General features: G+C 43.6%; 1 protein-coding gene and 1 long non-coding RNA gene across 3 annotated transcripts in view; one reads left to right on the top strand and one right to left on the bottom strand.

Moving 5' to 3' along the window:
• The first annotated feature begins 57,394 nt into the window (after nt 1-57,394).
• On the top strand, nt 57,395-98,675 carry CHRDL1 (chordin like 1). 2 transcript variants are annotated; one of them, XM_042876806.1, is made up of 12 exons: nt 57,395-57,456; nt 59,843-59,990; nt 61,809-61,921; nt 65,475-65,568; nt 84,727-84,872; nt 85,804-85,897; nt 87,479-87,546; nt 88,767-88,941; nt 91,975-92,169; nt 93,204-93,371; nt 94,485-94,574; nt 95,704-98,675. In XM_042876806.1, the coding sequence occupies exons 2-12, from the start codon at nt 59,894-59,896 to the stop codon at nt 95,832-95,834; spliced, it is 1,371 nt and encodes a 456-aa protein (XP_042732740.1). In that variant the 5' UTR covers nt 57,395-57,456; nt 59,843-59,893; the 3' UTR covers nt 95,835-98,675. The 2 variants fall into 2 exon arrangements, with proteins under 2 accessions (XP_042732740.1, XP_042732741.1); XM_042876807.1 differs by lacking the exon at nt 57,395-57,456 and adding an exon at nt 58,082-58,163.
• Nucleotides 98,676-140,400: 41,725 nt separating this feature from the next.
• LOC122182852 overlaps nt 140,401-144,179 on the bottom strand; it is a 13,950-nt gene continuing 10,171 nt past the window's right edge. Inside the window, exons 2-3 of the long non-coding RNA XR_006180026.1 lie at nt 140,983-141,049; nt 140,401-140,699 (exon numbers count right to left, since the gene is read on the bottom strand). This is a non-coding gene — a long non-coding RNA (uncharacterized LOC122182852). The remainder of the gene's footprint in view (nt 140,700-140,982; nt 141,050-144,179) is intronic.

Below are 144,179 nucleotides of genomic sequence, written 5' to 3' on the forward strand. Positions count from 1 at the left end.
AGCTGCCGGATCCTGATCCTGGAGGCCACGTGCTGAGGCTGAGCAGGAGCTCAGGAGCCCCGCTCAGCGCTGCACTGAATATGGCACAGAATAGCAAGGCATCCCAGGTGCACTTGGCAAAGGCACATGGCTCAGCATCCCTGCACTACCCTTGTGTGGTGGCAGCCCCGTGTCGGGCTGATTGGGGCGAGAAGGGACACGGATGGATGCTGAAAGCTAATGACTAAACGCTGGGGCCTGCTCAGCCATGATGTCATGGTTTGCCAGCGCCCGCCGATTGGCTGCAGGAGAGCATCTGCTGAGCCGGGGCTGGCGCTGGGCAGGCTCAGCCCTCACGGCAGCTCAGCACGGCGTGTTGTCCTGACAACAAGGCTGTCTCCTAATGGAGCAGTGTTGGGGACCCTCAGCGCTTCTGAGGGAGAAGAGACACTGGCTCCCTTGAAAGGAGCTTGGCTAGTAGGAGCCAGCACAGAACAAGATACCGGGCAGCAAGCTGCCAGCAGAGCTCCCAGCCGCGGGGATCCTCTGAGATCTGGGCATAGGGCTGGAGCCCAGGAGCTGCACGGCCTGGGCAGGTAGCAGGGCCCCGCAGCACACAGAGCTTCCCACTGGCCTCACGGGCTGCCCTGAGCCCCTCTGTGCCACAGGTGAGCTCAGCTGCAGGAACCTCTGACACTGCAACATACCTGGACTGCAAGGCAGGGCCCAGCAGCCAGACACCTCAGTCACAGGTACCTCGTGGCCCGGCTGTCTGCAGGCCCTCCCAGAGTGCCCAGATGGGACACAGACATCCCCTGGTCCTCACTGGGGACTGAGACTGGAAGGTGTTCAAGATCATCCAGTCCAACCATCCACCCATCACCAATCGTACTTACTACATCATGTCCCTCAACACAAAATCCAACCGTTCCTTGAACACCTCCAGGGTCGGTGACTCCACCACCTCCCTGGGCAGCCCATTCCAGTGCCTGACCACTCTTTCAGAAAAGTAGCATTTTTCCATGCCTCAGGAAATTTGGCTCTCTCCTTTACATCCCTTTCCTCGTGCCCTGCCTATGGGCTTCTCCCTGTCCCTTACCAGCTGTACTTTTAGTTTATATTTTTGCCTCAAATCATAGTTTTCCTACTCAAAATTAATGTTTCAACCATGGATTTAACTGATATGTAATAAGAACATTAACAGACGCCAATGAACTATGAATCAATGACTACATGCTGACAGATACAGATACATTTCTCAACATACCATTTCTATACCTCATTAAAATGTTGCCAGATGCTCACAACCATTGCAAACAACCACATGGGACATAACCCACCTCCTGGAACCAGCAGAGCTGAGAACCTGCCCTCCTACCACACACAGTACAAAATCCAGAGCTGACAACCCGCCTGAGCACTCAGCTGGGCGCCAGGCTCTGAGCTCCTGCCGTAGGAAGGAACAAAGGGATGGCAACATCTGCCAGGAGCAGGGTGTCACACTGGGGTGACAACACGAGCCAGCACTGCTTGTGCTGGAGCTCTGAAAGGCCACCCGAGCCGCAGTGAGCTGTTCTGCTCTGAGGTGTGCAGCCCAGCAGCACTGCTTTGCCAGTTTGGGCAGAGGTGAAACTGAGGCAGCAAGCAGAGTGGGGTGGCAGCACTGCCTCCCACAGGTCCTGCTGTCGCTCTCAGGTCCCTTTTCATTTTTCTGCAAACTGCAATTTAAACTGCCTTCCAACAGGAGCAGCAGGACCGGCAGCCTCAATGTACCCAGCCCTACCTTAATGCAGCTTGTAAACAGGACACACTGCAGCCTCCTGCAGAGCCAGGGACTTCTGAGTTTTTAAGGGATCCTTCTAGTCCAATCCCACCTGGTTTGCATTCAGACACCTCCCAGCCTCCCACACAGGGGGCATCTATTTTTCCCCATAGGAATAGTACAGGTTCTTGTGCCTGCTGGGACACACACAGGCAGGCTCAGGAGGGGACACTGTGGGCTACTTTCAGGGGTCAGCTTACCTCCAGCATAGAAGCTTGCATTGGTTTGCATCCCTAAGAAATCCTAGACCCTGAGTTCCCTGCCGGAGTCTCCACATAGGAGTGTCTGAATTACTCCTTCCAAGCAGCTTGGGCTGCTTTCATTCTGATGGTTCTTTTTCCTGTCCCCACAAATGAAACCAGATCCTTGTTTCCAAAATGGCTTCTCCTGCTCATTCAGCTCTTTCAAAGATCTACTTTTCCTACAAATGTTATGCATCTGAGAACTAATCTCATACTAGGTCAGTGCCTGCTGAAGATTAAGATTCATTTTTCTAGGAGCACAATACAGAGTTGTTGCTGGTGATATTATGGTTATAGTGGTTCCTTATATATCTTCCTTAGCTCAAAATAAGACATCAGTGTTGGCTCAGACCCTCAACAGAAGAGCACACAGACCTGATTTTGGGCACGTTCACCCATGGTTTGTTCTCATACAGTTGGTAGAGTCGCTGCTATTTAATACCAATGAAAATCAGGGCCAAAACCAATTACTTAGTTTCTCTTTTGCCCACTGCTCTTCAGCTATGCCTCAGAAAGAGAAAAGGAGCAGTGTGTCTATAGTCATAATAGTGTCACTGAGCTCTGATTTCGCTGCTCTGATGGCAATGGAGCTCCACCACGAGTGGATCTGAACAAAGGTGCTATGAACAGCAAACATGGGGCACTGCACGACAGCTTGTGAGAATAAACACCTGATTACCAACATGTTGCAAGGCAAAGGTACTCCAGGTATTCAGATAACATCAGCTCAGAGGTCCTGGAGATGAGAGACATGTTTACATGGTTCCCGCTCCACAAACAAAGACTCCATTGCCTGAAAAACATTCCATGATAGCCAGATTTTATGACTATGCTGCTCAAGGCACTGTCCTCCAACAGCTGGAAGACAAGGTTGCCTGTGCTGTCTGGAGCGCTTTCATATCAGGTTGTTAGTCTGAAGCCTCAAAATTAGGCCAAGCATGCTGGAGAATGTGTGCCTTAACTTAGAGAATACATTTCCCAAGCTTCCCACAGTTGTGACCTGCAGTGTTAAAATGCAAGAAACTCTCCAGCTGCTGACCAGGCAAAGTATTTGACATTGAGTTAAAGAAGCAGTGGCTCCAGGCTCCAGCAGACAGGCATCGGCTGAACCAGCTGAAGCGCTCCTCTTTTCTCTGCTGTACAGAATACCAGCTAGAACAGCAGGACAGGGAGTGTTTGTGTGATAGAAACAATTTGCAGCAACTAGGAAAAGATTCCTCTGAAACTCAATTTAGTGAGACACTTCCAAAAAGATTCCAGGAACCAGTTCTGGAAAAAGGACTTAGCGAGACTGACCGCATCACAACAGTAGATGCAGAATGTGCCAGAAACAGACCCAGGTATACGCAGAGGAACTACTGGATCTTGAAACACAGCCTTGCTTCCACACCCTCACTGTAGTTACCTCTTTAGGGGACAATACTCATTCCCGCTTCTCACCTGTCTGAACCCTTCCAGCACCTTCCTCACCTTTACCCCCTGTAGCCCTCCATATGCTCGTAGCACACTGTACATCAGGACACAGCCAGTAAGATGGGAGACCCATTCACAGAAAAGAACTCCCTAAGGAGCTGCCAGGGATGGCAGCCTGGCCAAGCAAGTGTACAGATACAAACACCACAGGTAAGTTTGTTCCACAGATTTATCTTTCACATTCAGTCATTACATTATTGAAGAACTTATAGTATGTTCTGACACAGCACAGTCCCAAGCACTGCTTAAGAAACAGAAGGCCACAAGCTCAGAAGAAAGCTCTCATCTTAAGTTCAGAGCAGAGTATGACTTTTCTGGGAAAATAAAGTAAAGCTTTTTCCTAAAAAAAAATAATGTCTTTCTGAGTTCAAGAGTTCCCAGGTTTGAATAGAGAAAGAATTTTTAATCAGATTATGGAAAGATACATTCAAGAGACCTTAAACCCAAATCGTCCACAGGGAGAGGGTGAGATAAGTCATGAACTAGAGGACCTTTTTAATGTCAGCTTCAGTGATTAGCTTCATTAAAATACTCAGTAAAGTATTATTTTAGCTTCTATCTACAGGAGCACTTAATTCAAGGCAAGTTTAAGAAAGTTTTGCTCTCCATCCAGTTCAGATCAAAATCAAATATAAAAAGAAATGGTATTTCAGGAATCACGGGCATGGCCTTTTGAGCAGCTCCAGTCAAATCCATAAAGTACAGCTGTGCAGAAAGCACTGCATTTCAGCCCTCATCTGTGACTGTGGAAGTCAGGCGTTCAGAGAACGCAATCAGGCTTATTAATCTGATGTCACCTAGGCGAGAACTGGGATCAGGAAGAAATCCCCAGCTGACATTTAAATGTTAAATTCAATGGACTGAATCCAATTATTATTTTTATTGGAATTGCTAATATACAGGATGGGGCTGGCAGGACTGACTTCCAAGATAAACACATGACTTCAGTGCCACTGGGGACAGCTTAGCAGTGCAGTGCCAGGTCAGAGGCCCTTTACCTCAGTTCTGCTGGCATCAAGCAGCTGAGACACTCCAACAGGGCAAGGGAATCGAGTCTCCATCATGGGGATGTGAGGGCTCTCATGGAGAACACAGGCTACAAACCCATGTGGTTGACCAACTACTCCACTAACTCTCTTCTTCCATGAGGTACTTCTGCCTTTCAGTACAGATGGAATCCCAGGCTCAGAGATGTATGGTTCCTGATGAACCCAGCACACAACAGAGAAACCAGCTCCTTCCATGAGCAAATGAATGTATCTGTGAAGAGAGCTGAGGGCAGACAGCCATCCCTGCAGGTTCCATGTGTGCACCCTGCAGACAATGTACCAAACAGCCTTCCCTGCCATGACAGTACCTGGGCAGCTGGCTGGTAGGGTTCACTGCCAGAGCGAGCTCCTGCAGTGCAAGGATAAGCCTTCCTCCAAAAATCTTTGTGAGAGGAAAATGACTGGGGCGTGCTGACAGCCTTCAACTATCTGAAAATCACTTTGTGAAGTGTTACAGGGACCCAACCCAGCCAAGAACAATCACCCTTAAAATAGAAATGAAAATTAAATACCTTTGCTGTATTCTTTCATGAAACAAAAAGCAACATGCTTCACCGGGGTACCTGCTTTCTCTGTGCACTTCACTGACAACCCCTCTTAGCTTCTGCCAGTGCCCGTGGGCCAGCCAGGATGGGATCACCACGCTCAGCATCCACCTCCCTGCTCTCAACATCTGGTGAGCATATAAAGGCTCCATACAAACCACTTTCACAACAAAAAGGTGCCATCCTGAGGGGCAGAGCTCTGGGATCATCAGCATCCCGTTGCACTCCTCACACCACGTAACCCCACTGCAGTCCAGCACACAGATAAATGTAATTGGTGACGGCATGGCATTACCCCAGATGACACCAGTGTAAAGCAGGCTCCTGCCATCCCTTTTCCCGTGCTGCCTGTGCTGCAGCAGCCAGTCTGAATGCCAATCCAATGTGCCTCTGGCTTACCGCGGGACCCAGACTCTTATGCTTCAGTGCATCCTTGCAGTCAAAACAAGACATTTGTTCATACATATTTTTAATCTTGTTGCTACCCTGGCTGTTCCTCATTAGCTGCCTTGCACAGCCGTTGGTTCACACCAGGGAAACAGGCCAGTTACCTCGCTCAGCCCCAGGGAGAGCTCTGCTCTGGAGGTGATGGGTGCCCACCCCAGCAGGAGGAACTGCTGCCCCATGGAGAGGGCAGGAAATGCCATAAGTTCACAGAGTCTCAGAAAAGCGAGGCGAGGAAATGCCAGATGTGTTCCTCATCATCGGGGGGAGAGCAGCAGTAGGAGGCCCTACACCCAATCCCCGTGTGCAGGGTACACACAGTAAGCCCAGGCTGCAGACTGTAGCACAGATGATGTGAAGACGCAGGTGGTGTGGCTTTATCCAAGCCTACAGCTCGGTGTTCACTTTTCCACCCAGACTTCAGAGACCTGATGGCACGCAGCCTTTGTGCCATCCCACCTGATCTTACAAAGCAGCCATGCTCCCTTCAAAACAGCACATGGTGCAGGAATGCACACCAGGCTAGTTACAGCTGTGAACACAGCACCTGGACAACTGCAATGGTGAGAGGGCCTGGCATGGCTTTGCTCTGCAGCTGCCAGCTATCTCCTGGGTGCACAGTCCTTATCTCCATCTCTCACCATAGCTGGGCAGGAGGAGCTCTGTGGCTTTTTTCTTTTGCCTCACTAATCATTCCTGGGCTGACAAGTCCCAGGGACTGCAAACAGATTGCTCTCCTGGCTCAGAAATAGAGCCCATACCTTGCCTTCACTTTGACTGCTGCAAATGTGCCCTCAGATGGCCCTGTGATGCCATTTTTGTCTTCTAACAGGAGCTGAATGTTACTGCTCTCCCAGCAGGACCACATGCTGGCAGAGTGGAGCCCTGGTCGTGTTTTATGCCAGGCAGAGCTGAATGGCTGTCAGGAGGAACAGCACTTCAGGGTCTTTAGGGTTCTGTTGGTTGGGGTTAAAAAAGGCAACCCCCAAACCAAAAGAGCTCTCACACAGTGTGAGTTTTCCTCTCTCTTTTGACTCCAAAAATATGAAAGCAAGGTCTACCCTAGGCAGGCTGCAGGATGAAATTGCCCCATCCCACCGTACCTCCCCTGGGGACGCTGGCTCAATGCAGCAGTTAGCCTGCCATACACCTGCTCCACAGGACTCCTATAAAGAAGACAAAGGAAAAGAGAAGAGATCCATATTATCAGCACATGGGAAATGGGGACGCACCATCAGTCCCACAGATGCGTCAGCGTTGCAGAATAACCTGCTGTACTTTGGACTCCCTGTAATGACTGTTCTACTTTGTAATTTTCTAAGCAAAAACCATTTTGTCTCTGCAATAAACTGCACACTCAAAATTGCCACCGCTGAAGCAGCAGGGCCTGAGTTACTGCACCTCCCTCCTGGGTCCCTGCACGCCTAGGAGGTGAGTGGCTCTGAACAGACCCAGGGAGCGGGGATGGCCTCACACCCAGGTGCACCTCAGCCTCCTTTCTGACACACAGCCCCTGCTGCTCCCTGCTATCTGGGCTTACTGGCCCCTAACAGCTTGCAGCCATGGGTGTGAACACAGTGTGGGAATGCTATAATGTGTTGCACTTTTTGCTACATGCATCCTAAAGTACTGGCTGAGGCCCCACAGAAACACTGAAACAATGCTGTGTATTCAGGAATGCCATCTGCTGGCACATGCTCCCTTACTTAACCTCATAGAGCCACCTGGAGGGGTGCAGAGCTCTCCAGCTGCACACATGCAGGCATGCTGGCTCCTGCCAGGTGATAACAGTAAGGAAACGAGATAATAGATTCTTCACGATGCTTCTGCTACCTGGATAAGAAGAAGTAAATGAAAAAAAAAAGTCCACTAACATATATGCACTCTGGTTCCTTCCCCAAAATACTGTTTGAACCCTTGGAACCTCAGTTTCTAAGGGCTGCAGCTGCAAAGAGAACCCCAGGACTAAGATTACTTCTCACAGTGTGCTGAGCACCAGAAAGAATAGCTCTGCCATGAGGGAGGTCACACAGCTGCCTATCACAACTGTACATGATGGCCATCGCAGGGACAAGCACTGGTAATCTACCTAGTTTTCCTAGGAGAGAGCAGCAAGGGGATCTCAGATCTGCACAGCATGCACAGCAAAATAAAGAGGCACAAGTCAGAAGCATTTGCTGGACACCACTGCTTCTAAATGGCAAGGAGATCAGCAGAGCCCAGGGGACTCATAAGCTCAGCCCACTGAAGGAGAGCCCTGCAGCACCTAACCTCATCAGGACAGTAATTACACTCAAGGGGAATTTATCAGAGAAGCCTGGCAAAAAGGGAGAAGCTGGCAGCTGCAGGAACATGCCAATCTAACTGACAGGACTGTCAGACAAAGGCTGCTGGGAGATGAAGAGCAAAGGACTGGAGCACGGAGAATGAAACACATCCAAAAGTACTCCAAATACACTCATATGGAGAAGCCTCCTTGACACACACTGTGGGAAGAGCAGAGCTGTGCCACAGGGGCTCAAAATTTCTGTTCTCCTTCCATGACTGTCCTGGACATCTTTTCACACTTGCAACTAACACCATACAGGGCAATCTCTCCCTATTTCCTAGGACAGTCAGACATAAACCTTCCCTGAGACCCGCCAGAAACTGAGCTCTGAGTGCCTCTCAGCCTTCCCTCCTCTCCCTGTTTAGTCATCTCCTCCTGTTTGCTCCTTTACCCTAACACAGGAAGCAACCTTACACTTGAAGTGCAAAGCAAGAGCTCACCCTCCAGAGAGCCACCTCAACAGGAGGCCTGGATCCCTCACCCCCCAGCAAGCCTCCGCACAGCTCTGCTAAGGGGCAAAACACTGGGCTGCCGCAGTGTCAACTCTGGTGCTTGTCCAACAGCACAGAGACAGACAAGAGACTGGACAAGAGGATTCGAAGTCTGGATATTCCATCTTGAAGAGAGAGCTGAGGTGGATCACAGCACGATCAAGGCAGCACTTCAGGAGGCAGAATATTCATGTAGCCTATCCAGGGTTTTTCCAGCAGTAATAAAAAATAGAGATATACAGATTGACTCATAGAGACCATATGCAGTAAACAAATCACAAAAATAAACCATTGCAATACGTAGTTTGGGAACTCCTGTGCCATTTATGTTATTATTTATTAATCGTATTCCCACAGCAATATTCCTCTGCAGCACCCCACAGCCTAAAGCTCCTCACTTTCCAAGTGTTAATTAGGGTTCACAATAAGTGCTAAAAAACAAGGGAAGCATTTTCATCTGTCTCCTACAAATGAAAGCCCCACAAGTGAAACCCAAAGGGACTTGCACAAGGTCACAAGTGAATCTATGGCACTGCCAGAAACAGAGCACAGAACCCCCGGCTTCCAGGTTCTTCCCATAGAGAGACAAAGGTTGGCAGCAAATCCTCAAAGGTGTGGGAATGAGCAAGAACATCAGTGTGCAGCCTGGCTGTACTCACAGGTGTGTTAATTAGATCATGTTCTAATTAAAATACAGCCTTTGCATCTTGTCTTTCTTTCTTGATGATGTAGCCAATTGGTAGAGTTTGTCCACAAGTAAGTTCAAACTGTACGACAGGAGACTGTTTCTAAGCATGAAGAGAGGGGAACTGCCCTGCAAAGGGGCAGGAAACCCAGAGGTTTTAGTGTGGCACATATATGCTCAGGGGAAACATCAGATTAAATAACGATTTGACCTCCTTACACAAAACTTAACAAGAGAGCTCTGGGGAAAGGGTTTCCAGCTACCAAAGGAAAGGACCAACCCAGGCTTCTCCTGACCCCCGAGTTCACACGAAGGTGAAATACCAGTGTCTCACAACACAGCTCTGGTGGCCAGAGGTCAGGTGCCAGAACTGATGCAAGCCCACCTGTGCAAAGCCACAGAGACAGAGTATGCAGGAGGTGCCCAGTGCAGAACAGCACATGCACAGCGCAGGTCATTCCCTGCCTAGTCAGACCCCCTCTGGGTGCAGGCAATGCTGAAATGCCCAAGTGTTTGGCAGAGGAGAAGGGAAAAAGATATCTGTATGCTCTGAAAGTAAGAAACATTACTCTCAGTTAACAACTCACAGATGTATTTCTCCCGGTCTCGTCTGCCAAGCATGTCAAACCAATGTCATGTTTCCTGCTGAACGGTGATCCCCATACAAGCAAACTTGAGTGAGCAGTGGCCCGTCAGATGGCATATTGCTTTGAAGATGGAGTTTCCCAAAACATGTCAGTGGTAAGGAATGAACAGATAGAAATAGAATTTACACATATGTCCACCAGAACCGAGTTTCAAAACTATGTGGAAATCCCAGCTTCCCTGGTTTGGGCAGGAAACAGCCCTGGACAGACTGAAGGCTCTGAGGCAATTCGCTCTCAAACGTGGCACAGTCTGCAGCTGCAGCACCCCATGCAGCCATGCTGCTTGGTGTGACAGAAAGACCACAGAGTGAGAGAGAACAAAGCCAGCGAGGCATGTGTGAGCCCTGCAGCTGCACTCTGCTTCTTACAGCTCACAGGCTGACAGCAGGGAGACTGTGTGCGCACCCATGGAGAGACAGTGGTAACCACGCAGCCCCTTCTCCTGCCTGGAGGACACTATTAGATAATACTGGGGTATGTGTTAGCCAAGGAACACCGTGGATTTGTAGCCTTTACTACAAGGACTTTACCTTCCAGTGTGCCACCAGTGAGCATCCAGCAGCTTACCTGAAGCTCAGTCAAAGCTAGAGAGAACTGGGGAGTTCATCTTGAAAGTGCAAGTGCCTGACGCCTGCTTGCTCACAGAAGAAACACTGCAGAGGGATCAGAAACACTGAAGGCTTGTAAGTAGGGCAGTGCTATACAGGCATACCAGTAACTGATGTGAAACAGCACAAAGAAACTGACTTGCAGCCCCACCCTGCCTGTGGGACAGGGAACACCAGCAGCACCACACAGTGTCTTTACAACACACAGCCTATGTCCCTACAGAACTGCCTGCCTGTGTTCCACTGCTGCATCATCTTCCTCACTCATTTAGGTATGATCTCAAAAAGGTGCTGAACATCCCTTCTTCCCAAACATCACCTCCCCATCGCCTGGCTCAGATATTTCCAGGCATTGAGAAGTTAAGATACAGACAGAAGAATAGTGGAATTGCTCACTGGGTTACCAAAAACATAGGATGGAGTGCTTTCTGTTACTGTGCAGCATTTCAGGAGGCTTTCTGCTTACTCCTCTCACCCTGACACCTCCTTACACACCAGGCTCTCTCTGCCCCTACTATGCTAGAGGTCCAGCTGCAGCTGCAGGGAAACACAAGCCATCCCTCCTGCACAGCTGCCTCTGCATCCCAGCCTTATTTGTATGAGACACTGCCACCCAGCATGATTTGCATACGTACCAAAACGTGAGATGTGCACAAAATGAAGCAGGAAAACCTTTGTCTCTCCTGCTAGAGAAGGTTAATGGCATGGCTACTTTGCAAATGTTTACTATAAAGTGTTTCCTAAGCCTCAGAGCTATAGAATTTGTACATAAAAGGAGGTTCACCCCCTTCCCCTTGTCCCACAATCCTATTTGCTTCAGATTAACACAAGTGACCTCCACTCCACTTGTGCTCCATTCATCTCCCACAGAGCAGGGCCTGGCTGTACTGAATTATTTCCCTGCCATCATGAAATGCTGCTCAGCAGCATTGGAGGGAGCAGGGCTGCAGACAGGTGCTATGGCTTTCTGTTAACCATTTAGCTCTCAGATAAGATTTCCATTTAAACCTAGCTCAGCTTAGGAGCGCTGCAAAAATCCACAGCATAAGTACACGATACCAGAGCTGATGTACTGGCACACTGGGCACAAACATGTGCTAGGGAAAGCAGGTGAGCTCCATGCTTGTGGCTACATGCAGTCACACACAGCAAAGGACAAAGCAGCCCTACCACAAAGCAGCCCCACTCCCGCTGTCCCCATCCATGTCAGCCACCACATGCCACGGTCACTGTCCTCAGAGTGCATCAGAGGCTCTGGGATGGGCGCTCTTTGAAACAGGTTAATCCAAGCTGACACATGAAGTGTCACCTCCAAATCCAGCCAGGCTGAAGAAAGCCCTTCAGGACATTCCTGTCCCTTCTTTCTCTTCCCTCTCATCCCTCAGCCCAGTGCTGGGGTATCTGCAGACTGTAGGGCAGGGGGATGTGCTCTCAGCTCGCCACTCCTCCCAGGTGGCAGCCCAGGTCACAGTCCTCCACAGGTCGTCACATCTCCTGTGCCAGACATAAACCCAGGTTATTCTGGCACACAAACACAGATCTGTGCTGAAAGAAGGGCCACTGGGCAATTCAGAGAATGAGCATGAAATCCATCTCACTCCTTTGTTCTCCAGGCAGGCTGCAAGACTGACTGAACCCTTTAACTTGGGAAACAACCAGTAGGTGCGATCCTGCTGGCCAACAGCCACACTGTGCCGTCCATTTTTCTCTTATGCTGACTGAAGTTCTGACCTCTGGCTCCAGCTGCAGCAAGCGCCTACTGGCTGCCTGCATCCCCTGACCTCCAAAAGGGCACAGCACCCTACCTGCTAATACTGCAGACTAGGGCTGGGTTCTCCCAGACCACACCGCAGCACACAGTAGAGGAACTGGACGCCTCTGGACTCCTGTGGCCTCTTTCAATAGAATTTGCAGGAATCAGAGCACAAGAGAGAAGCCTCCACCTCCAGCTCTCACTTCTCCAAGGAAGTGTGCTTATTTCTTCCCCAACAAACACTCTCCATCAACATTTACAGCACACTGCCAAAGAGACATGGAATGAAGAAAGCAAGCAAACACATCAAAGAGGGCAGAGTGTCTACTTCTTAAAATCCTCGTTAACATTTCACAACATACAGTGCAGAGGAAGAAATGCATAAAGTCAGCTGGCTTGAAATAGGCAAAACTATTTTTTGGGATATGCCTTCTAAGCTGACAGAGTACTGGCACAGCATATAATGGAGTGCCCAAACTCATTCAGTACCTTAACGAAGGATTCAGTGCTCCAGGTTTGACATGACAGGATTCCATGCTGGATTGTATGCTGCTTTCAGTGCAGGAGACAAATGTCTCCCCGTACATCTCCACTGCCACCATCTCTGTGCCTCTCCTCAATATAATTTTCCAAACACTTTCAAAATAAACAGAAGCTCTTTTGTCAGAGTGAAATAAATACAGCAGGATTGGGTTTGCACTGTTTACTGGTCCCTTGTCTTTCCTTTCACTCTGCCTCTGCCTGAGGCAGTTTTGGAAGGTTCTGCCACGTCCTCCATTCTGCTCTAAGCGTGTCAGTAAGAGACCAAGGGTTTCTGTCCCACAGTTGCATTCTACACTCATACAGCACATTCCTCTCAGCAGCACTGTCCATCTGAAATTCTCAAGTGTGAGGAAGCAGTCCGTAGGGTTTGATGACATTCTGCATTTTGGTTATTTTTAAGGCCATCTTCACTGCTAGATCAACTGGCATTAGCTGAGTCTGTCTACCAAAGCAGCTATCAGCCCTGCCCAGGCTCGTAGCGTAGAGTAGCCAAGCAGGGGCTGTGTGAAGAGGTAGCCAAGAATTTGAGAAGCGTGTATTATATCTTAAATGAGCTGACTTGGGTATCTCAGCACTTCTCTGGTGCCAGGCATGTGAGTGCTCCCCTGAAGTCACAGGGCTATCTGTGGGCTCCAAAGTCAGACAGAGGTACTTTGCAGGTCAGTGCCACCTCCTCCAGCCCTGTACACAGTGGTCCCATCTGCTCTGGGATCTAAGAGCTGCTGTGTCACGGAGTAACTATTCAATTGAAATGACACCATTTGAGATTGGCTCATCCTTAGCTTTTATGCTTTTCAGTTTTACCCAGAAAAGTCAATGGACACACACTGCCTGATGCCAGGAGAAATTTTGTTACTGATGTCAAGTTCCAGCACAGAGTCCTGTGTCACTAAGTGAGGCTGTCCCAGTTTTCCTCACAGCTGCTGAGAGGAAGAGAGCTACTAGCTCTGCAGACAAAAGCACACCTGTACACAGTGCTCCTTGCAGAGGTGATAACCGCAGGAAAAGAAGAAAATAATGATTTCTTCCACAGGACCCGATGTTCCTAACAAATTCTAAAAGCAGCAGCAGTGTTCATTGACAGCTACAGCCCCATTGTTCATAGGCAGCTTTCTCCTAATCACAATTATGTATTGCTTCAGCTTTTATTTTTGTAAAGACTTTCTATATTTCTCCTTTCATCTTTCCCATCCAGGACTGCTGCCGGGCAGGCTGTGCGCTGGCAGCCAGGCGCAGCACAGCAGGGAGCAGTCCTGCAGCCTGGGAAGGCTCCCGCTGCCAGCCAGAACTGCTGCCTCCGAGCTCCCAGCATGCCCACAGACATCCTTTGCAGGGACTGCAAGCCAGCATCGAGTCCCAGAAACAGGCTGGTACCTGCCAGCACAACCACTCCTCTGCTGCTGGGGAGAACGAGGGGCTCACTGAGTCACAGACCTTCAGCCAACCTGCCCAGGTACGAGCCCCAGAACATTTGGTTCCATTTCCTCAGCCCTCCTGCAGCCCTATTTACAATTGATTCAGAAATGGAAATGCCTTGATTGGTCTCAGTATGCAGGAGGTCATTGTTAGAGCACCATTATGTGGAGCACAGAGCTTTAAAACTCGTGACACTGTAATTATAATCAAGGCCATGTCTGCTATTACCTAGCATTGGGAAGAGCGTAGTAGAGGGTAGTTTGGTTTAATTCCTAATCTAATTAAAATTCTACTTTGTTCCAGCAGCCAAAGCTATCTACTGTCTTAGAAGTATACCAGTGCCCACCTGTAATTGTGAACTGAGTACCTACACAGCAGAAACTCCTGCCCCTCAGATGTCCTCATGGAAAAAAACATCAATTACATCTCTCACACAGAGCTTGTCAATTCTGACTCCTTACAGCCCAGTACTGTTGTAAAATAAAAAATGACGCAGGTGGAAAGCTTTGCAGGGCAAAGGCACAGCTGTATTTCATACCTGACAGAACTCATTCTGTGCAGTGCAGACCTGAAAGCAAATTCTGGGGGTGGGATGAGGAGATGCTCAAATCCCTTCACACTTGCCTAGCTCGGTTACAAAGTAATTAGCCTCATTGTGAGAGTACAAGGCAACACACCACATCCTGAATTATTCAGGAAGTCAGACTGAAGAACTATTGCAAAGCCTTCTTGTTTTAAGTTCTGTCTCCCTCTTCCCCATACTGATCTCCTGTGACTCCACTACACACAAAGCAGCGAGCTATAAAAGAGCCAGCCACTGCAGAGAGCAGCATACAGCCCAGAGCTCCCTTCTCTCTCACCTGATGGCTCCTCGCATCCATCCCTCTCTTCTTTCTGCTAACTTGTGAATGAGAAAGGGGAACCGAAGGTGATCAGTCTCATCTCCAGACCCCAAAGCACCGTGCATCCCCAGGTTCTAAGAGAGGAGATCCCTGGAAGGCTACGCTGGTAGCATTCCTCTGCTTGGAAACACTTTGTTCAGCTGGGAGAACTTTCAAGGTGCTCAGGATCGCAGCGGCGGGATGAAATCAGAAAGTCTGACTGGGGTTTACAAATCCCCATTTAACACATGCGCACCATGATTTATGGACATGGTACATTAATGGCTGGGCTCAGCATCACTAAATCAGTCCCTCCCATTACAAGTATGAAATAAAGTTGGATAAATCAGAGCATTTCATTTAGGGTGATTTTCATGGTAAATAAATCAATTGGGTGATTTGTTAATATGCTGTAGGATCTCTCATCTCCTTCTGGTTTGGCATCAATCAAAACTTTCTGAAATGCCATCACTAAATTCCAGATGTAGGGGGCAGGCTCAGGGCTCGGGGCAGAACTGAGCGGGCTGCCAGTGCGGCGGTGACTGGGTGAGGCTGGGCAGTGAGCCCACGTTGCATTGGGTCCTTGCTTTGCCAAGGACTCCCAATGCAATGTGGAAGCCAAACTCGGCACACATTTGCTCTCCCATCCTGTTCACAGTTCCTCAGTCCTGTGGCCCTCTGCAGGAAAGGGAGACCAGAGCATGTCCCCCTGAGGAAAAGTCTTCAGAAAAACAGCATGTAGAGCACCAACAGAGCTACGCTGGCAAGGCTGCCCGCGGCCCTGGGCCTGGGACTGCGAGGAGAGGGGCTGCAAGGAGCCAGCATACAGGTACATGCCACAGCCACTTCCCCAGCACCTTCCTCAGGCCATGGCGATAGCTTTGGAACAGGACTCAGCGACAGGGAGGCCTCAGGGACAGCCTGCCACCTCCAACTCATCCTGCATGGATGAGTTCTGGTCCCAGCTGCATCCTGGTCCATCCACCAGCTTCCCACATCACGCACAGTGCCAGTGTCCTCAGCTGTGAAGGGAAAATGAGGAAAGCGGCCTCATTTATAAAGCGCTTTGGATGTGCCGGTTAGCTGCACACCAGAGGAGTGATTTGTTCTTCAGGCACGGATTCGTCCCTAGCAGCAGCAGCGAGCAGGCAGGCTTTTCTGCTAAACTAATGTTATTTAACACTAAACACCTAACATCAAGGTATATTTAAGCAAAATAAACCAGTGAACAAAAGCCTCAGCCTTTGCAGTTTGGAGCCCCTACAATCCCCTAATTCCCCTAATGATTTGCCAACCTAGCTGGATTTTGCCACTTCACAGTCCAGAGATGCTTGCTAAGGGTAGAGCAGAACCAAAGGGTGGAGTTTTCAAACACAACTGGATGAGATAGCTTGCGATGGTTAAGTATACTGCAGAACTATGAGCACATAACAAGCACCAGGCCTGTGAGCCCAGCCCCAGTGCTTGTGCATGCAGGCAGCTTCAAACCACACCGGGTGCAGGCAGAAGGTCCCATCACCTTCCTCATGCAGCCTTTCCCGTTCTGGTGACTGGAGATCTACCCTAGAAATATTTACACGCACACCTCACGCAGCAGACCAGACACAGTGAAGGAAGGCTGTGGGCACACATAATGCAGCTTACTTCCTATAGAATTGTTATGAAGTACGAGGTGAGATTATTCAGATATTAGCCCTCAGTCACCAGGGAACTGTCTGTGATTTCTCTATTTATACTTGCAGGGCTGTCGCACAAAATACTGTGAAAGATTTTGATCTTGAAAACTAATGCAAGATTAAAAAAAAACACAATAAATCCAAACATCTGTGGCATTTCCACCTCATCCCCAGGCTGGGGAAAGCAAAGAGAGGCTCCCTGATTTCTGTTCTCCTTTTTCTTAAAACAAAAAGATGGAGTAAAGCTGCAGGAGGCCATCACATGAATGGCAATGATAAAATTGATCAGGCTATCACACAGCTGTCTTCAAGAAGCAGAAAACAGACAAATGAGCATTAGTTATTGAGTGGTCCAGCAGCCTGGCAACAGCTCTCCACCACCTCCAAGCAGCACAGGACCTCGTGTGGCACTGGTCAGCGTGGCACCGGTCAGCATGGCTCCAGGGCTTTGCTCTGCACCACGTGTGGGAGATGAGACAAGTCTTAGATCCAGTGCCAGCTGCTGCGTGAGCACAAATATCCCCCCAAAATTGCATTTCTCTATTAAGAAAAATGCAGAAATCCAGACTGAAGGATGCACAGCTACATTCCAGCAGTTTTTTGCTTGTTTCTGTTTTAGAGAAGGCTTTCCCTCCCTCGCCAAATGGAAGTGCTGCAGGGCAGGCAGCAGGGAGCAGGGCAGGGACAGTGGGCAGCTGGCATTGGATGGGAGGGACAAAATGAAGGGCACCAGGGAGATGTTCAGAGAGAAGGAAATGCAGGCTGGAGCTGCGACTTTTGCAGTAACAAGACAAGAGAGCTGAAATGAGACCTGACAACTTGCTTGGGGAAGGGTGATGTGTGGAGCTGACAGGATGGAGAAGACCTGCATGGAAGAGGTTTACTTATACCCAGATTTAAAAGAAAATAAGCAGCAACATCCTCTCCATGTGCTCTGTATGCATTTGGCAAAAATATCAAACTGAACAAAAATCTGCTGATAGCCCAAACACAGACCATAATGTAGTCAAAGCCAGCATCAACGGTTCAGGTAACTCCAAAGGGCCACACTCACTGAGACAGAGCACCACGAGCAAAGAAAACTAAAGCAATTTGCTCCGAGGTCAGTGAGATTGGAACGTGTGAAGAAATCGAGTTCTGTTCCCTCACTTTAATCCCTTACATTTTCCTAAGGAAATAAATATCACAGCCCAAACAGCTGCTACTGTAACGGGGACAAACACCCTCCCCCGTTCCCTTTACCCTTCCCCAGCCTCTTTACCAGCGGTGAGTTTTTCTCAAGTGAGTAAAAATGGGGGTAAAAATATCCCCCCAAAACCATCAAAAAGACAATCCCAGCTCCTGCGACTGTTTGCACTGCTGGCATCCCCTGACAATCTGCCACAACGAATCACTCTGCAAGGGGAGCTGCTGAGGGATGCTGATGGACTGCAGCACTCCCAGGTCCCGTTTGGGAACAACTGGAAAGCATTTCATCGTGGATACAGAATATACCCCAGGATAACCTTTAGCCCAAATCATCAGCAGAGGTCCCAGTGGCTTTTACACACTCAGGAGCCACTTTCCTTCTCCTACTCCCCTGCTTCAAGCTTCGCATTTCCACAGACATTACTAAACCCAACCCTACAAGTCACTTATTAATGAGCCAAATTCTCTCCATTCCTCCCTTGCCTTTCCCATAGCTACTGAACACCGTTCAGACACCCTCCTGCTAGTGTTAGCAATGTATGACCACATTCCATTTCATTCAATTATAAGTAAAAGCTGGAAAAAGCCAATATGACAAACTCCACCAAACAATCCTTCACTTACTCATCACAATTCCTCCCATGAGGTCCTTTTCCCTTTTGCTTCAGGACTGCTGCCTGCCTCCCAGTTCAATTTGTTCCTCTTCAGGAAAAGAAACTGTAACTTGCCTTTTTAGTCAGAGAACTTTGGATGTACATAGAAATAAATGAATTTCTGAGATATGATATTTCTTAAATAATTGAACATTTGCTTTTTATAATGTTAAATTAGAAAAAGTAACTGGTTAATTTTCAGTATCAAGAAAGACATTAGCCTTGCTGAATGCTTTTAACAGAGAGGTGTGCAAAAAATCACTGTGCATGACACAAAGTATAAATAATGAAAATAAAGTAAAATAATTATATCGCCTTTTAATGGGATTTCATAATTATATTGCATTTTAATGAGACTTGGACAATTACCTCCCTTCAGCTCCTTGCAGATCTCTGCCCTAGGCTATAACCTCGTGCCAATGTCCAGCCCCAACCTGCGTGGAAAACCAACTCCAGCGTGACTCATGTCTCCACTGCAGGATGCCCACCTGCAGGACAGCAGCACCTGCAGAGACAGAGCACTCTGCTCAGCATTAACCAACACGGGATTCTTGCACAGATGGAAGGCCGGGAGCCCAAGCTAAGGTGCCCCAACCCATCTTTTCCCCTCTGCTACACAGTGCAGCAAGGTGACTGTGCGGAAATGCACCATTTCATGAGGCACCGCCACGCTGTCCCAACCCAACCCGGAGCAGGATGCTGCTTTGGGAACTACCCTCCAATACTAACCTATGCTGAACAGTTTCTCTTCCCAGAGATGGTGAAGCAGGACAAGCCCACAAAATTATGGGCCAAGAAACCTAAACCTAAACCCTCCCTGAAAACCACATTTCCAAATAAAACCCATCCTTTTAGTGCAGTGCTATTTATAAGGGCTACAGTTCATACTGCTCTTTCCCTTTTTAGTATAGCCTTTCTCTAATATTCATTATCTCACTCCTGACTTCTCGCTGTCTGCACATCCGTTGTCACCTCTCATTCGGGAGTGACTCATTCTTAAAAGGATTTAGTCAGCTGTGAACAGCCAAACTAAGTACTGTGCATGGCATACCCAGGGAAAGAGAAACTCCAGAAATGTCTGGATTGATCTATTTAGATAAGCCACACTGCAGACAGTGCATACAAGCAGTCCAAATAACCCACCTTGACTCTGGGATCTGCACTCCCAGAATTCAGGGTCCCATCTCTGCTGCCATGCTGCAGCTGGCAGAGCAGAGGTGCGAGGCCCACTGCAGCCCACACTGTGCCCTCAGAGCAGCAGCCACCTACGTGCGTCACCTCTAAGCCTAAGGCAAGAAGTAGGGCACATTTTATCACCTGCGCAGCAGTAGTGTCCAAAAGCAGAAATCCTATCCCTCTGGATGCTATAAAACCCTTCCCTGAGGAGCACACCATCTTTTGCCCCAGCTGGGCTCATTCCAGGCACAGCCGGGCTGCCTCCAGTAGGACTCATCCAGTAATCTCCGCTCCTCGCTTTGTGGCACTCTTGACCCCGAAGAACAGGATGGTGAGCAGCTCCCAGGATGGCTCACAGCACACCAGGTCATGGAGGAGCAGGGGCTGCTGTCAGGGCACTGAGGGAACAGCGTGCTGGGCAGCACTTACATCGGGGCCACGAGGAGCCAGCCCCCAAGCCCATGAGGGTGGGGTGTCCTCTGCCCCTGGCCCGGTGCTTGCTCACTTGTGAGAGGAAAATGAAGTCCTACAAGAAAGGAGAACTTATTTGAAGGTTTAAGAGTGTGGCTGAGGACCACCAGGGCATCCAAAATGATGCTCTAGCAAAATGCATCCAGCCTCCTCCTCAGATGACTCTTAACAAACTGGGAAAACCCTGTCAGGCTGAATATACTGTGAGTTAGTGAGGCACACATGTAGTCCCCTGATAAGGCTGGCTTCAAGCTGCAGTTGTGTGCAGTGCAACCAAGCAGGATAACACATCACTGCAGCACCTCACTTCACTGTCGCATGAGAAGTGTTTCCACTTTGCCTGTGCCCACTTTTTGTTGGCTGTTTGGTTTTTTTTTCATCAGAACAAAATAACCCCACCTGATTCTACACCACCCACATACCTGAGCCCACCCAGCCCGGCTATGCCCCCAGCCAGCCCCATAGCCATGGAGCAGTCTTGTGCAGCACCACGAGGCCAAGATCCTGGGGCTGGCAGGACAGTCCTTGAGACAGAACAATCAAGTCTGCCCTGTACGTTTCAGTCTGCAAGATAAAGCAACCCGACAAAAGCCACCCCCAAAGGGTGGTAAAGGATAGGAAGGAGCTAAGGTTCACCCTACACCTTCACCTTTCTTACCAGAAAAGGACAGAAGGAAGAACTGGTTTAGATCAGGGCCCTGTTCTAGCTGAAAGCTGTATACTTGAGGCAGGCACATTAATGGATCTAATTTTGGCACATCCTGCTTCTTCCAGATGCACCGCATAGTACATCACCTCAAACCAAAGCAGACACCAGCATAACTGGTATCACGAGAGCAATGCTGAATTCAGGCCCTGGTTTTGTTATCTATGCCAGAAGAGAACAGTGTACACAGATGCCCACAGCAGCACAGTCATTTGGATGGTGCTGATGCTTCTTTTGCTTTCCCTCTGCCTCCATCTCCTGGCACATGATATTCCTGGGAAGAAAAACAACAACTAAAAAAACCCAGATCATGAGGGTATTGGAAAGTAAGTGTTCCATCTGCAGAGATGAGTATTTCCCTGCAGAACTGGTTCTAGAAGTTATTTTCATCCAATTAACGAAGCAAACTGTTGCTAGGCCTGAGCGATTTGCCTAGCCAATCTATTTGGTTGTTGCTTCCACAGCTTTCACTACAAGAAGTTGGCAGTATGAGTCCCTTCCCTGACATAAGTCACGCCAAATGAGAAATAACCTCTCAAGGATCACAACCACAAGGATGGCACCCACCGCCACTCACATGACCCGGCAGCACAGCTGGACAATCACAGTCAGCCAGATCACAGAATGAAACCAAAAATGAAATGGGTTTCATTGAATGCAATACAGATGGAATTTAAAATCCTTCAGGGTTTATCGCAGGGTACAGCTCCATCACATTTCCAAAACAAAATAAGACTGAGGAAATCACTTGTCCTACAGAAGCAGGGAAAACAAACAAGAGAATGGAGAACCCATTCCTGAAACAAGAGCTCCCTAAGAGTGGTTCAGCTTTCTCCCAGCACTATGGCCTGGCACTTTGATAGGCAAATCCCATGGAAAAGAGGTGGGACGGAACCTCCACCAATCTCTCCTCTCCCTTCTCAGGGTGGATTTACTTTTCAAGACTTAACTAAACCAAAAAAGTGCCAGGCAGACAGCGCAGCAGGGAGCTGCCCTTCCTGCCCCAGCTCTTCCTGCTATTATTGCAAAGTCCCAGGAGAGTCCCAAAAGAGACAATGAATCTCGTTTCATTGACCTGTCACATTATAAGGAAATCCTTAACAACTCAGGGTGTAGATTGCATCATGAAACAAAGTAAGACCTTGGAGGAGAGCTTTTGAACTGCAGAATAGCGGCTGTCTCAGCACAAGATCGAGGAACAAAAGTCTGTTGGGAAGCTGAACATGGAGATCATCTCTTTGTCACCCAAAATCTGGTTGTATCTTGAGTATCAGCTCAAACTGAGCTCAAGATACTGCCTGGTTGGAACTCCCTGCACCAATGAGCAAGCACTCCTGAGCAGCAGGGGCTTCTCTTCTAACAGGAACTGCTCTCCCAACTCTTACACCCCTCCTCCAGGTAATGATTCAGAAAGAGTTTGAAAAATATTCCTTGTGATTACCAATCCAGTCCAATTAAATTCACCTTGTTTTTCCTTTAGTTAAACTACGCCTGCAATCCTGGCTTTAGCTCTGGTTAACCACTGTTCGTTGGCCAGGTCCAGGATGCAGAAGATAAAAAAAGGATCCACACAAAGGGAGATCCTCTCTCAGGAGTGAATGCTGCAGCCTAAGAGCCTTACAAACAGTTGCCCTGCTCTCCAACTCTACTTCAGAGCTGCCAGTGCCACTATCGTTTCACTACTGTTTCATATCCTGCTGGGTGGTTTGCCTTGGCAGGCAGCTCCTCCAGCCCAGCCTACTGCTTTGCGTGCAATACGGTCCTTCAACTGTTAACCATGGGCCGTTTCTCAGTCTGAATTTCCCTTTGGAGAAGGGAAGGTCTGATCAGATTTCCTAATGAGCCTATTCAGACCATATCCTCCATTCCTATGCAGGTTTTAGAAGCAGGTAATAATAACATGGAAAAAGAGCAAACTTGTTAGCTCACAACACTCTTCTGAGACAACGCATGCCAACTGCCACTTTCTCCTCATTTGGGTCTCCCTAATGCCATTCCTACCAATGAAGGGTGAAGCAGTCAGGTTCAATGTCCTCCCCATCACACTGCTGAAATGAGCAAGAACATGGCGTGGGTGGACTTGCAGAGAGCTCAATGCCTCACTTCCAACAAACGGCCCTGATCATCCGTCCATTGATTCTCATTGCTCATTTCAAAAATAAGCTTTATTGCAGCTTAATACCTTTTGTGTCGCTGGAAATGCAGGGCTTGCCTCGCCTCTCCTATTCAATGAGGAGAGAGAGCCAATCTACCAAACTGATGTGACAGCTCTGAGTGCTTCTAATAATGCTGCAGCTTTGTGATTCTATCACCTAAACAGTAACTGATAAAGGACACAGAGAGGCAATATTGCTGGGGAGATTGGGAGCACCAGGTAAGTTCCTTCATGCTCTGAAGTGCTCTGGGCTTACCAGCAAGGCCAGAGACCACATCACTGTGCTAGGAAACACTCAGAGCCACAGGGCCAAAAGACATCAGAGGAAGAGTTCTGCTATGAAAGCCACTCAGCAAATGCCTTCCTGATCACAGTCCACCAGTCACAGGGAGAGTTCCTCTGCTCCTGGAGCACACATCTCTGTGGGACCGCTGCTGGGATTGCACTGGCTGCAACTTTTGCTTCCGCTGCAGCACAGACCTCATCACCACGACAGCTGTACTTCGTAGCTTCTTCTCTGCGCACCGGATGAGAGATGAGCCCAAGGAAAAGTCTAAAAACTAAAGGCCACATTTTCCACACCAGAATCCTCCCTTGGTTTTTAACACTTCTGAGGGTCAGCTCAACACATGCAGCACCAGCCTAGTGCAAGCCCTGCCCACCACAAGCCAGTTATCCCCTCCGTCCTCCTGTCCAACACAGACAGCAACTGGGCCCAGCCCCAATCCCAAGCCTCCATGCAGCAAGCGCTTCCCAGCTGTCCTTCTCCACCTCCTCCTCCCCTCGGAGGCTGGCGGAAGCAGGAAATCTTCCTGATCTTAACAAGCCCCCTGTCACGAACCCATTTTCCAAGGGCCAGGGGGAACACTGTAATTAAAGGAGCAAATCTGCCCTGGTTTTGAATATGCAAGGCTCAGTGACACAGCCCAGCTTCTCAACCAGCTGGCTCATTGTGGGGCCAGCAGCTGCCCAATTTGCCAGGCTTTGCTGCCTGCTCAGCCCAGCACCCTGCTGCACACACAGGCTCCGACCAACACATGGAGAGTCTGACTTCCCCTCCATCAAGCAGCCACATAAGCCATCCTTTAAACGGGGTCAGTGTTAATTAACCCACTTTAAGCCCCTTTATACAGAAAAAAAAAAAAGAATACTTTTTTCTGTCTGCATATGCAGCTTCATCTGCCCATTTACCACCATGCTGTACAAACCGAGCTCTCCTATTTTCAGGGAAGGGGTTTTTGTGAACCCTCCACATTCTGGAACAACCCCAGGGGACAGAGAGAGGCTTCATAAGACAGGAGAAAACGTAGGTGGAAATAGCAGCTTATGTCAGTGAAAAGCAAAAGCAGAATCGTGGAAAGGAGCTCATTGAGAGCACTGTGTTAGGGAGTTTTGGCTCTGCACTGTTCACATAGGGGCTTTTGGTTTTGGTGTATAAATATATTTATTTGAAAAACAAGTGGATAGAACACATCTCTTGTAACCACATTAAGGACTCTCCTTCCTCCACTGCTATTCACACACTCAGCTCTCTCCCATCTCCACTCAAAAGCCACCATCTTCTCTCCTCATCAAAAGATCTGCACAGCCCAGAGAATCTGCTGCAAAGCATATTTAAGTTTATACCATCTCTTAAGTATAAAAGGTATTTCAATATAAAGACTAAGCATGTGATTTATTAATTTGTTGCCAACAGCTCAAACAGATTCACATGCTTCATACCAAAGTTATCCGAAAAAAAGAAAAAAGCACAACCAACTATACCGTGACCCAAAATTTTATGTCAGATCAATACTGGCATTTTATTTGCGTTATAAACTTTTAAGCTCTTTTAAAACTACAAAACATTCAAAGCTTTGCCTGCTTCTATTAATTCTGGTAATTTGATGGCCTTGAACCTGAGCTCTCACCGAAGCCTGCCTTCAATGCAAAAAGACCAAAAACCGACTGGAAAACTCTTCCCCTCAGACTGAAGTCCAGCAGAGACACAGCACAGCAGCCCTGACCTTGAGATCGCTGAATGCGGTCACCTCCACTGGGAAGTGTGCAGGCAGGCTCCGTTAGTGACCTGGGCTAACAGCAGGGGTAGTGCTAAGCCCCAGCACCTGAAAAACCAAGAGTGAGGCCTCAAAATAAACACACACAAAGAGCAGTCACAGGGCTGGGGACAGGGAAAGGTTCCTCCTCTGACAGGCTGTTGGCTCAGGTTTCCACTCATTTTCTCATGGATAGGAAACACAGGAAATGATTTCTGTAAGGGATGCTGCGAGTCTAACCTGAATTCAAGGGCAGAGGCTTTAAGATAAACCTCAAACACAAACATTAATAATAACAAAACACCGCAGGATGGGCTTAGTCTCCAAGAGGACTCTCCACAGGTATCCTCATGCCCCTTTTTTCAAATAAAGACAAAATTCCCAATTCACTCAGTCCAAGATATTCCTTGAAGAAAGGTCCCTTCGGGCTTCTCTCTGCTACTGCATGGTCTCTCTCTACTGCCCCCTCCCTTTAACCTGATCTGTTCTTTAGATGTAAATCTCAGCTTGGTGGATTTCCCAACTAGTTCATAACATTTCTTATGTTAATATTTGACATTATAAGACTGTACGAAGAAGCCCCTGCTGTTAGCATTTGCCACTGCTTAACCTAGCCCATGCCTGCCATGGCACACAGTGGGCAAGGCAAAGCTCTGGCCATGCCGTGGTGTCTGCATGTCTTCCTTCCACTCAGCCTGTGTGTCTGACTGCTGGATGCCAGGCACGATTTTAATGGGTGATTTTTTATAGGTGTGACAACTGGAGCGCAGTACTTAGCACTTGTGAAAATCAAGTCCTGTCTCCAAAGCCAACCCGAGCATTCAAAAACCATTAGTCAGATCCTACAAAATAATGAGATTGGCTTAGAAAACAAGATGCTTTTAGAAATGACATGCTTTATTTGCCTTATGGGGTTTCTGCATTTTGCTGCTATGTGTTCAAGTCTTCCTTTTTTTTGCCTTCACAGTAAGGACAACTACAATTTCTTTAAATGAAAACAAAGAATCTTGCCCTAAATCGTCCAAGTCTGAAGGCTGGAATTTCAGGACAAATATCGTCAGATCCGTCATCATTCACAGAAGTGAGTAAGGGTGCACATCTCCTTTAGAAATAGGCTTTGTTGTACAAGTTTCTTGCAGGTAAAAGAGGTATGGATGTGTCTTCTCTCCTTGTGGATGCTATCAGATGGATTTAATCCATTAGTCAGTCTCTCCCAATTACCCCAATGTGGACACCTACATTCAAAAAACCAAGCACATTTCTGCTTGAATTTTCAGACTTCTATGAAACATAATTTAGAAGGAAATTCTAAAGTTGTATGCACTGTTGCACCCATTTCATCCAGCCTCCAATACTGCAGGAGACTTCTTCCCTGCTGGTTGCATGAGAGACACCTCAAGGTTCTACCAACCCCACCTATGTCTTCCCCACATTCAGCACAGGCTAAGCAAGCACTTTCAGGTCTGGCTCTTCAGGAGGCCTCAACCCAAAGCTCTGGGGAAGTTTCAAGGCAAGACTTAGCTTTGAATCTTACTCTTAGAAGGATGGCAGACAGGGGAGAGCAAAACACTAACTATGTATTTCATGTTATGTTGAAACCAACCTCACCTTCCAGCATCCCCATACACCACAAACAAGCAGCAATACGTTTCTGAGCCCTAAGCTGGTGAAGGACTACCAGGCATCAAGCAGACTGATATGTGGCACAATAGAAATGGGCTTCTCTGTTCCCTGTTTGAATTAGAAAGTGGGCTTTTGCTTATATCAATATATTTGCAACACTCTTGGAGTTCTACTGCTGAACTCCCTCCTCGGCGAGGAAGGGGGAGAACAAGATGACATGCTTAATGGTGGGAATAATCAAGTAAAAGCTTGGCATTAAAAAAAGAGCCCATCCTCTCATGATCTTAGACTGGTAGGAAGATAAGGCATCCATCTCCTCCCTCACTGACTGAAAAGTAACTCCCCAGCTCCATTTAAGGAGGAAAGCCATGTATGTACAGTTTTCCTGGCATCAGCACCTGCAAGGCAACGCTACTCAGCAACAGCCTGAGCAAACAAAAAGCTCTGATGCTGCCATCACCCTGGGACACAAGGTGTCAGACTCTCAAGTCACTAGCCTGAAAACTTTCAAGAGCCAGCATGAGTTTTCTCAAGATCTTCTTCCAAGGTATAAGCCTACCTTCTCTGCCAAGGTGTTTTCTTAGAAGCAGAGAAGAAATCCCCCATTGTCATAATGACACAGGGAATCACAAGACAGGGAGCAGGACTTGGTAACTGTTCATTGATGCTTCACACCTTGCACTGTAACCAGAATTGTTTTGGCTGGAGATGGCACAGGTAAGGACTGATCATGGTCCTACAGAAGATAACAGGAGTTAACTTTCCTACCAATTCTACCTGGGTAGCATCAGGACACAGCTATCAGTGCCATCAGAGATGGACTTAGAAAGGGTACAGAGAGGGAGGTACAGGCACTGAGAAGGAAAAAGGAACGCAGGAGCAAAGACCATCATAAGCTGTCCTGCTTAAGAGATAACTGGATAACTATCTTTGTACAGCACATTTTTGGAAGAAATATGCATACTGACTGCCTTTCATTTCTCCCTGTAAACTCCCCATGCTGCTCTAATAAGAGTCTCTGGTAAAACTAAACTAAACATACATAAATTTTCAAAGGCGGCATGAATGCCCTGAAGTAAATAATCCTTTAAGCCCCTATCCACTGCAGCACTTGCTGGGCCTGAGGCGGGGGAAAAACAAGACAAACTGCAGCTGTGAAATATGAAATAAGACAGGAATGAGAAAACATTCCTTTCTCCTGAGGAAGCGTATGCAGAGTTGCAAGCATTTTGATCTAGCAGTTTAAATTAGGCCGTGCAAATGACTTGTCTCATGTACATGCAGAAGCCGAGAAGCAGCCCTTGCTGGTGCATGTAGTGGGGTCTGTAAGCAGGGGTGTAGCAACAAGCAGCAGTAACACCATCATGTGCTGGGAGAAGGAGCAGAGGTTTGCTTTTCAAAGCACTCGTTTAACACATTTCAGCATCTTAAAACGCCTGCCCAGGAACCAAGAACCTGGCTGAGATCAGATCAATTTGGAGGCACGGCCCCTGAGCCACCAGCAGCAGCCAGCATCCCCAGGAGCCATCCCTGTCCTCTGGCCTCCCTAGAACCATAGCAGAAGACATCCAGTAGCCGCTGACAGGGAACAAAGGAAATATGCTGTGGTGCTGAGCAAAACTACTGCAGCTTGAAGGAACTGCATTAGGCATTCCAAAAACAAGTCATTACCTATTTAACTAAAGCTGTCACTTGACAGAGCTTTGCACAGAAAAACCTAGACTCACTCATGGCAGTCCTGCCATCTCTGGATACCATTCTCTTCACAATTTCTTTTTAGCTTCGTTCCATCCACACTTCCTCTTACCAGTGTCTGTGTGTAAGTGTGACTTTCTCGAAGACAGAGCCTGCCAGGCTGCAATGCAAGGCTCACAAGGCTGCCTAGCACCCTGCCGTCTCTCCAAGAGCTTCAGCACCCTTTGCAGAAACAACCTCCCAAAAAACCTCAGTAGATTGCAGCAGGAATTCCTACATCTCACATGATCCAGCATGCTAATAGCACTACTTTTCCTAACCAGCCACCAATGAAAAACACGAGACATATAACTGTAATGCCAACCAACTCAGCCCTTCTATCAATACTTGGTTCTAGCTGCTCCTGACTTCCCTGATGATCCTGGTGGATCCTTTCCAACTTGGGACATTCTACAGTGCCGTGACTCTAAGCTCTGGTAAAGCAACAGTCTTGCACTTTTTGAGCTTTCAGTATTTCAGTGCCTTCTACAATGAGATGAAACCTACTCCAGCCTTTTAATGCAGCAGAATCATTCTGAAGCATCCACATTTAAATGGGAGCCTTTCCAATCGGGGCATGCAAACCCAGTGATTATTGTAGTGAGCTGAAATGTGACAGGTTCAAGCATCAGCCCTGATGTGAGATGAAATTGCCCTGACAGATGAGAGACCATGAACCTGTAATTCCTGGTTCAGCGCTTGCATTAGGTCTGCATATGCATCTTTAGTGCCACATTCACAAGTAGATGCACCTACACACTGAACAACTTCAATGTGCCCCTTGACTGTATCACTGCCAGCAGGCTGCCCCTCCAGTCAGGCAGCGCCCTACTTCAGCAGGAGCTGAGCCTCCTCCATCAATGAGAAATCCATGGGCAATCAGCAATCTGTAAGCTCTTATGTATTCAGATCTCAACACAAGTTCAACACCTCAGCTTATAAGATCAAAAGACAGCACTCCCATCTGCTTCCCCTCCACTCCTTTGCAGAAGGTCACACTTTCCCTCTGCCTTACACAGCGTTCCATTGACAGGGGGCTTCTGAAATAAGAACTCTTCTTCCTGTGCCAAATGCAGGAATGGAATAGGAGTGATCCCAGAGAGTGATGGTGAGGGATCCAAGGGTGAATATTACTTAGAGTGATTTCTGAAACCGTCCTTCATATCCCACTGTTCAACTCAGAGCTCTGGATAATAAATATTTTCTCCTCTGTGCACGTCCCAGGGACTTCTTTCTGCTTCTTACAAGGAGGCCAAAGCAAAACCAGGTATTTTTTGGATTTAAAAAATATATGCACATATACCCAGAACATTAAGGAGTGCATACACATTTTAAATCCATTTCTGTCACATTTCACTTGTCCTTGGCACAAGCGGCACAAACACTGAGCCCTGAGAGCCTCTCTCATCTTTGTCTTCATTGCAGTGAAAGAGTTCGACTCCATATCTGCAGCGCCCCAAAGAACACACAGGACTGAAGAACACCTGTGTTAGCTTTGCTGTTCTCTCAAGCATTTGAGACAGGGATGGGAAAAAACAGCATTGTGCAACAATCCCCATCCACAGTGTAATTAACTCTCATTTTCCCTGGCCCTGGAGTGCTTGTCTCCTTCACCCATAACTGAAAACAAAAACAGAAAGCTCTGGGGGCAAGGGAGGGGATAAAAGCAGCTACGAAAGCTGCTCTCCCTGTTGGCTGTGTGCTGCTTGTTTAGGTAACTGGAGATGGTTGGTCTGCTGTCAATTCTTTTTCATCACAGAGGTCACTGGAAATAAATTCTGCACACACATCATGCTGAAACGAGGAGATAAGGACACTCACACTCACAAACCCCAAACTGTGCTTTCCCTGGGCCACCAATAGCCCTGGGCAATGTGTTCCTTTCCCACTATGCCACAAAGCGCTCTCCCACCAGGACACCACAAACCTGCCTTCAGCAGAGACTGCAGCCCATCACACTGCTTTCCCACTGCCTCCTGTTCACACTTCCATCCCTCTGTGCTTCCCCTGCAAGCAGTGTGGGGCCAGACCCGGCAAGCTGCAGTGCCTTTGAGCCTGGGGACCCCGACACAGTACCCCATACCCTGCCTGCCCAATGCAGAAGCTCGCTGGTCCCTGCTGGGGGCCGGGTGCCAGCTCAGGACCTGCCTGTGCAGCCATGAGCATGGAACAGGACTCAGACCCATAGGCTCTGCCTCTTTTGAGGCCACAGAGCGGAAGCTGCAGCTCAGGGGGATTCAGTTTGCTGCCTACCTTTAGATCATTCTGCTCTGTTCCTCACAGGTACTAAGAATGAACAGTTTAAGTACTCAGTCAGGTACTTGAACAAAAGGAATTGCTTTCTAATTGGAGCCACAGACACCAAAAGAACTATATAGCTAATAAGCACAAACAGAATCATCATTAGAAGAGACTATATTAAGATACAACTGAGATTGCAGACATTTGTTCTGCCAATAAGCTCTGTATGCTTTAAACCCTGCCTGGCTTAATTAGATATTTGATACCCCATCACTTTGGCATTTCTAAAAATAACCACATCGTATGTCCTATTTATTAACTTTGATTTATACCAAGACTTGCCTCCATTTCTCTAGGGGGCATTTACAAAAGTTAAAATGCAGAGCCAGCCAATAAATCCATCCTGCCTGTAAGGAAATGACTTTCCTGGATGCAAAACCCACCTCCCCAAGAAGCCAGAGAGGCCTTTATTGGCTTTGCTGGAGCTAACTGCAGCCTGAAAGGTGGCATCTTTGTCTAAGGGCTTGGAAAAATGGGTAGCTATCATGTTAGAGTGTATTATTAAAAGTGACAATTATCTCTGTATGCTTACAATTGGAACTTCTGATTTCATAGGCTCAAACAAATGCACTGCTGCTGTTCTGGATGGCCTAGCATTAATAAAGCAAACCAATTTTGAATGCCCAAGGCCGGGACTTCAGGGACAGCAGATGGTGCCCAGGATACCCATTCTCACATTAGCATAAGAATAGCACGGAGTGGGTCACAGACTGCCTTTAAGCAAGCTTTCAGTTGTCCACACAGCCTCTGCCTCCTACCAAATGAGACAACAGCATTGTTTTGGTTTTCTAATTTAGGTAATCAGTGCCTCATTACGTAAAATGTATTTCAGAGGCAAGCCGAGCAAGAAGGATATCCACCTCCTTTGTGACAAGTGCACTCCGTATGCACCTCATTCAAACTTCGGATACACAACAAAAGCAAACGAGCAGTACTCATCTGATCCATGAAAACATATCTGGACAAATGGCTTAGAGCTCTTAAAATTAGAAGGGTTTTTTTCCCTCAAATTGCCTTTTATTTCGTGTGCAATCAGTCGCAGCTGTAATTGCTTGTAAGCACAAATTGCAGCATTTAGAGATTCAGCTTGCTCACTGAGAACCAGAATACACTCCAAGTACAAAATTGGAAGCTGTGCTTCAGATTCCTTAAAACTGATTTAAATCCGTGTGCTTACCTGGATTCAAAAATACAACTCACCAGATCACACAAAAGGCAAAGCTTCTCCCCACCACTAAATGCAGCCTCAGCATTAAGTAAAAGCAGCAAGGCCAGGACACTGCAGGCAGAAGCTCAAATCAGCAGTTGGGGCGTCCCGTGCAATCCCTCATGAGGTATTTTGTCCTTCCAGTAAGCATAGATAAGTTTCAAACACTGCGTTCCACCAAATGCACACTTGCTATCTTACTATTAATAACAGACAGAGCTTTGTGTTGAGACGTCTTCCAAGCCGAGTTAATTCAGGTTTATGAATTAACTAATAATTAATTTCTAATTTTTGAATTCTGCAGTTCACACTTGGTGCCCCCTGGACAGGGTTGCTAAGCCAGTCTAATTTCCTAGCTGGTTATTAAACATCAAGGAAACATTTCAACCCCACTCATCAGCCACCTCAAAACTGGTAAATCCTACATGAGAAGTTAGTCTATCAAAACAGGGAAATGCATTAACTGAGAGCTGGCCTACACCTCATGAGCACACTGCATGAAAGGCACAGGGGGGCACAGCTCACTTCTTCTTTCCCCATCCAAGAAGCAGGAAGAAGAAAAGAGGAAGGCCGTAAGTTCCACTCTCCCACAAAAGAGGATAAGAAGAGCCGAACTAATCCACATGGAAATCTTGTGCCCGTGCAGCTCTTCTTTACCACTGCAAAACTGCAATCATGGCTTCGCTTCCTTGGGTCACTCTTGAGATCCCCACAATGGGAAATTCCAAAGTGAAGATGGGTGTTAAAAATTGGCAGGATGCAAATAGATGGTTAATCTCATTCCAAGGAAAAAGTGCAAACATCCAGGGATCACTGTGCTGTGGATTCGCCCCACATGGATGGATGCCAGCAGGCCGCCTGAGCCCCTCACCCCACAAGCTGCTCCCTGAAAAAAGCCTGCCCCTGACACAGAGCTAGCAAAGGCAAGTCGCCCCACACCACAGGCACACCCCAGATTCCAGACATGGGTGATGGCGAGGCAGCTGAGAATTACACATTTACACACAACACAAACTGGCAGCAGGAACAGACAAAAATCCTTTGCTGATGTTGCTGTTTCTCATGTAACACAGTTTTCATTCCCTAAAGCTAAGGTACTAATTGCCAACTGAAAATAAGTCATCTCATCATTTCACTTGAAAAAATACCAAGAGTTCTTGAGCGTGACTGGAGAATTCAAGAAGTCATATCTGGGCAGTGAAAACACAACTATTTCTGTATCTTGTTCAGCATAATTCTTTTTGAACGAATTGCTTGAAAATTATGGGTTCTCTGGAAGCATTTTAGAACTGGGAGAAACTTCTGAAGGTCTCAAGTCACTGGGCTCTGCTGAATTATGAGTGTCCTTCCTTGCATGAGGAGTTTGAAGGAAGGCTGAGGGCTTACTGAGCTGCATAGGACTTACTTTTCAGAACGGCTGATCTTCAAGAATTTCAAATTTCATTCTATTTCCTTCCAGCCAGGTACTTACAGGAATGGAGATTCTAAACACAATAACAAATGATAGTTCACAACCCTGCCAGTGGAACATAGCCTACTGAAAAGAACACAATACTCAGCACTGTTTAAAGGAGAGGAAGCATGTATCTAGCAGCGTGTCTTGACAACACCTTTGGGAAAGAATCTTCTGTCACGGAGTTGATCAGATCAATCTATGTCCGTGACAGGGGCGACAGGGCCTCTGCCCTCCCCCCCACCCCAGTCCCACAAAAATGGGAAGGAAGGAAGGGAGGAAAAAGCAGCGGCAACAATCTATGGAGGAAAACTTATTTTACTATAATATTGGAATACAAGATAACACAATAGATACAATTTAATTGAAATTGAGATGAATAAATCAGACAAGATGAGAGAGAGAGAGTTCCCGGGACCGATTCAAACCTGGAAAGCTTGGAACAGCTAGGAAAGCACCCTCCAGCACCCACTGCCAGGCAGCAAGAGAGCGCCCCCCCCACCCGGAAGGGCCAGATCCCGTGACTGCTGTAATGTACAGGGATAGGTACTTGGAATTGGGGCAGTGACACTTTAATGCCCCGTACACTACATGATGTTTTGATGTGGAATACTGAAACCCAAAAACAAAAAAACAAAACAACAACATAGAACCATGACACCTTCCACCCTTGCAGTTGTCTCCTTGTGAGTGGTTCCAGAAGGCGAGCAGATGCAGGGAGGTGGTAACATAGATCGGAGGGGAACCGTCAACCTCTGCAGTCAGTGCTAAGACTTCTCACACTCATGGCGGAGACAGAATGAGAGACAGGAAGAAGACAAACACAAACATCCCAATAAAACACTGTATTTGAAGATATTATCCTGCATTTGTGCTGGATATTTTTTGTCTCTAAAAGCATTATTTTAAAATTATCTCTAAAGTTTTATTTATTCTTCTCAGATTCCACTAAGTAGCCAAGCTGGGGTGGTCTACAGGAAAAAAAAACAGAACTGTAGCTGAAGCACTGCAGGCAAGTGTTGAATGTTTTGTAAAAACATAACCAGTTTCTTGCCTGCAAATCTCCTTTCTCCCTCAGATGTCTCATCTTTCACCCCTCGGTTCCCAAGATAGTAGAATTTCCCCAGTTCTGTGGTTACCTAGAGTCTTCTCATGGAAACAAGCACCAAACGCACTATGAAGAAAACAAACAACAGGCAAAAATCCCCTAAAAACAGCCCTTCAGCTTATTCCTCCCTTATTTTTCCCCATGCAGGCTCAGAGCCAAAGATACTCCAATCACAGCTGAGATCAGTGATAAACCTTGTTAGCTGTTAGGAGAGGAAAAATTAAAGATAAATATTAAAGTAGGGTAAAAAAAACACCAAGGGAACTCTTTATCTCCTCCCTTCATTAATTAATAATATAAGCAATAAGCTGAAAACAAAAACGGACAGCTTCTCTGACCCAATGGGAAAACCCAAGGATGCAGGCAGAAGGCTCTGTCCCGTTTGTCACATGGTTGCCACGATTTGCGGGTGGTATGGCAGAAATGAAACCCCACACTGTGACAAAACCTCAAGTCATCTGTCACAGGCATGTGCTCGCCCAGCCCACGCTGTGGTGGACAACCAGCAGAGCAGGGGCCTGCCCAAAGTGCCTTGCTGAGTATGAAAGAGAAGGATGTTCCCCTTCAGGCCCTACAGTTATTAAGGGGTTCCAGTGAAACGGCAGTTAAAGATCTGTCGAGCCAAAATGTGCTGCACTTAAGGAGCTTTTATGTTTTTTTGCCTCCGGATGTCTCTGCACAGAGACATTTAGCATCATTTTATGAAGATCTCAAAGAGATAAATAAAAATAAGTTTCTATCTGGAAAAGGCCAAGAGCAAAGAGGTTAATTGAACAATCCGGCCTCTCACAGCAAGGCAATGGGAGAGCTGGGGACAGAATCCAGATCAGCTGATTACAGTCCTGTGACCCTCCAGCACTCAGAGCTCTTTTGGAGAAGCGTTCCTTGTCCACGCGACGCGATGGAGGGGCCTGTGGTTCTGCGAGCACGTCCTGCAGAGCTGCAGGGGCAGAGGGGTTGCTTCAGTCCCAGCCTTCTGCGGCTGCTTCCAGAGGCAGCTGTCTCACCGCCCGCTTTGCTTTAGGCTCTTCCTGGCTTTTAATTTAATCTGAAAGACTGGATTCGTTGTTTCTTAGAAAGAAGCTGTTTTTCTTAAAAGGACTGACCAAAGTTTGATGAGGCCCTTGTGCAGTGGAAAGACTGATGAGATATATTAAAGGGTAGGTGTGAAGCAAAAGTGAACATAAGGGCAAAAACTCCCACTGAGTTCAATGGAATGATTATTGTTGTTCTCATGCATATCTTTTCCCATTGCTCTAGCTTGTATTTTAGTGTATTTGTGTAACTACATTTGGCAGAGGGAAATGGTAACCCCTCCCATGCTTTGCTTAGCTTCTCTTTGTTTGCCAGTATCACCGTGACACATTTTTCTGGCTGCTGCTGTGTGCCCTCACATTGGCGCTTCAATATGCTATGAAACCAGAGCTCCCACAAATAAATGGGCAGACTGAAGTAAATAAGATGTATTTTCTGCCTACATAACTAAAAGCCAGAACTCATCAACCAGGCAGTCATCCTGAAGCTGGACCAAGAACCAAACAAGATTAAAGGAAAGGATCAGAAATGCATACAAAGATTGTCCACCAAGGAATTCCAACAAGCTGTCACCCAGCTCAGCCCATGCAATCCTGCCTGTACTGTGCTGCACAGATCTGCCAACCAGAAGGGATGCTGTGCCCCAGCCCAGCTCTGCCCATGTTGCACATCCACCCACAGGTGGGATGGAAGGGATGGTTTTGATGGCAAGAGCTAGGAGAAGGGCATGGAAGAGAGGTGTCCTGCAAGCAGCAGCTGCCACACACGCGAGATATGAAAGTTCTCAGCAATATTCAGCTGATGGTGCAGACCTCAGTACCTCACTTCTGCACCTCTGCCCTAAGAAATACTTGCCTTCTTACTCCTAAAAATCTTCAGCAGTGGAGATGCTGCAGCTTCCCTGGACAGCCTGTCCAGGATTTACTATGCAGTATGGTTTCTATGCTGTCCCCTGATCCAGGCTGAGACAGCAGAGGATGGGGCCTTCTGGTATGGCAGTTCTTAGGCTTGCACTAAAATAAAACAGTTTGCGCCAACCGCCAGCCAGCAGGTCAGTCTTTCCAGCTGATCCTCTGTCTTATTATGTAAGATACAATGTTTGATTATTGCCCTCTGCTAACCTCTGCATAAATTAGACATTAAGGACTAGAACAGAAATTATTACTGAAAATTCAATCACTGTTAACTGATTTCTAATGCATCATCTCATGTAGGTCAAAGTGTGTTAACCTGCTTCAGCCTATTGGAAAAGATTTCATTAGCACACTACACAACCTAACAGCACCTCTCCTGCAGAAACATGTCCCTCCTGCACCATTTGATGCCCATAGTCACAAGCCAGCCTGCAAAAAATGCCGTCAGCTGCCAGCATCCAAGGTTCAAAGTTTGCGAAATTGCTGACACTGTGGTCTGTGACTGCTTGGGGCACTTTCAGACAGCACAGCATCGGGAGAGGAAATGTCTTTGTCTTATGCCATATGAATATTAAGGGATGGATGCACTCCAAAAACAAACAAATCCCTTACAGGACATGCCAACAAATGAATTTCAAGCAGGAGGTCCCCAGAAAAAAACCTAGGTTGAAAGGAGGCACATCAATTCTGCACTTATTCCAGTCCTTTAGTACCATCCCCAGTCTGTCACACAATGCTGGAACCAAAAGCATGGCTTAGCAAACCCTGATACCTCACACAGGATCCTTACAAGGCTACAGCTATGCTCATCTTCACCTCAGAGCAAACCCCATTTCAACCTCAAAGTACTTCATGTGATCTCACACTGCTAATACTGGCTCCAAAACCGAGCATGCAACCAGCAGCAGCTATAAAAAAAAAAACAACCCTCTCACATCTCTCCCACCTTCAATCTCTGTATACCTTTATCTAACAAGATGGTACTGGAGAAAGTGGATTCTTGGGAGAGGTGCACAATGGAAGATAATAGCCACAGACACAAGCTGAAACACAGGAAATTCTGATTAGATATTGGCTTTTTCGTGAGGACAATCAAACAGCAAAATGGGATCAAAGAGGCTGTGGGATTTCCTTTTCTTTTTCTTTTTTTTTTTTTCCCCAAATGCTCTTAATTAACTGAACAAGGTCCTGAGTAACCAGCTATAAACTAGCACAGCCTTGAGCAGGAGGCCAGGGACTGTTCCATCCTACATTACTCTATGATTTATCCTGGCTATATCTGGAACCATACCACAGGACCCTTAGTAAATGTTAAGACACAATTGCAATACTGAAGTGGACCCTATGAATTGATGAAGAACGGAAGCAGACTGCAGGTGCTCAGGCAGGACGAATAATAGCTCTCCCCACAGAACATCCCTGGTGGTCAGCACTTGCGCTGAGGAGCTTTACACTCAGAACCCTTCCCTCTGCACCCTGCCAAAACTACATCCCTCCTGGTATCACCACCTTCAGGGAGGCACTCCACACACCCTGCTGGGGGTTCCTTAATCCCAGTCGCAGTGAAAGCTTCTGGAACATGATGCACTGGAAGAAACTTTACCAGAGACATCAACGGGAAGAAAAAATCCCATACGTTCTCAAAATTAAGTTTATTCTACCTGAAGAACAAAGACTACAAAGACTTCAACTATGAGGACAACTTCTAGAGCCTAATCTCAGAGAGCACTGTGAGAGATTGAGTACTCACATTAACTGGAATTGCTATGATCTGATGATTTAAAGTAATGTCTATTGACGCCCAGAGGTATTTTCAGGTCCAAGCTTTCTTTGCTGGGCATCTGTTACATACAGCAGTGACAATCTGTTTGGAAAGATCAGGGAACACAAAATCTAGAGGTGCATCGGTGTGTGAGCGCCTGCTCCAAAACCTCTTTGAAAATCACCCTAGGGAACAGCCATCAGCCAGCGATGCAGTTTGGAACCAGCTAAGATGCAAATAAAAACTCATGTCAGCTGAGGATTTTGGACTTAATGCCATTTTGCTGATGCAGATATATATTCAGATTTCCCTGGCCTCAGAGACTAAACCCAGTTTAAAAGAAAAATCTATATAATACCATTTGAACAACATCGCTGCTCTGGGGGCTTGTGGGAGCGGGAACTGGGCTGCTATCCTCACTTTCAAAGCCCTGAATGAAAGTGTTGGAATTTACACGTCCACGTTACGAGGACTCAGGAGTCACATTTCCCTACAGAGCCAGAACATCTGCTGCTCATGGCATGGGGACGTGCCTACCCATGCCACACTGCTTCAGCATCGTGCTATCACCTACCTGACCACATTTCATATGCAGCTAGCCCGTACTGTGACACCTCCACAATGAGTAACACACCTCCTACCCGCAGAGGAAATGTTTATATGGTACACATGCCAGGCTCCCCGCTGACTGTAACCAGCTGCAGTGATGACTGCCTTTGCAAAACTCAGTTTACACAAGAGGTGCACACAGCTGTCAGACCTCACCGTGCTGTTAGCCACCTCACAGCAGTGGTTCTAATCACCTCACTAGCTTCGAGAAGGCTTTCCCCTCTGTCTGACCAAGAAGCACCTGCTATGTCCTGTCTCTGCCACAGGCTGCAGTCACAGTGTGAGCAGGACGACTCTCAGAAGTTACTCAAAGGGAAGCAGAGCAAAAGAAAACTATTTCCCTTTCTCTGTGTATTCACAGATAAAAAGGTAACTGCGCGCTATGGCCCATTCTCAGAAGTCTCACAACCAGCCATGTGCCTACCATGCTGGGGGACCAAAGTCACTGCAGGCAGGATTCAGGAGCCTGATTCACATGCTTCAGAACAGGAACTTTTAAACTGTGTTCAGCACACCTTTAGACTTCATGGAAGGAAACGAGCAAGGCAACGGTCCCACTCAGTTATATCGTGCTCAGTTTGCGTTACCTTGCTGCTTCTTATTCCTCTTGTCCTGTTTTCAGAACTGAGCATGCTGTGCTGTATTTTTATTTCTGTAGACCATGCAGACTCAACAACTTGCACTTTCTCCTCCCTCTTGCAACTGGTTTCTGTGAAAGGGCAGGAGAGTAAGTGCTCCAGCACCACACGTGTGGCAAAGGTCAATTGGAAAGGAATGGGAAGTGTGGCCAAATGACAGGCCAGGGTCTGTGGTTTGTGGTGAACAGGTCTGTGGTGAACTCAAGCACATCCCTTCCTTTACACGCTGCTAGACATCCATGTAATATTAAATGGAGCAAGCTCCTGGAAAGACCTCCAAAATAAAAGGCTCAGTGAGCAGTACATAGGCTTCAGGCACTCTGGAACTCAAGGTGCTCAGCTCTCCTAGACATCAAATCGTGTAAGGCAAATAAGGACAAATACAACGAGAATCAGTACCCTTACAGTGATACAATATATATGGCACAATAGTGCAGTTACTTCTTAAAAAGAGGCGGGGGGGAGGGGAAGCTGGGATGCGCTCCAGCGGCCAACAAGCCATCCTTGCCGGAGCTCCCAGCACCGGTAACCTCGTGCAACAAGATTCCACCTGACGTCAGCGCTGTCCCGCTCGTCGGACGGCACGCAGTCTGACAAAGCGCCGGCGCTGCACCGGAAGGACGGCACCGAGGGCACGGGCGCACCGGACCCCGGCAGGGGGCTGCTGTAACTTTGCCTCCCAGTGAGGCAGCCGAACCGTCCCTGCGAGCCTTCAGCCCGGCGCCGAGCCGGCAGCGCGCCGCGTGCCGAGCGCCTCCAGACGCCGAGCGTCCCTCGCGGCCGACCCGCGGCTCTCCCGCGCTCCCCGCGGCGCCCCGCTCGAGGCGGCTCCTCGGGCCCCCCGGCCGCACAGGGCGCGCGAGCTCCGGGCCGACCCGCCCCGCGGCCCGGTACAGCAGGGCCCGCGCGACGCGAAGGCTCTGGGCCGGGAGAACGGGGCGCCGCCGCCCCACCCGGCCGCGGCCCCGCAGAAGGCTCCGCAGCGGGGCGGGCCGCGCCGTTCCCGCTGCCGGCCGGGCGCGCGGGGAACAAAGCGAAGGACAGACCTGTTCTCCGGCCTCTCCTGCGCCGGAGGCCGCGCCGCTCCTGCCGGCCGGCGGTGCTGCCCTCAGCGGCTCCACATGGCTCTGCCCGCCGCCGCGCTTCCTCTCCCCCTCCTCCCTCCGTCTCCGGGGGGGGATAAACGAGGGCCGGCGGGACCCTTCTGTTCTGATTTATTCTAATATGTTCTGGGGGCTTGTGGTTCCTGCAAGCGGCGGAAGTGAAACCCGTCCTCGGCCCCCTCCTCCCTCCGCGCTGCGGTGGGGCCGGGGGCGGCGGGACCGGGGGCGGCTCCCCCTCGGCGCGGAGCCCCGGCGGCCCGAGCCGCGCCCTGCCCGATCCCGGTGCGGAGCCCGCGGAGGGGCCGACGAGAAGGGGAGGACGCCTCCCCCGGGCCGCGGCGGGGCCGTGTCCGCGGGCACACCTGGCCGGGTGCTGTCGGAAGGGCGGCGGGAGGCGGCCGGGCACGAGCGTCCGGCGGCTCCGCAGTGACATCCCGCGGCACCGCTGCCCGCGGCCGGCCGAGCTCCTCTCAGTGGGGCCGACGTGGACTGGCGGGCCCGCGCACAGCTCGTCCGTCCTCGCCCGGGGATTCGGGGCACGGGGGCTGGAAAAGGTGCTCCTCAGCAGTGCAGAAGAAGCTCCCAAGAGGCGACGCAGATGTCCGGTAGACGACCAGGACGCCCGTCCCTTGGGTCCCAGGCGTCCTACAGCCACCTGCTCGCAGCAGCGTGGTGGAACTCATGCTTTGTAAAATTCGGGCACTGCCCTTTCTTCCGTGTGGGAAAAGGGAAATTTTGGTCAGTGATGCTGACACCTTGCCAGCTGGCATTGGGGTACTGCTGCTCTGGGCTCCTTGGTTCCATCTCTGTGCTTGGGTTAAACATTATGCTTAAACATTTACATTACATTAATGCTTAAACATCTCATCCGTGTCCCACCAGCACAGGAGCAGCACATCTCCCCTGTACCTGCCCCATAGCCTCAGGGCATCTGAGGTGGCCTCCTGCAGATGGGACTGGACGTAAGGTTGTACCTCATCCTGAGGAGTGCACATCAGGGCACACTGACGCATGAATTTGTGTCTTGCAGCTTAATTACTGCAACTCCCTATGCTTTGAAATAAAGCACAGCTGCTGTAAAACACAGCAGATGTCTGCTTAGCAATGGAGATGAGCCTGATGCTTTGCTCACATTAGTTTCTTACTCAGAACTTTGGTTTTCTGACATTCAAAGCCTTTCATAACCTTCCACAGCCAGCTCCCAACGGAACACAGCAGCCAAAGGTGAAGGGGTAGGACCAGACAGAGAATTTGGCTTTTCCCAGGCAGTATTTCTCCACTGTTGAACTGATTTTACCCCGTGGGGATAGAAATAACCCCAATTCCATAGCATTCAGAAGTAAATGCAAAATTTCTCTCCTCAGCTTCATTTCTTCATGCAGAAACATGCAGGGAATGCCAGTCCAATAACCCCAAGCCATTTAAGCCAATCAAGCTTTTCCTCTTATGGGCTGGATTGAAAGCAAGACAGAGAAGGAAACAGCTTTTTTCTATTTTAAAACACTTGAGAGGCACACAAGTCCCACAGAGATGGGAGCCATCTAAATATATATAAAGACACAGCTAGATAAATGAATCCATCTGTTGTAATCTAGCAGTTTCAGAAAACCAATGAAAAAAATTGACAGTTTCATGAAAGCTCTGAAGTGCTATTGATACTTTCAAGTGTTTAAAATTCTTCTCAAATGTGTACAAGTGTAGGAAATCAACCATCCCCTATTCCTGAGATGAATGGAAAAGGAGCAAGACTGAGCATGAAACTGATGCAAACAGATCCACAATGTAATTAAAGCAAATTACCATTAACAATCTAACACAGACTTCCCAAAATACATGCACATAATACATCAGCATACACGTGCACTGCCACCCTTCTTCAGTCCCAGAGATCTCAAAGCATCTCACAGAGGGTGCTTAAGTGAAGACATGCAACACCTCCATGCCACCTCCATTCTTCACATTGCAGACAGAGCAAAGGGACTTGCAGTCAGTTAGCAGGGAGTATAAAATGGCCAGAAAGGTGTAAGTGTCCAATCTGCACATATGCCTTGCTCTCACTATTAGATAGCACTTCCAGGATGAGTCTGCTTGCAATTAGAGAAAGCTGTTCTTTTAAAGACTGCACTGAGCACTCCACTGACAGCCTTGGAGGCAGAGAATGGCAAAGAAATAGTGTTTTGCTTCAACCCAACAAAGCAATGCCTTTTCTCAGCTCTGTGCCTGAATGGTCACACGGCAGCTATGGAGCAGTGCTCATTAATGCACCACAAATTCACACCAGCTTGTTTGTTTCAGATGTTCATGTGTCAGTACAGTTAGCGGACAGGTATGGAGAACAGCCAAAGGTTCCCGCACATCAGGGAATCCAGCAAAACATTCAGCAGGAAAATCCATGCAGGAGAGTCTCCCTGAGCAACCAGTGTACCTGCCACCAGCTCACAGGCACACTGCTGTGTTCTGAGAGCTGCCAGCTGTGTAAGCTGAGCCGATAAGTGGGAAAGCAATCATGCATTAGCCATTGAGCTGGTAAATCCCTGGAAGTGCTTCCCATGGAATGTGCAAGCAGGTTCTGCTTCCAGGAGCCTTAGTGTCTTCCCTTTATCACGGCCCATCTTATTGTGATTCATGTCCAGTCCAGCTATGATTTTCCTCTGGGTAAATCTCTGTGCCCCGTTGCAACCAGAGTGTAAGAGTCTGAGGAACTGGCAGAACAGAGATTGGACAGGCTGAGTCCTGACCATTCCTCAGCAAAAGCACAGAGATACCCACAGGCCTCAGGGAGCTACCAAACAACCCCAGCAACGTCATTAACTGAAAGAGCATCTGCTGTACTACTCTGTGTGCTCAGTTCATCTTCCTTGGGGAGAAGTACCCAAGAGCCAGTCCCCCTGCTACGCAGAGTCCTCACTAGGTATTACTGCAGATACTGGATACAAGGCTCCCTGGTGGCTGTGGGCATCATGGATGGCCATGAGCAAATAAACACAAGTCAAAGCTGCAGTGGTAGGTCACTTTTGGAAGTCATGTCTTGGTTACTATTTAAAGTACTCCTCTGTTTTCCTTTTGTTTCCTGTTCTTCTAGACATTGGTAAGTGATGTCTCACCTCCATTATCAGTATTTTAATAGTAATGTGCTGTCAGTGTGTATAAAAATTACATATTTCCCCCCATAAACGTTACAATATGAAAAAACAGTCTGCTGTTAATAAAACAGAGACAAATTCCCTCAGGAGGGGAATGCTCTTAAAAACCACAAGCTTGAAGTAAAAACCACTCTGCTGCATTTGAAGCAATTGCGAGAAAAAAATGAAGAAGACTGTTTCTCCTCAAAACTTGGCAATTTTTATATCATGCTACTGATATTCTTAATGAAAAATGGTGCTTTTATTCACTGCCACTTCTTTTACTTTGGCCAGTGCTGTAGCCAAACATCTGCTTGTTAAGTTAGCAGAGTAAGCTCATGGTTAGTAATGTACAAGTTTCCAAAGATCCCCACAGCCATTTCCAAAGAAAGTCCAGCTCTAAAGCTGTGTAAGGATGCACTTATGACTGGAGAAGACTGTGACAGAGCATCCACGTGAATGTTCAAACCGGTTCAACTTCCCCCCTAAAAAGCCTCAGTGGATGATTCGAGATGAGTTTGCAGCTGAAGGCAGCTGAGTGCAAGATTTACACAGAGCACAGAAAAAGCCATCGTGCCTGGAGAAAGTTGTGAGCACAGGAAATGAGGCTGAAAGCAGCGGTAAGGTGCAGACAGCGCACTGCTAAAAGGTTCTGTTTCTTTTTCTTCTCTCTTTAGAGAGAGGAAAATCAATCATGATTATTATTATAGTTACACCTCCTGAGCCTGTTCCCGCTAACATTACGTGCATACATTCTCTATAGGAGGCAACCAAATACATCCCAGTACACTGAATCCTGTATATCCAGGATTAAGACAAATCCCCAAAAAGCTTGCTGTCCAAGCAGATAGAATCCAGGCACCCCGTCTCCCAGGCCCCATGCTCACATTAGCTCCACATGCCGTGCTAGCATAACTCAGAACTGAGACTTTGGGACCTCCTGGGAGCAGGTATGAAAAGGGACCATGGTGTAGCCAAGCTCTAGCAGCATTTCCACCAAACGCCCTTCCTTTCCTATTGATGATGATCAGCTGTCGTACACCAGGGCTGAAAATACAACAGAAAACAGTGTATGGCAGAAATATAATTCTGAGATCTACAAGAAGTTACACGAACAGGCATGTAAATAGTCTTAATGTCCTCTAACATAAAGCAATTAGATCCATTAGAGTGAGGAGCAGAAAACAACTCTGCTAGCAGCAAGGACATCCACCACAACGCACATCATAAAATGATAAATAATTGTGGAACTGTTCTTGAGCAATACTTCCTTGCCACCACTAAGGGACAGTGTTTCCTACTTTAAAACTAAGGAGCAGCTTATCTACAAGTTCAATTTTAATTAGCAATGGCTAATGCCTCGTTTCAGTGCCTGAAGAGTTTCATTTTCTATGTTACGTTTGTTTAATAAGTTACTTTTTCAGGACAGTGAACAAATAACAGGCCCATTTATCATGCTTTCACTACCACCAGCAGGCTACATTGATAAATGAAACAAGTGTATTAGTCAAAATAATTCCTCCTATAAGGAATTCCTCTCCTGTTCCTATGCCTCTCCTATAAGGAGGAATTATAAGCCTAAGAGAATGGCTAGTCTGAGATAACTGGTTTACAGTCTGATTTTAATCAAAAGGCATAAAAGGCTTTGCGAAACATATCACTTTGTTTCGTTTTTTAATTTTCATTATTTGTGTCTGTGAAAATCTAAAACTGCCCTCACCTGTATTAGTAATTCAAACAGCAGTAACCCTGTGCACCAGTGCTCTTTGATAGGTAGTGATCCTGCTTCCATGTATAGCAGAGACATTTCTGCCGTTGCCTTTACTCAGAGCAAAGATTGTCTGCTTTTTTCAGAGACAAAACTTTGCTACTGGTTCCGTTCCTTCAGGCATATCTTGTGTTCTGGAGAACAATCTGTGCAACTTGACAGACTCCACCAGGTAACTTCTGAACTTGTGTTTGTGAAAAGTACTGCTGAAGTCCTGCCTCCACCAGAAGGAAATACATTTACTATCAGGCTGTGGCTGACTGGGAGGAAGTGAAGGTTTTATAGGAGGATACAGCAGAGGTGCCTGGTTTCCACTCCTTTCACCCTCATACAACTGAGAAAAATCCATGAAGCAGTGGTTAATGACAACATATGACTGTATCCAGCCCGCTGCTGTACAATTTCAAGACCATATTCCAACATCTTGTCTGGAGCCTCATTCAAAGACAATCAAATATGATGGCTAGAAGATCACGAGCTTATACTGTATCTATACTGCCAAAATTCAGCCTCCTTGAGGTCTCTTCTGTGAGAGAAAGCACAAGACACATCACCCCCAATTAATACAGAGTAACTGAAAAGTTAAAAAGAAACAAACTACAACACGTCATGAGTCCCATGAAGAGGGGGATGTCTAGATTCAGTACTCCAATGTACAATATGTCTAATCTTATCTACACAGATAATCCAGTGCAATTAGCCCTCACTGGTGCTAGCAAGAGACAATGATACAGCCAAGCGACAGATATTTTTACTACCCACCATCTAACCCTGCCCTGTAATCAACTGCAGAGCCCCTCAGCTTTCTGTCTGATTGGCTGCTTCAACTAATGAGAGGCTCCAGACTCAGGCAGCACAAAGTCTGAATTACCTGCCACTCATGGAGCAGCCTTTGTGGCCGCACGCAGCAAAGCACAGGTGCGGAACTGAGCTGGAGAAAGGACACAAAGAGGAAAGGGGGGCCCACATACAAACCATGCTCAGCTCCTCTGGCTTCACTCACACACATTGAATGCTTTGGATGGTTACGCACGTAGGAGCAAAACCCAGCAGTTCCTGTATGGCCATTACCCAAGATATAAAATGTTTGACTTTTTAATTAAGATCTACAATATCGATGTCACAAAATGAGTCTGAAATTACAAGAGCAGGATCTGATCTGATTGTAAAAAGCTCAGCTATTCAATTGAAGGCCAATGCTCGGTCATAACCAGAGAAAAGTTAGGGTCAGGAGTCCAAGTTCAGGAGTGGAGAAAATAAGGAGCTGAAGGAAACATTATATCCTCCAATAATCCTTGCAGGAGATATGATTTCAGCATGAAAGGATGCTGTCCAGCTTTAAAGTTTCCAAGCAGAAATCATTCTACTATAACTCCACTGAGATAAAAGCAGACATGTGATCTAGTAATACTGGCCTCTTTGACTGGTGTTTTTATTGGTGCTGCCCTCCATCTTAAAGAAAACAAACACTCCGCTTTTAATATTGAGGATAATTCCAACAGGTCTACTTTAGAGAACCCTTCTGTGCTAATCCATTCCTTGTAATGCAGTTACCCTTGTGTAGCTTTGGAAGGTGGCTTGTAAAAGAAAAGCAAACAGTAGATTGGTTCTTTTTAGAACTTTTCCTCAGCTGGGGGGAAATATTGCTTGTTGGTTGTTTTGTTTTAATATTGCCTCCTTCTCCCTTCTCTTTTAAAAGCTCAAGGTAGAAGAATAAATAGTGCTGTATAGAGCTCACATGTGGTTGTCCCATTTAACAGGAAGGAGGATATTTGCATCCTCCTGAGACCTGAAATACCTAAAGGAATGCAAAAGTACAAGAAGGAGCACACTGAGTGGGTAGAAACATCGCTCTGCTGGTAGGACACCAAGCTGCAACTCAGGAGACAGGATCTACGGTAGTTCTCCTCTAAGCCTGATGCACTGCACACAGAGCATTTCTTATTATTGTGTCTCAGCTTCTTCATTTTTTAAGAAGATAACATGAAATGTAGACAAATTTCCACGTTCCTTGAGATAAGTGCAGTATAAGAGCAGGTGTCACAGCCAGCCACAAACTCACCAGATGAGCTGAGGGATGGTTTCTCCATTAGCAATGTCCCCTGTAGCCCAAAGGGACACACACGTTTTGGCAGTGCAACACGTAGCACTGAGCTGCTGCAGCTCCCACTCACTTCTCCCTCTTCATAATGTGGCTGGATGCTACACCAGCAAATAATCGTTTTGTTCTCACATTACTGCCATACACCAGTGTTCTTGTACTTACATCATGCAATCAGATATTTTTAAACATTCCTTAAGCAAGTTCTGTCAGCTTGTCAAAAACCATGGCACTGAAGAACCAAAAAGCAATCAATTGCTGACATTAACGACTTCAAGTAAAATGAAGAAAAATTTTTCCTACTCATTAACACAAGCCACAATGTTGGAATGTAAAACTTCTCATGACTGATCACCAGTAAAATACTAGTAACTTCTAAATGCACAGAGGATAAGCTCTTTGGAGACAGAATCAGCAGGTAACTCTTCCCTCACAAAGTGAGATGAACACACTGATTGATGAGTCATGTTTGGTATTGATACAGGTCAGCTAAGAGTTTAAGTTACTGAGTGTTATGCAATAACAACAAAGAAAGAAGGGAAGAAGGACTGGCTCCAGTGTCAACAGAAAGACGAGGTGTGTTTGCTGAGACAGAAGTTGGAAACACTGTCTTTCTGTGGTGCATGTTCTTCAGCTGCTTATAGCAACAGACATCATTTGTATCAGTTCTCACCGATAAATATTTGGATGAGTTGGAGTGCAAGAAGAGATGCTGTCGCCTCAATCATTTCTGCAGCCAGAATAGGTCAAGTGCAACTTTGCGCCATTAGTAACACCAGGCTTCCAGTTTTACATGGTGGAGTCCTTATATACAGCCTGAGGACAGTTTTACACTGTGCATCTGCCCATCCCAATAGAAATTTGGGGAGAAGGCAAAGAATTAACAAATTAAAACATTCAGGAAACCATCTCCTCTATGGTTTCACAGTACCACCGCTGCTGCCCTAAACCATCTCCTACAGGAGAGAGATACTGGCTGGTAATTAGCCAGACATCAAAACCTTCCTAGGGAACTCCTCCTCCTGAGAGGCACACAGATCAGAAGAGGAAAGGCTGTCTAAACACAGTGAGTCTCCTCTCCCTTGCTGGGTTATTTTCTTTGTCCCTAGGGGAGCTCCAGCCAGGGGAAACTCCAGCCTTAACAGAAGGTGGCTTGGTTTCCTCCCTGTTTTCATAGCAAGAACAAGCTACGGAGGCACCCTTTCGATAATGTCCAACTCCAGAGAAGTCAAATTCTCTGCATCTTAAACTTTGCTTCTGCATTCACTGCGATTTTATTTAGCTTCTGCATTTCTAACATGCCTGGCACACCAGTACTCTGACCCAAAAGGTACTGATGTCAAACCAAAAAGTGAAAGACATTTCATGAGTCAATTCTGTGCTCACTGCAAGGAAACGTCAAAATCCCACACCAGTACTGTTTACATTCAACAAGTCAGAGTTGCAACGGCAGTAGTCATTACAGACTGAGACTGGTTTTGCTAGCACTAAGAGAGACACAGACCCAAAGGAATACAGGTTTCACCTTGTAGGAGCTCAGCTCCAATGGACGGTTGCTGAACTCATCTACTGCATTTCAGATACAATGCCTGAAGGTACAGGGAAATTGTGTGCATCAGCATTAAATATGTCAGAACTAGATTATGTTTGGATGCATGCTGGCAGAGTATTTGCAATAGATTTAGAATAGTTGGGAGTTGGCCACAACCATATAATATTCCTGAAGTTGGATAAATTTAGCAGCAGTAAATTAGGGAACTTCAACAACTTCAAAGCACTACCCAAAACTTGGGCCAAAATGACGCATTGGCACTCAGATGCTCTGGAAGTGCTTTTCCTTTTTACCAAACACTGTTGATCAGATAAGAGATGGGCTGTGGACCACAGGAACAGGGATGCTGTTGCTAGAGAAGGCTGGGCTTTGGGAAAGAGACTTTGTGTCTCTGAACTGTGATCAAAACCTAAAATACTTGCAGTTCTGTGTAAGGGGCAAAGGAGATGGGCTGCGGGGGCATCGGCACATCTCAGATGAAGAGCTCTCTGGGCAGTGGGTGTTGCTCAGAGCAGACCTGTGCTGCAGTCCCCACCTCAGGGGGTTCCTCACTGGCTGGGGGCAATGCCCCCAAACGACGACCCATCTCGCTGCCTGGCCCACTGGAATGAGGGGAGTGATCTCCCAAAGCCACCAGATTGCGTGTGAGCCTCCGCAGGGGAGGCACAGCCTGGCATGGACCCTTTCCTCTGCTGCAGGATGATTCAACATGCTATTTAAAAGCTTCTCCCCATCTCTTAGAAGTGCAGGGGGGGAGGATCTGTCTGATTGTATCTGTGACCCTGGCAACTCTTCACAAGCAGAGACAGCTGAGTCACTAATATTTAGAAAAATAACATAATTGACTGTATTCAGCCCTGTGGAGGACCCCTGCTGGGTATTCACAGTTAAACATTAGCAACTCGGTCATTTCTGGCAGCCTTTGTGAGGGGTTGCCAGGGCTGTAGATTCAATTAGATGACCTCCAACAAACCTATTTCCACTGCAAATATCTTTGAAAAAATACATTAAATCCCCAATAAATACAGTGAAATTGGAGGAGACAGCCCTTCCTACCTCATTGGATGTCCCAAATCACCCTACAGACCCAGCGAGATGTCTTGCCTGGATGTCATGCATGCACGGGCTCTATTATCACCACTGCCTAATGTGATTTAGCCCTGTCTGTGGATTGCACTCTTTAAATCTGAGAATGTGACAGAGTCACAGTTGGATGCAGATTAGGATATAAAATGATGTTGAAAAGCTAAAAACATTTGCATGTATTTCTCTTTTCCTTTTCACTGGGTAGGAGTAACAGGTTTTTCACTACTATTTTTTTATCCTCAGACAGCTTTTTTCCATTACTAGTCCTTGAATTATTTTGATGTAAGAAGCATTAAGATGAATTGCTAGACCCAGTGTTTTGTATTATCCATTATAATACACTGCAGCAGTGCATTACATTGAGTCGTAATATTTACTTTCTTCTCATAAAATCTATACTAAAAGTGATTAATGTACCAGTGAGGAAAACAGAAACGAGAATTTAAAATTCTGGTTTACATATAGGCTTTTATGACAAGCCCTGCAGTAAAACACCTTATGTGGACACTGTTTGTTAACGCTATCACAATGAAATCAGCTAACACCTTAATTACACCTTGTAACTGCTTCTTACAGTGTGTAAGACATTCCTAACTCAGCTTTTAGACATCCCAACTGCAAAAGCTCCTGACTGTCCCCTCAGTCTATAGGACTTCATTTCAGGCAACATTTTCTGCCCGGTAAATCAGTGCTCAGCTCAACCATTCTGTTTGCTTGGGTTTTGTATCTTAAACAGTTCCAAACAATCACCAAACCCTCGCTTTTCTCACACATGTCAACATTTGGAGGAAAATAAAGAAACGGAGCAGTGCTGGTTGCTCCCACGTCTCTCCAGAGAGAAGCTTAACAAAGCAACGTTTTAAAATAATGCATCCTATTGTGAGGGTTAGAATAAGATACGAATCCTACACCAGAAAATTATAAGTGGACAAAAGCTATTATGAAATGATAATCTAGAGAGCCACAGACACATTATCTCAAATGGCATTGTAGTTATTCTTGGTGCACGGTGCAAAATAAGTGTAGTTAGAGAGAGGAAACTTTTCTTTACATATAGTGTAAGTTGGGATATGGAACAGAGACACTGCATGGAGTTCAGTCCTGATTTTTTTTTTCCTTCTGAATGTTCCCTGCTGAGCAGTGCCACAATTAATCAGGCTTTCTAGGTTTTAGTTAATTGCTGGACCCCAATAAATTGGTTTGTACTGGCACTGGTCCAGGTCTGATAATTTCACAACCTTGGAAACTGCTGCATGTTCACACAAGAACTGTGCAAGTGGGGAGCTGGGATAAAAAGAATAAAAGAAACTCTTGTTCTGCGAGGTTCCAGTAATACTTACAAAGCCAGCCCACCAGCAACAGCGTCTTCACTGTTTGTTTATTTTCTCCATGGTTTTATACTGATATATTTTTTTTTTCTTAACAATTAAGGGAAATCCCCTCTTTTCCTTATTTGAAACTTCCACAGATAATTGTTCTCAAAGAGCTATTTCCAATTTCAGCAGTATCCTCGTGGAAATTTCCACTCTGCCCATCCTCTGCTGAAAACTCATTGTGGCTTTTTGTGGAAGCTCAGCTGCTTTTTCCCTCTTTCTGCAGCTTCCTTTGTGAGGAAGAATCACCAGAAGAAAGGCTCAACACGGGTGGCTGACCTAGACAGGAGAGGAGCAGCCCCGTGCTCTGGGTCCCACAGTCCCCTCATGGTCGGTCGGGTGCTGTGGAGGACATCAGGGCTGTGCCACAGTGCTCAGGTGGAACCAGGCAGCCCTCTGTCATGGGTTGGTGCCAGTCTGATGCACCAGGGCCTGTTAGGAGTAAGCACACGGTGCTGTTATCAAAGGGAACAGCAGCTTCACAGCCATCAGTTCATTTTACAGTCGGGCTCAAGGACTTTATGTCCCCAAGTCTCACTGGTAGCCATGGGATTTGTGAAGGCTCAGCCTCCGGCAGGCGCTGGCTCCATGCTGGCACACGTTTGACTTTGTTCCCCCCAGAGAAGGCTCATTTGGCAAATTCAGTTTCACTAATGGGTTTCAAAAGCACTCACACCAGCGAGTTTCTGAGGAACAGAATTACATAATAGCTGAGGTGTTCGGCAACCTCACTGTTATTGTCTTTGGCTCACCGAGGCGAGATTAGCAGTGCTAATCACAGTTCTGCAAAAGTATTTTTGAATTGCGAATGGAGCTTCATTCAGTCAGCCTGGACTCCTTCTGCCATGCCTTGGAAAACGACTGAACAGAGCTTCTCTGGTGGATCCCAGCTGTGGAGAAACGCATCAGCAAGTGGCTTTTTATCACGGTATGGACAGTCTGTAGGACGTTTTACTGCTTCTCTCGTACACAGCCAGGTCCTCAGCAAGCACAAATCACTGTGATTCCCTCCAACTCCTGCACACATCTGGGTGAGATCCCTCAGTGATCCCCATGGCAGGGGAGAACATCAGCTGTTCTGTGTGAACGACACTGCTTGCTGCTGCTCTTAGGAACGCAAGGCTCTGAGAAAACAATCCAGGTGAAGCTCCTCCCTGAACTCTGAAGCCATCACTGATAAGGATGCTGGATGCTCCTTTGCGCCTACTGACTGCAGTCACCAGACAGCACTGCACTGTGGTAGAAGCCAGGAACTGTGTGTTGTGCAGGCTTCCTCCCAGATGTGCTGTCTGTACAGGAGTTGGGGATGAGCATTTGGAATGAAGATATCTTTGTTTTTTGATATCTTTACCAAAGCATCTCTCTTTGTTTGCTGACATACGTGGCATCAGCTGGTGATGTAGAGATCGGTGTTCAACAGCTTTATCACCATTGAGTCTCCAACACCCATTACAAGACCAAGTAATGCAAAAGAAATTAATCAATACCCTTAATACTAAAAAATAAACTTTGAAAATCTGTCACGATTCAAATTTTCTTAAGTAAGTAAAGAAATAAATAAATAAGAAGTAATTCAATTGGCTAAGCACAGAAAGGGGATAAATCAGAAACCAATGATTTCTGCCAGAGATTACTGTGCACAACTGACAGCAACATGTATCTGGTCAAGAATTTCCCAACTGGACATTTCAAGACAGGACAGACACGAATGCACCCTGGGAATGTCACTGAGATCAGCCCTCTCACAATTTCATTTATGCCAGTTCCTTGGGCTCACTTGAAAGGTTGACTGAAAATTGCTTGTACAGATCATGGTGATAACACTGTATACGTTTTTATTACTATTTCTCTGTCAGTAAACCACTGAGTATGGATGTTGTGACACACTGTGGTGAAGGATGCTTTCTATATAGCTCATAAAGATACAAATCCTGGTCCTGCTGACTTTCTTTGATGTTAAAGGTATGAGAAAGATTTGTGGGATCAGTGCTGTACACACTGCTGTGGTGATAGAAATAAATGTCTAGATTAGATTAATTAGATTGATTAGAGACAGCTGCAGATGAGCATAGTGAGATCAATGCAAAATTCAGTGGTGTTCTCAACACCTCACCTCACAAAGCATTACCTGCTCTAGGACAGACTGAAACATGGACAATTCTGGTCCCCTGCATTTTCATGTCTGTTAACTCTTATGACTGTGTCCACTTATGTATTTGGAAGTGGCATTCAGGAATATATAATGTAGTTGCATTTTTTTGATACAACAATGAAAGACTTTGAGCTGCTCTTCAGTTTCAGATGAATCAGCTTGCATAAAGGTGAGGAAGAACTGGGCCTCAATTTGACTTTTTATGTAATGTTGCTGTTGTTTTTAGCCAGCCATACCCAAGGATTTCCGACTTACCAAATCCATCTGACTCTCTGCTAAATAATTAATTTCCAGTGTTTGAGGACTGAAACCCCACCACAGATGAAGTCAGTGCTACAGGATGAGCAGGAGGGTGGAGAATGCTCATGACCATCCTATGCCATAATCACTAAATCATGCACATCTGAAGCCCTTTTTGTTTAACAGCGTATGCGAAGACTGCTTGATGAACATCCAGATTGTATTCCCAGTATGACAGTTGCAGGGCTGATCCAAACCACAAAAAGTAATTTAGAGATTATTATAAAATCCTGGGAAGAATATTTAGCATTTTAAGATACATTTTCCAAAGGGCTTAGCAGAATGCAAAAATGCAGAAATTCATTAAGTTTAAGAACTTCCTTCCACGCTTTTTCAAAATTGAAAAGCTGACCATAAACATTTTTTTCTTGAAAGGAATGAAAAAAAAAAACAAGACGGGGAGGTAAATGGCAGTAGTGTCACGTGCCTGCCATCTCTCCAAACTCCATATCTAATCCAATTAGGAGAGTTTTACATGGTGTATAAACATGTTAGCATTGGCATGAATCTTTTATCTTGTTTTTTTTCCCCCCTCACAAGAGCTGAGGAGTAACAGTAGGGTAACTGCATAACTGCACGCCGTGTGGCCGCTGTGAGGCACAGCACAAGGAGATGCACTTCCACTCTCAGTGTCCCAGCTTGTTAGCTGCATAAGGTCTGTTATCTCAAACGAGTTGCGTGGCTACATTTCTGTGCTCTTAAGAGTTTAGGTACCCTCAAATTTCTAATGCCCACTGCTGGGAGCCAATTTTTCCTTTCCAGACAGCAGGACACAGAGCACATTGAAACAGTGAGCTCTGCCTGTGAACGTGATGGGTAAGAGCCACATCTCCAGCTTCTCTGGAGCTCTGTGTCACACGTGTGCAACAGAACTAAGCTTCAGTCACAGCCCAGCACTGAGCAAGAGCACATGGAGAGGTGGTTCCTCAGTCACAACAGCAATGCAGCCTACAGGGGAGATTCCCTAACTCAGGGCTGCATCAGCTGCAACGTCAGGCAAAGCACAGCAGGATGTGATGAGACGCACACAGGACTACATTTAATCGTACCTGCTCCTCAGTGGCACCTGGGCAGAGCTGGGAAAAGAAGGGCTCGGGCATGTGTGCAGCACTGCCATACATGATGGTGTGGAACACTCAGTGAGCTCAGCAGGGGTTGCTCACCATCAGCCCACCTGCAAACGTCTCATTCACACGCAACGTCCAGAATGTGTCACTCTGTCCTTTGCACCACCAACCGTAACTCTTGCTGTGCCTCTGTACCCTGTATGGCTAAATCCAGCAGCAGCCTTTCTGCAGTTAAACACGCACAGCCCTGGATAAGCAGCAGGAGCAGGAGTAAGGCTGGGGCATGCTGCCAATGTCCAGGTTCCCACCACGTTGCCCTATGAGTACCAAGCCCACACTCCAGGGAAAAGCTCTTTCAGCCAATTCGCTCCAACCTAGATCTGCCAAAAGGTGGGAGAAGAGCCTCCTGTGGTCTATTTCTGTGTTCACCAAAGGTCTCATACCTGAATCAATATCTCCATAGACTGTCAGAAAGCACCATCTCCTGCAGCAGCCTCGCAGCATGCAGACTGAAGTGCTGGCATCTTAACACAGCTCTCTCAAGGCACACTTCAGGCCAAATAAGGAATTTCTCTTCAAAGAATCTCTCTGCAAAAGAATTCGGGTCACAGTCCATAGAAAACATTTAAATTCTCATTACTCCTGTACCGACTATGCATGAAGGACTTTTGCTGTCCTTACCACATACACTGGGCATTGTATCGGCACAGAGGAGCAATGCACACGAAGGGCAGTGGCCAAAGGACATGTGACAGGTTGGTGCTGGGGCAGGTGGGCTGTTTGGGGATGTCCATGTAGAAAACTGAGCTCTGTCCTAACACAAAGCTACCCCCCACTGAGGTCACACTGATGCTATGAAACCAAACTCTTCAGCCTGAGTGGTGATACAGGATGATGTACAAGGATGATGACATCCTGCTCACAAAGATCTGCAGTCTCTTTTCTAGACAGATTTACATATTGTGTATGTGGTTTTCTGCTTCTAAAGTTATTGCAAGTTCACAATTCAGAAGGACGTGTGCATACCTGTACCTGCCCCCGAGTGTGGCTGTACCTCTGCATGGCCAGAGCTCACACTGCCTGGATCGTCCTGCCTGCCAGTGCCAATGACAAGCTTGTTTCCAACTCAGCGTCCTTTTCTTTTTCCCATTTGCCCATTCCTGTGTCGTGTGGTGGCTCCCCCAAAGCCATCAGCTTGTGGCAGAGGCCACCACGTTCAGGTCTAAGAGCTTTAAGTGTTCCTTTTATTTCTTATGAACATGGATTATGCCTGTGCGTAGCAGGGCAAAGAGTGGCACAGCAGCACAGACTTAAGCGCAGTGTTTTCAAAAAGCTCAACTCCAGAACGCAACTTCTTTTTCTTTCTCTTGGGATTCAAAAGCTACAAAGTTGTTTTTCCCTAACGCGCAGCGCTGGTAACTCACGGCGTGGCACCAGAAACCTCTCCGCAAGCCATCCGCCGCGCTCGCACTGCTGCTCCCCGCGCTGTACTTTCAGGATTTCGCCCAGCCCAGCTAACTTGGGACAGATGGAAGTTCCGCTCAGCGTTCGGCCCCCGGGAAGGCAGCGACGCGCCCGGAGGTGCGCTGGGACCTGGAGCAGCGCTCCGCGAGCAGCGCTCCCAAAGTGGGGGAAATGGGCTGACATTTGTTTCTGCGCATGATGTCTTTTCATACCTCACCCTTTTTCTCAGATCATTTGTCAAGGGTTCGCTGATCTCTTCTTATTAGTTACAGGGGCTACAACGAGACGGAACAAGAATGTTTGACCGAGCATATAATGTCATGAGTCACGGGTTTAATTTGGTCCCACCAGAATCTCCGTGTGACCCCAAAAACTTCTAACGCAGCGCGGGGGCAATCAGCAGAGGCTGCCGGCCAAACGCCGCGGACGGCGCTTCCCGGAGAGCCGCGGGGTGGCGGACCGGGGGGGGCGCGGGGCGCCGCGGGGGCGGGCGCGGTTCTCGCCCCGCCGAGCGCTGCCCCCGGCACGAAGCAAACTCCACCCCGGGCCGGGGCCGGGCGGCAGGAGCGGGGCGCGGGAGAGGAGGGGGCCGGGGCGGGAGGCGGACCGCCGGGCCGACGGCCGCACTCCGCCTCCGCCGCCGCAGTGCCGCAGGGGCCGCGCGGCAGGACCGGCCGCCGAGCATCCTCGGGCCTCGGGTGGCGGCAGGTGTCCCGGGGCGGCCCGGGGCCTCGCGGAGCGCCCGCCCCGCAGGGGTCCGGGGGAGGATCGGCGGAGCGCCGCCGCTTCGCCCCGCGCTCTACGGGGCCGGGGGCCGCCGGGGGCCGTCGGTCCCCAGTTCGTCCGCGCCGCCGCCGCCGCAAGAGCGAAGGGAAGAGACGAGAGCCCGGCTGAGCGGCGGGAGATTATGGCGACGTGAGCGGCGGCGCAGCCCCCGACCCGAGTCCCCGCGCCCCGGCGCAGCGCAGAGGTTCCCCCGGCGCCGCCGCGGCTCGGAGCGGCCTCCGGCTCCCCAGGTTCGTGAGCCGCTCTCTCCTCGCGGGTAAGGCGCGGTGACGCCGTCGGAGCGCGGCTCGCCCCGGCTCGCCCCGCCATCCCGCTCCCGGGAACTCTGTGCCGGGAGCCGCCGCCCGCAGCCTCCCCGGCGCGTCCCCGCCGGCCCCGGGACCCGCGCGCTGTCCGAGCCCCGCGGACCGAAATCCTCGACGGGGCCGGCCGGGGGGCCGCGAGGCCGAGGCTGCAGGAGCGGAGCGGGCGCCCGGCGGTGCGTGCCCGCTGCTGGACGGCCGCCGCTCCCGCTCCTGCCCGGCGCGACGTGCGCGACGCCGGCGCTGCTGGGGCCGAGCGGTACGGAGCCCGAGCCTCGCTTCGGTGCAGCGAGAAGGAGATCGCTTTGCTCGTTTCTGCTAAGCGAAGCACACCAATAATTAACAGGTTAATCCTAACTGATTATTTAAATCTAGGAATATTTTTAGGACGTTGCCCTTTGGGGAAATAAAGGGAGTGTGCTAATAGTGAAAAGTATGTGTTTATATTTGGAGTAACAACAATGCAGAAATTAAAGAGAATTAAGGAAGACATCAAAAGTCCCCATCCCATCCCAGTTATTAACTCCTCCATTTCACCGCATGCAGCCTTTCTGAGCGTGAGCAGCCGAGGTGCGGCATTGAAACGGACGGCTCCCTGAGCCCCTTCTAGCCGAGGCGGCCCCGCTGGCCGACAGGTAAAGCCCGCACAAAGGATGATTGTGCTCCCTCTATAAATACGGTTTGCTCAGGCACCCCCCGAGAGGGCCGGAGCATTCAGCGCTGCCCTTTCTGCCGGTCCCAAGGATGTGCTGCTGCTGTGCTCCATACATGCATGCTGCCCCGGGACTCAGCTGCGAGGTTTTCATTTTAAACAAGTTGTTAGAAGTTTGTTTGGCCTCGAAATGCCCTGTGTGATTTGAAGACGTTGAAAGGAAAAAATGACTTACATCTTTCTTGTGAAATTGGAATATTATTCTCAGCTTCCAAAATAAATGGAAAGTTTTATTTTCTTACTGCCATAGGGAGTGTGCTTTTAAAAAGGCATTATGGTTTTGAATGTTTTCAGATGCAATTTGCATTATTTTGAATGAGCCCCTTGAATAGAGACAGTGTTTGCTAAATAGTGACATGTGTTAAGGAAGATGTCCTCCCTGCTGGGGCTTTGGGACTGTGGAGAGAACCCCTAAACAGCTGTGACAGGAGCAGGTAATTCTCTTTCTTTGTTGAAAGATCACACCAGCAGTTTTAATAGGAAGGTTTTCTTTTTAAGCGGCTGACACATTCAGTGACTTCCTCATAGATCATCTCTGAATTTACTTAATTTCTCTATGCTATCCACCCCTTAATTTTGAATAAACATGTATGAATTACTACTTCTGCTCTGGTTATCTGTCAACTAAACCAAATTTGTGTGCCGTTCTGTTATTTACATGAAATCTGAAGAGGTCAAATCAGTTTACAGAGCACGTTGGTTGTTTTTCCAGTGGTGGATCTTTTTTTCAAACTTTTATAAAACTGTGAAGCCACTTCCAAGACTCTTGAAATCAAACCCAAATCTTTCAGCACTGTAAGTTATGGACAAGTGTACTCCATGCAGGGAACTCTGACGAGCAGTAATGTATCTACAGATCTCTTAATTTAGGATCTTAAGTTGGCTATCAGAAAGAAATGGTACTTAATTATTTTTCGCTGTTTTTTTTCTTCATTATAAAATAATCTTTTCAAAGCAAAAAAAAAAAAAAAAAAAAAAAAAAAAAAGATAAACAGAATGGAGCTTGCAGTGAGTACAATACTATCTCTGCACCTCTCAGAGAATACCTTAAGCTTTGCTCTATGTGCAAGGGTTTGATAGCTAAGATCTATTAGAACGAAGGTGGCAGCGTACTTTCAGATTTCAAGGCAACAAAAGGGTTAACTCTAGAAAAATTAATTGTACCCAATCCCAGAACAATAGTAGCTGGGAGATGGGAGGAGGGGTGAATCACACAGTTGGGGGAGAGCCTGTTAGATTGCATGAGGAGGACTCTTGTTGCCTGCAGCCTGGCCAGCACTTCTCCCTACACATGGATTTCCACGCTGCAGAGCCAAGGTACCAGCTGTGTCCAAGGGGAATCTAACGATGAAGGCATTCTACTCAAACAAGACTTAATGAGATGTGGTACCCACTTTTCAGCTTTCATGAATGGGAGCGTGGTCTCTTTTCCAAAAATGAAATGATTCGAAGCCAAAGGTGTTTCCACAAAATGAAGATCTCTGGTACCAACAGATTTCTTGCTTTGGGCAGCTTAGGATCTCTGGGTGCTGGCTGAAAGCAAGTCAGAGAATGTAGGTGTACTGCTGGATTTGAGTTTAATTCATCTTTTCTTTCCAACAGCTCAAACATTCTCTACCTTGGAGACTCTTTCTCTCCCTTTTGTTGATAAAGATGAGAAGAAAGTGGAGATTGGAGGATTTTCATTTTATCTTTTTTGGTGTGCTCTGTCTCCTGCTCATAGACGGAGGTAAACTAGAACAAGGAAAACGTAAGTACACTTCTGACAAAGCTTTCGCATTTCCCCTGACCTGACATTTTCCTTCCATTTGACAAACGCGGTTCAGAAAAGACTTCTAAGCAAGAATGTCCTGAACTGTGGAGCTGCATTCAAAGCTTCGTGCTGTTCTTCCTCCTCCTAATCCTACATTTAGTCAAATCAGGTCACAACCATGTTTGGGGCACATTTTCCTAAAGCCATACAGGTTTATACAGACCATAACACATCGGTTGGAGAATCTGTTTTATTTCACATACCCCGAATTGAGAGAGTGCTTAATTCTATTTTAGTGACCTCTGTAAACATCTGACAGATTATCTGGATTTTGTCCCCTGTGTAAGGCCATTGTGCTGAGCTTTTCAGTTAGTGTAAATCTTGTCCAGGACTGTTCCGTTCTGTTCCAAAAACAATCTCATACGAACCGGATTAGATACATCTTTTGAGAAAATTAAGAGCCTAAGCACAGTCAAAAACTTGATGAGAAGCACTGAAAAGAATACAAACAAAACAAAGGAATATTTCTACACAGCCTGTCATCTGCAGGAGATGTTAGCACACTTCAGGAAACGTGGGTGGGGGGAGCAGCCGTCCCAGTGAGCGTGTGGGAGCCGCGGCCTGCAGCCGTGCGCTGCTCTGCCCAGCTGAGCTTTGGCCTTACAAAGCACTAAGTCCCTTGCCCTTGAAAAGCTGTTCACATTTGGGCCTCAGTGTCAGCAGCTCCTGCTTTTAAGAATGTAGATTAAAAAAAAAAAGATTTCATTGCAAAAGGGCTGAACTTAGAGACAAAGCAGTGTGCAGGGATCCTTGTTCAAGAGAAGTGTGGGGAGAGAAATGGCCAGCCTCTGCTTCAGCCAGCCGCTCCCGGGTCCTGCATTTCATTTGTCATGCTTCTCTAGCAGCTTACCTCCCAGTTGCTACTGGTAATCCCTACCTCTTGTTACCTTCTCTTAGCCCAGCACATGTAAAGAATGTTCTTGCTTAGGTTATCTCTTGGATTGTGTTTGATGGCAAATGAATTAAACTGAATTTGGACATCAGTAAAGCAATCAAGGATTTCTCTTGTGAAAATACAGAGAACTGCATCCTCTCATTTAAGAGATTTGACTTTTTAATATGCAACTGTAATGTGACAGGGAGGACAGGGCAGTAATTGCTGATAGGCAGATGGATATCTGCAAAGCTACCTGCAAGATGATGAGTATTTAATGACTACTTTGGAAGCTATTGCATGTGTAAGACAGCACCACATGTTTTGAAATATGAGGACAAGCTTCTTTTTATCAGGCTTTTAAAATATGGAGATACTGAACATACAGTGTAAATGCAGTGCATGCATACTCCTTCTGTAAGTCCCCTTATTTACAAATCTCTACTGTACAACCTCAGATTTTTCTACGTGCAGCCAGTTGCTATGGTTTTGTGATGACGAGATTTAGTATCAACCTGCCTGAGCAATCAAGCACTTCAGTTCTGTTACCTAAGTGGGATGTGAGCCTATGCCTTAGTGGGTGTGAGAATAAACCCACCCTGTACGAACCACACTTTCAGCTATTTCAGGAGTTATAGTTTGGGAATGATGGGAGGCCATTTCATTTATTTTATTTTGAGGGATAAGAAACAATGGCCAAATTAAGAGCATTCAACTTCTAAGTGTCATTGTCCAGGGAAAGAATAAAAAATAATTCTTTACAAAATGTTCTGTATTGTCCACAAAGATAGTTTATAGAACGTATTGCACCTGTAAAAACTTCTTATCTATGGAGTGGGATCTTTAATTCGGAGCTCTTTCAATCATTCTCTGTTTTGCAGATTCAGATACATACTGTGTGTTTCAAGACAAGAAGTACCGTGTAGGAGAAAGATGGCATCCTTACCTAGAACCCTACGGACTTGTTTACTGTGTTAATTGTCTCTGCTCAGAGGTAGGACCACTGAGTTACTGATCCCACAACTTCTGCTTTGCTGAATTGACTGGAATCCTCTGTGTCGTATCTACAATTTGACAGAGCCCAGGCCTGTTTTTGCTAGGGGTAGTGATCATGCTGTGGGAAATAGAGGCAGTGAAGGGAAACATCCTTGTGAAGGGAAAACATTAACTGAGAAGGCCAGTGCTGGCAAAAATACTTGTATAGGGCAGCCACAAAAGCTTATTAAGAAGCCACAAGCTTTGTCAATGCTGAATGTTACACCATGAATAACTGGGCCCCATTAATGACATATAATACTTGTGCTTCCATCAATACAGAGGGTTATACTGAACCCACATTTTGTTGTGTTCTGATTTACGTACAGTGCCCACATCTTCCAAAGTGCATTTCCATAGTCAGGGTACCTCCTGCCTTAAAGTGTTGAAGAAATAACATGGTAATAATATTTGTAGAACTCTAGGATAAAGAAGAATGAAAAATGAGAATGCAGCACAGGGAGGAGAGAGAACTGCCTGGGAGATGAAAGCACGGGCCCTTGGTTTTACCATCAGCTGGTGTTTGGCACTAGAGTGCAGCTGTCATACACCCTCTGAGTATATCGTACAGTGCTGGGGAGGGACAGAAGAAGGAGCAGAATACATCCCTTGGAGTGCTTCATAATGAGTAACACATGAGACACTCCAGATGCTGAGTTTTGTCTGCTGTATTTAATGTGGAATACATTTTTCTTGGCTATTTTCCTCCCTTGCAAGTGTAAGATACTGGGCTCCTGTGCAGCATTTGCTCTGGGGGATCTGCTACTACAATTTTGTGCAGAGATGCACAAACAGTAGTCCCACAAGCTTGGCTGCATCTCACATCTGTGCAGCAGAGTGCATCTGTAAGAGCAAAAGCAATGTACTATGAATAAAAATCCCTGGTTACAGCAAAAAGGAGTTCCTGCTCACTTTTGCTGTTCTACGCGCAAAGCTGGAAACTCCCTTGGAGTCAGTGTGTGGTAGAACACTGAATTGCTGGAAGGCTGTGCCTTGGGTGGGGTTGAAGTTCCCTGGAAGCCCTAGAGATCTGTGTAGAAGTCACTGCTTAGTGGTTTTTAGGTAGATGTTAGTCTGGAGAGACGAGGAAGTACATGGAGGGCTCCTCTAGAGAACAGCATTACTTTGACGACCCATGCCCTTTCAGGCTCCAACAAATTGGGATGTGCTTTACCTCTTCCCTTCTCACATGTCCATAGAAGACCAGAGTGACAGTACAGGGCAACAAGGGAAGTAAAGAAGAAAACTTCTTGTGGTAATGATCAGTAGATACAGCTTATCAAGTGGTCCTGTACTCTGCTTGCTTGTTCTCTCTGCTTTACTTTTGTTGTACTGTGAGGGTGCAAGATATTACTAGAGCCTATTTCAGCAGTGAGGATGCTGAAGGATCTCTGGGATACAATTCTTAATGCATGGGAGGAAGACTCCAGACAACTGCAGCATCCAGCCATTCTTGTGGGCTTTGTCCCAGCCAGCAGAACTGCCATCAGAACACTGACCTCTATAGATCATCACAGAACTCTCAGCAGTTTGTAATTTTGACTCAGTTAAAGCTACGTAAAGCATTAGGAAACATCTTATGACATAACATAAGCACAGACCCTAAACCCAGTATTACAGCATAAAAGAATGAGACTACATTGTACACAGACAGCAAATAAAAGAAACCTGAGTGGCACTCAACTATGATTCCCAGGCAGAAAATCAATTAGGCAAAGTATGTATATGGACAGAATCTGGAGCAACAACCTACTCCTTCACACTTCAGAGAAATGCAACAAAATCTCCAGAGGTCTACATAGCCAGGATGAGCAACATTTCATTTGTGGCCTCAAACTCTAAGATCTGTATGATCTCCACACAGATCAAGTAACACCAGCCAGGAAACAGAGACAGATCAGTGGTGTATCTCTGAACAACAGTTAATCCAGCCAGCCAGCCAATACACACCTAAAGTGTGCATGCTTAAGAAAAAAGTAAGACACATTAACTAGCTAAACAGGGGCCAAGTTATTGAGCCTGGGATTTAAAAAAAAAAAAAAAAAAAAAAAGGCATTCCTGGTTGTGTGAGCATAGTATTGTATTTTAACAAGTTACAATTTATGTACTCAAACCAAAAAAAAATCTAAACATAATTCAGTGTTTTTACTCTGCTCCTCCTTTCTTTCACATGTACCACCAACTGCCCCTCTTCCCAGATCAGTGGAGCTGCATGCCTTAGGGGCAGAAGTGAATGCTGTCCACAGTCAACCCTTTCCCAGCCCTTTGCAGCTAGGAAAGAGAGCTGTTACTCTGTGAGCCTGGCACAGAAATTCTTTCGTGGCCCTGTCTCACAAAGGTGTGCAGCAGCTGAAGTCCCATAGCAATCTATGGGGCTTGGACTCCCAAATGTCCCTGTGAATCTAAATGTAAGGTCAGTAAAGGTCTGCAGAATTTTTATCACAGCTGAACATGCACAGAAGTAAATGTTCCTCTAGGAGATTTTACAGAACCAGGAAATAAAAAGGCAGGGATGCCATGGCACAGGTCAGGAAAGCAGTGTGAGCCAACCAGCAGACGGAGCCGGCCTTTCTTCACAGGACAGGCTCTCGGATGATGGTCTGCTGGGCAGGGAGCCACACAGACCAAGGGTAGCCCTCATCCTGCAAGTGGGCAGAAATGTCTACACATACTAAAGCTAAGGAAGTCTGCACCTCCACTGGGAACATTTCAGTGCTCCACAAGGCACATGAAAATGAAATGGGTTTATTCCCAACACCACATCAACCTACATAGTTGTAGCATTGTCACAGTATAGTATCAGTGTTCATACTGAAAGATTCTTTTTGCTATAAACAAGAGCAACTCAGAGCTAAATTAGGAAGATGAATTATAGATGGGAAATGGGAATCTGAAATGGATAGTCTTTTCTGGTTACAGATACTGGAGAAGGAAAATTCCCTGTGTTTTAATTATAAATCAAACTTAGATGTGGTCAAATAAAATATTATGTTAATGACATGAATAATGAACAGTATTCCCAAGACTTGCTCATATTTCTTAGAAAAATGGCTACTTACCAACTGGTGTTCTTTGTCTACCGGGGAACCCATAAAATGAAAACAAAAGACTCTCCACAGTTTTCAGGAAAAATTACAGACACTATTGTCTCCTGTGGTCTTGAACTAACCCTCAGTAGGGGATATCTCAGAGACCTACCATTCATTATCTTGTCTTAGTTTTGGAAATGCAATTCCTAAGTGCAGTCTGCTCAAAAGAAAATAGAAGTGAAGGTTGTTGCAATCCATTTTTAGGCAGTTCTTCTGATTTTAAGGTTTGTATGTGTTTCTGCTACAGTCTGACCCCCAGCATAAATTCATAGACAGCTGAAGTAGTCTGGGCTTACAGTGGTGTGACATAAGCCAGAATGCTGTAAAATGGCATTTGTTTTTAAAATAGCCAAATGTGGAATAGATAACAGATTTCTAAGGTAGCCCATTTCATTTAAGTATTGTGTTATGTTCCACCTGCAGAATGGAAATGTACTGTGCAGCAGAATAAGATGTCCAAGCCTACACTGTCCTTCCCCTGTGCACGTACCACAGCTGTGCTGCCCGCGATGCCCAGGTAATTTATGTTAATGACATGCAGTTCTTTCTGAAATAGCTATTTAACATGCTCAGTAGCAGCAACATGACATGTCTGTGCTGGAAAACTTCTGTGAAGTACGCATCCTTCTATATCCGTTTAGATCACGAGAAGCTTATCCTACAGCAAGTTATCTTCTGTGCTGGGTTCTTTTTAGGAGAAAGGTTTGGGAATCAGGTAAGCCATCAAGCCCAGTCCCCTACAGCTGAGGTAGAAAGTAGCAAGATTTTCACTGATAAGGTCTAGGGACTATCTGCTCCCCACTCCTTCTGTTATATGTAAACTCTCTCACAATAAAACCCCATCCCACACATTTCCTAAGTTTGTGCTTTTGGCGCTTTTCATAAGATCTGGTTATTTGCAATGGTTCTCTCTTAATAAACAATTACAGATTGCTGTGTCAACACACACTAATGCACATGCATTTGTGTAGTATCACTGTACAGCCAGCCTGGTACAATTTGTGTTCCACATCTCATGTCCAGGCATAGCTTCATTAGTAGGGACTGTTGTAAATCATAGAAGCAGTGCTGTGGAAGTTTATGACTACATAAATCCAATTGGGTACTGTATAGTAAATTCCTCCAGACTGTACACTTATTATAAGCTCATTATTAAGAGCCACTGTATGAAAGAAACTAGGCAGGATCTTTCATGAGGCTGTTACAGCATTCCCGACATGGCCTAATGGCTGGTAGATTTGGCTGGAGCTTTTCCCTAAACGTCTGTCGTAGTGGCACCCCTCATTTCTTATAAGAAAGCATTCATGCAGCATCACAGAAAGGGGTTTTATTTGACTTTCTCCAGAGTGAGTTTCATTGTCTGAGGAAAACAGCTGTTCTCCAACCAAAACCTGGATGCAGGGGCAGCTTGCAGTGGTGGAGGGAGAGGAGTGCACAAGTCAGGTTGTGTTTGCAGGGATTGCAGTGTATTGGTCACACTTACTGGAGAGCAAATGGCACCCACGAGTAAACTTCTGATAGCATTCATTTGTCACAACAATCATACACATCTGTCTATCGGATATACGAGGGCTGCTCCAAAAGTAAGGCCTCCTGTTTTATTATGTTGGCCCGCCACATCAGAGGCAGATGGTGGTGGTACAGCAGCAGAGGCTGAACTTTCCTGCCAATATCCCATTACATTTTGCTGCCGTGTGACAGATGGCAGCAGAAGGGCAGCCTGGCAGAATGGTTTCTGACGTGGAAGTGAGGATAAAGCAGAGGTTTGTCATTGAATTCCTTCATGCGGAAAACATGGCACCCACTGCCATTCACTGATGCTTGCTGAATGTTTCTGGAGACCAAACAGTGGGTGTGAGCACAGTGAGGGGTGGGTGGTGCATTTCAGCAGTGGTGACAGTGAGAGCAGGGCGCTTCCACTGGTGCAGATTAGTATGAGAACAGCATGCAGGCTCTTGTTCATCACTGGTGAACATGCATAGCTAGTGGTGGTGACTATATTGAAAGGTAGTGTTTTGTAGCTAAGAATTTGCTCTATCAAATAGTGTTACTGTGCTCTTTGTATCTGTCATATTTTCCATGGAAATAAATAGGAGACATTGCTTTCAGAGCCATGTATGTATCAATATCTGACCTAAGTATCTAGAATTGTATTTTAAACAGTGGTGAGGAAGCTCCTCTGATGCCATGACAGAAATCTAAAACGGGTGGATGAACTCTATCCTGGAAGTGCTGCTATCTTTCTGTGGACTGTAAACAGAATCCGAATGCAGCTTTGAACACAGAGATCTACACCATCACTGTATAAAGGTCAGGGAAATCACTCCTGTCCTTCCTGTCATTTATTCTCACCTTTGTCACAGAGTGCCAAGAGTGCATATACTGTGAGGCAGTAACAGCTGTCAGCACACAAGGCTGGTGTTAACACACACTGCAGCAGCCTGTGTCTTTAAATGCCAGTTATTCGTTCAAGAGATGCAGCAGCTTCCTAAACTAACATGATTAATTCCTGCTCATCAGCACGGAACTGCTTCCCTCAAAACATTTCCTCATGTTCTGTTTCCTTTACATTTAAATCCCAAGCAGTATGTCTTCCCAGACATATTCTGTATAGTTGTTCCTCTGTATAGTTGTGGAAAGCAACCTAATCACATTTACAGAGGAAACAGTTAGACATACATCATAATGAGATCACTGTACCTTAATGGCTTTCTGATCACAAGGCCAGTCTCACAACAGGCCTTTCAACAGTGACCTTCTGAGCCACTGATGTACACCAGCAGTGAGCCTGATACCTGCAGTCTGTTTCTCCTACTGTACTGCTCTTATCATTGGCAGCTGAGTAGGGCAGCTAAGTCTCAGGAGCAGCTCGGAGGCCCCCCAGAGATTTGAATGAACTTAGCTGCAGCTAGACTTCATCATACTGACTTACTGGGACACTGGTTGCACTTGGACTTGCTATGGGCAGGCCGACTGTTACTCAGGCAAGCTGGCAGTCACCGTTTGTTCAGGATGTAATATTATCATTTTAGGTTGAGATAATTATTGCACATTCTTTGAGTATTTTCGCTCCTCTTGTGTTCTGGGGAGAGTTTGATCCTGTTCAAATCTAGATAAAAAATTTCAGCATCTAGGTGACTTTAGTGATGATGGTCTAAAACATAGGAAAAAAAGGCTGTAAGATAATACATTTCATTTGCCCAACTAGTGCAGTTAGGTAAGATGCTAGGAACATGAACAACGCTTCTGTTTGCAGATCAAAAGCAGAACTGGCTTGCCCAAAAGCTCCGTCTGTTTTTCCAACTAATCCAACCTCCAGTTGGCAAGGGAATCATCTAGATACCCTTTATAGCTGTTGGAAACACAATGTCCCCTGAGGGTGATTCATCCTGTTATCCAGAAGAAGAATTTTTCCCTGGAGATGCCTGTCTGATTGTTGCCTCCACTGATTATGGAGGGAAGCACAGGCAACTAGGGTATGCTAGATGCTTACTTTTTGCACAGCTAAATATCAGAAATCCCACTCTTGCTACGCAATTAGTGTTTTGGGCACCAACTGCTGGTTGAGGTTTTTGCATATCTCTGTACAGTATTTAGTACTGAAACATAAATGATTCTGGATTGACTGTTTTTGCTTCAGTTGCTCTTTGGCAGTGAACTGTTTGTCTTTTTTTCCGTTTGTGGAGCTGCAAACCTGATACCAATCAAGATTTTAAAACATTCTTCAATAATCTTGTAAGTAAGGGGCCCTGTAAACTCTCAAATCTTTCCAATCAAATTCTTGCTCTTCACAGACTTGAGCTACAATTTGGTAATATATATGTTTAAATTAATAAATCCAGAAAATTATAAGGATGAGACTTTCCTGAATTCTGATCCACTATCTTCATGCTTAGATTCAAGCTATAGTCTGTGTGCTACATGTGACGGGCTGCTGAACTGCCAGCTGGCAGTGGCTCATTACAAAATAGGAGTGCCAGTAAACTTTATTTTTTTTCTAATGGAATCTGTAATGTAGATAAATCTGCACCAATGTGTTAAGCAGAAGATGACCAGGAATCTCTTGTGATTTTAGGGATTGTTTGTATTCTGCTTTCTGCAGTGATTACGTGTTTCATATTTGGATGCTCTGTCTTCGTAAATGTTCATGCCTGATCTGTATAGATATTTCAAGTATTCCTGCACATCTTATGCCAGCTTTCCATTTCTGAGTGTCCAGCACACGATGCCTTTTGTGCAGCATCCCTTGCTATGTAAGAGTTTCACTTGTCTGGTTCCCCAGTTATTTTATGACAGAAGGTGCCTAAGCACTGTCCAGTAGACTTTCATCTGAATTGCCCTCCTAAATACTCATTACGTTGTGTCACCTGTGTTTCCCCTCAGTTCCTCAAGCTGCATTTCAGAAATGAGTAGTGCTAGTCACAGTCACTCCTTGCTTTCTGCTGGCCTTGTAGAGTGCAACTGCACAAATAACTGCCTCCTTATTTAATCAAGCAGAGGTAATGCCAGGAGGCAGCAACTTTCATTGGAAACTGACCTTCTTAAGCACCTACGCGGAGGAGCTGCTGAAGGGATTCCTTTGAGAAAAGTTGGCACCGCTCTCCCCTTGGAATTCATGTCTCCTGCATCCATAGTGACACTGGACTTGCTAACACAAAGAGATGCAGTGTTTGTATCCTGTCTCCCTGGCACCGGCCACCATGAATCTTAAGGAGTGGTCAGACATATATTATGAAGCATCTTCTACTTTTCACCAGAGGTTTACCCTACCAGCCTCTACCACAGATTCATTGCTAACTTTTTGGTATTTTTTCAATTTATGCTTACTAGCACTGCCAAAATCCAGACTCTGTGTCTTCTATGCTTCTGCAGCTCTGAAAAATATTTTCTTTTACTATCTGAACTGGATTTTTATTATCACACCTTGGGACTAGAACAACTAGCTTTGCATTCATTGAGACTTCTCTTACACATTAGTGAGGCCCAGAAGCATGTCACCTGCTCAGGTACACTTTCTGACAACCCACAGTCAGAGTGCTGAGCTGAGCTCAAGAGTGATCCACGCAGGTGGTTTTAAAATCATACATCTGATCAAGCAACAGCTTGAATTCTTTCCTTCTACCTCAGGATTGCTCCTGGCACATCACGAGAGAGGTGATTTAGACTCAGGGAGATAATTCACTGTCATTCTTAGGGCTGGATCAGCTCTGGAGCTAGAGAGGATTTCACACCTGCTGCCCTCTGCCATGAAAATAAACTTCACATGCAGCTTCTGAAAGCGTTCAGTTGCAGCTGTCTTCTGTCACTACTGTGGACAGTGCTTTTACAAATGGAACGTTTATTGGAAGTTGTATCACCTCTGTATGGAACAATTGTGACTCAGAGATTTACAGTCTAGGTTTAGATTTGAAAAACACTCTGGAAGATGTAAATACAACATGGAGAATGCTGACATCAGAAGTAAAAATACATGCTGCAGGATTTAGAAAGGGTTTCTATATTCCACTTGCTGGTTTGATTTCTCAGCAGATAAGGCAGGACACTGAGGTATGAATCAGCCCATCTGGCTCGAGTATTTTTTGAGCTTGCTGTCCCGACTAAACACACAGGCTTCCAGGAATGCTCATGATTAGTAACACATTTGTGTTTGAGCTCCTTTGGTGCTATGATTTTTCTGTATCAAATTCAAACCACTTTTCTGATGTACTTCTTGTTGTTCTCTAGACACTGAAATAACAAAATGCCAGGTGGCACCTACAAAGAGTTGACTAACTCCAAAGGCAAACCAAATTGGGGATCTTACCGTACTGGTATTAGAACATCACCAGCAGTGGATGAGGCTTTGTCTACATGGTAACAGCAGCATGACTTTATAACAGCCATTATCTCTGAACTTGCTATTCGAGCCCCTGGAGGCAGCCCAGGTGGGACAGCGCAGAACTCACAGCAGTGCAAAATTCACTCAAGAAGCAGAAAAATAAGGCTGCAATGAGCTCAGTGCTGCCTTCACTCAGTTCCTTCCAGTAGCTTCCAGTTACCCTCCAGGTAACTGATACATTGCATTCTGTAGCACCGATATTCTTAAAGACTCAGTCCTGCAACACCCTGCGTACATACTGCACCTTTTGACCTGATATAGATTATATATGTAACCAAACAACCACGTGTATAAAACAGTGCATCTTGCACTGTGTTACAACCCAAATCTTCAATGTGGGCAGCTGGAGCACTCTGGAATGTTATGCCCAGCTCCTGTTTTCTACACGACTCTTGTTGCTACCATCTAGCCTTCTCATACAACTAAGTGAGAAACTCAGCCCAGATCTCACTGATGCCACAAAAAAGTTTCATTTGCCTTGAATATATGGGTCTCAGTAGGAAATAAAAGAGTCCATGTAAAAATAGTAATTTAAAATATGTCCAGGTGGTCTCTCCCTATCAGATAGCTTTACATGCTGCTAGTAAACAGTTGTTACCTCCCATATGAAATGTATGTCCATTGATGATGCTGTATCATCTGAAATTAGTCGGAAACTCAAACAGACTATTACAGCAATACTCAGGATCAAAAATATTTGAGTAACTTGCCAAACTGCGTATCATCCTTCTACAAATTTTGCCTGAACCAGTATGCATGGTTCAAATACCTGCGCACTTTTTGAGAATTTGGAGACGATCTAGACTTCATGTGTGTCTTGTGAAACTCTCTGCTGCCCAAACCAATCTCTGCCCTACCACAGAAGATTTTCAAGGTTCTCTTCTCTGACAGGTTTCAATCACAGAAACCCTTTTCTGTTATGTTAACCTGTCCCTCTAAGTCTTTGGGCAGAATTTATTCAGGAATTGTTCTTCCAGAAAGTCTGCTTTCCGTATGATTCTGTAAAGGGATTTGAGACCATTGGTCATGCAGTGATGTAAGGAGTCTCTGAGCCTGTGACCTCCTTTCCTCTATGCAGTAGTAAAAGCATTAAGGGAGAAGGCGACAGGGAGATTCTCAAGAGAAGAGTGATATGCAGATAACATTTCATTCTTTAATGATTCTTAATGAAATTTCAACCTGATAGCAGCAAATACTGTAGTTGTTGAAAGTGGATAGCTGCTGTCTTTTGAGACAATAACAAGTAAAAACACCTTGCAGACCACCCAGAGAGTCAACTGTGAGATGAAAAAAAATCCAACAGAGCATCAATAGTTGTCATTTTGTGAAAGAAATTGTAGAGAAATCTTATCAAGTCCATCACTTGTGATGCCTATAAGAGATTTTGATGCTGAATCCTTAGTCCGTTTCACACAGGAGGTGGGAGCACAGTGCTTGATGCATGATGGACTCTCAATGCAGCAGGGATTCAGGAATTGTGGAGAATTTCTGTAGAAGTAATTGCTTGAGAATTACTAAATCTTGGGAGGAATGTTCAGATGAAAAAAATCAAAGACAGCATAAGCATCAGTAAATCAGGCACTGGAAGTACAACAGTATAAAAATTGGGTTCCCCTTCACAGAGCCTTCACTTAGCTCAGCTATATTCATCAATCATTAGCATTGGTGAGGTTCAGACATCTAACCTAAGTGTCATCTACAAAGTCCAGTCTATCAGTGATGGAGTAGTGTACCACATGTACAGCTGAAAGTCCTTGCAGCGTCCCATACAAAACACAGTGCTAAAAATGTGAGGAAAAAGAAAACTTAGTGTGTGGAGAAGAGTTCTATGCAGAACTACTGTGAGAATAAAAGAGTAGGGAAACTCAAGGTAATTATCATTGTTAATCAAACAACTGCACTGCTTGGAAGTCCTTCTGGTTTTATTCTTTACCCATTCTACATTGTCCACAGTTATGGAAGCAGCCAAATTCTCTGACAGGTACTATGAGAAGTTAGACTCATGAAAATTTTGACCATTTAAAAGCATTATCCATGCTTGTCCCAATTATTTATCCACAGAATAACATCTAATATTTCTGCAACAGATGTGTATATAGGACATAGAAGTTCATAACCACCTTATCAGTGGGTCCTACTACAACTGTTTTCCTCACATTAACTGGCACTTGAATAACAGCTGGCAAACATATTTCTTTGGAGCTACAGGCACATCTCAAATTTTAGAACGACTGGCCACATTCTCAGCATCCTGCCCACTTCTCACACCTTGTCACATGTCTGACACAAGCTTCACTTCATGGAAGAAACACTGCACATTCAGCTCCCTTTCAGTGTTCATCTCCACCTTTCCATCTTACTTTTACTTCAGCATCCGAAGGATGCTGGGATCATTCAGCAGTGATCCCTTAAGACCTTCGATCCGTGCTTTCACACTGCCTGCAGGCCCTGAAGCTCCACCACTGCCTTCACTGCCCATCTCTGCATTCTTCAGATGATGAAAAAGAGCCTGGAAATAACCTGTGACCCAAGCTCTCATTAGTCATAGCACAGAAGGCCCCAGAATATTTATGCTAACATGTACAGCAGCTGATATAAGTAACTGGAGAAGTAATATTATCAATCAATAATCAAATTTCTCCAGTCTGCATTTGGCTCCTCCAGGCTTAGATATGGCTACTCTGCATAGACAAACAATTTGGATATTCACATCTGGAATCGGAATGACACATAGAATCCTGAACAGTGCCAGAGAACAGGGAGATGTTCTGGTTTTTGCAGGGTCCCAACAGTGGGCTACTGCCAGATAGTTCAAATAAATAGCTTATTTGGAAATAAATGTTACTTGAAAATGCAACAGTATAGGCATTCTTGGGAGGCATTTAGTTTTTTCATATTGACCTGGGCTCAAATAATTTTGTTTGATTGGTAATTTGTCTTTGTTACTGGCTTCATAAAGGAATGTTTGCTATCACAGCCAGACTGAGGTTATGACTTGTTCCCTTTCCATTTCTTTGAACATTAAAAGTTTAAAAAAGTCTGTAAATCAGCATCCAAAATGCACTAAAAAAACCCCATCTGCACACAAGGATGACCAGACTAGAACTTCCATTCTTTGGACTGATATGATAGGGTAGGGTAGAATCAGAATTTTTCCAAGACAAGTTCCAAGAGCTTCAAAGATGCTTCAGAGAGAGTTCTAAGTCCAGGAAAGCTTAATTCAGTTTGTTTCCTTGGCTGGGAAAATGACAGATAGAGTCATATAATAGTTCAGCATTAGACCAGGAATTAAAATGGAGCAACCTAGAAAGTGTTTTATGACTCCTTCAGAGTTTTGCTGAGCAGTTTCTTTATGCCACTATAAAAGAAAACACAGGAAATTAAGCTGCAGAAAATATATTAAAATAATGTGAAGAGCTTGACTTTAGCCCTAGAAAGTTCAAAAACATCCAACAGCCTTTGGAGGGTTTACAGTGAAACGACATCTTTGCTTTGAATCTGTATGAAAGTTTATGCTGTCTAGATAAGGTGCTACTAGTTCCTTCAAGCAATGAGTTTCATATACTCTCTACTGGCTGGCCATACTGAAGACTGGCTGTTGCCATTACCTCTGAATTACCTTGGAGTTTTTTAGAGCTTAACACAGTCCTTGAAGTTATTTTAATGTAAAGCATTTTGTGGCTTAATATCTTTGACACCTGCATCTCTGAGAAGCACATATGGATTTTGTTTAGAACTTGTGTTTGCAGTTTTGGGATAGTGCACAACTTTCCAATCCAAAGTTATTGTCAGCCTCAGCCACTGCTTTAAAAACAATATCACTGCACTGTTGTTTTTTAAAGGGACCTTCACACATCATCTACGTTTCTTTAAATCGCAGATTTATAAGAATTTTGATGGTGATGCATTCTGAGGGAAAAGGCTGATCCACAGTCTGCTGTAGTCAATCAACAGGTTTCCATTAGATCTGATAGTTTTTTGATGAAGCCTTCTATGAGAACAGATGCGGTTATTGACTGCGATACAATCCTCTCTCTAGAAATGCTAAGGAGCAAGCTAGAAATATGAGACAGAAGATCAAAGAGGAAACTGCCTTTATGCTGTACCACACAGAGTAGGTGTTTGGGCCAAGTTCCAAATCTACTTAGTTCAATGGACTTCAGATCAGACCTTGAGGTGACACATTCATGTGGAGTGGAAACAAAGGTAGTGGAGGGAAGAAATTAAATAAAGGAATTTTTTATAGAAAGGAAATCCATTTGCTGTCTTACACTGTGCTATAATCCCCCAAGAACCTGTAGCCACCTAATAGCTAGGTGAGCCGCAAGAGGTAACCCTGCACTGAAACAGTGGGCAGCTTTTCTCTCTCTGAAGTTGCTGTATTCTCATGAGATGACGGATAGGGATTTAGTTCTGGTGATAGAATAGCTTTACAGTGTTTGTGTTCTTTACCCTTCTTGACATGATAGTGGTAAGAACACTTGCTCTTTCAGCAGCTGTTGGTTTTGACCTTATACAGCCAGTTTGCAATGGCAGTCTGCCAGTTTAGTTGTGCAGCCCTGAAGTTTCACTAACAGCAGATCACGAAGAAGTAATGCTGATAGGTATCATGCTTTTCTTAGGCAAGTGTATGCACAGATAGCAAGGGAAGTTTGGCAAGTGTCTGGAAGAAAGAAAAAGCATGCATTATCCCAGGTCACCGTGACACTTGTCTTTCACAATGCTCTATGCCGCTTATCAAACACAGATCCCCTGTCTTCTCCGCTTTCTTTATCCCCTCTGAATTTGGCTCTCTCTTACCAAGCAGCCCTAAACAATACACACATGCTAAGGTGGCCAGGACATTACTATGGAATGTCTCCTGCACTAAAGGCCTTTCTGGGGAAATGAACCATGCTGGTAGAATAAGAAAATCCACGTTCCCAGCTCTGTGCTTTCTTGCAAAGTCTCCTCTGGTACAAATGGATCAGAAGATGAGCATTAACTGAATCTCTGTGTACAAAGCAAACCTACTGCTGCCATTTAACTTCAGTTTTACCAGTACTGCAGGAAAATAGGCAAGTGCTCTGTGTTATACGAAAGCACTGCTATTTGTGAATGAAATGCACTGCATAAATACAGACGTGTATTATTTGTGTTACCCTTTTCTCATATAAACATGAGGATCTTTTTGAAAAGAATATATTAAAAAATAGTTTGGATTGAACAGGGCATTAAGGTTAGTCCAGTCAACATAGTTGTTCCAGATTTATTTAATGTAAGCATGTCAAAATCTGTTTGACTGTCCCTCTCCTAGCAAGTTGCATAATCCCTTTCTGCAGGATGCTTCCCTCACTTACTTAAGTCTTAGGCTCTGTTCTGAGTTTGTAAGGATCAGATTATCAACACATATTCATTCCTCTATTCCAAACACGTGCCTCACAGAGAATAGCTGTTTCATATGTATAATAACCATATTCCGTTGGCTTATCGTGTAGCAGAGGGAAGAGCCTAGTACAGAGGATTTCTGCCTGCAGGCAGGTTTCTTCATCCTCGGCTTGGAACATCACTAGCATTTAGCTTCTTTCCAGGACTGGGAAGTGCTTTGGCTGAACCCACTGGAACACAGATACCAGGGGTCAAAGTACTCATTACTGCTTTTTCAGAGCTCTGATTCTGCAGGAGGAAACACAGAATCGTAAAATCGTTAAGGTTGGAAAAGACCTCTCAGGTCATCTAATCCAACCGTCCATGTACCACCAATATTGCCCACTATGCCCTGTCCCTGATAATCTACACAGTTTTGAACACGTGGACACTGCTAATTAGAACAGCTGCATGATTGCTTGCATATTATTCCATGTTTTTCAATATTGCTGTCCCTAAATTGAAATTTGTTTTTTTGTTGAATTGTTTGTTAGAGTCCCAGCCTCCAGAGTTACTCACTGAAGAGCACTTCATTTGAGCAGTCAGTCCATAGCGTCACTGGAACCCATTTGAAAGAAATGAACTGATCTGTGCTATGGTGAGAAAGATGCTATACACCATGTGCAAGGTGCAACCTTAGGGCATATTATTACCCCTAAAACTTGAACGCTCTTCACCAGAAACTCAAAAAAAAAAAAAAAAATTAAAAAGCCAAGGACTGCTTTTGCTGCTGCCAGTCCCAGCTGCACCTTCAGATAAGAGCTGGATGTTGGGGTGGGAGGCATGCTTCCTAGCCAGGACAGAGCTGTCGTCACAAATGACAGTGCTCAGGCTGGCTAATTTCAGGAAGTCTTGCTCCACACACAAACACAAAGTGAAATCCACTCTGAGACAGATGTGCAACCCCTGTGAATGATGGCCCATTTTTGAAAAAAAATATTTCATTGGCAGAGGAAAACACTGCATTTTTCACTCCTGGACGCCTCTGGCAATTGTAGGCTGCATTCTGGGAGAAGTGGAAGAGAGCTAGAGAGGTAACAAAGAATGCTTCCAACATCTTATCTGCAGCTCTGTCCTCCCTGTATTTATGCCTCCAGCTCTTACCATGAATTACAGTTGGTGCAAACTGGCTTTTTATTCTACATTGCTGCACTGATTTTTTTCAACTCACTTTGTAATCTGCAAGATTTTATGCAGAAATACACTCTTAAGCTCATGAATAAATGATCCCATTACTGTTTTTCTGAGCTACTTCATTTCACATCTTGGGCCCTCCTGGGATTTGGTCTTCATAGTGCAACCTGACCTGGCCGTTGTATCAGCTTTTGCATTGTGGTAAAGTACCACCAGTATGAAGACTTAACGAGCAAGAATTAGCCCTGAATCTTTCTACTGATACTTGTGTAAGTTACCCTAGGGAATGGTTTTTCTTACAGGGAACAGACCTTGACTCCATGACAGCGGAAAAGTAACAAACTTTTCTGAGGGAGACCTAGAGGTATGTGCAACTCCTACACAAGCAAACAGTGTTCTGAAAACAAATCTGAGGTCACCTTAAGTGCTGCCCACTGTGTTGGACAGTGTGTGGACCTAAGCTGAGTCAGGTTTCAGGTATTTTTCAATAAGCAAAATAGTGAGAAATACTCTTATACTCTAGTTGTGCTCCGCTTTGGCACCAGAAGTGCTCACAATAGGCACACGTCCAAGAATTGTTTCATTCTGATTAAGGACCTTCATAATTGCTCTTTCTGTGTTGCTTCTGAATAGTTATCCTGCAATTCTGATGCCAATTTTAAATGTCAGGGCAAGTAATATGCCTTTGTGTGATGTTATGTTGCAATTTGGGGTGACTTGATGATTTCTGTGTGGAAGCACAGTGTATGGTGGCTGGTTAGCTGGTGTCCAAAGTCAGCTTCCTTCACTGGGATACAGCCTAGAGAGCTTTGAAGTAGCTGATGCAACTAAGCTAATTCCTCCAGTTTTGTTCAGTAAGTGTTAAAGTTCACTGGGAATGCAAATGATTATGCAGGAGAGATGGCAATGGGAATACAAGTGATTATGCAGGAGAGATGGCATTGCAAACAGTGGTCCCTGAATTATAGCAGGATTCTATTTCTTGTCTAGTGAATAGGACTCCAAAACAAATTGCATTTTCTTGGTCTGTGCATGCTTATGCTCCATGTTGATTCAGAAAACATGTTTCATAAAATCCTGTCAGGATTGAAATTCATTATCTATCATCTATCCACTTACAACAGACCAAGGGACTATCTGCAGAACAGTTCCCAGTATGGTAAGTTTCTTAAGGCATTAAACCTCGTGATTAATTTCAGATTGTTTAGCACTTGCTTGTTTTTACAAGGGTGGTTAATAAAACAGACAAACTGCAAAAACCAAGCCAGGCTGAGTGCCTAGCATTTCTGCTTGATATTAAAAGCCCATTTTTTTCAGTAAATGACACTAGGTGACTCTGAATGTTGCAGTTTAAAAATAGTTTCTAAGTCAGCAAGCCAAGAGTCTGTAGGATTTTTAAAAAATGATCTTTGCCAGATGTTCTGATACTAAAATAAGCAATAGTGAGAGTGTTAAGCAAAGTACTAACAAGAACAGCCAGAATATTGTACAAGAAAGTATCCCATGGAGATGCAGTAAGACCCCACAGACCTTACTGAGCGCTGTGCAGGGTGCTGTCAGACCCTGCTAAGCGGTATGCAGAAGGCAGAGTTTTGCTTGCACACCTTTCTTGTCTAATTTGTACCATCTCCGCTTAGGAAGTACACTTGGTTATCATTTCAGTTTAATATTGGTTGCAGATCAGACTTCATATCATAAATAGCTCACTGATTGTCAAGCCATGACTACAGTGACTTTGAGTTGGCTTTGCCAGTTTGTTAGCTAGTTTGTTTGTTAGAAAGTGTATCTGTATGTACAGAAGGATCCAAGTTGCAGGCCTCACTGACTGTTTTAAGGACTGGATCCTGAAGCCCTTCCTCACCTCAAGCAAGTCATCTGCTGGTAACATTTCCCATAAGGTTAGTTTGCCCATGCTTTTCATTGCCTACACAGAAATATTTTCAGTGATGTTGCCACTGATCCAAAGAGCAGAAACTGCCAGTGGAATTTGTCTAAGCTATTCAAGGGATTAGCTGCAGATAACTGATGCTCTTCTGCTTCATATCCAAGTAAGGATAAAGCGTCTCAGGAACAAGCTTTTGTAACAATCCAGGAAGAAATACAGTTGTAAGCAGAAAGGGTAAATGATGCCATTTCCAAAGTTGCATGTGATCCATTGACACTGTTCTGTTGTTCCCAGGAGACTGGAAGCTCCAGAAGCCAGGAAGCCCCTGGAATTCTTGGCCAGAGTCTGTGCATATCGTGCATACAAACTCACCCCCACCCCCAATTATCTGATGCAGGTTTCCATGAAAAATCTGTGACTGAGCCAGAAAACTTCCACTGAGCCAGAAGATTTCTGTGGTTTATCAAATTCATATCTAATTCTGTTACATCAGACTGTTAGAAAAGCATGGGCACTGCACTTCACGTTAAGTTAGTGTCCCTTTATGGCAAACTTCTTCCCATATGGTTTCTTCATGCTTCTTGTCAAAAGGACAACATTTCATACAGTAAGCAAGCTATAGCTATGTGCAGATTTAGTTCAGAGTGAGCATTTATATCAGGCTTCACTATAAATCTGAACAGGTAGAAAATCTTGTTCTTTTCTAGATGAACAGTTCCTCCCAATACAAGCTTCCATCTCCCCAGTCGGAATCTTAGAGAGCAGAGTTACAGCAAGCACCTGGGCTGAATCCTGAAGACAAGCTTTCTGTTGGCTTGACTGAGGCCAGGATTTACCCTGTGTGTATGGCACATGAGTGAAAAACAGCCCAGGTAGACAGCAGAAGGTGGAGAGAATCCCAGGTTTGGAATAAAGGAATGCTTGGTATAAGAATTCAAGCATAGTCACCACAGTATCAAATTGCTTTTTAAAACAGAAAAATTTTGAAACAAATTAATTTTTGACATGGTTGTATTCTGTTGCTTGCTTGTAAACCCTGAAACCTTCAGCCAGACTCAACCTTTACAGATACCTGCAGGGTCAGTTCAAATCCATAGCAAGTCATGTGCTCAGCCGTGGCTGCACATTTTAGCTCCTTGTTTTTACCTAATGCTAGACCTGTGATAAGTCAGGCTATCCATTTTAATAACTCACAGTCTTATCTTGAATCCTGTAAAATCACAGGAAATGCAAGCATGGCCTGTCAACCTCTATTTTGAAGTCTGCGCCCTTGGAGAATAAATGGCAGCCACAGAAACAAAGCCACTTCCTTTTGCATTGATGCTATAACATCTTCAGCCTATGTTTTATATTGCTTCCTCTGACATGCTATGAATGCCAAAAATGACACCACTGAACGTAGTTAATTAAAAGGATTCACACAGATGGTTTGCCCAGTACTTTATGGAGGCAGCTAATTAAACCAAGGTTAGTCAGCACCATTAAAATGCCAGATAAAGCTACAGGAACGGCTGTGATTAAACAAGGTTTACAAACAGGACTCTGAGCAATGGCACATGTTTGCAGTTAGCTAACCCAGCTCTTACCTACCTTAACTGAGGCACAGAGTAATGCATGCTGATATCAGCATTAATGGCATGATTTTTCAAAGTTCCAACCTGGCACTTATTACAAGAATATACAATGTCTACAATTTCACATTCTACAGGAGAATATGATATGAGGGAGTCTGAACTCCTCTAATTAGCCACGATTCAAAGAGCACTGGAAAAGAAACCAAGGCAAGCCCCAGTTGTTGAAAGTCACTCTCAGACTGATTTTCTCTCTCAAGAAGCTACACACAGGCATATGATACAAAGCTTCCTTGCAGCTTCAGATGCTGTGTTTGGAGGAGATCAACTGCACTCGTCAGTATGGTCTCTCCAGTATATAACACAATGTATTTTTCTGCAGTAAGAATCATGAGGTCTTGATCTAAAACTTCTAAACCGTGTTCTGTGCAACCAAGTAGCCCCACTCACTTAATGTGCTCAAAGATAATCACATGCACAGGTATGTGCAGCATCAGGACCAAAACCACAGTCTTACTGCCTGCCACTGAAACTGATTTTTCTTACAATTATTGCATCAAACAAGACTTCCAAATAGCAACAGAATTGCATCCCATGTTCCAAAGATACATACATATGTATGTATGGTAACATGGCATACGTGTGTTTTGGGCTGTATGTTATGATTTAACTGTTACAGGCCTAACCTCTGTGATCAACTTTAAAAGAAATCCAGATGAACGAAACTATGCACTCCAACCACCTACTGTTGTTGGCCAAGCACTTGTATGGGTAGCTCTGTTGAAAAGGAAAACTTGTCTTTACTAGCATCTGTATCATGATTAAGATACAGCCTCTTGATTCTTGTTACTGAAAGATCTTCCTGGCTACAATAACTCCATTCCCAGCTGAAGTGCATAACTGCATTGTGACTCTCCTGGTCCTCTGCTGATCTCAGGTGGCCACCCCACATCATTTCTGATAGATTTCTAATAGTCTCACCTGGTTTTCCACCCCTTCTGTGCCGAACCTCATGAGTCTCAGAGAGAGAATTATTGTTACCAAGGAATATATCTATCTTCTGTGTAGACTGTAATATTAAGCAAACAATACAGCAGTAATCCTGAGCTGCTGGCCTGAGCTGGTCCAGAGCAAGCCATCCTATCGCCATCTGTCCTTTTCCTCCTGCAGCAGTCTAAAGCATCATCTTTTTAATCAGTTGAGGAGATTTCTTGTGATCAGCTAACCTTACAGTGTTGAAAACTAAGGCAGAAGTCAGAGTAAGCATGAGCTATATAAGAAAAGTTTTGTGATTTTTTTTCCCTCTGCTGTTCACCTTCTAATTAGAAAAGCAGCAATGATTCCTCAGCCTTGTGTTTCTTGACTCAGCTGTCATGTACCAGGGCTGTAACCCTGTAATCCAGCTGGAACCCTACAACAGTTCAAGTGTTATTGGAAATAAATTATTGATGATATTGGGACAAATAGAAGTATATAAAGAAAAATTTACTATCCTCCTTGTCTTATTCAAAAGCTGCTATTTGAAGGCATTTGGAGATTTCGTAGTAATCTGAGCAATGTGGCATGTACCAAGGTAAATCTGCAGTAAAATTTACACTCTTCATTCCAGTATTCTGATGTGTCATAACGAGTCTTTGTAAACAGCTCCAGACCACAAGCCATGTCTTTGGACAGGCATCCTACATGGGCACAGCACTGCCCTGCACAGGCTGCATGAACAGGCCCTCACATCCAGGCAAGAACCATCTGTATTCTTTCATTCCTCCCATAATTTTCTTCCCAGTTCAACTGCTCTTCCAGTTGCCTGAGGTACAGGGGACATCTAGGGTTTGGCAATTCCTTTTTCTGCTTTCTTGTGCTTTCCAAGAAATTATGGTGGCATAACTTGTGAGAAGTGGGACTGTCCTAAAAAGCACCTCTTTATTGTGGTTTCCACTATTTGTGCCTAATGAGACAGTTGCTGAATTTGTTCCTTGAATCTTTTGCTGATGACTTTCAAATTTGTCTTAATTAGAACACGCACCTTGCTATTCCAGAATGTGCATTACCACTGAGCTGACATACATTGCATTTTCATGCCAAGCATGAGTGTCAATGCTTTGTGTAGCATGTTGGAAAGGTACCACTACACATCTCTGATTGCACCAAAATAATGCTGCATTTGTCTTTTCAGTGCTCACTCTGAGAGAAATCAAATATCAGGCCTGGGGCCCTAAATGGCCCCTCATGGATAACTTCTGCCTTTCTCCCACAGGTTCTTTGCTGACCCAGTAGATTTTCAAATACTGCAGTATGTGTATGTTCCACAGGCAGATTTGACATTTACAATTTACCAGATAACTAATATCTGATGAAACCGATGTAACAAAATACATGCTTTTATCCAAAACTCTGAATGTCAGTATAATGCCAGTCAGCGAATAATGCCAGTATGTATCACCAGAAAACTCAGCTGAGAAATTTGCACTCTGTGGCAGCATAGTTTCTCAAAAAGTAATCTCCCCACATTCATCTGATAGATAATAAAAGGGACTACAGCAGGACCTGAATTTTCAGGTCAGGTTTCTTTTACATAAAAGCCCAAACCCACTGAATGAATTTTCAGCTGCATTCCTAGAAATCTGCAGTGATTCTGGCTCCAGACAACAAATACTCCACTGTCACTTCCATAGAGCTCTTGTTCAAAATGCCTCTTCCCTTTCTGAGATGCTAAATTCATGCAAATGCAAATGTATTAGTGTTGGATTTGCTGCCCAATATGTATGGAGTGACTTACATTTCATAGGTGAAGTATAATCCCTTTGCAGAGTTTGTCAGCTGTGTGATGGTTAAACAGTCTAGGGAATGTTTTAACTTAAGATATGGATTATTTTAAGAGTAAGAAGAAAATCTGACTCGTGGTGCAGAACTCCATGTGATCTTAAGTTGAAACAAGAGGTTTCAGGATTGAACGGAAAATGGTATCTTGTGCACTTCATTGTGTGTACTCAGTTCTGCAAACAAAATGCTCTGACTTGCACATCTCACCTTACAGTGCATATAAGAAAAACATTGGCTTTTGGGTGGCTTTTACAGACTGCCTTTGAAAAGTTTTGCCCATTCTGAAAACAACAGCAGCAAAGTGTGAAGGCCATTGGGAACAAACATTTACATAGAACATAGTGCAATTATTCTTGGGCCTGTCCGCTCTTAACAGAGTTCTACCATCAGTTTCAATTCTCCTGTACACCAGGAGGTCTGCGCTGTGAATGGCACAGAAGCAGCTCTGTGCTTGCCCTGTGGTACACCTGGCTAACCTGCAACAAACTCCCACTGCAAATCATTAATAAAATAATACCAGACCTAAGAAGGGGGAAACAGAGCTAGAAATGTGTTCATGTGCTACTGACAGTGGAATTCTGTGTGTATACAGGCCCTCATGCCTTCTACATTAAAACTCAAAGAGCCATGTAAATTTAACAAGTGAGCATGTAACTGCACCTGCTTATCCTAATTGTAAATTCTATGGAAGACAGGGCAAAAGAAAAACACAGCAGCATGGGAGATGGCAGTCTGTGCTGGCCTTCATGATAAAATCCAAATCCAAAGATTAACTGAGACAGTCAACTCGAAAGTATGAATTATGAAAGTTCAGCAAAACAGCAGCATGACAATTTCACTCATATTTTGTAGCATGACAAAACTTGTCCTTTCATAATAAAGAGAAACGGGGGAGCGGGGAAGCTTTCCTATCCCTGTACTTGTGATATTGCTAGTTGTTAGGACAATTTGCATGAAGTGTTCCTTTCCCATTGCTTTCAGAAGATTCGCTGTTCTCAGTAAGCAGCAAAATCACTGGAAAATCCTGTGAATACAATGGCACCACCTACCATCACGGCGAAATGTTTGTGGCAGAGGGGCTTTTCCAAAACAGGCAAGCAAACCAGTGTGCCCAGTGCAGCTGCTCAGTAAGTACCACAGCTTGTCAGAGCCCTTCTCTGTCTGAGCTTCATTTCACCTTTCCAGAAGACATGGCACTGAAATGCACGCAGTCCATAGCACACAGTAGAGGCTGGGAACTGGGAGTTAATGCAGAAACTCACGAAAGTGCTACAAGCCAGTTGATGGCACCTGGTAAATGCCAGACTGCCTGCTGCTCAAACACAGAGGACAAAGCTCACCCTGTCAGACATCTGCTGTAGGTAAGCACGCAGTGCATGGCATTTATAGAACATATCACTTCAACCCGACTGGAGAATACAGCACTGAGTCAAGGAAAGAAACTGGATTCATTTGGGCTGAGCTGATAAGAGCCCCATGAGCTGGGACTGGACAGCTCTGTAAGACAGCGCCGGGCCCCAGACCCACTCCTGAGGCGCCACCAATTTAAATCCAGCATATTGGAGCAGTCACTCGGTGACTCTTTGGAGGCATTTTTTGAGCTGAAACATCTTTCTCAAAGCAATCAGGACCTCTTCTGATCTAATTATTGTTGTATTCAACATTCACAACAAACTCAACAGGTTAGGTACTGAACAATTTTGTGTCACTGCCAAGTTCTTCCTCCAGATCAGCCATATGATATGACTTAGGGAGAACGGGGAAGAATTTACACCAGGTGTAAACATTAGACAGATTTTAGGCTTATAGTAATTGCAGTTCCTTCCTTTCCCACACTTCTTTACCTTTTCTCATTTTGTAAAACTAAGGGACTTCCCTCTCTATAACATACGTTTAAGAACTGCTATTCAGATTCTTCACTGGTTTAATATTCTGCTTTGGCTACTTGAGGGACATATATGTAAACATCCATACTAGATTTAAATGTGTCCATAAAAGTGCATACATGATACCATACAAATTGATGATTCCTAAATGCTCCTTGTGTTTTACTGGCAGGAAGGAAATGTGTACTGTGGGCTGAAGACCTGTCCCAAATTAACTTGCTCTTTCCCAGTTTCTGTTCCAGAGTCCTGCTGTCCAGTTTGCCGAGGTAAGTGTTACACATGCACAGGACACACATCAGCATGTACTCCTTCCCCTGTCTGTGCACCAGCACTGTCACTTAGGATGTTGTCTGCAAGTTTCCCATTTACTCAAAACCCAATGCATGCTGGAAAATTAAACGTCAAATTCCAGTAGGGCAATATTACTAGCTTTGTTTTCCTTACTTGAAACAAGGAAAGAATGCTCTGATGAAGTTGCATTCCAATGATGAAGACAGTCAGAGCTTCAGATGATGAATTTAAATAGTTGCCATTGCTTTAGCTAGACAGCTTTTGAAGTAAAAGATGAGGCTCTCTCTGACAAGTTATCAATCCTGCTGAAGTTATACGAGACATAAGAATTTCAATTTGGAGGTTAATTTCAATTCAGTTTTAATTAGGTGTCTATCTATATTCAGCAAACATTGGTATTTTATTGGCAGTTCCGTTTTTGATCCTGTAAGCATGGAGAACTTGGTTACAAGGAAGCATACAGCCAGCCTTAGTAGCCCTTCTGAATGTCTGCACTTAAACATCTGCCTGCAAGCCCATCTAAATATCTGAAGATTTCTAGATGTATTGTATCTCACTATTGGCATCGTGGCATTTGAATCGCCACTTCTCAAGAATCCAAGCAGCTGTGGCCAGTTCTCAGAGGTGCAAGGAGGCTAAAGGTGCCTGTGGTTTTCACAGATGCCACTCCTCTGGACCCAGTCCAGCAGCTCTGCATCCATCTTGTGCTGGGTTTCACTGTTGTCACTGTCCTTCCAGTCAGAGAAAGGATGAGGATTTCTATGTCAGGATCCAACTTCCCCTTAAGTTAAATGGAAAGTTCTCAAAAAATGCATTGGGTAGCAGAACCATGATGTATCTGACTGAGTGAAATCAAGTCAACTGCAGAACTGGAGGTGCAACTGTATCAGCACCATGGCTCTCCCAAGCCAGGATCACATGCTGTTATGCTGTGGCAGCTGTCCTGTCACAGGGGCCCAAGCTTGTGCCTGGCACTGTTGCGTGCCATTCGTGAAAGCCAGCAGGTGTGCATGATGTGGTGGCACTGCACCACTGTCTTAGTGGGTCAATTTCTCATATACGACATCTCTGCCATAACTCAGTGCTGTCGATGATCACATCATATATATATATTAAATAAAGCATAAAAATAAGGAAAAAGCCAATCACACATAGGGGTATAAAATGTGCAAGACTAAGTATGGCTTACATTTTCCTGACGTAATAGAATGTAAATTATTAGTGGCTACACTTCAGAGTCAAGTTACAGTCAGTCAAGTTACATACCCACTGATCAACAGTAACTGCACTTGTGGGTCCCCTCAGCACACAGCAGATGGAAGGTCACACAGCCTTGCCTTTCTCTGTGAGCTCAGCTAAACTCATTTCTCCTTGCCTTTGTGACCACATATGTTCCAAGATATTTGGGAAGTCATCTCTAAATAATCTAATACAATCAAGTCAGACTAAAGACTGACAAATTTAGCTGTAAAGCTGGATGAGACTTTTCCTCTACATATTTCCCAAATCCTTGCACGGTGACTCCCCTAACTGATACTGCTCTACTTCATGTACAGGAGATGGAGAGTTATCCTGGGAGCAGGCTGATGGAGATATCTTCCGGCAGCCAGCCAACAGGGAAGCTGTAAGTGTGACTTATGATTTAAGGACACATTTTCTGCCCATGCATGCCAGTACATTGGGGGGAAAAAGAGAGAAAAAGAAGAAAGAGGATGTTAACAGATCTGACAAGGTATAGAAATATCTACTGCAGCAAGCTCCTTAATAAACTTAACCTGAATTCATGAGTAAGTCTGAATTACAAACTGACATGAGCTCCTGTAGGCTCTGAATTTGGCCATCTGTATGTGCTCTATGAGAATAAAATTCCACAGCATTTTGTTTGCTATACAAGCAACACTTCAAAATCAAAATTACAAACTCTTATTTCCCAGTTGACATATATACGTGTGTATTTACTTCAGGGGCTTCACTGCCTCTGGGGTTAACAGTAACCACTAAAAACTTAGTCAAGAGAGGCTTTTTGTAACAGCACTTGGAGAGAACATGAAGAGCTTTTAAGCATTTTTAAGCACGCTACCCAAATACATGAACCAACAGGTCTTTGGATTAGTGAGAAGAATCATGCCTCATAAAATATCTGCATTAGTACACACTATCCCTTCATGCCCATGGGTATTTTGGAAAATAATTCTCTGAAAATAGCCAGCTCTTTTGCTATAGAAAACACACAGACTACTTTCCTCTGCAAATCAAATGAGATTTCCCAGTCTGCAAGACAGATTGAAATAAGGTTCTGCTCAGTCTGTGTAAAGTTGGCTTGCCCTGGCCCAGCACAAGCATTCAGAACAGCTGCATGCAAACAAGAAGCAGCCCAAGCAGAAAGCAGTTTTGATGAGGAAAACTAGACAGGCTCACCTGGTCTTAAAGCAGACGTAAGTAAAGAAGGTGTCTAGCTCTGAATTCTGTTTATCATAAATTGAGTGAAATGGGGACTTCTGGGTTGTGATACATCTCCTGAGATCTACAACAGGTCAGATGGATCACGTTCAAGAAGTACTTGATAAGGGACTTCAGATAATCAGTTTAGAGGTAGACACCTACACTGAATATACAGTCTGGTGAGGTGAGGTCCAACTGTGTATGTGTAGTTAACTTCATTGCCGCGTTAAGCACCTGCAAAATCTGCTTTGGCCTTCTTTTGTTTGGTGCCATTCCTTACACATACGGCCGATTTGTTGATGGAGGCAACAATCATTGCCCATTCTGAGTTTCTAGTACAGCCTCTTTCCTCATGCTCCCTGGAATGATACATTTACTTTCCTGCTCTCTTTCTGTCTCCAGAGACACTCTTACCACCGCTCCCACTATGAGCTGTCACCCAGCTCCACCAGGCAGGTAGTCAATGTTCCACGATTTCCAAGTGCCAGGAGTAACCGCGGAGTCCTACCAGATCCCCAGCAAGCATCAGGAACAATAGTACAGATTGTTATCAACAACAAGCACAAGCATGGACGAGGTAAAGATAAGTATTTTGTATGGTATTACTCTGGGTCAGGCATTTAACACCTACAAAAAAGTCTTCTCAAAATGTACAGCAGACTCTTGGAAATTCACACCGGTATCAGGAGACCCAACACAAATCAGAGGGTGAAAGCAACAGACTAGTGAGGATATGAAATAAGCTCTTGACTGAGCTCAGTTGTGCCTGCATTTCAGTCTGCATGGGCACAACATTATTGTGTTGCTTTCTGAATTGCTTTGTGGTATTGTACTACATAATTCAGAAAACACATGCTGCTGTGACCAGCAAAGTGAGCTCTAAGTGCCTCAAAGGACACCATGATGCCCTTAGATTTGCTAACTGGTTCACACAGGGACTTGTCCAGTAGGAAATAGATGGTGGTTATGTTCTTTACACTGTCTCCTATTTTGTAACTTTACTAGCTGCAAACTGCATGTATTTAAACCGCCCCACAAATCTCAGGCCGTAAAACTTTGCTGTAGAATTGGAAGTCTTCTGCCTCCAAGGCTTAGCAAATTATTCCAAAGAAAGAAAATATCATGACTTCCCCCACCTTAAGCTGGTTGTCTGAGATGCAGGGGGTCCTTTTCCTCCACCATGTCTAACAGTAGATGCAGAGCAGGTAATTAGCTGAGACTGGATGTCTGAGCTGTAACCAGGCAAAGTTAACCAAAGCAATGAATTCCTTAGTGCCTTCTGATAGTATATTACATTATGTGGGCAGCAGGACTTTGAGCCTATATGGCAGACCTTACACAAACATGACTAAGACATTCCTGCTGCATTGTAGGACTGACGAAAATAGAGGGAAAATGTCAGTTGTCAGTTCATGGGACAGCAGGTGCTGTACAACCAAAAGGGCAGGATGCTCAGGTCCCACAGTGGGTGTATGCAAGCTAGCTGAGGTCTGCAGGAACAGGCCTAAGAAGCCATAAAATAAATAGCTGTAAAAGTACATGTTCAGAAAAGCAGTTATCCACAAACACCACTCAGCAGGCACTCAGAAACTACCCACAAAGAGTTAAAAGCCCCTGTATTAGGGCCAACTAATCTTTCAAGGTATTAACTAACAGAAGGAATGTTGGCCATAGGATCTTTATTATCCACCTGAACAACCATGAAAAAGCATTCAGATCATGCCAGTGTTTTATGCTGAATCTAGGAGTATGAATCTCCACACAGTGCAATATCTCTGACATGTTATTCACACATAAAGACATCATCAAAGCTGTTTCTAACTGATTTGTTTCAGCAAGTAAAAAGCATACAGATGAACAGCATATTTCTGAATGCAGTGTACTAACCGCTACAACTTCATACATTCACTGCCTGGAGAGTGTCTGACTGATCCCCTTGGTGGAAACCAGAATGCTGACCATGTGTTTTCCTTTGTTCTTCCCCAATTAACAAGTAATGCATTAATTAGTGCGTATGCCCCTTGAGATACAACAAACTAAAAAATAAATACTTAGCAAATAAAATGTGATTGTATGGATACAGACATAATTCTGAATGCGAAGAACACAAAGAAAACACAGGGCATTTGGGAACTAGAAGTTATATGCCACATTTTATCTTTTTCTGAAGGCTTCATTTGCTACCCCGGACTGTTCTGTGCTAAACAGATCCTTCTCTCATTTTCAGTAAACAGATAACACATTATTCGCTTTCATGTGAGAAACAAAACTGTTTTTCACCTCTAAAATAAAGCCGTGTCTTAAGGAGTTAAAAAGTAGCAAATTATAAACCAAATGATAACATAACCTCATGAAAGATAATACATTACAAAGAACACTCCCCATAAATCTGAGCAACTCAGCAAAGTAAAAGCCAGTTGATCACATCTGTTACCAGTTAGATGTAAATTTCAGATTACAGATAAAAATTAAATTGCTTTTGAAAGTTACAGGCAAAAAAGGAACATATTTTACAAATAAAAGCATTAATAAAAATGATGGCATATTAAAAGAATTGGAAATATTTGCAGCATACCCCAGCTTCACTTCAGTTGCCTTTAGAATTCAGGCAATGCCCTTTCTTTCACCTTGTTAGGATTAGTTTGCATTTTTCTTTGTGTTTATAAAATATTTAAAAAGAAAGAAGTAAGGTTTATAGGACAAATGCAAACATGGTGTAAAGTGATATAATCCCCATTAAATGCAGGGTGACCCAAACTGACTTCTACCAGGTAGGAATTTTTCCACTCTCCTTTTGCCAGCTGTATTTCTCTGTCTCTCAAGGGCACAGATGAAGAAAATACTGTGAGATCTTAGATGCTCTTGGAATGAAATCTCAGCCCCATACACATCCTTTCAAGTTAATGTTTTCTCATGATTCCAAAGGCCAAATGTCCCTAGATACCTACAGACATACATATCCCCACAAACGACATCAGACTTCTTTTTGTAACATTCCACTGCTTTTGCTCTGTGTTGTGTAGCTCAAGTCCTGTGTATTACAGGCCTAGGTGGCACCAATCCGTCCTATCGATAGTATGCTCTCCCTGCAAAAGCCACGTTCAGCTAATACTAGGAACAGCTGTTCAGATAACTTGTAGCAAATGTCCTGATTTGGCCCACTGCAGATTCAATACTAGAAGGCAGAGCCAATTTAGCAGGCTATGCCCTGTGTGTGGACTGAGATCAGCTGTAGGAAGGAGGAGTTAGTTTTGTAAGCTGGTTAATGATGCACAACTGAAATGCGTGCGCTGGAGGGGGGCTGCTCAAGTACTTGACTCAGCCACCTTCTCCATTGTCTTCAAAATAGTGGTGGACACTGGCATCGTGGGATTTGGAATCAAAGCCAATCTGCTCAGAAAAGAGTGATCACAGGCTCTGGCTCATTTTACGTGGCAAAACTCTGACTGAAGCAAACAAGTAGTGAAGTGAGCCAGAGACACTGACGAATTAGATATGGAGACACTGCTTTAAACAAATGTGCAAGAATCAAATGAATGTTCACAGAAGAACAGCCAGTGAACGTACCTTTTCCAGTCGTATTTTTTCTTCCTTTTCTCTTCTTTTGTAGTTTGTGTTTCAAATGGCAAAACATACTCCCACGGTGAATCTTGGCATCCTAATCTCCGGGCCTTTGGAATTGTAGAGTGTGTGTTGTGTACCTGCAACATCACCAAACAAGAGTGTAAGAAAATTCATTGTCCAGAACAATATCCCTGCAAATACCCTCAGAAAGTGGAAGGAAAGTGCTGTAAAGTCTGTCCAGGTAAAACAAAGAGTTGATGATAAACCACTTTTTTTCTGTGCATGTCAAGGATTCCAGTTACAGAATCTGATGAAAACAGCAAAGCAGTGCCCACGGTTCGGATTTATGTGCAGAGATATCCGTGTGAGACACACAGAGCTGCCTGCCTAGCCCTCCCATTAACTTGTTACTCAGATGAAGGGCTTGTTGCATGTGGCACGTGTTCTCATCAACTCCTGCCTTTCTCTGTACTGTTTGCATGACTTCCTGATTTCCAAAGAGAATTTTACAGAAACATACACAGTTCACCACTATCAGAAGACTCTTCCATTCTTTCCCCACTGCAGTACGCACAGAACATTCAAATCATCCCGTCTTCTTTCTCCCATTTTTGTCCAACTTCCAACTAGCATCAGAATAATTACAATTTGCACTTCTATGTCCTGTGACTTCTCCAGGCTGTCATGAGATAACGTGCCCTGAGCCTAGCCCAGGCTTGCACTGAACTACTGGCTGGCCACATCCCTATGTGGCCCCTGCTGTTGATCAAACTGCAGAAGATGTAGGTTCTCCCCCTACCCTTTTCCTGAACAAAGCATTAACTCGGGTTTCTTCACTCTCTCCAACCACTGATTTTCATTATTGTTTAGTTACCTCTGAGACTTCCACTGTTATTTCAGATATGCTTGGAAAGTGGACAGTGGTTCAAAAATCCTGAGGATTCTCACAGACCAGTATAGCTCAGTTCTTTATGAAATTCGTTATGGATTATAAATACAAATTTATCTCTTGCCACAAGAGGCAGGCAATGGGAACCTAGCAGAATATAACACTATTAAATGCCTATGGCTTAGCTGGAGATGGATTTCAAAGACTACATAAGTGAACATGTGATTTGGTTGAGATGATCCTTGTGGGCCCCTTCCAACCTGGGATATTCCATGACTCTATGAAAACTCTGATTTTAAACTAAGCCTGCTTGGTTTAGTGCCACGTAATTTCTGGAAGACTTGTTTACAGCTGTAGAATGTGTTTTGGGCTTTTTTCTTAAACAGAAGAAGTGCCAAGTCAAAGCTTTGACAACAAAGATTACTTCTGTGGGAAAGAGACCTTTCCCGTCTATGAATCCATTTTCACAGAGGAAGGAGAAACCATCAGAAAAATTGCAGTAGAGACTGAAAAGTCACCACAAATAGAAATACACGTGTGGACAATCAGAAAAGGTGAGTTGAACAAGTTATATATTTTAAATTGTATAATCTCTCATTAAAATGCCACAGCAACTTAAATTGCAAGCATTTAGGGACTGCTGTTCTCTTAGCTATTTAGGATACCAGTCCTACAGCCATGGCCACTACTACGTTTTGCTCCACCAACATCATTAATGACACACACATTTCTAGTCCTGCAAACTCCTGGCCTTTATTGTGAGCAAAACAACAAAACCATGTTGGGTGTCAGTAATACCACGTGTAATCTGTGACAGAGAAGTGAACAGTGGGTGCTTGCTTAGCTGGATCAGAAAGGTTTCCTTTGAAATTACTGTCTGTCCTGTCTTCCTTAGTGATACGTAACTGCATTCATGACGGCTTAGAATATTGACAACAAATGTATTAAGGATGAAAGCAGTATCTCTTATTAAACCAACTGGTAAAATCAGAAGAAAATTCAAAAGCTTTCTGATTTGCATTACTGCAAATCCTCAACAGTTAGGACAGAAAAAATATTATCTTCAGCTCCTTAAAGAGCCTATCTACTTAATCCAATTTAAGGAAAAAGGATGCAGTCCCCTTAGGAAAACCTCATCTAGTGCAGCCCTTTCCACGGAAATGATCTCCAGAATGCACTATAAAGCACAAAGCCAAACCCCAACTGTGAGCAGAACAGAAGTCGCAGGAGGGCTGATGGTTAATAATTACTTTATGTGTTCAAGAAGCCACAAAGCCTTGTGATGACTTGTCAGTAATGTCTGCTAACTCATGACAGGCAAAACGGCAGCTAACAACAAAATTGTACTGTTTTTGTCCAAGATACTGAGATTTTGGCTTCTGTTGTAGTTTTACATTCGCCCATGCTAAGAAAGGTTTTAGCTATGTCAGAAAAAAATCAGCTAATTCTCACACCCCTCTGCAACTCTCTGCAATCATAAATCCTATGTAGAGCAGCACCAGAGTAGCAAACAGACAGAATAGGCCAAAAGTCCCCATTACTGGTAAGGATTATTTCACAGTGTAGCTCAAAACAGCAGTAATTCTACATAAAGACCGGGCAGCACCCCGGGCTCAGAGCAATGTGCATGCTTCCAGTAACAGCCACTTCTTGTACCTTTGCTGAAGGGATTCTCCGTCATTTCTACATTGAGAAAATGTCCAAGAGGGAATTTGAAGAGCTTCCCTACTTCAAACAGATAACAAGGACAACCTCTAGTAAGTAAAATTCTGACACCTTCAGGCTTTCCTCCATCTACACAGCCTTGAAAAATACGCCATTTTACTCAGTGCAGTCAAATGGCCTCGTGTTCCTCTAGTATGTGGCTTTGTATAAAATCAAATAGTCAAAATACAGCAATATGTGTGTAGGTACATACAGCATGCTGTGCTAGTCTCCTGTCATTCTGACAAAACAAATTGGCTGTTTTCTGCTTATAATGCCATGAGTCTGAAATAGGACTGATGTCAGCACAACAGCACTATTTGACTTTATTTAAGCCCATATACATACGTATGTTGTACTTGAAAGAAGCCTTTTCTATGTTCTTAGTAGTATCTTTATTATTAAAATTTGTCTTTTGAAAAGGTATGCAACTCATTTATCACTCTTGCTTCAATTTCTGTTTTGCATTTCATCCAGCTTGGGATATGATACCTAATTTGACAGTTTAATTAAGGTATAGGCATTTTTAGCCACTAGTTCTTCCGCAATACAAATTGTCTTTTTTCTTTTTTTGAAGTTCCAAGCAGGGAGGGAAGCATTTTGACCAGGAACAATCTATTCTTCATAATACAGGCTAAGTGAGAGGCAGACAGCTTTTCATCTTGAATATTTTCTAATTTGTTCCTTTCAGCCTTCTCTGCACTTGTCATTGTTATCTGTACTATCACATCCTAGTTAGCAGGACTGTGAGCAATTCTATTAACCTTAGCAAAACTATACTGGAATACTGTTATCTGACACAGGTTGTATAATAAGCAGGTAGCTAGAGTTCATATTGCATGAAATGCTGACTTGTAAATGCTTTCATTTACCATCACATTTAAATTTTTATATCACTGTCACAAATCAGGGGATCTGACTTCATAAATGGTTGAAACAAATAGTACTTCTTGACTAAAGAAAAGGATATTCAGGTTCTTGTTCATCATTTATAACAAAATTGTTTTTCATGGAACATGTTATATGACTGTAAGATACTTTGAATATTTTCCATGGGAGGATTGGACATCTACTCTTTGACCACTGTGAATCAGTTTGTCTGGAGAATGCTTGTAAGTGACTCCAAAGTTCCCTATGCCCTTCCTAAGCGAGTGTCTTTCTCCTTTGTGTTTTTGTTTTCAGGCCAGTGGAAAATATTTAGCGAGGGAGAAGCTCAGATCAGCCAAATGTGTGAAAGCAGAGTGTGCAGGACTGAGCTCGAGGATTTGGTAAAGGTTTTGTACCTTGAGAAGTCTGAAAAGGGTCACTGTTAAGGGAGACAGCACTGGAGGGAGAAACACAAGAAAACTTATGAAAACTTGGATCTGCAGCTGGACTGCAGGCTTATTTTGCTTAAGTCAACAGTTGCCCTAAAAACCAAAACTATAATGCAGTAATTATTCACATCATGCACAGCAAATTTGCTGCTTTCTGTGTAGTGGTCTGTGTCAATCGTTCAAATATCTCCTCCAGAATTCTACGAGGCTCTGTGTTACTGGTGGGGGAAGCAGAAAGAGAGACTGTACTTTCCCGGAGTTGCATTTCTTTACAAGTTAAAAAAGAGAAAACAGAATGCTTTTATTATTTGGCAAGTTTTTCAAACTAATGAAAAGAAGGACACCTAATAAATGTGCAGGAGCTGTGGAGAACATTATTTCCTGTGCCGAGCTCATACCATTTCTGGAGTTAAAAAGAAATCCACAAGCCATTTCAAGTAGTGGAAGAAAAATACAAGTGCTACAGTACTTGTGTTGGAGACATAAAAAACAGATTTAAACTAACAAACTCCTAAGCAGCCTGCCTTTGGGATGATGTCTTGTAGTTGAACAAACGGAGTCCATAAACTGAACAGCAGGTGTTAGTGGCAATCACTCTATTTTTGTAGCAACTTGAGCAAATGTTCACTTTTAAGTGGTTTTCACTGTTTTCACCACCCACTTCTCTAAAAAAAATGTAGGTATTATCTCTCAATCACAGCCCTATTAACTTCATTCTTCTGGGCCTGATTAACACGTGATTTTGGCTAGTAGACTGCCTTGTAAAGCGATGCTGAAGAAGGTGGTGAAGTACTTGCAGCACTTTCAGAATTCCTAGGGCACCTCCCACTTAATAACTCCTTCATTACAACAGAGCTTAATTTATTTGTTCTGGTTTGTTACAAAGCTAATCTGCATTTTTTTCTGATGGTGACTTCCCAATTCTCAAGCTTCAAGGACAGATTTCCCCCAGATTATTGACAAATACCAAACAGCTACAGCAAGCCTTTAGAACACAGTAGCCCTATGAAAACTCTTATCTTTGTGAAAAAGAATTTTGAGATACTCTGTTAAACTTAGTATAGCCCATCTACAGTGTTTAAGAAAGGTGGCTGTCATCTGCCAAAAAAAAAAAAAAAAGCAGAAGGCTGTTATTTTGAAAAATTATTTTCTCTGAAGAGTCACCATAATGCTGCACCGCCCCGGGGCTGCAGTGTTCAGTGAATTCCCAAGAAGCAAACGACTCTGCCTGCTTTGCCTCCATTTTCTGCTCCACAAGTGGGAAGGAACACCGCTGTTCAAACACACGCTAGGAAACAAAGCTTTGTGGAAACAATCTGAACCAGGGGCTGGGCCTTCACAGGGAGTGAAGTCACAGCAACTGCGAGGATTTTGAGGTTTGTTGTTCTGCCAGCAACAGCACTGCAGGGTGTACCCATCTCTAAAGGGATGGAGGTGTGGGAGAGCACAGTGCTGAATGCCATCTCCCTGCAGCTCCTCTCAGCCAGCCTGCCAGGTGCTGCCCAGGCCCTGCTCTGCTGCAGGCAGCGCGGCCTGGGGCTACCCAGCAAAGAGGAGCAAGTAAGAAAAACAGGCTGAAAGGGGCAGGAAAGCTGAAGGGAACTGTGATTGATCAAGGCTGTTGTAACTCCAGGATCCTGCATATAGTCGCCACACTGTCCCTAGGCCTGGGCGCAGAGTGGCTAACATAGAGGAACGCTTCCCTCCCTGCCGAGCGCTCAAACCAGTCCACCATGTCAGGAAAACATGCTAAAAAGGGGAGCATGCAGGTGGATTTGCAATAGTAAAACTAGTCTGATGTCAGTAAGAACCAAACCTCATCAGGCTGCAGTGAGGACAGCTGCTCCAGCACAGGTCCTGCGCAGACAGCCCTGCCAGCAGAACAGCCCAGCAAGGCCACAGGGAGCCCCTCCCACCCTGACCTGCTGCAGGGCCACTCCTCACACTGCTGGCCCTGTTTCACCCTTTTGGAAATCCCCTTTTCCCGAGGCGCTGCTGCTGGGCCCAGCTGTGCCTGTGCAGCCTTGTGACAGCCCAGCCTCTCCTCACAGAGCCCAGCAGGACACAGACACCACTACCACTGGTAACGTGCTGCGTGCACAGAGACTGAATGGGCACCTGGCCATAAGAAAGACAGCGATTGGCTCCATGGAGTTTCCATGGTATTGCTGCCTCCATAAGTGCTGTGTGCGTGTTTGGAAGTGGAGTAGGGCATCCTAACCGTGGTGGTGAGGCCTTACTGCACCAGAGGTCACTGCAAAATAATTAACTGCGGAAGCACCTGCTTGGTCTTAGCAAGACCCACAGCATGTGGCATCTATTGAGTTCGAATGTGCTGTAGAAGTGCTAAATCTCACTAGAACTCTTCTGATAAGCCATGAATTATCCTGATCTTTCCTTTGGTGAAGATGCCATAAGGAAGACTGAGGAACTGTAGTGATCTGGCGGGAAGAGCAGCAGCTGCCTTCTCACCTCATGGGCACAGTCTGTAGCAGTAGCTGGTGAACAGAGACCGAGGGGAAAGTGTACAGTGTTTGTGTTTTTATGAAGGCAGCAATCAGCTTTTTGTATTTGTGACAGGACTGGTGGAGTCCAGATTGTGTATTTATTTTATCATAAACACTTTCTAAGAAAAGCAAAAAAATCATAAGCACCATTTAGTAAAATGCAGTGTTGCATTTTTACAGTTTTTCATCACATAGGGAAATAAAATACACTGTCATCATGCTTCCAATTCTTTTCATGGGACATATGACTGTTACGGTACTTATTTATGTACTTGTATCACTTCAACCTGGTTTTATAAGTTAATAAACTCTAAAGTTGTTAAAAAAGCAAGCCGTTCTGCATGTGATGTTACTGGGTATGTTACAAGAGTCTTTCCATGAGAACACACTGTAGGTACACCTACCCGCTCTGCTCCCACCTCATCTTGCAGCAGCTCCTTCCTTCCCAGGCGGAGCTGGTTGGCAGTCATCATTAGGCAGGACTGCACAGCTGCATTTCCACTGAATGTATTCTATTGATTTCATATCTAAGCTTTTTTTTTTTTTTTTTTTAAACCACCAAACTAAACAATTTTGCTTCTTGCTTCACCCCTATTCCCCTGTCACATAACAGATCATCTCTAACCCAACATCATTCCACAGCGCAACAAGAGGGGCAGGGTACCAAGGGAGAACTTAGAGCTGTGCTCTTCTGAAATAACTTTAGAGGATACCCATACAAGAGAAAGAATGCCACAGTGTAAGACTCACGTCCTTATACACTCTCCATTCGGAAGAAAGGTCAAACCATTTCACAATTCAGATGATGAATACTTCCAAAATAATTGATAGCACATGAAGTATTTGTGTAACATTGGTGTGCTCTGGTGCCTATTGTGTTATCCATCTAAGATAAAAGCCAAGATTTGGGAGATTTATTGTGGGAGGGGTGAAAATTGACGAAGTTAATCCTTGTTTCCATTTATTGTTTTTGTTTGGGGTTTAAGAAATGTCTTCATCTTCTCCACTGAGATTTTAGACTATTTTATTTCTTGGGTAAAGTATGTCTGCAGCAACATGAGTAGATGAATACGAACCCATAACCCTGCCCTTCTCACATAACACCAACCCAACTGTGAGCGAGAATGCAAAGCAGCCAAAGCAAAAACAAATAATTGAGTTTAACCCGAGAAAACAGCTTTCAATGTAGGCACACCGGCTGCTAAATCAGCTTGTTAAAAAAAAAAAAAGAAAAAAAAAAAGCAATGAGCCTCATTTCACTACCAAAGTAAAATCTCTTGCTCTGTCCTCAGCTGACCTCAGCTCAAGAGGCAGAGACAGTCCAACACACCAAGCGTTAAGCGCAGCTAACTGCTTGTCAAACAGCACCACCAATTACTTTATCTCTCCACCAAGGTTAATTTCATCTCCTAAAGACAAATTTCTCCTGCGTCTTTCTTTACCCATCTCAGAATCAAAACACCAAGAAAATTTAGGTCAGGAAAAATTAAAACTACACCCTATTCCCGCTGAAGTAAATAGAAAAATTCTCAGTCTCCCCTGAAGAATTCTCAGTCCCCAAAGAACTTGCACTGGCACACACTATGCAGGCATTAAGTGCATTTCAACATGCTTTAGTGTTTTTGTGTTCCAAAGGTACATTTTCTACTTTTCACAGACAGGCTCTTAGGCACACTGCTACTCAGAAGTGTGTGAACAACTAGGATGGGGCAAATAATCATTTTAGCCTTATTCTGGGTCTTAATTTTAGAAGTATAAATAGGAGTCAAGTGATGCTTACGGTTTGTGTATCAGTGAATATTTTTGCTCTGCATCTTTAAATGGGAAGATTCAGGCTTTCCCATTAAAATATCTAACTTGACTTTAATATGGTATTTATTTTAATTTCATCTACTAAAATGATGTGCAGAATGGCCAGACTGTGCACTGTTAACTATGCAGTTCAAGTATAAACTTTATGTAGAGTACTCAGGACGCAGGAGGAAATTCCACAGCAGCATCAAGCAAGGATAGCAACACCTTGGGACCTTATTCTTTCTGCTGGTAAAATTCTTGTGTATTGATAATGATTTTATGAACAGCTCATAAACGAGTAGACAATCATTCATCAATTAATCAACCTTAAAGTTCTTCCTAGAAGAATGAAGATTTGATCTGATTGCAAATACAGTTATTTATTTAGGAAAAAAATTCTTAAGTTATTATGTGTAGCTCCAAGTGACAATATGTTCCAAAGCTATATTCTGGTGCCGAGTTCATGTTCTTAATTCTGTGCTAGTAGAAAACATTTCATTGCTTTGATGACCATAATATCTATTCACATAAACTAAGTATCACAAAATCTTCGCAGTTAGATCAAGCCAGACAGCGGTGTCCTCTAAAAAATGGTCCAATGACAGCACCACATAAAACATTAGAGGATATTTACAATCAGGACTCATTATCCAGTAAGTTTAACTTTGCCACTCAAATTAATGCAAAACAGTTGAAAAATCACACAAGCAAATCCTACCAGTAGCCTTTCTCACTCACTTCACACCATGTACATGACTATAAACAAGTCTAAATTTTAAAAAAGGGAGAAGTTATTTTGAGCTTCAGCAAATGTGCTAAGTTTCTGGAAATAAAAACCCCACTGCTATTTTGTTTGAAAGACTTAGTTTATAAATTATGAGTTGTTTTCATAAGCAAGAGGGAAAAAATGCAGATTACTTAGGAATTGAAGGAAAATTTAGCTTAGTCTCTTTTATTTTGCAGTCCTACATAAATGAAAGATTCAATTGATAATAATTGTCAAAGCCTTTCCTTTTATACAGTTATTTAAGTACTTAAAACAGCTTTTCCCAATCTGCATTTTCTTTTTAGCTCCAAGTCAGACATTTTTCAGAGCCCTTTGCACTGATGAGTCCCTGCTGAACAGACCAGGCTCTTCCCATGACATCAGCTTGCAGCAAGCTCCCAGTTTCTTTCTCATCAGCATGTGTTGAGAATTATTTACTCCATCGTAATTATACCCACAATGAGATCACTCTTATTAAGAGAAAGCTATTATAACTGCCACGTTCACGATGACCACAGTTCACATTAATAAATGTGAGTGCCTAACAAAACACAGTTACTGATAGTTCACTTTTCAAGCAAGAATTTAAGCAAACCATAGAGAAACTGAGGAACAGAAAATACACATGGCAACTGCAGAACCTGCACTTGACCGATCACTAAAAACTGGAGTTCTGTAGTGTGACTTCTCCATCAAGTAGTTTCTTTCTTAAGAGATGTTTTATCTTTCTGCTAATTATTAAAACGTTGAAAGGCGCGTTTGCTGGAAGAGTACCTCCAGAATGAATCTCCTGTAACACGGGTCTGCTGGAAGATTCTTAAAGCCATGAATCCAATAACAAGCAGAGTTCTTCAGATTTCTGGTGACACAGCTCAAATCCACCCGAAACTCAGTACCTGCTGCTGTTCTCTTAAAAATATATTTCCCTGTAAATCGACATCACACTCACAATAAACTCAAAAAGTTTCAGTGAAACTCAGTAGAAAAGATACACCAAGTAGGATTTCAAATTAACAGGCCAAATTCTGTGGAAATCAGCCTATTAGCACTTTAGAGGAACATCTGGCCATACAGAGGAATAAGCACTTCAATCCGGACCAAAGGCATAGGTAAAAGAAGTGAGGGAAGATGTGACAACTGCTATCAGCATAAGGAGAAAGATTTTTCTCATCTTCTTGTCTTCTTTCCTCTTAAACTGCTGTTTTCAGAGCCACTGCAGCTCTTTCATCACAAGCCCTGCTGGACAATCTGTGAAAACAGATTCCTAAGCAGAGCTTCTAAGAGCACTGCTTAGCTCAAAGGATTACTGAAGACAGTAGAGATGTCACTGCTCTCAGTTCTACTTCACGGCAGTGGGATGAACACAACCTTTAAGGACAATTCTGCCTTTTATTTCCATCTCACAAAACACAATCAAGGGCCTTACTTGTAATTAAAGATCTCTCTGCTCTCATACGTGTCAGGCAGTCAAAATAAAATATGGGATCTCCTCTGGGATTACCTCCATGGCCAACATATCTTAAAGTCACTGGTAAAATAGTCCAGTTCAGTAGAACAGACACATTAACACACACACAAAGTCAAAAACAATAGAGACATCTCCCTTGCATCAAAATAACCCGATTTCTATCAAGTGTCTCCTCCTTTTCAGCTTCCTCCTAGTCCTAGACTTAAGGATACTTTCTTGTACTTATTCTGCTTTGGGGAATTTTCAGTTAAAAAAAATAATAATAAAAAAAAATTAAACAAAAAAAAAACCTGTGGCTAAAACAAGCAGAAGAAATGACATCTACCACCTAAGAGCTTCTGCTGTTCTTGCTAGGAGAAATTCTTAAAAATTCCAGCTCTACTGGAAATCAAAAAGGGTCCCAATGTTCTTCTGCAAAAGCATGGGAAAAGCCAGTCTGCTGCTGCCAAAAGTGTAACTTATCACCACAAACTGTCAACTGAGAGAGGATCCTAAAAGAAAGTTGGTTTTTAGGTTTGGGAGATCTCAGGATGACGTAATGTTTGACAAAAAGCTTTTGACTTAGGGTAATCCAAAAATTAACAAATGTATTGAATTAAAATATTTTAATGATCAAAGAGTTTGCCTTTCTGACAAAGTTTCAACTGCAGTATAATCATCAACTTTTCACTTTGGAGGTTTGACTAGAGCATAGGAGATGCCAAAAATCAAGAAGGAAATGAGAAAATAGCCTCTGCAAAATGAACTCTGGAGTAAAGAAAGATAGATTAATTTGCTTTCCTTGCATTTTGCTCTATGGACGAAATACTTTAAATATCTCTCTTTTCTCACTGTAAGATCTCATTAGCTCCTCACTGGAAGCACAGCTACCACAATATGTCTCGTATAAAACTGATTTTTCCAAAATAACAACAAATAATAGAAGGTGAAAACAAGCTTAACACAGTGATGGAACTCTATTATGAAGTGAATAGGTGCTCCCTGTGCCAATACAGACTATTCAATCACAGTCTAACATTTTAATTATGTATATAGCTAAGGGGACTAGCTGGCAGTGGCTTAATTACTCTGCATGATAATGCGAACAAAGGGCCTCTGTTAAAGTAATCAACAAATATTTTAGCTGGCTGAGTTTCCTCAAATGTTCCAAGACCAATGAAAGATCTGATCATTAAGCATTTACTGCCCGAGAGCTATTTTAAACCTGTGCCCTTCATATCACAGCTGGCCCTTTGAGTAGCCTCAAATTCTTTATATCTGAAAGCCCTCATAAGGCAGAACAAAAGAGTGCCTCTCGTTTGGAGCAAGCTGCCTGTGTCAGCTGTGTGATGTTCACTAGCAGGAGACGTCTATCTTAATGAGCTTTTGGACAGGAACAGCGCTGCCACTTTCTAACTTTTGTCCAGTTCACAGGACTCCTGATGCAGGGTGCACTGGATGTGTTAGAATTGTAAATGAACCCCAGCAATTGCACATTTCATAAGGATCCCACAGTAACAATTAAGCAATAGTCTCTGCTGCTGGGGGCCTCTCCTGCCAGCTAATTGACCACGACGGGAGCTATGCAGAGAACCACGCTGAAGGCAAGGACACATAACAGAAGTGAAGGTTCATTATCTGGCAATGAAAAGGCAGTTAGCACCAATGGGAACTGGGTTTTAAAAGACTGAAGGTTTAAGGCTTTCACATTTTGGAGGCATTTGTCATTAATTTCTCCATTGCCCAATAGAAGCCAAAAGCTTTTAAGTACACTTCATTCTAGTGAGCCTTGGGAATCGGACCAGTGGTGTCCATGCACACGCTCCACATCTGCCCAAGTAGAAGACACAAGAGTGTCCAAGAATGTCAGAAAGTTGTGCAGACAGTTCGTTTACTAAAATTCCACCAAAAAAAAAGTTAGAAAACTCATGAAGGAAACTGACAGTGACATCACAGCTAGGGAGCATCTTCATGGCACCCTGCGGGAGCTGAACTCCAAACACTTCACAGTCCCATTTGTGCCCTCACTCTCTCCCAGCAGCACAGCCTGCTCCATGGCACATGGGGACTCACCCCCACTGTGCCCTGAGTGGGCCAGCTCACGTGAGGGAGCAGGGTCAAGGGGAAGAGAGCCACGCAAGTCGTTGAGCATCGTGGTGGGCATTTACGTATTTCTATGCTGAGTCATTCCTCAAATATCCACTTTCTCAATGAAAACGGAACCTTCCCACCCTCCTCCTTAAACAAATACGCCAAAATGTTGGTGATAAATCTAGCAGGCAAATAAGATCTAAAAACCTGTTTAGTTATTACATCAGAGGAGATTTACTAGAAGGAGAACAGGGAGGTCTCCTGTACTCGCCGACAGCCCAAGAATATATATTTCACACATCTGACTGAGCAGAAGCTATAGCACTACGTCATCCCCACTTCAACGCTACAGCTATTTCAATTTCACTTCCACTACATGTCAATGTTCTGAGATATTCTTCCCGCCCAGTACAAACACCTGTTCTGTGCTCCCTTCTGTGCTGTGCCCAGCATTACCCAAATCCTTCCTCCTCCCCATTACCCCAGCTAACAGGCCCTAGAACTTCCCTTAGCTCTCACAATCCGCCTTGCCTTCCAGTTCTTCTACTCTCAGACTGCAAAGCCCACTCCTTTCCCAACATCTTATTTATACAGTTGATCATACCAGTGGAAAGGCAGTGGCGATAGATGATCGCTTTGAGTAAACTCATGCACCAAAAGAAATAGCATAGCTGCAGGGAGAAGGTACAGTGCCACTATTCTGTTATGGAGCAAAGCGCCTCTAGATGACAGCGAAATTGTTAACATGCTGCACCATTAAATAAGGCAATGATAAATATGTATTTTTTAATTCACATTCATTCAGAGTCAAAGCTACTCTAGAAGTGACAATTCCCAGGATCTGATTTCCCTCATCTACATTCTAGTCCAGTCCCTAAAGCTTTTCGCTTACCTCATTTGCATTTTTTCTCATTATTTTCTGTTTCCACAAATTCAATTAGTTTTGCCCAACAACTCAAAAGCACTAAAGGTTACTGGAGAGCAGTGGGGATTTTCTGTCAACTTACTGGCACAGTTGTTAAAACATAAACCTGAAGAATAAAATGCAGCAGAACAGTGAGTGAAACTCCTACAAGGCTCCCATGGTCTCAGAGCATTGGATGTCTGTGCGGTTACTCTACTCTGGCTGGAGATGGAAGCAGGAAGAAAGCAAAGGAGGAGGAAAAAGGTCTCTTACAGTTCTGAGCAGAAGGCAAACATGAGGAAAGCATGTACGATGGAAAAGAAAAGGTGAGGAAACCACCACATCAGCCTTGTCTTGTTCATTTCTGGGTAACTACCATTGACTGACTGCAGAATCCTGAGTAGTCTGCTGTGCAGCTCTTCACAGCCTGCCTGCATGCAAGCCTTCTGCTGTGGTCTTGGCTGCCATTTTTGTCATACTTCTGCAGGAGAAACCTCATTTCCAGACATACTTCCCCCACCACAGCCATTGGAGTGGACTATAAAACATTCATAGCCACATGCTTGGGCACAGCACAAAAACGAGGTCCTTAAATTGTACACAAATAGCAACCGATATGGTACAGCATTGGTATGATCCCTTAGGGAAGAGGTCCTACTGTCAGAGTCATACTGGGCCATTCCCAGCTTTTACAGCTCGTGTATCAAAGTCACCAGGCAGACGATCCCCAGCACATGCTGAAACAAACAACATCTCAACCTTCTTTGCAGCAGTTCACTAAAAAAGTGCAAATCACAGAACTTACCGACATCATCAGATTCCTTTTTGGACTGAAGGCACCTACTGAGCTCCGAAAACATCAGATGCTCATCAGAAACCAAATGGATAAATACTTTTCCGTACAATAAATTCCAAATTCTGGTGTCTAACTTAGGAATTTTCTGACTGAAATTATTTGCGTTATTCACATTCATTTATTAATGCTCATATCAGAAAATACATCTCTGTCTTAGATAGTTTCCAGTCTTCATTTGGAACTGCTTACAGAATTAGTAACTTTTTGTTTCTGGGAGAAACAATTCCAATTATCCGCAGCATGGACTTGTCTAAGCACACAGCAAAAGTCAGCAAAAGGCTCTGGGGATAAAATGGTTTGGATGGATGTAAAAGGGTTAATGGTTTAAGATCAAAAAAGTTACCCTGGGAACCAGCTGCACCCCAAGACCTTACCAAACCCTTGCTGTCCTTCTCCTTTGCTCTACTGAGGAGTAGCAAATTCAAAACTGATTTAAAACTTTCTTCTGCCAGCACAGTCTTTGAAAAAAAAACTACTGCAGGAGACTGCCAATGTCCAGAGTGTTAAAAATAGATGAGAAACTTGCATGAATAAGAGAAGCAATAATTAAAACACTAATCATTTCACTTTTATAAGAGGACAGCACAAAAGAGGGAAATCAGAACTGATTTCTGGCAGTATGCACTGTTAGCATTCTGGCATCATTTTCCATATACACAGACCTACCAGAATAGAAACAACTATTAAAACAGTTTTTAAAAAAAGAAACTTGCTTTCACTAGTGATAACAACACTCCTCTCCACCCTAAAAAAAGCATCCCTTTCTTTGTCAAGTCAGGAAAAGAGGTCATGACAGTTTTCATAAAATTTGGAATGTTTTCAGGCAGCTCTAACAACAATGACAATGACAGCTGAGAGACTTACAGCCAGTGTATGGGGAGAGATGGGAAGCTCTGCACTGAGGCATTCCCGCTTTCCTGTAATGCATTTCTGTAGTATTTACTTTTTGTGAGTCTAGAAAATAATTTATACATATGGATGATCAGATCTAAAGTTATACCTGTGTTCAGGCAGCTTACATCTATGTTTCTCTTGTTTGCCCTTGCAGATCTTTACTATTAATTCGTGTCTAAGTGAATTACTCTGCAATAACTCTCAGGCTATAGTCTTCTGACGGGAGAGGGGGGAAGTATGTGAAAAATATGATGACAATCCTGCTTTTCCCCAGTTAGGTCCCTTCTCCAATCATCTCTCTTTACTTATACGGGTGTGAAAGCACAAAAGGGGAAGATGCAGGTCAGTCTGGCTCCAGTGTCCTACTGGAAATGCCTCTTGACTCTTTCCTGCTCAAAGCAGACATTCCGTGTTTAAAGGTGCAGCATCCAGACTTACCATCACTTAGCTAACAGATTTTCTTAAGCCTCTCCTAGATTTTTAGCAGCATCCGACTTGCATGGGTGGCTCCAAAAATAATACCACCTATTTATTTCCATGGAAACTACAACAGATATCAAGACTGCAATAGTATTATTTGATAGAGCAGATTATCAGCCCCAAAACACTGCTTCTCAACACAGTCACCAACATTCCAGAGATAAACAAGAGCATGCATGCTGCATTTGTAAAACTCTGCACCAGTGAAGATGACCCACTGCTTCACAGCTGCTCCCATCACTGCTAGGAAAATGTTGCCCACACAGTTCATCTTCCATCAGCCTGAACAGATAGAAGACAGAAGGCGTCAAACCCAGTCCAACCAAGATTGGCAACGTGCTCCATGGTCTTCAAGGTGGCACAAGCCTGGCACTAGCATGCTGCAAGAGGAAGGATGTCATCCTCTCTGACCTGTCTCTGGAAGCTCAAGCTTTCACCTTAGTCACAACGTAGCTGTCAGAGCCCATGGTTTATCTGAGCTGCAGGAAATCCAGAAGGATCACCCCTTTCCTATTCCAAAAGACAGCACACATCACTTTACCTACTGAAGGCTGCATCTGCAACTTCTTTGATGAAGAACTCACACATCACTACTCCAGGAATGCCATTTTTACTCCTATTGTAGTGGTCTTGTCATCAGTAATGATGAGATTCGGGTAACTGTCACTTCAGCCCTATATAGGCTCAATAGGTCCTGACAAATGTGCATACGGTGTCCTTTCTGTTCTTGCGTGAGCATTTGTGGGCCCCACCTGGCACAAACGTTCTGATATTCCAACAGTGCCACTATCGTTTTCAATGCACTGAAGTTGACGTTCAGCTCTGCACACAATTCCTTCATCGTAATCTACCAATTCATATGGATGAGCTTCATTTCATGGCATGACAGCTGTGCATGGCCATCCAGAACATGGCTTGCCTTCCATATTGCTGCCACTGTTGCTGAAACACATCACCCACCACCTCACTGTGCTCACACCCACTGGTTGGTTCAGCAAGCATCAATGGATGTCAGTGGGTGCCATTTTTGCCTCATGGAAGAATTCAGTTCCACCCCTTGGCTTCATCCCACTTCCATGTCAGATGCCATTCTGTCAAACTGTCCCTCTGCTGCCATCTGTCACACAGCAACAAAACATAATGGCATATTGGTGGGAAGGTTCAACCTCTGCTGCCAACCCACCAACATCCACCTCTGACATCCTGGGCCAAAATAAAACAGGAGGCATTACTGTCGGAGCAGTCCTCATAGATCCATTAAGAAAGTGAGAATTTTCAAGAAGTTTCAGATCATAAAGACAAACAACTGTAAAGCTAAGTACCAAAAAATTACAGCTCCTTTGATCAGGGTGGATTACTAAGAGTTAGCGAGAGCCAATAAAAGACTCTCCTTCCTGAACACACACGCAAAAAAAGTCAATAATCTTTCTTTACACTAGAAACCCAATAATGAAAATGATGTTAAGGTCAAAATATCTTCCCTGGTTTTGTCTGTGTGTTTTCTAGTATTGTTGCATTCACTGTGGCTTTCTCAGCCCTAGGGACAGTATCTCAGAGTACCCCTTGGCACACCTACCATGAAAGGTAAGTAAATGGAAAGATGAAGTATGGAGTCACTGTAGAAGTCACGGTGGTCACTTTGAGAAGAGCAAACTAGAACAATATCTATAGGGTTTGGTGCCCACGTTTCCAAATTCAGTTCTGAGTTTGTGCGGCTTCAGAGTCAGCTGGCAGAAACCTTGGAGCATCAATTCTCTAAAAAGGAGCCTTTCCTCGGTATTTCAAATTAGATACTTAAAGAATAAGTAAATCCTCAGCACTTCCTATTTTCACTAGTAGCAGTTTTTGCAAGGACAATTTAATTCTTCTGTTTCATCTAGCATTGAGGCTTGTAAACTCCTTTGAGGATGCCTACCAGGAATTCATCAACATGAAGGATATATACTGGTAAGATCATAATCAAGTCAATCAAGGGGAGAAATTCAAAAGCTTTGCCACTAAAGGAATCAAACATAAAAGCCTCCCTGGGGGGAAGAGGTTTATGTACCATGCCTGGCCTATGTTAAGAAAATTAAAACTCGTTTCACGACATAAAAGAGCCAAAGTGTCAAGTCACTAAAAACAGTATCCAGTACAGATGGCCTTTTCCAGACTGGTTTATGGGGGAAATCAGATTTATAATACGTTTTAAAAAACAAATCTGACAAAACCATAACTAAGGGATATATACATGGGAGACAGCGCAGAACATATATTAAACAAGGACAATTTAAATGCAATTTAGCAGCCATCCACATTGCTATAACTAGGGATACTTCCGTTTATATCCATGGCAAACTTTTGCTTTTTCAAAGGAAATGTTTGCAGAACAGATACTCCTCAGGAAACTAGCCTAACATAAAGAATTGAGATTTGATCTTATTTCTCAGTCAGTTCAGAGGGAAGAATACCAGTGCATGGGAAAGTGAATCCAGACTTCTGCCAGGTACGTGTTAAGGAATAGAAAATGTTCTCAGGTTTATTGTTTATTAGTTCTATTAGAATAAACAGTTCTCTCCTTTCTTTTCCCTCCCCTGGTTCAGTAATTTTGTTTTGAAAGCCTCTGTTTTTAAGATGAAATATGTTATAAATAAATCATTCAGAGCAGAATGGAAGGAAATCAGCTTTCTGAAGACAGCTGTCAATGCAGAATCCAGAAAAGGAGAAAAGAATATAACTGATTGTTACAGGCTACATGTCAAACAAAAAGGTATTATTTGCTTACATGCAAGAAGGATGATCTACTAGTTCCTCCTCAAAACTGCCTTCCTCTTTTGAAATTGTTTTCTATAGAGGACTGCATAGAAATGAAACAAGATTCAGCTGCAGAGAGAAATGGTGCACTTTGCATTTGAGGAAGATGATTTTTAACTTTAAGCCAGCAGTGCTTAAGGAAATGCAGCTACATAACTAGGTAAACATCTTATTGCCTGTAAGAAGAGCCATAATGAATCTGGTGGAGATTTTTCAAAGCTGCCTCAGGGGATGGATGTCCAATCTCCATTAAAATTAACAGAAATTGGCTCCTCAAATCCAGTCTACGGCTTTGAAGAACCAACTCCGGGGGTGAATGTATAGTATCAAAGGGTAAGGATGAGTTGGGTGGTTAACTGTATCACGTGGGAGTCACTTGCTTACTTGCTTGTTTCTCTGAATAAAAAGGAAGTGGAGGGGAGGAAGACAACAACAGCAATAATGAAGAGTAAGCGTAATAATAATAAGAACATACAAATTGAGATTGAACTAAATACTGGAACAGATATATATAGACATATAATTTTTTTCCAGAGGACTCTGAGGAAAGTTTTACAATGGTAACTGGAATTCCTTGCTTGAACTCAAGACTCAAATCTTTTCTGGCATGATGATCAATTTAGCAAGTAATTCTTGGCTAGAACAAAGTTATTTAAGTTTGCCACTATTCTTATTTTATTCTCTTAAGGTTGAAGAATCACAGAATCACAGAATGGCCAGGGTTAGAAGAGACCTCAAGGATCATGAATCTCCAACCCCCTGCCACATGCAGGGCCACCAACCTCCATGCTTAACGCTAAAGAGAACTTTTAGATATCCAGTAAGAAAGAGTAAGTGATTGAATGATCTTCAGTTAAGTTCTGAGAGCTTGCAACTTGCCAAATAACAGAACTCAAGACTGAAAACTTTGGAGAGCATTAATACTATTAAATACTTTGAAACAATTTCCACTAGCATTAACAAGTATTTTTAATTGAAGACGGTCTGTTCCCTTAACTTACTACAAATGTTCATCAACTGCTGTTCTTATTAAGTATTAGTATTATCCAATACAATGTAAAAGCAGGAATTTAAAAATAAATAAAAGGAAAATAATTGACACCAAACAAGAATGCCTAGAACTCACAGACACAGGAGAGAGCCGAGGGAAAGCTCAGTCACTGAAATATCATTTATACGAATAAAAACCACTGCAGTTCCTTAAGATTGATTCCTCAGTACATCTGTAGGAATTTGTCATCATTTCTTTGGGCTGTATTCCCAAAAATGCATCCTGTGTGGCAAGACGCTCCATCTGCTCAGTCCCGCTCACCTCCCCGCCTGGGCAGTGAGGGTGGCTGCCGGCAATGGCAGTGGGCATGGCCTGAGGAAAGCTGCACGGCTGGCGCAGCCGGCTCCCTCAGTCGCTCTGTCTCATCGTTTTAAAGTTACGTGCTTGTATTTCTTCTCCAGAGAAAAGCCCCTTCCCTAGAAACACTTGCACAGCAAAAGACAAAGTGGAATGCTTTGAGAATCACCCAGACTGGCCGCGTACAGAGCATTTTCTCTCAGCGTTTGGAGGTGTTCTTTGTTGCAGTGCAGAAAAATACAAGCAAGCTGAAATGAGAGCTCTGATGGTTTTAAGTTTCCCTTTCAATTACCCAGCTCCTGCCTTCAGAGACAGCACACTTGAAGAAGTGTGTCACCCAGCTTTCCTCCTGACCTCAGGCTTAAGGGCTTCATTTGTACAAAATAAACTGAGAATGAGTCCATACTTAGGTACCAAACTGGGACAGAAGTGACCACAAAAACACAAATAATGCTCAACGCTACCAGAAGTAAATTAACTCTGACTAAACAAGCCATGCAAACAGGGTAAAGTCACACTGTAAGATGGACTTTCACACAGAAGGCAGCTATAAAATGAGTGTGGCCTGCAAATCAATCAGCCCCCTGCCTCTACCTAATGAGACCTTTTTCTTTATTGCATTTTTATAGACTTATAAAAACGGCATAGGATGGATTACAGGGGCCGTCTGTCTGCCCTGTCCATCTGTCACTGTGCTATTGGTGCTCACCCCAGCAGAACAGGATAGTACATAGCAGGGGTTGCAACTTGAGGGAATTTAGGACTGATTCGGTGACTTTTACAAAAAAAACAACAAATAAAACAACACTTACGCGACCTCCTCCCCAGCAAAACCTTGAATTCCAGCACTGCTAGTTCGTAAAAAGGACCGTAAAATCCAAGTGAGTCAACAGGAAAGCTTGCCTACAAACACAGCGCAATACTTGAACAGCGTTTGTGGCAGCACTCATGTGAACGTCAGTCCTAATTTATGTTAAAAGTACAGACAATTTCTCAGAACTCTAAATGGAACACAATTAGTTAAAAAAAACAAGTTATGTCTATTTGGGTAGAATTACTTGAAAGTTCTATGATAATGACTGCACTTAACATGCATTAAACAGAAGACATTTTTGGAGCTATTCCCGCACAATCAAAGCTTTCCTGTTCACGTAACTCATTTTTGTGATTCTTTATTTTGTCAGTGTTGCTGTAAACAATGTGCTGCCCATGGCAGGGCGGGGAGACCAGAGATTGTTTAAGGAAAAACAGTCATCCCTCCGCAGAATTCTGTAGTTACATTCACCAGCTGCATAAGTATTCTGATAAACGGCCAAAAAGGGTCGCCGTAAAGCAGTGCTCCTTTAAAGTTGTAATCCCTATTAAAGAAAATTATCTGGACTCTCTCCAGAAACATTTGGGGGGTGGGGGGGGAGGAGAAAGGGGTAAAAACTTCCGCAGAAGATCAAATGTTGTTGATTATAAATTCATTACCAGCATAGCTGCTAACTTCAGTAAATTAACAAGGAACTTTTATTACATCCAATCAAGGTCTTGTTAAAGATAACAAGTTCTTTTCATTCCTTGTATTTGTATAACAGTCACTTCTCTGGAACTCATCAAAGCTCGTTGTGAATCCATGCCAAAGTACCACTCTCTCTTTTAACAGCTTTAAGAAAAATAATGAAACCTTATGATCACAGTGAAAAAGCACTGATTATGTAAAAATATTCAAAGATAAAAGATTTGGAGTTGCAGACAAAGCTGCCATGGCATCAGAAAAGACAGTGATATTCCACAGCAGAAAAGTCTTAAACTGATGAGTTTTTCAAGCCTGTTTTTCATTTCTTTGTTTGTACAGAATAAGCTTAGCTAAACATCCTCTACAAAATCTGATAGCATAACAGTGATCCATTACGGTTTCACTTTAGAGCAGGCTTTCACTCAAATATTAATTGCTAAAAAACCTGTTTTGCATAATCAGTTTAACCATATGATTATGTTAAGAATCTATCAAATAATCAAAAGTGGGAGGAAAGAATCCTTTGCTTTGAAGCACTTCACTAATCATACATTTTATAGCAAGTTAAGGATTTTCCAGAAAATAACGACATCAAAAGCAAACACCGTGGGACAGGCTATTGAACTGAGATCACTTTCTTACACGCCATGATCCAAACAAATATTTTTCATCCACTTCATTTGTCTGCCTTCCAAGTTTAGTAGCAATGAAAGAAACCTTTCTTGAAAATGTTAAAGGAAGTTCCAATACATACTGAAATCAATGCCTGGACAAGATGAGCCCAACATGACGTCTAACTTACAACTATCTCTACAACAGAATATGATAAAAGCATACACAATTGATAAGATTCATCATTTAATGAAGTGCAAAAACAGAAACAACCCAGTTTTTCCTCAGTCTCACACCCTAGCATGCTAAAAGAAAGTAAAACCTAAAGGGTAATATATGCTTTTTTTTTTTTTTTTTTTTAAGTAGAGTAAATAAAAAAGCCTTCCTATATACAGTAAGATACTTCCACATTACTTTTAAAGTTTTTTGTATAGTCAGTCAGTAGCTTATTGCTTATTCCTGAGATTGTTTGAAGCCCTTTGTTCTACCAAATTACTTAAGAAGGAATTTTCACTGAAAGTGCAGTTCTTTTGTTTATTTATTTTCTATGACTGTTGGCCAGGAAGAAATACTCATGCACAGAGAAGCTGAACATGAGGATGGCCATTTCTTCTCCTCCCAGTAGGATACAAGTTGTATCTGGGCAACCTTCCATCATCTGTTGTCCCAGCATAGAAGTGTTTGAAAATCCTCTGTAGAAGCACAGTCCAAAAGTCAAGAGGTGAAGCTGAGAGAGCAGCCACCTGCAGCCTTTTTATATCTGCATAATATCAAATACATTCAACTTAAAATGTTCTTGGAGAGCTCTTGCATCCTGTAATTACCATGTAATGCAACCCTCCTCTCCGAAGCAGCCCAAGGTTCATTGGCTCTGGTTAGAAAAAAACGATCGTTGTTAATCAGGCTAACATTATGTAATGAGCTGATAGGAGGCTTATGGAGCAGCACAGAGGTTTGGAGCTCAGGCACTGCTTTGACTCAGGAGACTCAGTGCTGGAGCTGCCACTGATTTTCAGTGGAGCCTCAAGCAAGTCCCTTTGACTTTATGGCAGCTCCATGAAAACAGAGGGGAAGAGCTCTGTCATACTGCTGGTTGGATGCTGTGTCGGCCTTGCTCTTAGCCTACTCCTCTCAGCTCTCCTCAAACATGGACAGAGGTGCCATTTCCTCAGAGTCACGCCAGCAGCATGTCAGCAGCAGCACCGGCCGCGCTGTGCTTGCTGTTCTGCCAAGGCCTGCACGCAATCCCAAACAAACCTACCTGATACCTGGGCAGCTACAAGTAAAGTGGAAACTCACCTTTGTGCACAAGCAGAGGAAACCTCCTACACAACGCGAGCCTTAGAAGATGAAAACTAATTCCTCCATACACTCCCCCCACTTGCTTACCGAACGTGGAAAACCCAGCTAAAGTTGAACTGCACTATGCTGTATGCTGTTTCTGGAACACAAAGGGCTCCTTGCAGATGAGACCTCCACGACGTGCTGCCCTGTTACCACAGCATGGCATCTCTCCTACAGCTTACAGGCTCTCTGCAGAATGCAGCAAAGCAATCCCTACATTCACAAAGCACGCTCTTGCTGCCTAAGGATGCACAGTCAAAATGAGATCTTGTAAGGAGGAAAGAGAACACACCAGATAACTAGCCTAACAGGCAAAGATGCTGGAAAGAGTCTTCCATAAAAGATGAGGGACTGATGGTAGAAGAGGAATCATAGGAAACATGACAAGTGAATTATATTCACAGAAAGTTCCTCTTAAATGGCCAAAAGGGTGAATTGGCCCTTGGTACCAGAAATCACCACAAGTTAGCTTACTCTTCTTTATAGCATACTAGCACATTCATCTTCACGTTTAAGCAAGTCAGCTATCACTGACGGTATGTGATCTGTAACACCAAGAAAACCTACAGTCAGCTCTCCCTTTAAAAGCAAGGGCTTGCTATAGCAGCAGCCAAAGCTGCCTGGCATGCTCCTTTGCTTGTGGCCTCTCTCATTCTTTAAAACAAGCAAAATGTCAGAAAAGCAACACTGTCACAGTCAGCACACAATATACTGAAGGTTTTTCCTCACAGCAGCAAGCAGAAAGAGCCACTAGCAAAAACCATGCAACTCTCCAAACTAAATATAATATGAAGATTTGTTTTCTATTTTAGAAACTTAAGATGTAGCTCCCTATGAGCAGAAAATATGTAATAATCAGTTACATAACAGGACAGGTAACAAGACCCATACATACATTTCCTCCTGTGAACCACAGATTTATTTGCTGACACATGACATATAAGTATTCATGTACAAGCCAGCAAAAATGAACGCTGCAATTGATATTTATTGTGTTCAAATTCTAATTGAATTTTGGACTTCAAAAACCAGAAAATGACCTGAGTGGTCATGGGAAAAATTTTCATTATGGTACCTACAGAAATTCCACATTATTAAATGCACACTATGCTCTTGTGTTGTTTGTTTGTTTTTCCTATGCTTTCTCTGTTTGCTTCTTTTTGTACTTGCCTTTCATCCCATTAAATTCATTGGCAAATTAGTCACTCTTATCTGTTTTAAGAATCATTTCATAATTAGCCAAATAGAAAAAAAGAAAAAAAATCAGGTTGTTTCCAATTCCCTAAAACCCAAATCTAATCCACCCACTCCAGCATCTGCAGATGGTAAGCTCAGTATGTCTCCTCATTAATATCAATAATGCTAGCTGTTAATACCCACATACAACAGCCTTTTGATCTATACAGGAACTATTTGTATGGCCTAGTTCTCTACTCATTGCTGAGGCAAAACTAACTTTCAAATCAAAGAAAGCTTGGCTCAATTAAAGTCTACCAGGAACGAGATCTTCTATTGCTCTTGGCAGTGAACACACTGGAAGAATCCCACTAAGAGGCATTGTATCATGGAGCTATATGCCTTCGCATTCAGCGGCTGCAAGAACGTGCTTGAGCTCTGTGAGTCAGCCCTGCTCCGGTAAAGCACCCACTGGTGGCAATACATGGAAGCATTTTTTGCAGAGCCAACAAAAACACACGTTGAACTGGTTGAGTTCTGCTACAGCTTGACTCTCTCCTACTAACGTTAGAAGGGACATAATTAAGCAGCAATAAAGCAAGAGAAAAATTAAATTACATTCACTACGATATTTCTGTGTGTTCTACAGACTTAATTGAAGGGCAAAGGAAAGGACATACATGGCAAGGGAAAAGTCTTTTCTGAAATATGGAATATATTTTTGTAAGGTTTATCACTCAGTTGTATAGACTTCATACATCAGAAGGTTTCACTTTGTATTTACAAAGCCCTGGGTAGGAGGATCTGTGAATTCTGCTTCTATCAAGTTATTTCCATAAGAGATAGGCACATGCTTGCTGCTGGCTTACATGATTTAGAGAACACAACTGCAGGAAAATGTAGTTATTCACCAGATTAAGACTCATAAATGAACACAATTACAAGCAGCACATTTTAGTTACCCACAGTAAAACGGCACATAGTCTTGGCCAGTAGGAGATAAGGCTTCCTTGCTCAATAGCACAGAGAAGGCCTTGTCCAAAGATTGTACCAATGGAATTAAAGCAATTTGATCCCTCCAGTTTGGTTTTCATTGCACAGGCACTAATGGAATAAAGGCGATTCTTACCTCTGGAGGATAATCTGCTTTTATTCCAGCACCTGCATCTGAGGTATGACTAAGCACTACTGCATAATTTTAATAAAAAGTAACTCAGACCAATCTATCCATACCTCTAAAAAATTATGTGCACTCCCACTTTCAGTTCAGTGCTTGCCAAGTGTCAATACCTAGAACAACCACTTTATTTTTCATTATATATAAACCATGCTTACTCAAACATGTTATCTCCTCAGAGATCTAGCTTGCCAAAGACATCTTAAGTGCATAGATACAGAATCACAGAATCACAGAATTGTAGGGGTTGGAAGGGACCTCCAGAGATCATCGAGTCCAACCCCCTGCCAAAGCAGGTTCCCTACAGCAGGTCGCACAGGTCGGCATCCAGGCAGGTCTTGAACATCTCCAGAGAAGGAGACTCCACCACCTCCCTGGGCAGCCTGTTCCAGTGCTCCGTCACCTCACTGTAAAGAAGTTCTTGCGCATGTTTGTGCGGAACTTCCTATGCTCCAGTTTCTGGCCATTTCCCCTTGTCCTGTCTGCACTCACCACTGAAAAGAGTCCGGCCTCACCATTCTGCCCCCCCACACCATAGGCTATATTCTGAAATATTAAGGCAAAGAAAAAGATTGTTTGATTATTAGCATTTCATTATTATACTCTAATGTGCAACAAATTTACCACCAGATTCAGGGAAAATAGATGAAAACATGCGCTCTTCATTTCAGAAAGCATGCTTATCCAATTCAATACCAACTCTAAAGAGAAATAGACACTGTCAACTCAATTAAAAAAAATGATAAACTAACGTGAAGACGACAGATTATTCATGATAACTGATAGTGACTGTTTTTATCCACAAATGGAGTTTCTAAGCATCTCTTTTTGGCTCCTCACTTGCAGGTTCCCCTGCCCAGGTCCCAGTGGGTAGCTGAAAGCAAGTTATTGTCTCTCTTCCTCTCGATTTCTAACTGAAATCCATCCTGCTTGCAATATTTCATATTTGCAGCAGCAATCGGTGAAAAGTCAGGATTTTCCAGGACTGAGCAAGTAACAATGAAAAGCACATAAAGATTCCTCTTCAGAGTCACTGTCCAGAAGAGCCTATTTTTCTCCTATCTATATGTCTTCCATCAATCTCTTCTTAGAGAGAATAGGCCTGGAACTCTGTCCCCAGGAAAATGTGTAGTGAGTTGATTATTTTTTTTTTTTTTATTTTTTTTTTTTTAAACAAACAATCTCTAACCTAGGAAAAAGATAAGTCTTCTAGGCAGTTAGATTGGTTAATGCCCAACTGCTATACACAGAACTGGACACTGCTCTTGAGTAAGTACAGAAGATCCTAGGCACAGGCAAACATATACACAAGCACTCAAAGGCACATTAGGAGGAATATACCTGAGGTGAAAGATGATTAAATATCCTCTGGTAAAAGGGTCTTTCTGCTAACAAAACAGAAACAATATATGTCACAAAGCCTGGCCAATCACTCTTAGGGATATATTGATAAGCATTATCACAAGTTATTATTTAACTTACATGTTGCATGTTGATGACATGTAACATAGCCTTCATTAGCCATCTGAAAGTACACGGAAGGCACCTATCTGAAGCTCCAAAGCATGCTGCAGACCAGTTTCACAGCTTCTTTCCTCCATTAAGCCTTGACATGACAGTGCTCCAGATCCCATCAGAACACTTAAAGCCACAGCACAAGCAGAGGAGATCACAACAGCACTAATAAAAAGTTCTCCCATTTAAGACACTGGAAAAGCCTCTATCTGAAACCCCACAGAGACATATACCGGGTCCACTATTACTGTGAAGCCACCCATAGGCTTTATCTCAACCACCTGAGTCAAGACTAATTTTTACAGTATAAAGTTCACAACCTGAAACTACAGCGTGTAAATAAAAGCACCAGATAAAATAATTACAGCAATAGTGCTCTACGTTGCAAGGGACAATATCACGGACACAGATGTAGAACTTCTCCATTAAACACCGGTACTTAACATATCAAACCTAAACAACATTTTGGGGAATAGAGCATACACACCAAATTTTTCCATTTGGTTTGAAAAAAGATATCCATTTGGTTCCCCCTAAAGCTACCAGTATTTCTACAGAATACATTTATGAAAAGAGGCAAGACAACACCACAGCTGACATCCTAAAATCTGCAACATCTAAAACAATACTCTTAAACTTATGTTTAGAGAGAAGCTATTGTTTTACAACCTCTCTGTGGTTAACACTGCTCAAAGATTACAATTAAAGCCACTTGTAAGCATCACAACGAAAATGTTTTGTTTTGCAAGCACTCATATCAAATAGAGACCTTATTAAATTGTCTCCACATGACTTCTGTACCCGGCTCCAGCCCTCAGAGAGCCTGCACTGCTGAGTGCTCTTTGAAAGATGGATGTTGAAAAGGCATATTCCTTCCTACTCCACAGTGAATGGCTTCTTTGAGGAAATGGGAGTATTAACTGTGATACAAGTGCTCTTTTTTTTTTAAATTCTTTCTGAGAGAGATCACTGCTTCTAGGACCCACAGGCCCAGATATTATTCACAGACCACACACTGGGAGGAGATGCGCTGACCTCAGGTCTGTTACATCATATTCGTGTTACTCCACCCAGGATCTGAAGAGGTCATTTGGATGAAGTTTCAGAAGTTATCAAGAGGAGCCCACATAATAAACCACAAACTTGAGCTGATGCAATTTTGGAAGCCTACACAGCACTCAAAGAGAGGTCAATTTTTTTCCTGTTGATTGTCTTTTGGTTTTGTTTTTAATTTATATTACAGATTTCCTATTCTAATGCCAAGTCCCATAGAAATAAAAAAAAAACGTGTAGCTATAGTCATTTATCTCATCTATCATTTAGAACAGCCATGTAAAAAAAAAAAAGAAAAGAAAAAAAAGCCCTCTAGAAAGCAGGGCCTCCTGAACCCTGCAAGCTGGACATGAGCTTCTGCTTCACACAAGCAGAGAGCCCAGGCTCTCCCACTTCTTTCACGAACAGGCTTCCACATCCTTCTCTCTTAAAGAGGACTGAAAACACACAGAAAAACTGAAAACTGTGCTTTCGTTTCTTTGTTTCTCAATCTACTTACACACATCATTTCATGCATCCATAGGACAGAAGGAAGAAGTAACAGAGAGGTTTAACAGCTTCACTACTGTTGACTGACATTAAAGCCAGGGCAGACATGGGCTTTCATTAAACAGCAGCTGCATGTATATAAACCACAGCAATCTTCATCCAGGGAGCAAAAGGGTGAATACAGGTCTCTTGCAAAAACAGTTATCTTTAATCTACATTTATCAACATTTTTAGGGGGAAAAGGCTTTAGCAAAATTTTGCCCAGGAGCCCACAGGAGAAGGGAGGGAAAAGTATACATACACTGAAAAAAAATATATCAGAAAAAGGCATTAAGAATGTAAACAGAAAAGAATAAAAATAACCACATAGATCAAGTTACTCAGCACCAAAGCAAAACAGTGAAGTTTTCCATTACCTTTCACAGAATGGAGCTCTCCCACTCTGAGCAAGGCTCCAGCTGTTCTCTTGGCTTTCCCTTGAGCATTGATTATGCTGTACATCCTGCAAACCCCCACAAAACATGCATCTATTTGTAGAATATCCCAGCTGCTTAACAACTCAGGTACCCAATTTGCTAGAAATACCACAGAGAAAGAAATCATGAACATCAAGTTCACGCAGTTAATTCTGACCATGGTCCACTACATAGAACTTGGAGGTTTCCTCACAGGAAGCAGATGAATGCAGAGGAAGCGTTGCTGCCAGACAAGGCAGGTGCTACATTCTCTGTGCAGCAAAACCCTACAGCTGCTCCCTGACAGCAGGATGAAATGGAGGCTACTCATTTAGGTCCAGAAATTCTGTTAAGCCTGGAGCCCACACACTAATGGCATATGCTTAAGTACTACTGAGAGAACAATTTTTTGGCAGTTCTTATTATCCAGGCCAGAGTGCTCATGCCCTACCCCATCACCTGGCCTGCTTATGCAATGTAAGTAGGTGCAACACACTCATGTTATCAGCTTCTCTCAGATCTAAGACTTGAAATCTTTAATGGGATTTGAAAGTAGAGAATAGGGTGGATAATGTATATATATACTGCCAACACAACCCAGACCCCTCTTCTATGATGACCATCCATGTGCCATTTAGGATGCCACTACCCATCCCAATATGGATGGCAACATGGATCACTTAGATAAGAAACCCCCAATCCTCAGAACAAAAGAGAAAGATTGCTATGTGATGGAAAGCACAGCAACAGCAGCCAAGCAGCAAGGTTTGAGGCTGCAGCAAGCAACCTAGGCATTTGAGGATTTGCTCAAATGCGACAGCCACAGAAACAAAGGAAAGAAGCTGTTTACCTTCAGAAGACCTCAGGCATACAGAGATCTCCAGCAAGATTCCCTTACCTTCCCTGCCAACCCTTAAACGAGGTCTGTAAGGGGTGGAGCCAGGATCCACCCCTTCCTGTCACTCAGATGCACTGCATGCACCTGAGTTCCCTGGGTTGGCCCTGCCTTTCCACCAGGTGCTCACTGTTTCAAGACATGACCTGGCATTTCCACTACAGAGATAGAGAAAAGGTAAATCCTACCAACAACTGCAGCAGCCCTGGAAATTCTTCTTACAAGACTGCAGCTGTGCCTCATGAACAGGAAGGTAGCTCCTGCAATCACTCCCATAACAGCTCTGACATACCTAATGTCCAGGTATGAATGCACTGAGCATTCCTTCTACAGCACCAGCAGAGATATTTACAAATAGTAAAGCCAAATCCAATTTGATTAGGAATGTCTCATAGGAATAGACACTTCACCATGAAAAAGCTCATCACCTTTTCCCTACTGAAAAACCATGGTGGGAACTCAACACTGAGAGGACAAGAAGCTAGCAGAGCTGAAAAATCTCTGGTCCTTCATACATTTCCACAGTTATATATAAGGAGCCTTAGGATCTTCCTTCATAATGGTGCATAAACATGGAAACTCTCATCATCCACACAGGTCTTAACTGGACCATTGTTTGATGAAGATTATGATGCACCTTCTGTTTCATTTGTGCCTAAGATTCAAACTTCCTTCATTGCCTTAGGGTCCCAGTAATGGCTTCCAGCACTTGTGTGCGCAGGAAACCAGCTAGCAATGTATTTAATAAATTGCAGCTTCTTCAATTCAACCTGTCAGCAGGAAATAGCCACTTTGTGTGTTGGTGCTTCAGGGATCAATTGCTACCATCTGATACGTTGCTCACAGACCTTAGAGATGGTGCATCAATCACAAGCACAGAGTGTATAATTTGTCAGTTAACAGCAATGCCTCCAAAAGAAATCCTTCTATCCCGATCTTCAACTACAAAATACTGTGCTATAGCCATTTCTTAACGTCTATGCTAAGCTGCAGTTACTTTTTCATGTATCTTCCTTTGCACAAAGCACACTGGAGTGGGGAGTGATAGCAAGGTCAGGTTTGTTTTGGAAAAGTCCAAAAGCTTTTCTGCAGCACAGTTATTAGCAGGGCTGTGAGAAGGCCCAGTGGCAATGATATATAGATAAACATCTGCATTCCTTACATACCACAATCATTTTTTCTTCAAGTAGAACTTCACACTTCCAATGCTGAGCAGACCATGTATGTGTCAATTAGACACCCACATTCTCTCTCCCCATTTGGTGTCAGGTATCCATTTGATAATTTGCTTTTGTATTATGAAGAGCCATGACTGACTCAGTGATCCTTTCTTTAGATTTGGCAAAGCTCTCTTGCACACTGAGCAAACATTTAGTCCTCTTACAACACTATGCTAGCTGAATCTTTAGTCAAAAAGTATTCCACTACCATAGAGTTGCATTGCAAAGATATCCAGCAATTTTATGCACCGTCTACATAAAAAATAAATAAAGATTGAATTACATTCCTGAGCCCAGGATCCTCTTGCACTATATGAATGTAAGTATTTAATTTGGCTTTCCCTGTTTATGTTAGTTTGTTTTAGTTGCTCTGTGTCTTACCCAGCCACAAGAATGCAACATAATTGGGCTTATTCAGTACTGTGTCTTTGGCTGCTTTTTGCTTCCCAGGAAAAAAAAGTTTTTAAAAGAAAGTCTAAAAGTGTTTTTTGTTCTTCAGTTGTGAAACTAAAAACTAGACAAACAACCAAAAGAAATTTCATACTGAGAGCCTGCAAATAAAAGCATGGAGGTTAAAAAAAAAGAAAAAAAAAAAGAACTGATTGTAGCATTAGCAAAAGACAGCAGATTGCCAGCCTGCAGAGATTGAAGTCTGCTGCTCACTCTGTAGAAATGTGCTGGAGATTAGAACAGCGCTCCTTTTTGGCAGCATGAGTTGGTTTATAGTGGGTACGGGGGAGAAGAGAAAGAAATCACAGGACAGTGATGCAATAACCGTCCCTGGGAAGGTTTATTTCAGCTTGTCAGAACTGGGAGGACCAGAGACCTACTTCAGTGCCCTCTGTAGGAAACGGGAAGAGGAAACGCTGTTGGCTACAGAAGAAGCAGGTGCAGGAGGTAGGAGAGAGGCTCAGACAACTGTCTCAGCACCACAGAGCCTGAAGCCCAGCAGCAGGGCAAACAGTAGCAGACCAAGCAGCTCCTTCACTGCACCTGTCCATAGTCCGCATCAGTAGGTGGGGGTTGGGGGGCAGCTGGCCAGCCATGAAGGCTATTGGATGAGCTGAAACCACCTCATTACTTCACATGGCTGACCAGCAAGCCTCCAGAAGCTGTGTCACTATGAAGGTCACTTTGAGAGCAGCACCTGGCAGCGGGTTTGATGAGCTGTGGGCAGTTACCTACATGGGGCTTCTTGCAGAGCCAGACTCCAGTTCAGCAGACCTGGAATTGGGACCATATGCAAAAGCAGGTCTTTCCATTTAGCAACCCAAGGCAATGAGCTTGAAGTTCAGTCAGAAGTTCAACACCTACTCTTCTACACCTAAACTTCTGACTGCCCATTCATCCTGCCATTTCACCACACTACAGTTAATTCTGTGATTAATTTGGCTTCTTAAAGAGTTTCCAAATTACAGGCTGTGCTTTTATTAGCAGACATTTCTAGTGAGAGAGAGAAAAGGCCGGTATGAGCAGAGTTGTTGCTGGTGTAAGCCAGTTCGCCCCATTGGTTTCAATGGTACTGTGCCATTCTGCACTTCTTCAGAAGCTGGCTTTGTTTTTTTAAACTAATTTAGAACAGTTGAAGTGTTTTTGTTTTTTTTTCTTGGTGGACAAAATTCACATTAGCATCAATACCTACTGTGCCCAAGTAATGACATAAATCCAGAGAGTATCTTAAGTCTCAGGTGTTCTCTGACAGATTTTGCCTTTCTGAATTCAGAGTCTGAAAGCTTTTGGGAAAAGGGAGAGGCTGGGGATGAGGGACTCTGCAGGAGAAACTGCTACTTTAAAGCCAGGCCTTGAGGGAAAGAGGGGAATCCTGGGATCCATGACACAAGGGGGAAGTTAAAGGAATAACCTTGGCCTCAGAGATCTTGAAGGGCATCAGAAAAGTTTAAGGGAAGAAGCCACAAAATCTGAGGCAATAAGAGAGAAACTTTGTGACAAAGGTTAATTTTGTTATCTTCCCTTAGATTCACAGTTGTCAAAAGGCATATAAAGCTCTCTTTAAAAGGCACTGAGGATTCCCCAATAGCACACAGTTTGTCTAGCAAGATAAACTCTGCATAACTGATCACTCACAACCAGTTCCATGTCAAGAATGCTGACAGCTTTTCAATGCAAAGTGCATGGCGAGGGTCAGGGCTGGAATGTGAAGTCTGCCCCCCAGACACAGGCAGTGTGCTGGGAGCAAGTCTAGCCAAAGGAAGCGTGGGGCAGACCCATAGATACTTGTGCCTATTTCAGTGAAAGGTGGTAAGTGAACAACAACCTTCATAATTAAAATAAATATTCGGAGGAACATATCTCAGAGGATGTATCTTCAGAGGAAGCAGAGAGCAGCACTACACCAAGCAAGCTCTCGATTAGGAGATGTTCGTAGTTTCAGATGTGCCACCCAGAAGCCCCAAATCACTTGCCACATTTTAGAATATTGATTTTCCTATGCTGAGTTCTGTGTCTTAAAAAGCTGCATCTAGACACAGAAAGCTTGTTAATTTTATTGATACTGTGGGAATTTCAGATATTTACATTTTGTAATTGTTTGTAATTGGAAATCTAGTTGTGCAAGTAAATTTATTCTATGTACTGTTTCAGTACTTGGTTGGTTATGAGTACCGTGAACAAAATTGATTCTACACTCAGCTTTTTTAAAATGCATTTACAATAAGCATTGCATCAGCAAAATAAGGAAAAGCCAGAGAAGAACAACAACATAAAGGAGAGACAAACCCTTCTGAGACAGAATGCAAAGCAACACCCATCAGCAAAAGCTGAATAATTTGTCGCAACTTTTATATCCAACCATTCCCTGTTGCAGGGTCTAATGCTTAAATATTTTGTAGATGCCATCTTCTGGGGAGGTGAGAAAATTGATTGACTGTATAATGTTATGAGCTAAATAACATAACTTGGGAAACTACTCCTAAATGTCATAATTTCTTTACTTATTATGTTGGCAGTTGCACAAAGAAAAGTGAACAAGGTAACTATTCACCAAAACGTTTATGATAAGCCAAAAACAAGCATAGGTGATTTAGATACATGGATATTGAGATTACCGAGACCAAAATCAAAGTAGAAATAGCTTTGTTAACTGTGCCATGATCATAAAACTGAGAAAGCATTGCTATCCTTGAGAAGTTTAAACTCAGTAGCAAGATGCTTACACGCCTACAGAGGTCATACTTTCATTGTTGATGCAATGCTGCCCTCTAGCAATTGAAAATCAAGGCACAAGATTAGCAAAGGTTTTCTCACAACACAGGTCTTCTCCTTTCAGAAAGTGTTGTTTCACACATCTATGCTTGAAACTGCATTTTAAAGCTCTCACTTAGTAGTTTCTATACTAGTGGTGTTTCCCCTCAGTGAGAAGAAACAGTAAAACTGGCTACTTACTTGCACTGATGAAAAAGAAACTGCATCTTACGTGGAAAATTTACCACTTTGTAAAGATACATACACCTGATTAGTCATTGTCCTCATTAGAGCACCTTAATGCATCAACAAATCAGCCTCCAGCCATTTGCCTCTGTAGTACAAGTGGCACCATGTGAAAGGCAGTCTGGAGTGCATTCAACCATTGGCTCTACATGCCTCCAAAGACTATGGCAGTACCTTGTCATTTCTTCTAGCATTCCATGTCCGGGGCACTTTCCAGTTCAAGGCTGGTACTAAGAAACCCAGCCAAGCCAGACCACGGTCATGGGGTCTGGCACATTCTGCCTGCCTCACATGTCTCCCCTATAACTTGGGGTCACTCTCTGCTGCTATCTCAATGCAGTTGGAAATCACAATACCAATGAAATACACCTTCACTGAAATTAAAAAATTAAATCAGTTACTTTTAAGAGTTTCCCTAAAACAGCCATTTATAATTTCAATTCTTCTTTGGACTGGTAAAACATGTCAAAATTCCCAAGCTCTGTGTGATATTCAGGTCTAGGCTAGCAAGACTCTTAAGCGTATGTTTGTATGGAACTGTGAACACCACCACTGAAGTCAGTGTGAGTTACAGATACACTTACAGACTTTTCTGAATGTCTGCCATAAACAGAAGTTGAGATTCCAATCTCTGATTCAGTTGAAAGATACTGGAAAATGTTGTCATTTAGAAAATCTTGTTCTAATTATAACAAATCCAAACTGGCTCCAGACTTAAATTGGAGAGAGACATAACTAAATATTTTGTTTAAATGGCCTCTATGATTACAAAAAAATAAATACAAGTTTTCTGTTTGATTAAAAAAAAAAAAAGCAGCCTCAGGGAAAGCATGAGAAATGCAACAAGAACAATGAAGGTAGGCTGCAACCACTTGGCTAAGGGAGGCTCTACAGCTACCTGGAAGGCTGTTCTTTGCAATAATGTAGAAATAGAGAAGCAGAGCAAAGTAAAGGTTAGGCATTGGTAGAATTATACTCCAAAAGGCAAAGAAATGTGTGTTTTACAGAGAATACTCCCTATGGACCTAGCAAAAGATCACCACTGTCTTGAATTCAACTGAGTTGAAAAGCGTGAGAGGAAGATATCAGTAAGATGCATCTGACTTTCTGCCTCCATCTCTGCAACTGTCCAAGGTGAGTGAGACTGCTCCTGGCTACAGCACCATAGTCCAGGCAGTTCAAGATGCTCATACTGACCTGCACATCCTTCTCCTCACTGTTCAGCACAGCCTAGGGGAAGGGGTATGACTACCTGCAATAGCACAGTTGCACTCAGAAATTTCAACTCCGTATTTGATGAAGCTTTTGTAGTGTCCACACAGGACAGCAAAATTATTGAATATCACAGATTCAATTGACATAAAAGGGGAGAAGATGTGGTGATATTTATGTTCCTAAGGGACACCATGGCACTGAAATTTAATTTTACAGTGAACTGCTACATAGCATCTGCTAAGAACTTTGTATTAAACTCAAAGCACCTGCACCAACCTTGTTCTCATACATTTAAACCTCAGCAGAGGAAATGGCCACAAGTCGCACCAGGGCAGATTTAGATTAGATAGAAAGAAAAACTTTTTCTCTCAAAGAGCAGTCAGGCACTGGAATGGGCTGCCCAGGGGGGTGGTGGAGTCACCGTCCATGGTGGTGTTCAAGAGCCATCCAGATGATGTGTTACGAGATATGGTTTAGTAGCTTAGGGATAGTAATGGTGATAGGAGGACAGTTGGAGTAGATGATCCTGTAGGTGCTTTCCAAGCTTGTGTTTCTATGATTCTATAAGCAACACTACCAAAAAGCATGGTGCCATAGCAGAAAAATGATACATGGAACAAATCCTCCACCTCGGTTTGTCTACAGAAATATTCTTTTCCATTAACCACAACACAGGAATCCCACACCACACTCTTTGAAGCTGATTTTGTGGAACAGCTTTTAAATACTACTTTTGGGCCCCTCTTTTTTAACTCATGGGACATTCTTAAAATACCATCGAATTGTTTTCCTTGATTAAAATGAATAACAATGCGTTTTAAAATGCTCAGCTTCTTGTTCGCACCTACTTTGCTGATAGATCATAATTAGATCCAAGTGGGATTCATAGTGAATAATTTTTCAGTGTGTTATAAGCAAGAATTGCCAAACAGCACAGTTAAATCTTGGGTATCACTCTACAAGCCTCAGGCACAATACATTCTGTAGTCTTAAGAATTTTTCTTGAGAAAAGACCGGGGGATTGAAGTGTTGAAGGAAAATATAATTTTATAAAACCCTGGTCCATTGACACATCAGATAAAGTAGTGTTGGAAGTGGCAGGCTATTAGGACAGGAATGTAGGACCCAGTGGACCCAGCCAGACCGCTGCTTCAGCTACCTCAAAATCCTCTGGAAATCAGAAGATAGTATATGCAGGTAGAAATAGGGAGCCTGAAGAAAGGCAATGGGACAGAAATTACAATTTATGAAAACAATGTTTAAATATAGTCTTAGCAGAGGCCTAGGTATAGCCCCAGTGCAACGCAAACTTATCTCCAGATTCATTCTTAAATCCTTTCCTGACTCTCGATATTAAAGAATGCAGGCTTTCCTGTACATAGCACTGTTAAATCAGGAAAAACAAAACATCAAGGCTACACAGGCACAGAAAATGCTTGGCTTCTTTACTCACAGGAAAAACACCATGAGCTGACAAAAATGCCACATCTGTGGAGAAATCAGGCACAGAGCAATGGTCTCTGAGGGAGAGCAAAGGTAGCAACAAGTCTCTGAGATGAGCAGAAGTTTGGGTGTGATGGTACACAGTGAAAATTGGTTTTGGATACTTCCAAATGTCCCCAGTTTCAAAATGTACCAGAAAGAAGCTATACATTGAGAAGAAACACAAGCTTGGTTGTCAGGTCCTGATGTATTCTGCCAGTACAGCTCTTCAAAAGACGTTTGACTTCTCCATTTCTTCCTCACGATGAAATTGATACCCTAACTCAAAGAACTGCTGTGATATTATCTTGTTATGCATACTTCCCCAGAATGGAAAAATAGAGATACAAAAATTTGTTTAAACAAAAGAATTCTCTAAGACACCTTCGAACAGAATCACCACACTGTAGATACATGGATGCATATGACATTCTCTCTTAGACAATGAGAGAATGGCAATGCAGCAAATTTTCCCCACAGTCATATCACATAGAACATCAGCCAGAATAACACTGCTGGGCTCCAGGCTGCAAGTTCCCACTTTAAGTGGAATCCTTCCTGATTTTTACATTTCAAAGTTAAATCAAGCCCAATTAAAAAAGCCCAAACTCTTTTCGCGGAAGACCATGCATTTAGAAACTGAGACGATCAAAACTACAAGACAAAATGTCTCTCCTTTTCACCAGTGTAAATATCAAGAAAAAAAAAAGATATATTAATTTTCTACTCAATTGTACTGATCTGTAAGGTTGACATTGAGAAAGATTTAGTACAAATGTTAGAATTATTCTGACACAGCTTTACATAGAGCAGAATCAGGGCCATTTTTCATGCTAATTTCCCTAGCATTCAAAATAAAACTTTTAGTGACAGTTAGTTGCTTTGGAGTATTCTGATGTATACTATTGCATATATAAAAAAACTGAACAAATAAAATCAGACTAAATTGTATTCTTCATAACATAAGAATACTTGTAGTTTTGGTGGTTAATAGCCATTTCTTACTAAACTCTCCCAGTTTGCTAAGGCAAACCTGCAGTGCTCAGGCCAAACAGATGCAGGACATATTAGGTTAGCACCTTAGAGCAATGAATGCAATAAGATGTTTAATTATAAACTCAGGGAAGCAAACTGTATCCCTGACATACTCTGCTCCCAGACATTGCTGAGGCAATTGATTCCTTTATGCCTCATGTGAGAATCACCAGAGAACATCTCTGGAACTAGTCATTAATCACTCAAAGCATAACAGAACCAGAATTTTTGCAATGATGCCAAAAGCAGTTGTGGAGATTTGCAGTGATGACTGTTGAGCAACATGGTGCCTGCAGGAAGGGTTGTAGCTTTCCTGCGGTTGGAGTTCTCTAATTTTCTTGTTCTCTGATTATGACAGAATCTTTACAGGGATCTCACAAAATCTACCAATCAGTCCTCTGACAAAAATTAATTTCACAAGGAGGTTTAACAAAACCAGCACCTTACCTGTAGTTACAGAGCAGCAGGCTTACCTGTCCCAATACTAGTTTCTAACCAGCCAAGGAAACCAAAATATGGGACAACAGAATGGGGCTGGAATAGAGCAGGTGGAATGAGATAGAAAGATAGTGTGCTTGGCAAGGGAGATGGGGACTACACATGGGTTGTAAACAGAGAGGAAATGTCCCAGACAGTAGGATAAAAATGCAAAAAGAAGAGAAGAAATAAGAGGAAATGTGTAAAGCTTCTGGCAGATAACAGAAAATGTCTGCATCCAATTAGCTTTAGCTAGAATGGGATAAATATGGCATAGTGAGTCCACACGATTCGGTTCTGTGGTACAGGAAAGGGCCTTACTTTTCACAGTTCTGTCATAATGGAGATACTTTGCACATCTTTTGTACACTGCCTTGATAAACAGTGCTAGCTACAGATTGTTGTACTGAATCAAAGAAAAGACATTTGTGATAATAAAAGCCATTGACCGCAGGTTGCCTACCAAAATGCAACCTCTTCTGTTGAAACAATTTAGCTAGACATACCCTTCAAGGCAATAACATGCATTGCTATGGTAGGCCTTGGACATTACCGATGCCTTTGAGGACATATCAGAAGGTAAAATTTACCTACATTAATAGTAAAGCCTACTTACAGAATCACTGGAATTCCAACCAAAAGTTCATTTTTTTCCCTCCAAGTAATGATGTGAGTTCACCTTTAAAATTCTCATAGTGCAAAGCAAGATACTGCACTTTTCCCACTGATTTCACCAGGACTGGGATTTGAGTCTTTTCCCCCTCTCCCCCCAAGTCATGGTCACAGTCCAAAAAAAAGTCATTTTTGCATCTACTCTAGCATTGTCATAAAAACAATTATCTGACAATCCACTGGAAATTTTCCTGCTTTTGGTGAGTTATGTGCACCAGAAATAAGTGATCCAGAGAGTTTTCTGAACAACAGATTGGCTACAGGAAAACCTAGATGGTCACATCCTCCTCCAGTGAAGCACATACAACATTCACCCCCATTTCTCAGTTTATCTGCTCAACAAGTTTCTGTAGCAGAGTTTTCATTCACAGCCGTGCTGGTCTGTCAGCCTGTTGCTGTGGCACAACCAGGACTTTGTTTCTCTACATCAGCCAGTACCCAGAGTCAAGAACACTCAACCATCAATGACTGCTGAAATCCACGAGTTGTATGATGCTGAAGAAATGACAGAGACGACGAAAAGAAGATCATTTGACCATTTAGCTTTCAAAAGTGTGTTAGATACTTTATAGGATAACAATATAAAGCACCACTTGTAGCAGAAAGAGAGCTACTTGATCCACACATTCATTTGATAGGCACCATAAGCACGTATTTCACTGTAAGAATGATGAATGTATGCTAACGTCTTTGTTTCCATGCCAAACTGCCCATATGTTCTCTGTTCAGAAATCTGTCAAGCTCTTTTCACTTTTGCCCTATATTTAAGATTAAAAATAACAAAATAAGCTTTATCTCATAATTTCTGTTCTAGACTCTTAATACTAATGAAATTCAACAGAGAGAATGGTTCAGAATCCCAAGTCTCCAGTTGTTTGAGACAAAGTATGGCTTTGTTGTGTTGCATTAGCAGCCTCATCACAAGGAAAGACAAAAAGAGTATTTGAATTAATGGCCTCATTTGTGGAAAATAAAATCTCATTTTTTAATGCAGAGTTCATCTGGTAACACACAGATACCGGCCTCTAATGATAGTTTTATGCTGATATATTGCCAGCAGTGTACAAGCTGTGATGAATTACCTACTAGCTGTCATTATTATTGGCTTTAGGTTTTATTAACTCACTTTCAGTGAGTTACCCATAAAGTCCTTTGTATCATCCTGCTGCTTCGAAGACAGGAATGGATTTGCATTAGGAGTTTTTAGGAGACTAGTAATCAGGCTTCTTGAGCTCACCATAAAATTTATGAGGTAGTTTGTACCAACAATAGGTGAGTGTGAGCGCTTAATGCCATTTGTCTGAGTGTGAATGCTGCAGCATGAGAGTCATAACTATTTAGGCTATAATTCCTAATGCTCTGCATTTACATTTGATCAGCAGAAGCACTTCAGAGAGAGCACAAAAAGGATGACCAGCCTGCTTTGGGGATTGTCTGCTCTTCCAGCTTCTAAAACGTCAGAACAGTTAGAACTGCAGACTGACCAAAAGGTCTGATGTAGCACCTTTTTGTCCTAAGCATCTGCAAAAAGGGAAGGTCATAGCTATGCATTTTTAGCTGCCCTTGTACATGGGCACTTCAAACGCCTATTTATTTTCATAGGACAGAGACCTAACTCCTTAGTTCCAGAGAACTTCACTGTGAGTCTGAAACTACAGCAGCTAGCATACATTAAACACAAGCATTTGCAAGATAAAAGGCACAGATATTCCTAAAGAAGTATAACTTCATCACTTAAAGTGGAGAGTCCTATCGGAACCATTAAGTGATCTCACATCACTGTGGTTGAAGCATATTAAATGTGTTGTTCTCCTTAGGATGCCATTATTTCTTGGCATGATTTGAAAATGTCACGTTAAAACAAAAGCACACTCTGAAGTAAGGGCAATATTGAGCTTTTTTTCTGAGATGCACAATTGTTTTTCAAGCAGCAGTTTCTCATAATCCAGTCCCATGTGGCTGAACCTAACCCAGATACAGTACTGAAAGCGGAAAGCTGTTTCCCTTTTCAGTGTCAGTACAAAGAAAACCGGGGCTAGCTCCTAGTCCTCACTCTGGCAGCTGTAATGCTGTCCTAAATAGGTTACTGAGGATTACTTTTGGCACTGTTTGGGAAACTCATCTGGCATCAAGCCAGCATTCCCAGTTTTGTGCCAACTGCTTCTTGTTCTCTTCTAAATCAGGGAAGTAACATCAGAAAGTGCCAGGGGACAAGCTGAAGAGTGGGACTAAAGCATGGCACACCCCACTGATCTGTGTAAGCACAAAGAACCCATAGTAGACAATTACAAGCCAGATAAGTGACTGTAACTTCTTCTGGGTACAGAACAGAGACTACAGTGCCTCTGCCAAGGCTGTGCCAAATGCTCGGGTGATTTATGAAATGCTGCCCGTAAGTGAGAATGTTCCTGCAAACACTGAAAATGTTATGTCATCCTTTCTTCTGCAACACTTTACCTGAAATCCTTTTCACTCTGTGGGACTACAGATGACTTCAGGGGGATATTCAGTGTGCAGCCCACACCAGATCGAGGTTTCCAGAAATCAGAAGTGTGCAGTTTCCAAGATCTCTGCAAAATATCAGCTTGTCTGACTGCTTTTAAATGCATGAAGTAAAACACTGCTATAAAATACTGTTGCTGCATCACAGACATTGAAGCCGAAATCAGCTTTTCGGCTCTGTCTCTTCTCCCATCTCCTACAGCAGAACTTTCCTCCACACCGAACTCTTAAGGGTTAACTGGAATTGGCTGGAGGAGGGGGAAGTCGGAGGTCAGCTCTTGTTCTGACACCAGCGAACTCCCGAACTCACAAGTTACTCCTTAAGCATGTGGTTTCATCCTAGCTTCTTCCTGCCAGCAATTTCTCACTTTAATCACACACCCACAGCAACCCAGATCTTTAAATTCAGCAATTCTTTCTCAGGTTTCAGCAAGTCATTGGCAGCCTGAGCTATTTTGGGGATATTTTCTCTTCTGCAGATGCAGCTTAGGAAAACGCAGGGAGCATGCTAAAGACCTGCAGCTATTTGCCTTGTACAATTTGCTCATTTCTCTTTATTTCTCTGTTTTCCTGCACCGATCACTTAAAGGACAATCTCTCTTGCAAACAAAATCCCCGGAGCCTGATTAGAGGGACCGAAGGCTCCCAGACACGGATTGCCTGCCAGCCACAGCACGGTAAGGACATGGACACTTTTGGCTAGCCTTGCATTGCAGTTTTTTAAGCTTTGCTGAATGTTTATTTGTGTCCATCGCTTCCAAATCAACACTGCTGGCATGGCAGGCAGTCTCCAGCTCCTGGTCTCCATTTTCATTCCCTAAAATCCTCAGCACTTGTAAGTAACACGTTTATACTCACCGTCTCTTTGTGTGTTCTAGAAATCAATGACTGACACTGATTTTGATCAGTTCCAGAGATGTTCTTTATCCTTACATTTTTGTATCTTTTAGAGATTTGTAATTTTTAATCCTGACTGAAATTGTGGATGTTCCTATTGCCTGATCTTCCCTATTGTAGATACATTGCTGGTCTCATTATTTAGATCTGCAAATAATGCAAGTCAGGGACTTGCTTTATGTATTGTAGATGGAAGCATTTTTAAAAAGACCTGCTATTGCTGATTTACAGGTATATATAGATCTTTCTTAGCCTGCATGCAGGACTATACACTATCTATATATTACAGTTCTGCTATAACACCTTAACACTGCCACATAGCAGTGGTAACATCACAAAGACAAATACACTATAAAAGCAATATAGCAGAGTTATACTGAAAATGAATAGCTTTTATTGTGCAGTTCTTTCTGTATAGACTCTCAGAAACGCATGAAGTGAGCTCTGCAGGAATGGCAAGATAGTAGTTTTACAGGATGTGCTGCTTATTGAAATACTTGTAGAAATATTTTACTGCTGCAGGAAGATGAACACAGTTCATTTCTAATGAATATACAAACCAAGTTCTAGGAATTTCTGGTGACAGAAACTGGGAAATGGATTCTTTTGATCCTTTATTGTACTTGAGGCTCTTTAGAAAACCGTAATTGTTTTATCTCATCGGGATTAGCAATGTGATGACTGCAGAATGAGAATCCTCCTGAGGGCTTAATGCACGTTATCCAAATATCTGACTGCAACTCAGTGCATGCTGTCCTACTGAGAGGTTTTAGAAAGCCTGACTTTGCATGAGGGGGAGAAGGGGCCTTCAGATACAAGCAACCAGAAGCTGCCTGCATCTGCTGCCAGAACAGACAGGAGCATAATGGACAAATGTAGCCCCATTACTTTTCCTATAAAAATGTTTAGGCATTATCATTTATAGAAAAAGCAAAAGTTAGCACAGCCTTTGAAGCAGTATTTTAGGAGGTTTTTCAATCTTCACCTTTTGCCTTTCAATAAGGGAGATTTTTTTTGTTCATTTCCTAGCCTGCACATTTCTTGAGGAATTTAGAAAACTGATTGGAGGGATGGGGGAAATGCTATAAGTGCACAAATGGATTGAAGATCTTATGTTCACCAACAAAGGTTCAGACACTAGATTCCTATTTAAGGCTTATTTTTCAGCACTGAAAAAGTTACATGGTGATACCTGAAGAATTAAAACCAAAAACAAAGCAAACAAACAAACAAAAAAACCCAACAACTCAGCAGTCATGCAGAATATAGAGCACTAGAAGCCAAAAGGAAAACTTCAGTTGCTATTAGTAGGTTTAGAATCAAGCTCTAGAGGTTATGTTTGTGCTTCAGAAAGCACCCCATCAATTTTGGTAAACAGTTTCTAAGATACTTTGTTCCCCATGAAAAGCAGGCTGGTCTCTGAGCGTGGCTCTCCCCTCCCACTGGCAAACCTCAGCCTCATTTCCACTGAAGTCATGATACTAAATCAGCCTAATGAGATGGATGAATCAGTCCTTTGGTCCTCAGTTCCATTTTGCACTCAATCCCAAACGCTAGCACTCAGCTTGCAGGAAATCTTGAGACTACGCGTTTCAGAGTGCAGGCAGAAAACAGTGATTATGGTCAGATGTGTTTTTGCTCAAACTTAGGAAAGCATTTGATTGTTTGCTGTTAGAGGAATTGCTATGTCATCAGACAGGCTACAGGGCATGCATGTAAAATCTAGATCCCTTATTTCTCTCATAAAAAGTTATGTTCAGCACAAGCAGAAGCGAAATGAAATGAAGCTCTACTGACAGGACAAGTCTGGGCAGAGTTTAATGTTTAGGAATTTAGCAACATAAAGCTCATTATAATCATATACTTCTACAGATAGACTATTCATGTGTCACATGTTTGGGCTCACTTTAGATAATGTCATTCTAAATTATGCCACTGCAAAAAAATCTATATTATTAGAAAGACAATGAATGTTGGAGAGAAAATAATCTGGATAATGAAGAAATGGATGTCTTCTAGGATATATTAACTTATTTTTTAAACAAACTGCTGCATATAAGAGTTCTCTAATTCAATAAAGAACATAAATCACAAGGACTAACAATCCTCCAGATGTTCCAAATTGAAGTTACACTCACACTGAGCTAATACATTCATTTTGGCTTCCCGCTGGATCTTGCCTAGCCCCTTCATACAAAGCGTTCAAGCTAGGACTACGAATAGCACCTCCCTCTGCTATGAACAGAAGAGGCTGCTTCTTGTGGTGTGTGACAGGGATCATGCTTCCAGTGTACTGGCCGTGTCCCCAGAAACATGGAGGAGGCCCCCCTGGCAGGACCAGAAGAAAAACTGTCAAAGAACAGGCAGAAATCACCTCCTGCTCTTCCACCACCACTGTTCAGGCTGTGCGGGCAGCACGCACTGGTGCAGGTCACACCACACACCTCTCCTTACCCACACTCTCTCCTGCTGAGAGGACATCTCCCACCCTTAGAGCACCAGATAACTTGTCTGACTCCTGGGGTTCACGAGAAATGCAGATCTAAGGGAAGATGACAGCAGCTCTCCATGCTGCATTGTGTGTGTGCATATACTTTAAATGTGCTACACACAAGACTCTGAAGATTAACTGACTCTATAAATGCACTAATTTATAATTCAGCAGCAGCAATGATGCAAGGCACTCTATAACTCATACTTGATGGCCTTTGCCTAGAGACAAGTATATGCAAGGAGCTGACGGCTATCAGAAAGGGCAGTGGCTAAAGCAGAACAAATGCTGATTTACAATAGAACTTGTTCTGAAGGCAGAATGTGAATGTAAAGCAAAATTAGTCCTTCACTTGAATAATCACAAGATTTAGTCCCTCCAGTTTTAATGACATCCTCAGATACACACTACAGTTGCTATAAAATTAGTTACTGTACATAAGCACAGCCATGGTAATTTCTTAAGTTCTCTACACCTAATGTTTTCTTGTCATTTTATTGTTTCCAATTTTACCTTAAAAATCAGTTAAAAAAATGTTTAATTGATCCTGCTTTACTCTCTAAAAAGCCTCCAAGTGCCTACAAGTCTCAGTGTTCAGTCAGTTCACTGACATACAATAGATTTCCATGCTGCAATGACCCACTGAGATGGCCAAGCCCATCATTAAAATTGAAGGAACTGTCTTATCTTCTTGACTGTTACTTTGCGCCAGGATAATTCTACTAGATGCAGTGGAGGGACTGAATTGAAAGAGGAAACATCAGCAAAGAGTGAATGGCACAAGAATTCATCAAGGACTGACTTTTGATTTAGATAAGCTCATAGAGAGGGGCTCTGCAACAACAAACAGTGCTTTTACATTAGAGACAGAACAGACTGGGGATATCCTTTAACTACTGTTGGGTCCTAACTAAGAATATTCTATTGTTCTGATCACTCATAGTTCAGAAAGATGAAAATGTATCCTAACAATGAACTAGAGCTAGAAGTGCTATTCACAAAGATGCCAGCAGGTGGGTTAATTATTCAAGAGGTACGACAATGCTAGCCCAAGAAGAAAGAGACATAAGTCAACCATAACATCTAGAATTAGGAGAATATACTAGAGCAGTAAGATGAGAGCATGAATACACTCCATCTTTTTAAGATAGAGCATGATCAATTAATCACTACTAGCATTGTCTGTTTCTGCAAGTTGCAGCAACACTACAGCCACTGCAGGGTTGTTTCCTAGGTTACTATGATACCCTGGATTCATGTTAATGTAAGGAAGAATCAATTCCTGGATGTAATGTATGAACTAATGGATAGGTACTATAATTTGCTTCAGTACCCATTACTCTTTTTCGTAGCATCTGTATTTCAACCTCTTTCAGGCACACAGATGAAACCAGCACTTTGAGTTAGGGAAGAATGAAGGGAACAGACTTGTTTTTCATTGATATTCTGAAGAATGTGGGAAATATAAGGCTGCACAGTTTAGGTCTAGTCTAGTACCTGGTCTTCAGCAAAGGCTTTAACATCTGCCACAGCATTCTCCTGGGGAAGCTGGCTGCAGCTGGAAAACTGTACAGAGGAAAAGGACCTGGGGATGCTGGTCAATACTCAACTGAGTGTGAGCCAGCAGTGTGCCCAGGTGGCCAAAAAGACCAATGGCATTCCTGGCTTGTATCAGGAATAGTTGCCAGCAGGAGCAAGGAGGCAATTGACCCTCTGTCCACAGCTCTGGTGAGGCCACATCTTGAGTACTGTGTTTAGTTTCAGGCCCCTCACTACAAGAAAGACATTGAGGCCCTGAAACACGTTCAGACAAAGGCAACAAAGTAGGTGAGGGGTCTGGAGAACAAGTCTTGTGGGGAGTGTCTGAGGGAGCTGGGATTTAGTCTGGAGACTATCAGGGGAGACCTCATAGGTCTCTACAAGTATCTGAAAACAGGTTGTGGCAAGGTGAGGGGTAGGACTGGAGGGAATGGCCCAAAGCTACACCAAAAGAGGTTCAGGCTGGATGTTAGGAAAAATTAATTAATGGAAAGAGTACTGGTGCACTGGCACAGGCTTCCCAGGGAGGTTGGTAGAGTCATTATTCCTGGAGGTTTTCAATAAACTTGTAGATGTGGTACTAGGGAATACGATTCAGTGGGTAGCATAGGTGGTAGGAAGGGCATTGGACTAAATGATCTTAGAAGGCTTTTCCAACTTTAATGATTCTATGATTTTTCCACTTTTGCTCAGGAAAAAAAAAAAAAACAACCCACACCCAAACTGACCCAATAGTTCATGAGGCTGCCTCACTTTGGAGGGAGAAGACAAAGCCTGAGGCACGTATTTTCATTTTTCCCCAAAACAAAGCTATATTTAATGCCATATGGATGAAAGAATGTAGTATAGATCTGGGCTGATTCTCTTCTTGATGCCAAAGCACAGAGCTTTTCTATCCAAACCACACCAGAATATCAGAACTCAGCTGCTGTGTAGGTCCTACAACTGCCATGCAGACTACAGTAGGTTCGACCGCTGTACTTTAGAGGTCTTTTCCACAAGCTATGATACCAACAAGAAAATGCTCCAAGTAGCTTTTATTTTGCAGTTAGCCTTTCGAAATGGATGGCTGTCATTTATAAATTAAATTTTTCAAGATATCCTTGCAAGATTAATGACTGAAATTCCATCCCTAAAATTGGAATCAGTCACTGCAAGTTTCACAATATTGAAGTGTTTATATTGAGATTTTAAGGCAGTGAGCTCCCACAGCAGCAATAGTGAGTACAATATATCAAAGAGATACATTTAAAGATGGCATGTCCAAGGCTACATAAAACAACAGTGACAAGAAACAGTTCATCTGCAGTTACTGGGCAATTTTAACTAGGTGCAAAAGATAAATCCACTGGATGAAGCAACTAGATCTCTGACATTTAAAATAATTTACTGCTGTGAAATAAAACTGTTGAAATAGGTAAACTAAATACTTTAAAGCGTTACCTGTATAAAGACTTAGTTAAATCATTTAAAAAGAATATTGCTTAAAACTATTTGGGAAAACAGACTATTGTCTGTTAAAAGGCTTAAATTAAAGGCTTGTGAATTCAGTGACAGTGCTCTGCAGTCAGCAAGATGGATTGTTACAGTGCATCTTCTGCCTTTCTGAACACTGGCTCCAGTTAAGCACAGCTGCAATAGACTCCTTAATTTTTCCATCTCTGTCAACCCTTCTTCAGTCAGCTCCACTGGGTATTTCTCTAATCTTACAGATTCTTGAGTGACTTTGGCTTCACTACTTGTGATGATCAGGGAAGAAATCATATGAAGAATCATTATGAAAGGCACCTGAAAGTGGAATTCATTCCTGAAAGTTGAAGCCCCAGCCAATAAAACAAATCACCAATTGAAGGACACATGCAGAACCCAATTCTTATTTCTCACTATGTAATATCACCTCCTCTACCAGCTATAAGACATTAAAGCCACCAGATTTATCTGGAACTGAAGTGTACAAATTCAATGTAATATCTGAACAAAGCAATGCTTTAATAAATGTAAACGTCACTTTTATAAAGAAAAAACAAAAGCAGCTAAAGTTCTGCTCTTCCTAACACTGTCTCACACTTACCCCTGAACATTTCATGATGTGACCGTGCCTTTCTTGATGCCAGACAGTGTTCAGCTGACCTCAAAATCTGCAAGCAAAAAAAAGGATTCAAATGAAATAATTTTCCCTGCAGAGGACAAATGCCTCGGATTATTACTATCAAGTATGTGAAGTCTTTCAGATATGACAGTGATCTAGTCATATTCATATCTAGTTAACCACTTTAGAGTTAGATATAAACAAATAATATTTCAGCCCTGCAGAACAGGCTGACCTCCCACAAGCCTCAAATTTAGTTCTTTTGCAGTTTGTCTCTGCTGGTATTATTAATAGACACACTAAAATGGGAACTTCACCCTGGCTCAGCTTTGACTCATTGAATGGCCTTGGGCATCACATAACCTCTGTCTCCAGTCCGCTATCTGCATAATGTGTTTGTCTATCTAGTGACTTTACAGAATTGTGGGAATATAAATGAGACATTTCACAGTTTTTAGGTTACAATACACTGACTTCCCTCATAACCTCGATGTATTTTTTATAATGTATCTCCTGAATTTTAACACAGACTTGTCTTTTCCATCAAGGCAACTAAACTGTTTAAGTAGAAGGAGGAATTATTTAAGACTTCCAAAATAAGCATCCTAAGATTAGTAACTTGAAGTAAAAGAAAGGAACCATAGCCATATAAAGCTTGGATTCTCACAGTCTCAAATATCTTTCTGTTGATGCTTTTAAATAAGTTCTTCACCATCCTAGGAAAAAGAAGAAAGCTTCATTTCCCAACTTCAGAAATAATAGGTAATGTGGTTAGTAAAATTTGTACCAAAAGGAAGAATCTGCTGGTTATTAATCTGGTAGTGAAAAAGAGTTGCATTATTTTGGAATCTGACCTGTTTCTGAGTGCAGGACAATCATATTCACTTCACTGCAGAGGATGTAAACCCTCAGCTGAGATCATAAAATAGCAGTTGAGTTATAAGCTTGGTTACATATTTTTTTTGTTCTCCACTGAAATTATTCTACACTGTGACTCCTCTGCTCTGAGTATGGTCCCTTCTGTCTCAGAAAAAGGCTCCTTCCCCTTAAGGAATGCCCTCAAGGGACTTTTAAGACATTGACACGCAATACTCAGATGTTCGTTAATTATTAATGTCAGCCTGAAGTAGATGCAAAAATATACACTCATCTGACATCAGTTCAAAACAGAAAGATGGAGCATCAAAAGTCGATTAGTTCAGCAGTGATTATTGCATCAGTGAATGCCAGAGATGATCTCCATGCAGCAGCTCTACAAGGCCCAGGCATTAGGCAGACTACTACTGCTCCAATGGGTGCAGCCACTGAACTTTGTCACGATGGTATTCTCTGTATGCTCATTCAGCCATCGTTATCTCATTTTTTTTCCCCATGACTTGGCTTCCTCATTGTTCGCATTATTCCAGTCCAAAAGAACAGACAGCAATGTAAAGCAGTACTTACAGGGTACACTGAGTATATATTGAATGGCACTGCCTTTAATTACTGGGCAGTGAATTGTTCTTCAAATTCAGGCCCTCTCAGTTATGTCATCCTGGAGCATGGTTCTCTAGACAGCACAGATCTCAGGGAATGGTAAATGCTATTCCATTTCTAATGATGTCACTGAAGTGCAGTGAGAAAAAACTGTATTACCCCAATCAGGCAACATGTAGATGCGTATGAATGCATAACAGATGCCTGGAATTGAATGTGCCTTGTCTGCCCATCCATAAGGAAAGAGAATTCAGAGCTTCAATCTAACTCCCAGCTTGTGTCCTTGTGAAGCTTGGCAACAGGACAAGAAACTCTAATGCTGATCTGATCCCTAATAATTACAGAAGTGTATGACATAACTACAGATGTTATATATAGTGTCTGAAAATGCTATTTTAAAAGACAGTTCAAATAAGAATGCAAAAATAACCAAGGTTGAATTCAGTGGCAATATTCCCATTGACTTCAATACGACATTTGCTTGTTCAGTGTAGTTGTAATTTTGGGTTAATGTCTTTCCAGACAAAAGGAAGGAGTTACACTAGCTTAAAAACTACTCTTAAATCCAAAGCAAATAGCTCTTAGGAGCTGAGAAAAGAGCATTTTTTCCACAAAACTATTTGCATTTGGATAGAACTTTAGATATAATGCCATTGAAGCGACTTGCCCATATAAAAAGTTCTTAAAAAAATGAAATTGAAAAGCCTCAGAGGCAGAGCAGCAAGAGGCAGTTCTGCAGTAATCTACATTACTCTTTGATATCCTGATAACCAGAAAGCAAGACTTGAAAGTTGCTCAGTGGTTGAGCAAGGTAAAGCATAACAATATGCAATCAAAAACAAGAATATACTCCACCCTACTGCAACACAAACAGTAACAGCAGCAAAGCCAGAGGGACAGTAATAGCCCACAGGCAAAATAAGAGTACTACAGCAGTTCCTGATCCTGGAAGAAATACTTATAGTTAGGGCTATTTTTATAATTGCAGTGATGATAAAGCATATATTTCAGTACTTTACCTTATTACTTTATTAGTGATGGATTTTGCCACAGAGCAACTCTGTGAAGGGGAAAAATGAAAACAACTGAAGCATATAAGTGGCCCATTATGTCTTCTGAGAAGAAACAGTGAATTATTTATGATTAATGTGATAAGCAAAACCACTAGGTCTGGAGCTTAGCTATAAATACATCTTTTGATGCAGTTATTGATTTACCATTTAATGATGGTTGGTTAAAGGATGAGGTTGCCCAGGCTCTGTATCCATTACCATTACAGGACAAGTGCCAAGGACTTGTGGATAATTGCTGCTCTTGACTTTGATGTATCGCATACATGCTGCACCCATACTTCAATGGCTGGTTAGGTGCGGGTGTGTTCTTCAACACCGACCAAAGGAGGCAGGTGAAATCCCTGAATCAGCACTTCATATTTGAAAACGTTTAAAGAAATAGGAGTTATACAAAAGTTCACAGCCTGAACGGTAGTTTTGGGAACTGCTAGGTTGCATTCAATAGCTATCAACTATTTTCATCCACTGTCACTACTGCTTCACGCAGAAAGCAAACAGCCTGAGCTCCACTGCCTAAACGGCACTGCGAGGTTCTGCCGCTAGAGCGCGTCGAGGCATGCGTGAAGATTAAGCCTCTCAGAACCCCGTCATTAAATTCAAACTACCACCAAGACATCGGACAAAGGCAAG

The sequence above is a fragment of the Lagopus leucura genome, unplaced genomic scaffold (assembly GCF_019238085.1).
Source record: "Lagopus leucura isolate 7727_CA_CO unplaced genomic scaffold, USGS_WTPT01 Super-Scaffold_100016, whole genome shotgun sequence".
Lineage (NCBI taxonomy): Eukaryota > Metazoa > Chordata > Aves > Galliformes > Phasianidae > Lagopus > Lagopus leucura.

Bases quoted from the DNA above. Each gene is read 5' to 3' on its own strand.
- CHRDL1 (XM_042876806.1), top strand. From the start codon at position 59,894: ATGAGAAGAAAGTGGAGATTGGAGGATTTTCATTTTATCTTTTTTGGT. The intron at 59,991-61,808 runs GTAAGTACACTT...TCTGTTTTGCAG, and splicing joins TAAACTAGAACAAGGAAAAC to ATTCAGATACATACTGTGTG. The intron at 61,922-65,474 runs GTAGGACCACTG...TTCCACCTGCAG, and splicing joins TTAATTGTCTCTGCTCAGAG to AATGGAAATGTACTGTGCAG.